Below are 144179 nucleotides of genomic sequence, written 5' to 3'. Positions count from 1 at the left end.
TCATTCTAACTATATAATATCAGCATTTTCTTATGCCATTATTTGTCAGCACTGCAGAGCAGAGAATGAGTTTTATACAGATATTCAAAGTGATAGTGTATAAAGTATTGAAAGTTTAGGGCATATATTTATATCCTCAACTGTAGGATAACCTGATGGTCATTAAATTAAAGTCTAGGGCTATAGTAATATTGGATTAAGAGAGATTTCTGAACTGTTATATCAATCAAAGTTATACGAATTTGATGATTAGTGGCTATATCACTCAGACAATTATCACAATATAATTCTGTAATGAATAACAATAAAAATAAAGCGTAGTATTATGATACTCATATAGGATGCCCGATTATTATTTTTTCAGTACAACATGGTAACTGGAAAATAAACACAGTAAAGAAATAGAGTTATTAGCAACACTACAAAACCAGATTGTGAATGAGTCAAAATGTCAGAGTGATGATAAGTGTTTGTGGAAAGCAGCTGGAGATCCTAATTAAATCATAGTTTACACACTTTGATAGTACTGATTTCTGACATTGACATGTATACAAAACATACCATATGGTTGCCATTTTATAGGCATATTTTTACATATATGTTTGTATGCATATATAGATATACATATAAGCATAGATGTAGACCAAAACTCCTCATAAAAAGCTTAGCACAACTTTAAATAATTTTACACCAACCATATAATCTTTGTTAACTGATATTCTGCTAATCATATCTTTCTTTTAATTGGTGTTTCAGAACATGTACAGTAACATTATGTTTAATGATATTGTAGGATAGCTTAACAATTTAAAAATGGATTTTGGAGTTATTGCTTAGAAACCAAAGAAAGGAAATTATTTGAGAACTACAATAGGGTTTCACCAGAATATTCCATTTTTAACAACACCAGGTAACAAGGAGTTAGTATTTTTATGTTAGTCATACATTTACTTATGTTCACTGATATCTGCCTTTTATCTCAATTAACTTATAAACTTCTCAAGGACAGGGCATTTGTTAAAAATATTTGTTTCTATGTCTGGTTATGGTCTTTCAATATAGACTGAAGGTTCATCTCAAATGATAAATGTAACATGAAATCACCTCATAGATTGTGCTAATTTAGATACTATTCTGTGTTAGCTGTGGTAGCTCAATTAAGCTGTACACCCAGTGCCATAGGCAACAGACATCCAAGTGTTAGGTCTACCCAGAAGTAAAAGGATCAGGAGCTACTCACATATTGGAGAAGAATCTCATCAACCATGAGCTTGGCACACATGAATAAGTAAGTCATTGTAAAACTTTGTTAAAAACGTTTTAATTTTGTTCAAATGTTTTAAGTGTTTAGAGAAAAAAAGTTTTGGTTCCTAAAGAGAACTACAATAAAACAAAAAAATAAAGAACTATATAAAGTGCAGTTAATCCTTGAACAACATGGTGGTTAGGGGTGCCACTTCCCCAAAACCTGTGCAGTCAAAAATTCATGTATAACATTTGACTTTCCAAAAACATAACTACAAATAGCCGTCTGTTGACCAAAAGGCTTATCCGTAATATAAACAATCCATTAACACATATTTTGTTATGTTGTGTGTATTATATACTATATTCCTACAATAAAGTAAGCTAGAGAGAAGAAAATGTTAATAAAAAGATCATAGGGCCGGGCGTGGTGGCTCACACCTGTAATCCCAGCACTTTAGGAGGCTGAGGCAGGTGGATCATGAGGTCAGAAGTTCGAGACTAGCCTGATCAACATGGTGAAACCCCGTCTCTACTAAAAATACAAAAATTAGCCGGGCATGGTGGTGTGTGCTTATATTCCCAGCTATGTGGGAGGCTGAGGCAGGAGAGAATCACTTGAACCCGGGAGGCGAGGTTGCAGTGAGCCGAGATCACGCCACTGCTCTCCAGCCTGGGTGAAAGAGCAAGACTCCATCTCAAAACAAAACAAAACAAAACAAAAAAAGAAGAGAAAATATACTTGCTATTCATTAAGTGGAAGTGGATCATCATAAAGGTCTTCATCCTTATCATCTTTACATTGATTTTTTGTTGTCATTTTTGTTGAGACAGAGTCTCTTTCTATCACCCAGGCTGGAGTGCAGTGGCTTGATCTCAGCTCACTGCAATCTCTGCCTCCCGGGTTTAAGTGATTCTCCTCCTTCAGCTTCCCGAGTAGCTGAGATTATAGATGCAAGCCACTACGCCTGGATAATTTTGTAATTTTGTATTTTTGTATTTTTGTTTTGCCATGTTGACCAGGCTGGTCTCAAACTCCCGACCTCAAGTGATCCACCAACCTTGGCATTCCCTAGAATTACAGGCCCACCATGTGCCCACCTATCATCTTCACACTGGATAGGCTAAGAAGGATGAAGAAAAAGAGGAATTGGTCTTGCTATCTCAGGGGTATCAGTGGCAAAAGAAAATCCACATGTAAGTGAATCCACACAGTTCAAATCCATGTTGTTCAAAGGTCAAGTGTATATTGAAGAAAATTCTGCCATGTGTCTATAGACTAGCGGAAGGAGTGAAGTACTTTTCTTGAATATCTATTTCCCAACTGGGTGAAATGTTAGGGAGATGAGAATTACTGTTTATGTTAGTATTTGGAGGAGTATTTCCTTCTAGCCACCAAAATACGTGGGCTTGGTGATTTAAAAAAGTATATATTAAAAAACAAAACAAAAAAGAACTCTTTTTTTTGTTTGTTTGAAAAGAAAAAGACAGGAGAGGCAGAGAAATGAATATTTGGAGAGAATTGGAAATAAAAAAAACTATCATGTTTTTCTCACAGATAAAATTCTTTGCAATCTGCTTATCTGTAAGTCTACTCTATCACCTGGAATGTATTAGAAAAGCTAAAGCAGCTGGAGAAAGTTGGAAGCTAAGAATGGACAGTGCGCAGGGCCGAAGTTAAAGGCAATCCTCAAATATAATAAGAAGCACTTGCATCTAAAAAGCATTCTACAAGCTACAAGAGTTTACTGTGGGAATGCTAATTAATAGGTAAATCCCAAAAAGTTTAGGATATCAAATATTCAACTATGCTTCACAAATCTTATTTTATTTTTATTTATTTATTTATTTTGAGATGGACTCTTGTTCTGTCGCTCAGGCTGGAGCTCAGTGGCACCATCTTGGCTCACTGCAACTTCTACTTCCTGGGTTCAAGCAATCCTCCTGCCTCAGCCTCACGAAGAGCTGGGATTGCGGGAGTGTGCCACCATACCTGGCTCATCTTTGTATTTTTAGTAGAGACGGGGTTTTGTCATGTTGTCCAGGCTGGTCTCGAACTCCTGACCTCAGGTGATATGCCCTCCTTGGCCTCAGAAAGTGCTAGGATTACAGGCATGAGCGACCTCACCCAGCCTTATTTTATTCTTGATCTCTATGTTGACCCCTATCAATAAGTTCGTGTCTGAGCCCTTACATTCTTTGACAAAATCAGAGTTAGAGCCTCCCCCATGATTTCACATACGAACAAAATAATGTGTATCTGGGTGGAATATCCCAGAGGTATTTTTCCTGATTCTTCCATTGTGTGTGGAGGTCATCTACGGCTTATGACTCGAGGAGTGCGGGGAATAAACACTCTGAAATATTCCTCCTGTATGGCTCCCAGTCGCCATAAATTTTATCATCATGTAGTTTAGGTTTCCTCAAGGTAACTCTTTTCTGAGAGTATGCCACCCTGTTGCAACACTTAGTTATTCATTATAACGTATACCTGGGTTGACATTTTTTTATCAACTTGCTTCTCTTGTGCATAGTTAGCTGTGAGTAAGGAAGCAAGGGTATTTGAGATTATGGAAGACAGAGAAAGGAGCATTTTGTATGTGAGAAATTACCTAGGCTTTTGGTCTAGGTTAGGACACATAGTGGGATCACTAGGTAGCTGAAGTTTTTCCAGACACAATGCTGTTTATGTGAATCTTGGACATTCACAATTCATTTTCCTTTAGCTCATTTTTCTTTTTCTTTTTTTTTTTTTTTTTCAGACGGAGTCTTGCTCTGTCGCCCAGGCTGGAGTGCAGTGGGGCGATCTCGGCTCACTGCAAGCTCTGCCTCCCGGATTCATGCCATTCTCCTGCCTCAGCCTCCCGAGTAGCTGAAACTACAGGCACCAGCCACCAAGCCCGGCTAATTTTTTGTATTTTTAGTATAGACAGAGTTTCACCATCTTAGCCAGGATGGTCCTTTAGCTCATTTTTTAAAATAATCCTCTGATGCAGATAATAACAATCTCTCCTTTTACTTATGAAGAAGTTGAAATTCAGGGAGAATTTACATAGCTTATTCAAATTTATGCAGCTAAACAGTGACATAGCTGAGACTTACTCAGAGTCTTCTTGTATTAGTCCATTTTCATGCTACTGATAAAGACATACCTGAGACTGGGAATAAAAAGAGGTTTGGGCTAGGAGTGGTGGCTTGCCCTTGTAATCCCAGCACTTTGGGAGGCCTAGGTGGGCAGACGATGAGGTCAAGAGATCAAGACCATCCTGGCTAACACGGTGAAACCCTGTCTCTACTAAAAATACAAAAAATTAGCCGGATGTGGTGGCATGCACCTGTAGTCCCAGCTACTCGGGAGCCTGAGGCAGAAGAATCGCTTGCACCTGGGAGGCAGAGGTTGCAGTGAGCCGAGATCGCGCCATTGCACTCCAGTGGGCAATAGAGTGAGACTCTGTCTAAAAAAAATACAAAAATAATTTTAAAAAAGAGGTTTAATGGACTCTCAGTTCCACATGAATGAGGATCCCTCAAAGTCATGGCAGAAGGCACAAAGGAGTGAGTCACATCTTACATGGATGGCAGCAGGCAAAGAGAAGAGAGCTTGTATAGGGAAACTCCCATTTCATCAGATTGAATGAGACCCCTTCACTATCAAGTGAACAGCATGGGAAAGATACACCCCACATAATTCAGTCATCTCCCACTTGATCTGTCCCACAACACATGGGAATTATGGAAACTATAAGATGAGATTTGGGTGGGGACACAGAGCCAAATCATATCACTTCTGATTTCAAATTCCCTTTTCTTTTCACTAGAGTATGAAAGGCTTCAACTCTAAAATGATGATATTTCTAAGTTCCACAGTTCTGCCAAAGATTGGTTTTAAAATACATGTTAGAGGTTTACAAATGATTAGTAAGAGTAACTACATTTCTACATGAGGGAGAGTACGTTCACTGTTCAAAGGACTAGTGTGAGGTTGCAGCATATACATGTGTAATGTATTAAAAACTAAACATGCATTTGATCAGAAAACAATAGACAAATTTTATTTAAGATCACAGGTGTCTTATCCCATTGTTCCCTCAGTGATCATATGTTTACCAACAAGCAAGTAGGCAGACACAGAGATCTGTTTGTCAGGCAATCTCATTTTCTTCCTGCCACCTCTAATGTGAGTATCTCACCACAATAAGTATGATTTGATTGTTTAAAATATTTTGTCATATGAGCTTTTTTACCTTAGGTATTGTCTTTAAAAACTAAGCTCTTGGGACTCAGCTCTACAATGTTCTATTTGTTGTTTTGTAGCAACGTTTTTGAATATGCCCGCATAATATTAGTTCTATATGATGTTATACAAATAAAAGAACAAATTCTGAGTCATATTAATACATTAACAAGATTGACTGCAGGATTTTTCAGTTCCCTTCATATGCAAATGTGAGCGTGAATCTCTAAGTTCGGGGTCAGAGATATATTGGGCAAAATTTTCTAGTGTGTGTCATGGGCCTTGTGTACTTGGGAACACTTTTTCAGTTTTACACACACACACACACATATACACATGCACACACAATCATATATATATATGCACATACATGTATATAATTTTTGTATATGATATGTACAGCTGTTAGCTTTTTGTGATGAAATATACAATCTCTAATGTTAGAAAGAGGAAATAGGCATTTTTGAGAAGGTTGAAAGAAAAGAAAAGGAAAAGGAAAAGACATGTCTGGAAGTTTCCATGGTATCTACTGGCTCAGGATTAAACATCCAATTGTGAAAAGACTTGAGGTTGGAAAGCATTTTCTAGATGCTGGTCAAACTAGGTCCAAAGGCACCACATGGAAAGATTGAAGGGATACTGAGCATGTGTAGAAGAGAGTTGTGTCCCCCGCCATCCCCACTGTCCACCCAACCCGAACCAGAGGGCAGTCTGTTCATTTAAATGCGAGGGCTAACTAAACATCTAGCCATTCTGCAGCATCACCTGAAAATCTCAGGGTGGACCAAATGGGAAGGGTATGATACCAGTAAAGGATAATTTCTGAAGGAAATAATGTTTATGCTAGAAAAAGAGGAAGCCGAGCCCTATCCCGACACTCTTTTTTGAAGCCATTTGCTTCATTCGCCTTCAGGTCCTTATGAAGGAAACTATTGTAAATAATACAGCCTAACAGGAATGAGCATTCTGGTTTTTTCTGTGGGAGAGTTTGTGGGAAGACTTAGTATACACCATTGACCATCCCCAGTTGTTCTGAGAGGCATTATAGCCATTTTGGCTACAAGCCAACCTGCTGTACTAGTGTGGTTGACACAAACTACACATGAATCATCAAAGGAATTTATTTCAAGGAATTTTACCATAGCAACATTGACCTCTATCATTCTTGAGAAAATGAGTGTTAATATGAGATATTCCCAACACATTTTTAGGCAATTACAGTAGATTGGATAGAATCCAATGGGACAATTCCAGGCATCCCTGGAAACTAACCAATTTAAAACTAGCCTTCAGGCTCCCCACCATCCTATCTTCACTCAAAGTCTGTGTTCTTCCACTGTGGAAGATATAATAATAACTATGGGCCAATGAGACCAGTGTGACAGGGAAGAGAGTCTGCAAAATACGTGTCCAGGATCAGCCATGAGACACCACCTTCCACAGAAATCCATTCATCTTCATGCAAAGGAAATAATGGAATAGTTTTAAGATTGTGAAATTCATGCAGGCACAATGCAAAGTCATATAATAACTTCTTGTTTAATATGACCACATCTCTTTGTTTAATTGGATCACAATCATAAGGATAGTTTGATACTGTGTCTGTAACTGTGTTCAGAATCAGGAGCCTAATTAAGTCTTATATTTCTTGGGATAAGAAGAAATAATTCAAGCACAGAATTCCAGAGGAAAAAACAAACTGCAGAAGGAAAGGTAGAAACATATCTGGGTAAAGACAAGATAATTTTCACCTCTTCTTTAACATGGCATGAACACACAAGCACATCCACCACACATCTATCTACACATAATTTTTCCTTTTATTGGAATTCACGCCTTCCCCTCAGCTTGAAGTAAGGCAAACTTTTGGACTGTTGACAATGCTAAATAATTGATGATACCTTATAAGTTTGCTCACAAACATCTAAATATCAGAGAAATACTCTGTAGACTACTGGAAACTATCTAGATGTTCATCTAGAAACATATCAAGGTGCTTATTCATTGGGGTTGTTCTCTCTTCCTTACATTGCCAGGGTTGGTTATATGTGTGACTAAGAGGGAGAATGCTTACCTGTACCCTGTGATGTAGCACTCTAATAAGGGTTGCTGACAGAGTCATTCACCAAAAATATAGTCGTCATATGTCTGTCACAGTGACCAAAATCCAAAATAATACTCCATTGGGACCGCTCATTAAAAAATTATGACATAAAGAATCATATATTTTAGAACCAGAAATAGGACTTACTGCCATTTTGTTAATTATTTTCAACTGTTTTCCACTTTTGTCTTCCTTTATGGTAATTTTTTATGGTAGTTTACTTTGATTCTTGTTTTATTCTTTGGTGTATTTACTATAGGTTTTTAAATTTATGGTTACCATGGGATGTACGTAAAACATTTTATAGTTATAACATTCAATTTTAAACTGACAACAATTTATAAACACTCTACCCTTTAACTTCTCTTCCCATTCTCATTTTATGTTATTGATGCCACAATTTTTATTTTTTATATATTATGTATAATTAATAAGTTATTTTAACTATGTTTATTTTAATGCTCACCTTGCTTGTACAGCCTGCAGGACTATGAATCAAATGACCCCTTTTTCTTTGTAAATTTTCCAGTCTTAGATCTTTCCTTACAGCAATGCAAAATGGACTAACATAGACTTCATGGACTTGGATGTTCATTTCCCTCTCCAAATTTGGGAAGTTTTCTGTCATTCATTTCTTTAAATTAGCTTTCTGCCTCTTTTTCTTTCTCTGCTTCTCCTGGCATCCCTAGAATGTGTATATTGTTGCACTTGATGGTATCTCATAAGTTCAGCAGGCTTTTCTTTGCTTTTTCCATCTTTTCTTTGTTTTTGTCTCTGACTGATTAATTTCAAATTTCTTTAAGCTCACAGAGTCTTCAATCTACTTGACTGACTCTGTTGTCAAAGTTCTCTATGAAATTTTTTCAGTTTAGCCATTACATTCTTTAGCAGAAGAATTTCTGTATTTTTTATGATTTTTATCTCTTTTTTGATGTTCTCATTTTGTTTGTATATTATTTTCCTGATATTGTTCAGGATTCTATCTGTGTTCTTTTGTAGCTCACTGAGCTTCTTTAAGAAGATTATTTTGAGCTTCTTTAAGACAGTTATGAACTTTCTCGGGCAGTTCATAGATATCCATTTTTTTAGTATCTGTAACTAGTGCTTTAATTTGTTCCTTTATTGATGTCATGTTTTCCTGATTATTTGTGATCCTTATTGCCTAGTATTGATTTTTGTGCATTTGAAGATGTAGGCACCCATTTCAGTCCTTACAGAAGGGCTTCATCAGGAAAAGCCCTTCACCAGTCAGCTCATCACATATTCTTGGCAAGCTGTCTGGTAGTGTCTGCAGTTAGGCTTGCTGCTGGAGTCTTTGGGCGATGGGTAGAGTGCCTGGGTCAGCAGATCGGCAAGAATGACACTGGGTTTACAGGTCATAGTCTAGTTTCTGTGTCTATATGATTGAGCCTGGAACTTGGTTCTGCTGGGGTGGACCTGGATTCTGGGTCCATGAGGGATGGCCTGGTGGTGGAGTTCACCGAAGTAGACCTATTTACTTCATCTGTTGCAGGAAGTCAGGGACCCTGAATGGAGGGACTGGCTGGAGCCGTGGCAGAGGAACATAAATTGTAAAGATTTCATGGACATTTTTCAGTTCCCAAATAATACTTCTATAATTTCTTATGCCTGTCTTTACTTTAATCTCTTAATCCTGTTATCTTCATAAACTGAGGATGTACATCAGGACCTCAGGACCACTGTGATAATTGTGTTAACTGTACAAATTGATTGTAAAACGTGTGTTTGAACAATATGAAATCAGTGCACCTTGAAAAAGAACAGAATAACAGCGATTTTTAGGGAACAAGGGAAGACAACCATAAGGTCTGACTGCCTGCTGGATCGGGCAAAAAGAGCCATATTTTTCTTCTTGCAGAGAGACTATAAATGGACGTGCAAGTAGGAGAGATATCACTAAATTCTTTTCCTAGCAAAGAATATTAATATTAATACCCTGGGAAAGGAATGCATTCCTGGGGGGAGGTCTATAAATGGCCGTTCTGGGAATGTCTGTATTATGCAGTTGAGATAAGGACTGAGATACGCCCTGGTCTCCTGCAGTACCCTCAGGCTTACTAGGGTGGGGAAAAACTCTGCCCTGGTAAATTTGTGGTCAGACCAGTTCTCTGCTCTCGAACCCTGTTTTCTGTTGTTTAAGATGTTTATCAAGACAATACATGCACCACTGAACATAGACCCTTATCTGTAGTTCTGCTTTTGCCCTTTGCCTTGTGATCTTTGTTGGACCATTATCAGTAGTTCTGCTTTTGCCTGTTGTCCTGTTCCCTCAGAAGCATGTGATCTTTGTTAGACCCTTATTAGTAGTTCAGCTTTTTGGCCTTTGAAGCATGTGGTCTTTGTACTTACTTCCTGTTCTTACACTCCCTCCCCTTTTGAAACCCTTAATAAAAAACTTGTTGGTTTGAGGCTTAGGTGGGCATCACGGTCCTACTGATATGTGATGTCACCCCCCAGCAGCCTAGCTGTAAAATTCCTCTCTTTATACTGTCTCTCTTTATTTCTCAGCTGGCTGACACTTATGGAAAATAGAAAGAAGCTACACTGAAATATTGGGGGTGGGTTCCCCCAAAATGCATCTGTGGGAATGGGCCTAGATCATCTGTGGGAGTCAGTCTCAAGCTTGTGTCTATAGGGACCAACCTGGTGCTAGGTTGAACCTTAAGCCTGAGTCCACAAGGGATGAATTGGTACTCAGATGGTCCTGCAGCCTGGGTCCATGAAGCTGGGCCTGTGTCTTGGATATGCTGGAGCAAGTATGGATCCTGAGTTAACTAGAACTTGGGCCTTCGGGGATCAACCTGGAACCTGGGGCCAGCCCGGTAGTGAGGAAGGCCTTAAGCTTGAATCAGCAAAGCTGTTTTGTAGTCTGGGTTCATAGCATTTGTCCTGGAGCTTGGGTCTGTGGATGCCAGCCAAAGCCAGGCTCTAATAAGGTGGGCCTGTACCCTGAGTCCCCTGGAGCATGGGGTTATTGGAGGTAACCTAAAGTCTAGGGCCCTGGGTCTGGCCAGGTGCCTGGGGTCACAGGGAATGGCCTGAATCCTGGATCTGCAAGAACCATACAGAAGGCTAGGTTCATGGGGGCTGGCTTACAGCCTGGAGCCACAGAGGCTGGTCTGACACTGGATAGGACCTGAAGGCTATGATCTTATAGGGCAGGCTTGAACTCTGGGTCTGCTGGAGTGGTCCTGGACTCAGGGTCTACTGTAATGTTTGTCTGCAGCTGCTGGCCTGAAGCTGGGGCCATAGGGGTAACTCTGGTACTAGGATGGGCCTGGTGATAGAGTCTGCAGTATAGTCATGTTCACTTCCCTTTCATTGACCCACATGAAGGGTGGCTGTCTTTTCACTATGGTGCCCAGGCTTGGGGAAAGGATGAAAAGGATAATGTAAAACAGTGTTTCTACTGTCTTCAATACATGTTTTCTTATTTCTTTGTTACACTCAGAGGCTGTAATTTGTCACCTGGATTTTTTGGCTCTTATGAAGATATTTTTGTGCATGGATAAGTTGTTCAAATCAATCTTTCTGCAAAGGACCAGCACTGGAAAATCCTATTCTACAATCTTGCTGACACCATCCTTCAAAGTCTTCAGTTATTTAGAATCTTTCCATTCCTCCTGGTAAGGAGAGGAATCTTCATTCCTCACAAATGAAGATTTCCTTTAGTAGTGTAAATATCCCTTACAAAAGGATACCTTTCTACTCAGTTTCTCCTGAGTGTACATTTTCTCAAAATAATCAACTCAAAATAATGTTTATTCCAAAGAGGCATATTCTCGGGTGGGATATTCCATTTTCCTATAATTTATGTACCCAGTTCTATTAAGTAACACTTAGGTTATATCCTACTTTTTTTGTTTTACTTCTATGTATGACATTGGTACATTTCCAACAAGTAATAGCTTTACACACTTCTTTATTTCTCCCCTAATACTCCAGCTTTGTATATGGAATCTCCTACATCAAAAGTTTGCCAATATTCTTAAGATTCTGGTATGATATTGTCAGATGCATTTGAATCGGAGCAATTCCATCTTGAATAGGGACTGGATAAAATGAAGCTGAGACTACTGGGCTGCATTCCCAGAGGGTTATGCATTCTGAGTCACAAGATGAGATAGGAGGTCAGCACAAGATACAGGTCCTAAAGACCTTGCTGATAAAACAGATTGCAGTAAAGAAGACGGCTAAAATCCACCATAACCAAGATGGCAATGAGAGTGACTTCTGGTCATCCTCACTGCTGCACTCCAACCAGCACCATGACGGTTTACAAAGCCATGGCAACATCAGGAAGTTACCCTATTTGATCTAAAAAGGGGAAGCATGAATAATCCACCATTTGTTTAGCATATAATCAAAAAATAACCATAAAAACGGGCAACCAGCAGCCCTCGGGGCTGCTCTGTCTATGGAGTAGCCATTCTTTTATTCCTCTACTTTCTTAATAAACTTGCTTTCACTTTAGTCTATGAACTCTCCCTGAATTCTTTCTTGCACAAGACCTAAGAGCCTTCTCTTGAGATCTGGATCGGGACCTTTTTCTAGTACCAACATAATAGCATCTCTTTCTGAAAATACAAATATCTACTACCAGCTGTTCTCAGGAAAAGCTGTCCTCAATGATCTATCACTACATCAATGCATTAACAAGATGGCATGCTCAAGGCTCTGTTTTGTGCCACTGTGTTCTATTTGCATGGTTTCTTTTTAAGCTTCTTGTTTTGGAAAGCCTGGGGATCATTTGAAGTGGCTAGGGATCAGACAGGAGAGAGGAAGAAGAAAAGAATGCAAAATATAAGAGGGAACCAATGACCAAGAAAATGACCCTTTGTTCTATCAGTTCTGGAATCAAAACAACACCATTGTCTAAAAGCAAAAGAAAGAAATACAGTGGGGCATGAAATTTTACTGGAATACCGGCCAGTCAAAGCAATTGCAATATTTTCTATTACAGCCAGAAAGATATAATTTTCATTGAGAAGGGAAAATCAGGAGAAAAAGATGTAATGATGGTTCAAGAATTCCTATTGCCCTGTGTGTGTTAGTTGTAGCCTCTTCCCTTTGAGCAGGCTAAGCCCTCTTTAAAGCTCTCCTAAGCTGCGGCTCCAGGGTAACATTTAAACAGCTTACACTCTGCCTTGAGTCACAAGCAAAGGTGAACTTATCAATTTTTGCAGCCATGCCATTCTGGGGAAGCGTTTGCTTTTTTAATTGCTCAGCTAGGGTTCATTGGGCATAATTGAACAGCTACCTGATTAGAGGGCACAGGCTGAGAATGGCAGGAACCAGCTGTCATGAGTGTCCTGCACTTTGAGTGGGTTCCTCCTGCCAGCTATCCCCCTGCTGGGGTGAATGAAACTGAACCATTCACTCATGCTACCTTGACCGAGGAGGTGAACAGGAAGTCCCTTCAACCCAGCCAGCTAGCCAGCAGCTTGAAAATAGCCAGCCAAGTGTTTCTCTTTCACAACCAGATGTTAACTGAAAGCTTCAAATTTCAGAGATTTCATTAAATGTGAGAATTACACCTCCTCCTCATCACCTGCAAAAAGCAGCAGACTCCCTGGGGAAGAAAGGCAGCTCCACTTGCAGAGTGCCTCTTTCCTGGCTCCCTGCTGACATCTTTGAATAGGGCTGATGCCATGAAAAGGGATCTAGTTTCTAATCCCGAGAGGCCTTAGGACAGGAAGCATTCACATAGAAGGAAAGAGAACATTTTCTGTGAGCATTTGTCTTTGCCATTGCCATAGTTATACTAACTAAAGTTCATCAGCTTTTGAAAAACAGTCAACTTGCAATGCAAACAGCTGCTCCAGCTTGATCTTGCTGATAGCTTTCTAAACACTGCAGGCAGAAACTTCTTAGCCCACTCACTTCTTCTTAGCCCACTTAATTTGAGTAAGCAAATCTCTCATAATTATCCATAATCTCTTTATATCATAACATGATAGAATTTTAAAGTGGGTAGAAGCAAAGTTTTTGGGATAACCTTATTTTCATGAAATTTATTTATTTATGGTAGTAATAATAAAAGTGTAACCTTATATGACCGAAGATGCCAAAAAATAAGGCCAATTATGCATATGCTGTATTTGACTTAGTACATTACTTCTTTTCATCTCTCTCCCACATAGGAAGAAAATGGATAAACTTTCCCTTTAACCTCTGAAGTTTCACTGAAAAGTTAACTTACAAAGGTAGGTTAATTCTGAAACCATCTTTGCAAAAATTATCACAGTGAGAAAACAATGACAGTGAAAGAGATCTGATCTAACCATCCCTCATCTTGCCTTTAACCTCCAAACTGCCCTAGGTGATTCCCAGGCTTGAGCCAAGCCCTTCCCCAATTCTAAACCACCTTTATAAAACTAATGAAAGGCCACCAGTTTGGGAGGATGAGGGGCCTGAATTCTGCTAAAATGTAGGTGTAATTAAATAATTACCAGCTGTTATTCTGGAGGTTATAAAATTTGCAACTTCCCCAATTCATTGTTGTGAAACTAAGATTGGCCTTTTCAGATGTCTTTTCAGGCTTTTGCATTTCTGAATAAATGGCCCCATCCAGATGACTCTTGCCTCAACCTGTCCTGTGGCCCCCACCCAGAGGGAGATTCAATGCATGAGGACCATTTTCCACACTTTTAAGATTGCATTCCCAACCAATCAGCACCACCCATTCCCCTAGACCCCTGCCCACCAAACTACCCTTGAACCCAATCTCCAAATTTTTGGGGATATTGATTTGAGTAATTACTGTCCCCCACATGTTGTGACCGACCTTGTGTCAATTAAAGTCTTTATTGCAATACCATAATCTCAGTGAACTGGTTTTGTCTTTGTGTAAACACCCAATGGGTTCACCTTGCCTACACAGGGGAATTACAATAGACAAAGAGTAATTCATGAAGAGCCAGCTGTGTGGGAGACAGGAGTTTTATCATTACTCAAATCAGTCACCCGAGCATTCAGGGATCAGCGTTTTTAAGGACAACTTGGTCGGTGAGGGGAAGCCAGTGAGCCAGGAGTGCTGATTGGTTAGGTAGGAGATGAAATCATAAGGAATTGAAGCTGTCTTCTTGCACTGAGTCAGTTCCTGGGTGGGGGCCACAAGATCAGATGAGCCAGTTTATCAATCTGGGTGGTGCCAGCTAATCCTTGAAGTGCAAGGTCTGCAAAATATCTCAAGCACTGATCTTAGGAGCAGTTTAGGGAGGGTCAGAATCTTGTAGCTTCCAGCTGCATGACTCCTAAACCATATTTTCTAATCTTGTGACTAATTTGTTAGCCCTACAAAGGCAGTCTAGTTCCTGGGCAAGAAAGAGGTTTGTTTTGGGAAAGGGCTGTTATCGTCTTTGTTTTAAACTATAAACTAAGTTCCTCCCAAAGTTAGTTCAGCCTATGCCCAGGAATGAACAAAGACAGCTTGGAGGTTAGAAGCAAGATGGAGTTGGTTAGGTCAAATCTCTTTCACTGTTTCAGTTACAATTTTGCAATGGCAGTTTCATCTGCAGTGAGCAGGAAGAACCCATTAGGCGACTACAATTGGAGAAAAGGCACACAAATTTATTAACGTGTACAAGGGGAAAATCACAGAGTGATTACCCACCTCCCAATGGAGTTCAGAAGCTTAACTATCACCCTGGCAAAATAAGTTACAAGAGGAGCAGAAGAGGAGTTCTGTTGAGGGGCAATAAATGATTACTAGAGAGAATGAATGGTTCAGGGAACTTGTAAATAGTTCTCTTTGGAATTTGAATGATACTGAGAGACAGACACCACCTTGGGAAAGGGTCTGTTCAAGTGTAGTTACATAGTTGGTCTTCTTTTCTGCAATGGATAATGAGATAACAGTTCCTCAGTCCTCTTAGGTTTCCTGGTGGGGTCTGAAAATAAAACAGCTTCCACTTAAAGCCAATTCACCAAGGAAAACAACTCTTTTGTTTTGTTTCTTGTCACCTCAGTATGTTCCTTCCTTAGCAACTTTTAAGCAGAATTCTTTACTAAGGAGTCAGCAGAAACCAGATCTAGAAAAGAAGAAATGGATAACTCATTTTTTCATCACCTTTAGCCCATCATCTAAGGTCGCAACTGACTTCCCTACCCTCTTTGCAGTTCCAGTGTAATAGCTCCCTGGTTTCACAATACATCCTTCCTAGTAATATTAGAGACCACTGATCATAGAGTGGTTTTGGCCAGTCTAGGAGGATTTGCAGTGAGGGTTTTCATATTCCCTGCTTCCACATTTGATGTCAGAGGGCCAATAGCTGCACCCTGCAGTCATGCTTTTGCCCTGTTTTTTGTACATGGAACCCATGAAGAGGCATGGTGCTCAGTTGTGCATGAGCATGTTCCTCCTTTCATAAATATATGACTCTTCCTATGGCTTATTGAATAGTATATTTGGCCACTCCATTCAGCATAAATCCCTGTCTTATTCTTCTGACACTTGAAGTCCTTGTTTTTGGATTTCTGGCCAGACGCTGCCCTTCCCAGTCAGTCAAAATGGCCACCTGCCGGCTGCAACACTTTATGAGAAATAAAACTCTCTTTTCCAAATGTATGAACCTCATCATTCTACAGTTGGCACCATAATCCAGGGATGTGCTGCTTCAGCAGCACTTTTTGCCATATTTATTGAGAAAAACAAATTCTGTTTTGAAGTTGGCTTTATGAGATGTACCTATATGTCCAGAAAATGTCAATCTATGTATTTATCTTGAAGTTGACAAGCTGGAAGGAAGCTTGCCTTTCTAGCGCTTATGTATCATTGCCCTTTCGTGGCTGCAGGCAAAAATTTGCTATATTCTTGTTAACATCTATCCCTAAAAGCATCCCCTTCAAATGGTAGCTGTGAACTGAATTGACCTCAGAAGTAAAGAAAATGAAATTGTAATTAAAATACAGATAGATTCACAGAATACTCTGTCCTAGTACACAAATGTTTGTAGGCTAATTTCCCAGTTGATGATGTGGAACTCAGCTTAGTCAATTGGTTTGGGCTTGTGAAAGCTAGTGTTGTGGAAATCTTGTTGTTTTTTTGACAGAGAAACAATGTGAGGGTGGAATTGAAATAGATTCTGAGACATGTTTCTTTAGATCATGCATTCTCAAAGAGTCTATTACTCCCAAAGGGATAGAATTGATTCTTATTTTTGTGGGTTGAAAAAGTGTATATGTTATACATACACACATATTATATATATATATTTCTATGTGTATTTCATAAGTAGTATATCTATAGTATTAAAATTTCATGGGAGATGCCATTAGAAAAAAATTGTCTAAAAAATCTTCCATGGGGGAAAATAAAATTGAAATAAAAGTTAAGAAACACAGCTTTAGAATAAAGATAAAAGAAAACTAAAATAGAAATAAAGACTGCTTAAAATTGTTATTTAAAAGCGAATTAAAATTGAGAGAGCAGGAACCTGGTGAAAGAGAAGAAAATACAGTTTTTTTTCTAGGGAGTGAAAATACACAAATCATTTTCAGCTTAGGAGCATAAATAGACAAGTGCTTTAAAACTTATGTTTAGAGATAGCAAGCACCTGCTAATAGAGGAGTGAAAGCACAGAGGGCTCTTTTAATAAATTAAGCGTATGCTGAGTTAGTAGAGTAACATAAAGCTGCACTTTTAAATTATGTTAATTCTATGTAATCTGTCTTTTAAATTCCTTCTTGCTTTTGTGACACTAAGTTGCTCATTTAAATTGACTAAGAATGCTATTCTTCAGAGGAAAGAACAGAAAAGAGTCTAGCATAGTCAGGGCCAGGTTCATGGACATGCAACCTGTGCAGTCATACAGGACACCATGTGTAGGTGGACCTCGTGTTTGGTTCAAGACTCTTTGGGCAAAGGAACCAGCGTTTCATTTTGCACTATGTCCTGCAAACTATGTAGCTGGTTCTGAGTAGAATACTAAAATAAGGGCTATCCTATATGAACAGATAAGTCTAGTCTTTGCAGAGATATTTCCCTTTGCCAATTTAGGTGTTATGAGAAGAAAGCTGCCTAGGGGAACTTGTAGACAAACTCTTCTTGCTTAAGTGCTCTAGGGGTAATTATTTACTAAACATTTGCAGAAGTGAGATAACATAGTGTCTTTAAATGTCAACATATATCCTACTTATAAGAAAGTATTGCTACCACCAACTTCAGCTTCATGCTGTTACTCAATTGTTCTTCCTTTATGGTCCTCAGCTCCACCACCATTATGATTGCCATAAAAAATTGCAGGTGTTGGAGCTTGGAAACCAATAGCTTAAAATACGATTCTTTAATATGCTGAACTGAAGAAGAAACTTCAAGATCTCTTTGACCTCCCTTCCACTATCTCTCCCAAAGAACAAGATAAAGTTGTTCTCTAAAGTTATTTTATCCACTTAAAGCTGACTCACCAAGGAAAACAACTCTTTTTTTTTTTTTTTTTTTGTCTCCTTCCTGTCCTTTCATGGTCAGGAACTCAATTTTTAGGGTTTCTTTGGGGTTCCCTTGGCCAAGGGGGGATTCCTTCAATCAGTATTTTATTTTTTCTTTCTCAATGGGGACATTGCCATGGGACTAGAGAACGAGTTGAATAGAAAGTTGCCTGAGGCTAAAGATAAAGGGCACAGATAGAAGACTTCAGCACTCTGGTCAGCTTCCCAGGCAAGGAAAGAATGGCCAAAGGGCAGTTGTGAAACACTAACATGAAGTACAACTTTTCCTAAAAATAAGATCAAACTTTCCGAGATCTTTTTAAATGATATTATTCCATTGGTTGATGAATTACCTCTTCTATTGCATGAAGACATGGCAAAAAGATTAAAGCAAGCACAAAGTATTTACTTCCATATAGCAACTAGCTAACCATGGAATGAGATTTAACTCAGCTTGAAAGAGATAGCATAATTTAAAGCAATTTACTGTCTTGGAATTATATTGCTTGGACCACCTTGAAATTATATTGCTAAAGTAGGACAGCTAGAAAAAATAAAGATCAGTGAAATCATCAAATCCCCGTTGTACCTTATTATATCAGCCTTTTTTATGTTTAAACCTACCATAACAACTCCTGAAATAAAGAGATACACAAGTTTGCTTTTTCCATCTAGGAAGAAACTACATAGCAAGCAATGAAATGTCAAACTGGAAAGGGTAGGAAAGAAACAGGAAACAGTCTGTTGAGAACCTATGCTTGGTGAATAGAAAATCAGGAGACATATTAATAATTCCCGGTGGAGGACCCCACGATGTTGTTCATTGCTTATTCTTGCTTTTATGTTTTAATTCACCAAATGGTCATTGAGCACCTATTGTATGCAAACAATTATGCTAGACATTCTGTGAGATTGAATTTAAGCTATAGTCATTTTTCTTCCAACCCTGCCTTCTCCAATATTTATATATATTTACAGGGTTTTATTTATATTGCAATAGAGGCTCCCTTCATCTCTCCACCTCCTAGCATCCATACATAGCTTTAAAGCTCTTTTATAATTAGCTTGAATGTGTGTGAATGAAGCCCATCCAGGAGCATGTAATGACTAATCTTCCCCAGGCCTGTAAAATATTCAGCAGTGCAGCATTATTTCTCTAGTCATATTAATATAAATTTGAGGTGGGAAAGGAGCAGGGAAGATGAAGCTGGACCTTTTAACTGAGAAACACGTTTCTCAAAGACTCAGTCCCTCCAGCTCATAATTTTTTTCTTGATGTAAGATCTATGATCTGTTTCATCATTTGAGGTACAAGAAAGACTACTTTTATTTTTTTCATTTAATTACTTGGAAACCCCACTTCCTACTACTGTTAACAGACCATTCAGTGCCTGCCTATTAATAACATCCACCATCATCAAACTATCCAAGAATTTCAACAGGTTTCCTCAGAGGATAGGACATAGGAGAAGAAGGGTTCCCTCTTGGGGTTCCTGGCAAGGTCTGAAAATAAAACTGACAAAGACAGACACAGGAGAGAAGCATAAGCATTTATTTAATAAATTTTACTTGACATGGGAACCTTCATCAGGAAATAAAGACCCAAAGAAACAGGGAATTCTGTGTATATTGTCTGCTAAGTCTGATAAAGAAGTGGATAGTTGGAGAGAAACAATTGAACAAAAAGGGTTAGGATTTAAGTCATAAACTTGGGGGATATCAGCAAGGCCTGTTTGTTCAGATTCTCTTCTGTGTCTTTGTGTCTTCAGAGATAATGGCATTCCTTCCCTCTGGGTATAGATAGGACCCCTTTTGGAAGGAGGGTCTTATGATTACCTATTTCAAGGCAAGGTCAGCTGGGCTTCATGGCCCACTTCAGGGGAGAAGGGGCAAGAGAAATTCTGTTTCTATGGCCCACTTCAGTGAATAAAGGGGTCAAGGACATTTAAGTTTCTCTGGTCCACATCAGGAGAGAGGGGGTTGGGAAAAGTTCAGAAAGACCACCCTGCTTTTTCAATTTTCTCAAATTTCTTCAGCTTAAAATACTCCATATGCCAAGGTGCCATACTTTGGGATATTGTGTTCTGAGCCCCAACAAGTATAGTATTTATAATTCTAAGAATGGGAATCTGATTGTTCCCATAAGTCCCTAGTTTTAGGACTTCCATAATAATTCTAAATAGCTCCCTTGAAGAGTAAAACCACCCCACTCAATTTACTGTCTGTATTATGAGTTGGCAAGCTATGGCTTGTGGGTCAAATCCAGCCTGTGGCCTCATTTTGTATAATGCATGGGCAAAGAATAGTTTTTTTTTTTTTTTCATTTTTAAAGAGTTATAAATAAAAGCAAAAACAAAAGCAAGAGAGAATATAAAATAGAGTACTTATGTGGTCCTCCAAACCTAAAATATTTGTCATCTGATCATTTAAAGAAAAAGTTAGCTGACTGAAGCAGCTACATTTTCTGGGGTATATACCCTGGAGTTCATCGTTACATGCCAGGAAACTTTAAGACATGGACATACATGAGGAGTTTAGGAGTGGAGCTTTAATAGGCAGAAGAGAAGAGAAGGAGAAACAACTCTCTCTCTAGAGAGAGAGGTCACGGAGTGGAAAGGATTGGCTAGTGGCATATGTGCCAGATTTTATAGTCAAGGTTGAGGAGAAGGTGGCTGGTTTACATAGGGCTCACAGATTGGTTTGATCAGGTATGATGTTTACATAGCATATGGGGAAGGCTTGTCTCCCCACCCTAATCTTATTCTGCAAATGGGCTTTTGAGTTGATCGACGCCATCTTGTCTGCTTCTTACTGTGCACATGCCTGGCAGAGAAGAGAAGATGGAGCCACCATCTTGAACATGTCTAGTCCCTAGTTCCTGCCAGTTTTCACCCTTGCGAGCTCCTGGCTTGCTTGAATATGCCTGCAGCTTGATTTTACAGGCTGCTTTTCATTAAAAAATGATTTGTAACTGCTTTTTATGAAAAGGAAAAGCTTTACTGAGGACTCCCATACCCTTACTATCTGCCTAAGTAATTTCTTCTTAACTCCTGTATCATTCCCCTCTCTGGAGTGGTAACCCTAACTGTTGTTATGGAGTGCTGGACTATGACTCTTCTGACTACTTCCTGGTGAAAAGGGGAGTTGTGTAGGGAACAGCAGCTAGGGCTCCTCCTGTGGTTGATCTAAGGGTCATTGGAAGAAAAGTGTGTCTATCTGTGGTTCTGTCTGCAACACCATTTGGAGTTTGATTGCAGTCAGCCATTCTGATGGGCTGTAACACTGGTTTGCCTCCACCAGATGTTGCTGAAACGTTAAGATAAAAGTAACATTCTGGCTGGGAGCAGTGGCTCATGCCTGTAATCCCCGGACTTTGGGAGGCTGCGGCAGGTGGATCACCTGAGGTCGGGAGTTCGAGACCAGCCTGACCAACATGAAGAAAACCTGTCTCTACTAAAAATACAAAATTAGCCAGGTGAGGTGGCACATGCCTGTAATCCCAGCTACTCGGGAGGCTAAAGCAGGAGAATTGCTTGAACCCGGGAGGCAGAGGTTGCAGTGAGCCGAGATCAGGCCATTGCACTGCAGCCTGGACAACAAGAGCAAAACTCCATCTCAAAATAAATAAATAAATAAATAAATAAATAAATAAATAAATAATTTTTTTAAAAAGTAACATTCCTTTTAGGATAAGTGGCATTGGATTTGGGTGGCTAGAGTAACTTTAGTGTTAACCTTGGCCAAATCTTTCCTGCAATTATTAATCCCTTCATGACTTCCACATACCATCTAAGACATGCTTAAACCTTCTGTCTTGTCCTAAACAACCCTTTTTTAAACAGCCAACTGTTCTCTTTAGGAAAAGTATTTACCATACAAGGTCTTTTTTATATAAAATCTCTTTTCTTTATAACCTTCTTTGCATAGCCAGGATATGACATATTATCAAACCCAATAAGAAGTTTTAGAAGATTCGGTGGTAGTAAAACTTCTATGCTTCCTTTATGCTAGTAACTATTATCCCTGCTATAAGAATAATAATTAAGCAAAATACTATGGCAATGGAAACTCTCTGTCCAATATTTCAGTTAGAAGGTGCTACCGTGTATAGCTCTACTGCAAATAGCAGAGTGAGTATAGCAATTCCCACAAGGGTGACATAATGGAGTATTTCCATCTAAAATTTTACTTGTCAAGATATAAAATTTCCATTTGGGGGTCTATGAGTTTCCTTGGTTTTATTTTCCCAAATAAACCTCCAGGTAATGGGCACTCAAATCACTTTCATTACCTGTCAGAATTTGCAGGTTAATTTCCCAGAAATAGCATATTGATCCAAATTTTTACATTTTTCATTGCTTTTTATTTCTTCCAAGCTGCAGGAGATCACCATTTGATTCACAGGAATAAGCAGGGATAGTCTACAATGTAGGCAGAAAGCTTAAAAACAATTAACGAGAATAGGATTTAATGGCAAATGTATAATAAGCTTTGGAGCACAATTTCTCTCTCCAGTCCTCATTTTTGGCAAAAACAAATTATGATAGGACCCTGTGGTTTGTAGAATAAACTGTAGTCTTTTACTTGGCCTGATTATTTGCATAAAGTGCAGCAAGAATAATTATTTCTACATAGGCCTTTTTGATTGACTTTGATGGAACTCTGTTCCACAAAGAATCTCACATAAGGCCTCTTTTAGCTGAGCCCTGCCATGGGTTTGTATCCTTAAATACCTGTGAGTTGAGTGATCCTTTTCTCTTAAGGTCATGTGATAAACTTGGAGCTACTATACCTATTAGAAAGTGACATTCTTTACTGACCACAGGTCAGGAACCCTGTGCAGGGACTGTATAGGCAAGGGTATGAGGCCAATTCTCCCCACGGGGCTTTTATCAGCTCTGTGAGTCAAGATTGACTCCTTAAAAGGAATCACAACCTTCCAGTCAAAGTCTTGGTAAAATAACCAGTTATTTCCAATTGTGTCCTGTTGCAAAAGAAAAATGGATTCTTATTGCACTGATGCAAATAACTCTATTGCCATAAGTTAAGAGTACTCACAGATAGTTTCCAAATTCTAGAAGAACGAGACAGAGAGAAACAAACATGCTCCAAGTTTTGTTCACAGGAGTGTACCTTACTAAATTATTAAAGGCCATAAATAGATCAAAATAAGTTTCCTTGATTCTGAAAAACAAACAAGGATCAACAATATTCCAATAATAAAATGAACACGTTGCTTTAGCTTTCTTAGTGCAGTCCATTTAGTCAACTCTTGTTTTGCTTGATATCTGTGAACATTTCAGTTCTTTGCAAGTCCTATATGTTTTTATTCTCTATTCTAATGTTACAATCTTCAAGGCTATTAAAAACCTGCATTTGAGAACACACGTTACATTCCTGTATCTTGATTATAAACCTCTTTTGAGAAGGAACAATGCAAAACAACAATTATCTGCTAATTACAAAATTTCCAGGGTAGTTAAAATTAAAAACATTACTGACAAAGAAGTTTAGTTAACCCCATGGTTTGCAATGACTTTAACCCTAATTACGATTGATAGCATATACTTAGACATTAGATTTTAGAAATCCCATATAATTTTGGTACATATGTTAGTATTACTCATCAAAATATAACCTAAAGAATATTGGACATCATTTTGGCAATCTCATAAAATTTAACATGTCAAATAATCCTCTTTACCACTTCTCTGGATGTTTCATGGGCCATCTGAACCATCCAGAAAGCCAGGCATCAGGAAAGACAATTTTGAAACTTGAAGTTTCAGTGTTGGGACACCTGTTAAATGTTGAAGGTTTAAAACACTTGATGTTATGAAATAGAATTCCAATTGCTATAAATTATATATTTTGCCAAAATGATGACTTGAAAGGCAAAAATCTTTATTAGCCTTTACTATTACATGAAAATCCTGTTCAAAGCCAAATTTTACACTTGAATAAGTTTATTAAAGTTAAACCAACTTTTGATGAAACCTCATAGAAAATTTCATCTAATCATAACCAATTTGACCATGAGGTAAAATCTTTACAAATCCTTTATAAACCCTTTTGCTAAAAGGCAGATTAGCATCTTAAGACAAACTTCTGTGCTTTTATTTCAAAACTCAATTTATAAAAAGACCATGTAATACCCTTTTGAATTTAGTTAATGTTTACACACTTTTTGCAAGACTAAATTTTATAATCTTTCAATAACTTACTTGAAAATTTAGCTTTATCTTATCAAATTTAAGATAATCCCTTATCCCTGGGAAAAATTTACATTTCCATGCTTTCTTATAATCTTTTACTAAAAACCACATATTACTGTTTTTATACACCTTGCATGTAAAACAACCATTTAGTGATCTCAAATACATATTGCATGATTAACTCTTTTTTTGTTGTTGTTTTTGAGGTGGTAGTTTTTATTTTGTCAACAGCAATTTTTTTTAAATTTTTTTTAGTATTTATTGATCATTCTTGGGTGTTTCTTGGAGAGGGGGATTTAGCAGGGTCATAGGACAATAGTGGAGAGAAGGTCAGCAGATAAACATGTGAACAAAGGTCTCTGGTTTTCCTAGGTAGAGGACCCTGCGGCCTTCTGCAGTGTTTGTGTCCCTGGGTACTTGAGATTAGGGAGTGGTGATGACTCTTAACCAGCATGCTGCCTTCAAGCATCTGTTTAACAAAGCACATCTTGCACCGCCCTTAATCAATTTAACCCTGAGTTGACACAGCACATGTTTCAGAGAGCACGGGGTTGGGGGTGAGGTTATAGATTAACAGCATCCCAAGGCAGAAGAATTTTTCTTAGTACAGAACAAAATGGAGTCTCCTATGTCTACTTCTTTCTACACAGACACAATAACAATCTGATCTCTCTTTCTTTTCCCCACATTTCCCCCTTTTCTATTCGACAAAACCGCCATCGTCATCATGGCCCGTTCTCAATGAGCTGTTGGGTACACCTCCCAGATGGGGTGGCGGCCGGACAGAGGGGCTCCTCACTTCCCAGACGTGGCGGCCTGGCAGAGGGGCCCCTCACCCCCCAGAGGCAGCGGCCGGGCAGAGGTGCCTCCCACCTCCCAGACGGGGTGGCTGCTGGGTGCATGGTTAACTCTTAGCAAATTTTACTTTTGGCGAAAAACCTAGTTAGTAAGCGATTTTAATTATGTACAAGGTATGGAGCTAAGGACCCAGACAGAAGTGCAGATAAGGTCTGATTCTTTATAGTATCTAACTCCACGTGTCCCAGGCCTTACCTAGCCTTAAAGCAGACAGTATACAACCTTGGAACATTTAGCAAACCTAGTATCTAAGTTGTATAATTTAGACATTTGCATTTTGACAACACTTGCATTTTACGAATAATCCTTAAGACTATTTTTATTTCATAACTATTTAAGGCACATGAACTAAAAAATATTTGATTTCAGTGCTTACTTTTCTTTAAGCCAATCAGTTAGAGCTCTTTTTATAGACATTACACACAACACATATATATCAACACAAAACCGACAGAAGATTCAGCACTTGCAAGATGTTTCATTTGCCAGTTTCTTAATTGGCTTACTGGCTTCAGCGTGGGGTCCTTGGAGGAAAAGGGCCAGGATAGCGTGCATTTTTAGGGCCTAATAAGCAGACACAACTAACGGCAAAGACAGATCCCCAAAATTAAGGGTGCTACTTTGTACTGGATCTTGGATCTCCAAAAAAAAGGGAGATACTGTGGAAGAAGACAGTGCAGTTTCTACCATGCATTTCATTGCAAGGCAACCCAAAACCAATCACCTTATTTTGTAATCAACCCATCCCCCATGGGAGTCTCATCTCTCAGTGGGGATTGGGGATGTTTCCATAGCTTTCAGGTGGCCATGAGCATGCTTCTCTGATTCAAATGTGCAGAGTTAAGTATCCCTCCATAACTACTATTAGCTATCCTTTAAAGTATATTTCCTACCTAGTTATTACACACCAAAGCTCTCTCATAATGCAAGGTAATTTCTGATACCTGCAAAACATAAAACTGTCAGATAACATGAGGCAAAACAGAACAGAGCCTTTGATTTTGAGAGAAATCTATCCAATTTTAATTCCTGGGGTTTCATGAGGAAAACATAGGTTTTGTTTCTTTGTTTGTTTGTTTTTTCCTCAAAATGGGGTCTGTGTCTCCTGTTTTTTCCAAGGAGTCCCAGGGTACCAGAAGTTATCTTAGGGCCTCTCATGCTTGCATTAAGAGTGGCAAGACAAAAAATGGAGAAAAATAATTCTATCGGCTGAGAAGAAAAAAACCTTTTTCAAGAAAAACAAAATCCAAGAACAGAAAAGCATAAAGGTATTAAGTATACCTATAACTTCAATATCCACTTTTAATTAAGCTGAGCACTCTTTAAGAAAATTCATTTAAATCTCTTGTTACCCTACATTAGCCACACCAAGCCGTTAAAATTTTTGGCTTTTGAACTTTACAAAAAGTAATTTCACAGGTGAAACCCACAATCCCTAATTAGGTTATGACTTAACCATGAGTGTAAAAGATATTTTTAAAGAAAGATAAATAGCTTTTAAAACCATCATTGCAAAACTGTGACTGAGACAGTGAAAGACATCTGACCCAAACAACCCCATTTTGTTTCTAGCCCCCAAGCTGTCCTTGCCCATCTTTGGGTGTAGGGCAAACCAACTTTGGGAGGAGCCTGTTTTACAGTTTATAGTCTAAAACAAAGATGACAACAGCCCCTTCTTAAGATATACTTCCCTTCTGCCTGGGGACCAGACTAAAAAATTAGCCACAGGATTAGAAACTATGGCCCAAAAATCATGCAGCTGGAGGGGACAGAATTTGACCCTCCCTAAACTGCCCTCAAGATCAGTGCTTCAGATATTTTGTAAGCCCTGCCCTTGATGGATCTGCTGGCCCCATCCAGATCAATAAACTAGCTTATCTGATTTTTTTTCCCCCACCCAGGAACTGACTAAATACAAGAAGACAGCCACCATTGCAAAATGGTGGAGACTATAACAAAGTATTGCTATGTGGTTACAGGTCATGTTCCCAAGGACATAAAACAAAATGGAGAACTGCAGCAAAGTTTATTACTGATCATTTTTTTGGCTGGCTTGAATGACAGGCTTATGGGGTCTTGGGCCTCCATTCTAACATAACGTATCCTTTCTTTTGACAGAAAAATACAGAAAGACACAAGAAGCACACCAGATTGGCTACAGCTTAAGACCAACCTCACAAATCCAACCTCACAAATTAAAACTTTACAGAGAATATAAACAATGATGCTTATTATCCATTTTACCAGTTTGAACAGGGAAAGAGAAGCCAAAACTCAACTGGTAAACTTTTACCCTTTTGCCGGCATGTCAGGCATCTGGGTTCCCTTCCCCCAGCTCAACTCTAAGCCAAGCATTTTAAGGTTTGGGAAAATTAACTTTTCAGAGTTTTGAGGAATATTACAAAAAAAGAGATAGGAGCAATTTTAAACTGTAAAAGAAGAAAAAACACCACAGAAAAGTCTGGAGGTTCCAATTAGGATCATCAAGAGGTACTGCTCCTCTTCTTATTGGAATTAGTGTTTCCCCTATTTCTTCACCTTCCCTATTTTCCCTTTTCCATTGTGGCCTAGTATAGGAGACCTATTTCTCATCTCTGAAATTCTCTGATGTTTTCAGAGCTGACTGCTTCTCAGCTGTAGTTAGGATTTGGCTTAGGAGCAGCATAACATTCCTCCATGAGAGGTTAAATACCTGAGTTAAATTTTGGAAGGCTTCTATATACCTATCAGGGTCTCAGAAAATCAGCCAAGTCTCCCTCTACTTGCCTAAGGTCCTGCAATGTAAGGGAACATGAATCCTAGTGGCATTACCTCCACTGGGCATTTCTTGTAGGAGTAAAAGTGAAGGTGAGGAGTAGGAAATTTTGGATATGGTGGAGGTGGAAGAACTTGTGGTGTGGTTGGAGATGGCCCCAGATAAGGGGGACTAGAAGGGCTATGACATCCAATAGCTGCCTCAGATGGTTCCCCCAGAAGTTGCTTTTCTAGTCTTGGAGAATCATTCTGTTTGGGCCTGCCTTATATGATTGCTATGAGGGTTGATTTTGTAACACCTGCAAAGGTCTAGTAAGAAGGCCATGGCCCTGTGCAAAAGAAAATGAGCAACTTTTTCTTCAAAGTCTCAGGGTCAGTGGAGTCTCTGTGCTTCAGAATGCACTCCAGAGGAGTACAGGTGAAATATGATAAACAAAAGTGAGAAAAAGTCATCCCTTTAGTCTCCTTCCTTTTGGTGTGACCCAGGGTGGAGAGGAAGACAGTGGAGGTGTCCCCTCTGCTGTTTTTCCCTCCATGGTTCCTGGGTCCCAGCACCTTGTTGAATGTGCTGCCCATGGTTGAAGGCATGATCCCCAGCAATGGAACCAGAGGAATTAAGAGATTGGGGTTAGTCATGTTCACCCATGTGGCTCTAGTCCTCTGCCTGTGACTTCCCTTTGACTTCCTAGACTTGTGTGACCTGCCTGTCTCCCCGAAAAGTGGATCTCAGGGGAGACTATGTGCCTGTTGCATTTGGGCAACTGTTGTACTTCCCTCCTTAATGGAGAAAGTGTGCTGATCTGAGCTCTATATCCTTCTATTACGGCCTGTGCAAAAGTGTTTACCCTTAGAGAATGGTTTCAGTTAACTTCCTAAATTAAAATCCCCTTATTAATTAAGTACCATTCTAATTGGAAGCAGAATAGGTGCCTTAAAAGAATGTAGGGACTGAATGGCCATTTTCCTACTGATGGGACCATACTGAGACTAAATTTTGGCTTTGGAGGATATTTTACTCCTAATTGTTGAAGGCAGAATTTTCCCATTTACAGAAGCAGCATAAAGCCTTATCTCTAGTAGAGGGGCCCAAAAAGGGAGAACTGGGAAGTTAGGGTGTTTCACTAAAAGACCAACAATGTGTCTCATGGAAAGGATCCCTATTCCACTAGGTGTCGCTGTTGACCTTGATATGCCATGTGCTCTCCAGACCAAGGTCAGAGAGTGACCTGAAAGTGCCATGTGCTCTCCAGACCAAGGGCAGAGAGTGATGCTCACTGTGTGGGGGACCCTCTGTTCCTAGAAAATAAAAAAGACATCTTCCCTTGAGCTATATCCCTGGTTACTACAAAATTCCCTGATTTTCCCAAACAAGATTACTTCCCTGAACTGTAAAACTTCCCAAACATTGCACACACAGAGAGGATAAGAGGTATGACTCTCACGGACAGAAAAGGAGGAAATTGCAATAGAAAATCCAGAAGACTTTGGATAACACCAGGGGGTAGCCCCAGCCAGAAATCCTGTTGCCCCAGGACTTCTTTCATCCCCACATGATGGTTAAGTCCTCTGTGAAAGGAAGCTGGTTCAAACACGGCCAACATGCCCAGCAACCAGTGGGTGCTGGGGGACTCTCCATGTTCTCTCCAGTAAGCCTGTCCCCCAAGTCTTGTAAGGCTGACAGCCACTCTAATAAATGGCTGAAGGGGGCACAGTATTTGGTTTGATTTGGTACTAAAATGGAGACTGAGATCCTTAAAATGAAAGGATCTAGTTGGAGTCTGCTCCTCTATTCACTATTTTGATATGTATTATACCTTGTTATCTCGGACGAGCCCCATTATGAAGCAGCTACATTGTCTGGGATTTGTTGTCATGCAAGAGGAAAATTTAGGACATGGACACACATGGGAGTTTAGGAGCAGAGGTTTCATAGACAGAATAGAAGAGAAAGACAAACAGCTCTCTCTATAGAGACAGGGGTCTCTGAGAGGAAAGGACTGGTTGGTGGCGAATGTGCCAGATTTTATAGTCAAGTTTGAGAAGGCAGTGTCTGATTTAGTGTCTGAGGCTTACAGATTGGTTCAAACAGGTATGACGTTTATATAGTGCATGGGGAAGGCTGGTAGCCCCACCCTAATTTTATGCAAATGGGCTTTCAAGTTGATCTGTGCCATCTTGTCTGCATCTTACTGGACATTTTGGCTGGCAGAGAAGGGAAGATGGAGCTGCCATCTTGAATATGTCTAGTCCCTAGTTCCTGCCTGCATTCACCCATGCAAGCTCCCAGCTTGCTTATATATGTCTGTAGCTTGACTTTACAGGTTGCTCTTTGTCAGAAAATGATTTGAGGTTGCTTTTCATTAAAAAGAGGAGCCTTACCAATGACTCCTATACCCTTATTATCTGCCTAAGTAATTTCTTCTTAACTCCTGTATCACAACCACTAATATCCATTAACATGATTTTATCATTTCGTTGTCATTACTAGTATAACTTCACAATTCCAGGAGACTCTTGGAAAATAAATTGTAGATAACTTTATTATTCATTATAACAACTTCCAACTTCCAGAATGACTAATCAGCCCTTTAATAAAGAATGAACACAGGCAGTTTGCATCTTAATACTCTTGAACTTCTCGCTTCAAAATCTTCCTTTGGCTCTGTCTTCAAATCCTAAACTATTTTATCATGATTCCTGCCCAATACTAATCTTTTCCCCAATTCCCACTGCCCTAACTCAAACTTTAGTATCTCAATAGATAGACTTTATTCTTCCTCCTCTGATAGGAAGACTATCAGATTCCATTGAAGCAGTAGTCTCTCTTAATGCAATAAACAATAAACTTTCCTTTGTCTTAGCAACATGCTTTTCAGATGACATTTGGGAAAGTTTTAAAGAAAAGATAACTCCGACACTTGTTAAAAGAGTGAGGAAGACTATTCGAGACCATTGTAATAGGTGTCAAAGCCATTAGAATAGTGAGGAGAGATCAGAATCAACTTCAAATACAGCAAAAACAGCTGGGGACTTGCAGCCAATGAGAACAGTGAAAGGATCAGGGGTGTAAAATTACTAAGAGGAGACATCAAGTGTAGAGGAGATTCTTGCTAAACCTACTCAATGAGATTCTTGATAAAGGCAGGCCAGGGTCACCAAGTACAAGGGTAGACGATGAAGAATCCCATCAGACATCATCAAGAGTGATCAGATATCAAGGGTGGGGGATTCTTACTAGACTGACTTAACAGGATTCTTGCTAAGACTGAACAATGCAGACCCTGTCAGGATGGGGATCAACATGAAGGCCTTGTTGGGAAGAGGGCTCAGAGGAACCTAACTGAAGTTTGGTCATGGAAACTGTCTTTGTCATGAGGTAGCATTCTCTAGCTACTCTCTACAAAACTATTCTGCTTTATTTCATGTTGTGGAAAGTCAGGGACCTTGAATGGAGGGACCAACTGGAGCCGCAGCAGAGGAACATAAATTGTGAAGATTTCATGGACATTTACCAGTTCCCAAGTAATACTTTCATAATTTCTTATGCCTGCCTTACTTTAATCTCTTAATCCTGTTATCTTCATAAGCTAGGATGTATGTCACCTCAGGACTACTGTGATAATTGTGTTAACTGTACAAATTGATTGTAAAACATGTGTGTTTGAACAATATGAAATCAGTGCACCTTGAAAAAGAACAGAATAACAGCGATTTTCAGGGAACAAGGGAAGACAACCATAAGGTCTGAATGCCTGTGGAGTTGGGCAAAATAGAGCCATATTTTTCTTCTTGCAGAGAGCCTATAAAAGGACGTGCAAATAGGGAAGATATCGCTAAATTCTTTTCCAAGCAAGGAATATTAATAATTAATACCCTGGAGAATGAATGCATTCCTGGGGGGAGGTCTATAAATGGCCACTCTGGGAGTGTTTGTCTTATGCTGTTGAGATAAGGACTGAAATATGCCCTGGTCTCCTGCAGTACTCTCAGGCTAACTAGGGTAGGGAAAAACCCCTCCTTGGTAAATTTGAGGTCAGATTGTTTCTCTGCTCTCATACCCTGTTTTCTGTTGTTTAAGATGTTTATCAAGAAAATACATGCACTGCTGAACATAGACCCTTATCAGTAATTTTGCTTTTGCTCTTTGCCTTGTGATCTTTGCCCTTTGCCTTGTGACCTTGTTGGACCCTTCTCAGGAGTTTTTGATTTTGCCCTTGTCCTGTTTCCTCAGAAGCATGTGTTCTTTGTTCTCCTTTTTGCCCTTTGAAGCATGTGATCTTTGTTCTCCTTTTTGCCCTGTGAAGCATTGATCTTTGTGACCTACTCCCTGTTCTTGCACCCCTTGCCCTTTTGAAATCCTTAATAAAACTTGCTGGCTTTAAGGCTCAGGTGGGCCTCATGGTCCTACTGATATGTGATGTCACCCCTGGCTGCCCAGCTGTAAAATTCCTCTCTTTGTACTCTTTCTTTTTATTTCTCAGCCGGCCAACACTTACGGAAAATAGAAAGAACCTACGTTGAAATATTGGGGGTGGGTTCCCCTGATACTTTCCTTTACTGTGGATAACCTATCTTAAATTATCTTATTATCTTTAGTTACTAAGTTACTTTTAAATTTTGTGTCTCTGCTGCCAGAATTTAATCTCTTTATTTTGTATTTGTTAAAGATGGGGTCTCACTCTAATCTAGGCTGGAGTACAGTGGTGCCATCACAGCTCACTGCAGCCTCAACCTCCCAGGGTTCAAGTGATTCTCCCATCTCAGCCTTCTGAGTACCAGGAACTGCAGGTGCACACCACCACCCCTGGCTGATTTTTGCAAATATGGGGTTTCATCATATTGCCCAGGCTGGTCTCAAATTCCCAGGCTCAAATGATCCTCCTGACTCAGCCTCCCAAAGTGCTGAGATCATAGGCTTGAGCCACTGCCCCTGTCCTACACTCTTTAAGAGGAAAGATTGTGTTGCTTTTGTTTGCTGCTGTCTTCCCAGATCCCTAGATGAAATCTCATTACATTGTAGTCACTCAAATATTTAGTGAATGAATGTTTGAATTGCTTTGAACAGGGCTGTAAGATGTCACTAATGAAAATAAGTCTTATCCAGTTCTAAGCATTCTTGCTCACTGCTGTGTTACCTTTATTACTCTAGTTCTTGATACCATCTGCAATGGTACCTCACACTGAAGTTTGCTAAGCAGCAACCATTTGTATTTCCTAATCACATTCTCAGCTTTTGCTCTTAAAGCAAGGTTATCATGTCAGGGTTGCTGGATCCAGGAGACTTTCCAACCTCAAGCAGATACAGGAATCAGCACCAAGTATCTTCAGTAAAACCTTTCAGTTCTCATGAAAAGCCTGTGTTATCAGGATGCTTTTCCATTTCTGTTCTTTACAGTTCCCCTTGGACAGTCTTGGTCCTTTCCTACCAGCAGATCTCAATTAGGAGGCTTTCTGCAGATAGATGAGATTTGGTGCAGAATTAAATCTCAAAAGGGAAGAGGTCAGATTCTCCATCTTTTTCTTCCAGGATGGTCTTTTGGCAAATTTATCCAGTGACCAGTTTTGCATACCAGGATATATTTGGAAAAGATGTCTTTAGGTCACAAAAGGTCTTCCTGCTTATCCTCCAAGGTTAAGCTTGGGTGACTACTAAACTAATATTTACATAACCAAAGGGGGTTACTCAAAGGCTGCTCTTTAAACAAAGATTTGTTCAAAGTAAATTTTTGTATTTCTCTAAGCCTAGGTGGTATACCTTGTGATATGTGACACATCAAGATTCCTCTTCAGGAATGAAAAACTAGACGGCAGTTGCTGGGAAGTTGCAGGAGACCAGCTATCAGGAGTTATCTCCCTTTGGGCTTACATCTGCTGAAGAGAGCTGAGGTCATATCCCTTCCAGGGGAATTGCCCACATTAATGACTGAACTGTGTGGGAATAGAAAGACCTGGCTGTCTTACAGTGACTTGGAATATCTCTGAATTTTCATTCCAGCTTCAGATTATCTGTAGTATTGACTAGCACTCCCACAAAAACTACATGGCAGTTCAACTTCCCCAAACAATTCTATTCCCCATTCATTCCTTCCATGGCTATTAACCCTAAGGGCACCTCATGCATGGGAACACAACATGACCACTTGAAAGGATAATTATTTTTATTGTTAAAAAACCAACACTATTATAATGAAAAATAATCTGTGACATTTAGTTATACTTTGAAAATAAAGACACTAAAGTTTGAATAGTAGGCTAAACAATGGCTAAATTTCTATTACAATAAAATGAAAGTAAAAATGAAACTTAAAAAGATAGTTAAACAATAGAAATGACTATAGAGTGATTGAAATTGAGATTAAAATGTACCAGGGAAAAAGGAAGGTAACTTGCCTGAAATTTTGCCGACAGTGCTGACCGGTGATCCAAATAGTAATTCACATTTGCATTTGCTTTACAATTTCTAAAGAATTTTTACATACACCAACCTCTTTTGACATCTCAACAGATCTTGGGGGAGGAAGGTAGGTAAAAAATATTTGCTTTGTAAGAATTAGTAAACATGCTGAAATATACTCTCTCCCCCCACAATGTAAGATAAATCTTAGATCACTCATTATAGGGGATTTGTGAGAATAAAGTAAAATGTTATTTGAAAGTATTTAACATGTTCCTCAAATGTAGCAAATGACTGATCAATGTTAGCAATCACCATCATCACCATCATCTTCCCTCCAGCTCCTTATAACACCCTTCCTGAAGGTACAAGATAGAACTTTGTAGTCCACTAGTGAGTTTCATATCTTACCAATGTTGGAACTAAGACTCTAGGAAGGTTAAAAACCCTACTCAAGACAAATGGGATAGTAAGAGTCACAGGTAAGAGTACAACCCTGGTCTCCTGAGTTCCTGTTCAGAAAGTTAGGACTTTCAAAATGTGCTGGAGTTATGCATTAAATCTCAGAGAATCTGGTTTCTTCCATCTGCTAGCTACCAAAATCTGAGAAACTATGTGAAATAAAATGATTTTAGTGTAAATGTAATAGATTTGTGCTCATGGCAAGTCAATACATGGTAACAAGTTGCAGAAGAGAAAGAAATTTAATAATAGGGCTGTTGAATGAGGAGACAGGAGGAAACCTCACATCAGTCTCCTTGGGGGAGCTTGGAGTTAGGGTTCTTAAGGGTTTTGGAATGGACTAAAGTGTGGAGATTGTTGATTTGTCAAGAGGCTATACTGAAGTCGTGAGACAGGGAGACAAAGAAACACAATTCTCATGCTGATTTGGTTTCTCTAAAGGGGTCTTCAAATTGGTTGGTGTCAGCTATTCTACTGGAAGTCAGGATCTGCTTAAGCAACTCTTAAACCAAAGCCTTATGATCCTAACATGAGAAATCCTATCTGTAGAAGCAATGGAGATGCAAATGATCAGTAAATAGTGTTAGGTGACTTTTGGTTACAAGGAAGTGGGTCGAAGGACTGCTTAATTATAATTATATTCCTGTCCAGAATTCTTATTAACCTTGTGAGGGTGGCTTCATTAGTTAGAATGTAAGACAAAATCTACAAGAAAATTTTGCTCCCTGGATATTCAATCCAACCTATCCCATAACAGGATTAAAAGTAAACACCAGGCATTATACCTTCAACAGGGATGTGATGGACTTAGATTATGAAGTTGTGTGATTGGTTAGGTCTATGATTGAATCATAAATAAGGTCATCAATGTGGGTTAATGTGACTTATTGACTCAACACCCTCAGACACCCCCCTGTCCACACTCATGTGTAAACCCTCTCCATCTCCCCCTTGCTCTCCCTCCTCTGCTCTTATGAAAGAAAAATGACGTATTGCATTTGTTTCCTTAATGCTCTGGAGATTCTGCTCAGTGGATTACTTTTGTTTACTTATCTATTTTTTTTTAAATGGAGGTTAATTGAGGAGATTTACACAGGCTTGTAGGGTGCTTTGGGTACTGGCAAGCTATTAGCTTCTAAGATCCTTTAGTCCTGACACTGAGTCACTCTGCTTTAACAACACAAAATCTGAAGTGAAGTGAAGTGTTTGCAAAGAGTCTCTCTTATGTTACTCAAAATATGTATCTTCTCCCTTAACACTGCCTAAGCAAACTCAAACTTGCCAATTAGCAGGTTCTTGCTGCTGAATTCACCCTTGCATTTCCTAAGTTGTTATTTTTAACTTAGGAGATAAAACTTCTATGTCTCCATTTCTAAATAGAGAATACTAAGGGCAAAGGTGAAGAGCTTCTAAGATGTTTTCTAACGTTATATCTGTTACAAAACAAAAGTAACAACATAGTTCATAATGAGTAAGAAACTTTTTATTTAAAAAAAAAAAGAGAAAAAAAAAGCAACACCAAATATCTCTGAACCCAATTGCCTGAAAAAATGCAGATGTTTTGCTAGAGTTTCTACTGTGGTCTTGCTCAGTGGTTGAAAAGAATGCTGAACTTAATAAAACTGTGGTACACATGGAACCTGCATTTCTCTTCTTGTTTTGTAATAATAGATGGTCAGATTAAGTAGGATAAAAGAAAAGATATAGAAAGTTCTTAGGCAGGTATAGTATGCTTCTAAGCAAGAACCGCTGAATATTAGAACCTAAAATATGGAAGATAGTACTTGGAAATTATTATAATACCTTCATTCCTTTCTTCTCATTTAGTGTTTCAGAAATATTAGAGACAGCAGATGGGGGAGTTGTACTTATTCTTGATGAAATGGTCTTTGCAAGGTCTCAGCATTGATGGTGAAGAACAGGAATTGAAACCAGAGGGGATTCACAAGGTGAATCTGTGTGATGCTCTTCAGCATTTCTGAATAATCTATTTTTTGTTGATGAAACCAACTTTTTCATTTATGTTAATCCCCACTCCCACCTCCAATCCTGAGACCCTGAGATGTCTCTTGGTAATCCTCTCATAGGCAAGTCTTAAATTTTAAAGTTTCTCACAAAAACAACAATAATAACAATAAAGATCAAATAGGTATGTTCGCATTTTATAGAAAAATTAAGTATTTATTCTCGAGGCCAATAATTTTATAGTATTTAGTCCTAAAATCAATTTTGGAGACAAATTGTAAGAACTGCTAAGGCAAATTGCTAAAATGGAACACTTCCATAAGTGTCTGTATCGAACTGGCCACAGGAAAGGCAAGTCTGCAAGCACAATTTTCCTTCCTCTCACATCTCTGCTCAGAATTAGAATTTCTTCTTTGTCATACTAACAAGGACAGATTTTGAACCTTCTGTTGAAAAGAGACCTCATGGCTGACATAAACTCAGGATCTATCAAAAGCAAGGACAGGAAAGCATAGAGGTTTTTTATGTGTTTTTTACTTGACTTTGTTTTGTTTGCAATTTTTCAAAAAAAATCCCATTTTATGAAAATTTTTAAGTAGAAGAGAAATTAAAAAGACAGTAGGGCAAATATACACATACTTTCTACTTAGGTTTTAAAATTAATCTTTTATTCTAATTGTTTTATTTAATACTACCCACCAGTCCTTCTTCTAATTATCCATCAATCCATCTCATTTCTTTGATGCATTTCATACTATAGAATCAAAGTATAGAATTGTGTCCAGAGTTTGTTCCTTCCAGTGGGTTCGTGGTCTCGCTGACTTCAAGAATGAAGCTGCGGAACTTCGTGGCGAGTGTTACAGCTCTTAAAGGTGGTTTGTCCGGAGTTTGTTCCTTCAGATGTGTCCAGAGTTTCTTTCTTCTGGTTGGTTTGTGGTCTTGCTGAGTTCTCGAATGAAGCCGCCAGCCAGGCACGGTGGCTCATGCCTGTAATCCCAGCACTTTGGGAGGCTGAGGCGGGTGGATCACGAGGTCAGGAGATCCAGACCATCCTGGCTAACACGGTGAAACCCCGTCTCTACTAAAAAATACAAAAAATTAGCCAGGCATGGTGGCAGGAGCCTGTAGTCCCAGCTACGAGGGAAGCTGAGGCAGGAGAATGGCGTGAACCCGGGAGGCAGAGCTTGCAGTGAGCTGAGATCACGCCACTGCACGCACTCCAGCTTAGGTGACAGAGCGAGACTCCGTCTCAAAAAAAAAAAAAAAAAAAAGAAAGAAAAAAAAGAATGAAGCCACAGAACTTTGCGGTGAGTGTTACAGCTCTCAAAGATGGCATGGACCCAAAGAGTGAGCAGCAGCAAGATTTATTGTGAAGAGTGAAAGCACAAAGCTTCCACAGGGTGGAAGGTGACCCAAGTGGGTTGCCCCTGCTGGCTGGGGTGGCCAGCTTTTATTCCCTTACTTGTCCCCACCTATGTCCTGCTGATTGGTCCATTTTACAGAGTGCTGGTTGGTCCATTTTACAAACCTCTAGCTAGCTACAGAGCACTGATTGGTGCATTTTACAATCTTCTTCTAAAACAGAAGAGTTCTCCAAATCCCCACTCCACGCAGGAAGTCCAGCTGGCTTCACCTCTCAGAATCAACTACTTTTTACCACAAACCACTTCAGCACACGTTATCAGTTTGCTTGTTTTGTTAACTTACAATTCTGTTTGCAAGAAAGCTTTATAAAGAATCCAGCATGTAAGATCCACAAAAGGTGTCTCAATTTCAGACTTTTATAATTACCCATTTATTACCTCCATTATATTTAATATTATAATTTATATAAAGTGTTATTCATATGAATTAAATATTTAAATATTACAATCACTTAATTTTATAACATTAAATATTATAATTCAATATTTTTATAATAATATACAGTTTCAAATTAGACCACACACCATTTCATAAAACCAAACTATTACACCATACATCATATTGGAAAAGCTTGAACTTTTTATTTTAAAGCAAGCAGTATATAATAGAATTACATTAATAACTAAAGTTTCTTGCTCCTGCCCCCATTACTAGCCTTACTGATTTTGGCTGTTTCTGTTTTCACTTCTATAGTTGATGGTCACCTTAAATCAAAATAACTTAAATAACAATAATAACTTCATTTCTGGATGCACCAAATTTAGACCACACAGCTCTATTGTAACAGATAGGAATTCTTACCTATTTTTTCTCTTTGCTCTGCCCGATTTTAAAAAATATGTCCAATAGCTAGGTAAGGTGGTACATGCCTGTAGTCTCAGCTTCTCAGGATGCTGAGGCAGGAGGATTCCTTAAGCCCAGGAGTCCAAGACTAGCTTAGGCAATGGTGAGACCAAGACCCTGTCTCACAAAAAAAAAACCCCAAAAAAAACCAGGTTTAGTTTTAGTGTTTAATTTTACTTATAGTTATGTGTACAAATATAAATGATATTCCTGAACTCCTGTTTCTTGTTCTACCAACTTTAGGAAGTGCTTCTTAGCATCTCAGTATCATAGGAGAAAGACAGTGGTCTTAAAACCACCCTTTACCTCTTGTCACTTTTCTGCAATAGCAACAGACTCAAGAAGATTAAATAGATTTGGATATTTTGCAGACTTTTTCTTGCTCCCAGTGTCTGGTTTCTACTTGCTGTTGGTGCCCTCTCCAATCTCAGAGGCATGATCAGGGCTGCATGCTCCAGGAACTGGCAAGAGTAGGCAAGGGGGAGCCCCGCCCCTTCTGAATTGGTTGGGCAGGAGCTCCCTGGTTGCAACTGCAGGCACCCATCCTAGGTGGGGACCCAGACATCTCTGTGCTCTCGGGGCCCAGGAAGTTTCCCTTGCTCTCCACAGGCTCAGAAGTGCCTGCTCCCACTGCCGGGCCTTTCCCTGTCCCCAGGACCTGCTCTGATTGTGGAGCAAGTTTGGGGCTGTGCCTGGGTACTGTCGTAGTGGGCATGCTCAGGGCAGTGGTGACACACCAGCTTCCTGCCACCTCCGGACTTTGACCCCTGGGAGCATGGGAGAGAAGCCGAGGGGGTGCAGCCTGTAGGCTCCCCTTGTCACAAACAGCCTGGGTGCCATGAAGCTGTGGGAAGAAGACTGGCTCCTAGGTGGAAGGGGGCTGCCGTGGTGAAGCCCCACCTTCAGGCCAGGGAGGGCCTGAAGCCTGGGGGCTGGGCTTCCAGTCCTGCCTACCAGAGGAGGAACTCATGGTGCTTTATCCTTGGCCCACTCATGTTTGCTCATGGACTAATCAGCATGTACTTCCCTCTGAAGGAAGAAAATCCCAGGACTCAGCCAGGGAAAAGCAGACTTCTCCAGGGCTTCCTTTCTGCTGAAAGCTGCAGACGGTTGGGTTGACCAGCTGCAGAGAGGAGCTACCCTCTCTTCTGAAAGCTAAACACTCTGCAGGATGACCTGCCTGGAGGGGAGGCCCCCACTCCAGGGTCTCCTCTCTGCTGAGAGCTGAACACTCAAACGGACAACCTGCCTATGGAGAGGAGCTACCCACTACCCACTGCGGGCCTCCTCTGAGCTGTTGTAACTCTCAATAAAGCTCCTTTTTGTCTTGCTCACTCTCCACTTGTCTGCATACCTCATTCTTCCTGAACGAAGGATAAGAACTCAGACAAAGGCACCATTGGCCACAGAGGTTTCTGGCCAGAAAAGCAACACCCCAAAGACCTCATAACAATACTATCCACTATATTACTTTCCATATCAAATGTATACACAAGAGTATAATTTTTCCAAATTTATAAAATAATTTATTGATACATATATATGAGAGATAGATACATGCATTAATATAATTTATATGTACATTCAGAACTTGTTTTAAGTATGAAAAACAGCATAATGTGGTAGGGAAACAAGCAGCAGTCAGAAGTCTTGTAAGGTTGCTGATTAGCTAAAGAAAGAATAATCCCATAGATTCTTGGTTGGAATGGACTCCTGTTACAAAAGACAGATTAACAAGAAAAAAAACCCAAAAGAAGTCAATTAACACATATATTTCATATATACATGGGAGAGACCTAGGGAACGAGAAGTTCTCAAAGAGGTGACTTTGAATTTCAGCTTATTTATACAGCATCTTCAACAAAGAGCAGTAAATGGTTAGAGAAATGACAAGAAAAAAGAAAAAGGACTTCGAGTCTCTGAGGGTGGAACTTGGGGGAAGGCAAATAACTGGCAGATAAAAGCTGGTTAGTAAATCTGGTTAATGTAGCTTCCTCTGGTATAATCTCCACATGATAGGGGTCTAAAGTTGTTAACATTTATTCTCCCTGGTAGAGGGGAGGCAGGAATTTTTTTTTTTGAAAATAAATTTATATTCTGATTTTAAGTAGTTAGAGGGAAGGCAGAGAGCTTCCAGCATCTGCATCTTCTTAATTGTTTTCAGCTCAAGAACATTTTGCGGTGGCATATTATGGTCTCCCATAGTTATGCATTTATAAGATGCAATTTTATATTCGTGCAATTTAGCTCCCCAATTTGAGATGGATGTTGCATTAAATTCATATAAGGTTCTTTTGATATGTAAGTCAAAAGAATTATTAAATGAAACAAAACACCATAGTGTAATTAATAATTAATAAAGTATTATTCATTATCTACTATATTAATGACCTTTAGCTAGGAATATCTGGGAATGCAAATATATGTATGTACATACATAAGAATCCATGCCCTCAAGAAATTATTAATACTATTTATTGGATATGTAGAAAATGAAACAGAGTACAAAGATACCAATTAGCCATAAGATTTTTTTTTCTTTTCTTTCTCTTTCTTGTTTTCTTTCTTCCTTTCTTCTGTGGAAATAAATGAAGATCAACCAAATGAGAACAAACAAAGGCTATGTATTCTGAGCTTGCTGTAGCTAAGGAAGTCAGTCACTATCACTTGCATTTTGGCAGATACTCAAAGGCAGGCAGAGGAATGGGGAAGCTTCATAGTGGAAAGGAGGGAAGGCTTCAGGTGTGCCCATATTGGAGGCTGTTGGCATGGGAAGCCTGTGGGTGGGCTGACTAGATAAAAGGCATCCTATGGGATTAGTTAGGGGGGAATATTTGGCTTTTCCTGGTTGATCCTAAATTTGAAGTAGGGATAAAAATTGAGGGAGGGGTCAGCTATTAATCAAGCCCAGGCCATTTTGGGTCTGTTGTTCTGGAAGTTATTGTTTAGCTTCCTGGATCGTTATTAGAGATAGCACTTTGGATTCCTACAAGTCTGACCTGTAGCAGGCTGGCTTCTTGGGCTGGTTGTTGTAGGTATGGGGGTGAGTTTTCTTAGCAGATTTCTGACTTCTGTAGGTTGTGGGTGAAAATTCTATTTTCATGTATGATCTGGCCATTGTCTATCTATTTGGCCTCTCACTTCCTTTCTTTCTCCTGCATGCTTACTAGCTTTTTCTTTCCTTCTTTCATTCCTTCCTTTTTTCTTTCTCTCTTTCTTTCTTTCTCTCTCCCTTTCTTTCCTTCCTCCCTCCCTCCTTTTTCTTTTCTTTCTTTCTCTCTCTCAGACTTTTTTCTTTTCTTCCCTCCATCCTCTCTTTCTTTGCTCCCACTCTCCCTTTCTCTCTTCCTTCCTCCCTCCCTTCTTTTCTCCCTCCCTCCCTTCCTTCCTTCTTTCCTTTCTTCCTTCCTTCCTGTTTTTGTTTGTTTTAGTGTTTTGCCCCTGCGAAGGGAAGGAAAAGCCAAAAGAACAGAGTGAAGTGAAGATAATGGGAAGAGAAGAATGTTGCGATGGGATCAGTCTGGGACTTGCGTGTTATCAAAGTACCCCGAAGGGAGGTAAATGAAGGACATTTGATAGTAAATGTTGAGAAGGAGGAGGTTGAATGTCTACAATGAAGCTGTACACATGCTGCATTGTAAACCCCATACGTGTTCCCCTCTCCCCTTCTCCCTCATGCTGCAGTTTCCAACTACCACACCCAGATGACAGAAGTAAAAAGCACAGCTGTGAACACTCTGTGTATTTGTATATGTGTATGTATCTGTGTATGTGTTTGTGTGTTTTGTTTTGTCAAAAATGAGCAAGTAGTTAACAAGAGCACACTCAGATGTCTCAGTATTTTAGGTAGATTAATCTTGAGTTAACATTCTCCTTCATGCCTGACACATACAAAGCAAAGTTCGTTGTTGACCAAAGAGAAATATAAAGGGAAAGACAAGGTTGTTTGTTTTGAAAACCTCAGCATTTCCCACTGTAGCTAAAATGAGTAAGCAGGTAACTGTAGCAGATGACCTCGGCCTCACCTCCCTCATTCTCATTTCCAGCGAGTTGTCATTTTCAGAAGTGCCCCTTTGAGTGATGAAAGCACTTTCTGTGAACATGTGAATTTGCCCTTTAATGCAGCTATGACCAAGTAGTTACAGGTCATGCTCTCTTGGCTGTAATTTGCTCTGTTTTATAGTTCTCAGTCCTGTGTGGCTCCCCCTACTCAACATTCTTTCCCTGCCCTAGCTTGAGAGATCAATTTCAGATTTACGGTAAAAGGCAACAATACTTTTTATAAAAAACAAAACAAAACAAAACAGTGAAGGCCTAGAAAGTTTCAAGTCTCCCCACAAATTCAGTTACAACTTTTGGAAAGGAAAAAGCAAAAAAAAAAATTACTAAAACCCAATTAGAGGCATGTGATCCACAGATCATAGGCAGGAGACACTGTTCCTGGCCCTATCTCATGCCTGCAATCCCAGCACTTTGGGAAGCCAAGGTGGGAGGATCACTTGAGCCCAGGAGTTCAAAACCAGCCTGGACAACATAGTGGGACCCTATTTGTACAAAAGTTTTAAAATTAGATGGGCATGATGGTGTGTGCCTGTGGTCCCAGCTATTCAGGAAGGTGAAGTGGGAGGATTGCTTAAGCCTAGGAGTTAGAGGCTGCAGTGAACCATGATTGCACCACTGCACTCTGGCCTGGGTGACAGAGAGACACCTTTTCTCAAAATAAAATAAAGTAAAATAAAATAAACGAAACAAAGCACAGATGGTCAATTTTGACCTTATCTAAATGACTTTTCTCTTTTCACTGCAAGGCAGAAAAGTGATGATTCCTCCAATATTTTGGAGTTGTATATTGATCAGTGTTTGATTTCTAAATTACACACTGCTCTTCTAAAATTGGTGCCTGTTTCACTTATGTGAATTTAAACTCACTTATTAGGAGATTTTATTGGAGGAGAGCGCAGTCATTCCTTCGTATTCATGGGTGTGCATCCATGGATTCAACCAAGAGTGGATTGAAAAAGAAAAAAAAATAGATAGTTGCATTTGGACTTAATATGTACAGATATTGTTTCTTATCATTACCCCTAAACAATACAGTGCAACATCTATTTAGCTAGCATTTACATTGTATTAGGTATTATAAGTAATCTAGGGATGATTTAAAGTATATGAAAGGATGTGCATAAGTTATATGTAAATATTACACTATTTTATATCAGGGACTTGTGCATTCGTGGATTTTGGTATCCAAGGGGAGTCCTAGAACCAATCCTCTACAAATACTGAGGGACAACAGTATACCAATATATAGTCAGGTAAGAGCACTGGGGTCACACAATACGGTTTTAAATCCCTGCTCTACCACTTACTAACCGTGTCATCCTGAAAAAGTTATTTAATTTATCTGCACCACAGTTTCCTTCATCAGTGAAATGGAATAGAAACTGTGCCTAGCTCATAATTTTCCTATAGGGTTACATGAAATTATCTGTAGAAAGTTCTTAGCCCAATGCCTTTCTAGCTCATAGCAAATTATCAATTAATATTTAAAGTAATAATGGAAGCCAACTGGGGGATGGGTAATCACTCCTTCAAGGAATGTGGTGTTCAAGAAGCAGGTGTCACGAGAGAGACTCTCATTCAATAGGAATTGTATTTATTTTGAATTTTCTGATATCGATATTTTTAAAAGCATTCATTTCTTAATTTATTACTCTTGCCAGAATTTAATATGCTTAAACATATTAAATTTTAAACAATACCCATGCCTAGGGTATTATGGATATTATCTATATTTTCTGTCTTTTCCCCTGGGGTTCATTATGATATTAACTATTATTTTATTTCATTTTGTGACTCTTATACAGTCTTTAAGCTAAAGATTATTACGAAGATTGAATGATGATTAAAAATATTCATTAAAATCATGTTTATCTTCCTCTGGTCATATATTACCATATGTCTCCTTTGGTAGAGTGCTCCCTAATTTATTAAAATCATTATTGTGAGTGTAGATTGTCCTATTAAAGGACCACTCTTGGTCAATATTATTCAGTTATTCAGTAAAGTGTTTCAAAAGGCCTGGAAACTCAAACAATAAATAATTAAATGTTACAATAAAATGATTAAACTACCAGCTTTTCTGTTAGCAACTTCATACCAGCAGGGTAAATATCAGTCCTGTTCATTTTCTTTTTTTAGTAGAGACAGGGTTTCGTCATGTTGACCAGGCTAGTCTTGAACTCCTGGGCTCAAGTGATCTGCCCCCGTTGACCTCCCAAAGTTCTGGGATTACAAGCATGAGCCACTGCACCTGGCCTTGCCCTGTTCGTTTTCATATTCTCACAAACACTGTGACAAATTGTAGATGTGTGATAAATATGTATTAAAGTGAATTAAAATAGATTATCTCAATTCCCTTTTTAACAGTATGGTTATTATTGAATACCAAATATTTGAGTAAAAAGAAGTTATTTTCATTAGACCAAATAATATTTCTTGCCTGCTATAGAATATTATGAGAATTTTGAATTGTAAAGTAGGTGGTTTGGGAGATGGGAGGTTATTCTAAAATAATGGATTTAATATAAAAAGCCTAGGACTCTCATAAAAAAACTTAAAGAATTCAATTTTTTTCTTAATTAGAAAAAATTAAGAGATTAGAAGTTCAGTAATAGATTTTGCTTGATTAAAATACAATAAACATGAAAAATAAATAGATAGATAGTGTATCTTAGTTTGTTTGTTTATTTATTTATTTATTTATTTATTTATTTATTTATTTTGTAGCCCAGAGGTCCTTTATTTATTTTTTTTTTAACACCTATTATGCCATGAATTCATAGGGAATAGGTTCCAGCAGCTCAGGCTCCTTCCCATTGGTTCTCACAAAGTGTGCTTCTCTGGGTGGAGCAGGCTGGCACTTTAGTTGAACCCAGGTACCTTTCTCTTTGGCTTCTTTCTTTTTCTGATCATTTTCCTTCACACATTTCAGGAAGCTATCTCGGCTCTTAGAGTGCTTAATGTGCTCAATACGCACATTAATTCTCTTGGCAAGAATCTTGCCCTTAACTTGTTTGTTTACAACAATGCCAACAGCATGCTGGGTAAAACTCTTCCAGTTTTGCCGTGGTAACACTTGTGGGGCATTCCTTTTTGAACAGTGCCCATTCCCTTGACGTCTACAATATCACCTTTCTTATAGATTCACATATATGTGGCCAAAGGAACAACTCCATGTTTTCTAAAAGGCCTAGAGAACATATATCGGGTGCCTCTCCTCTTTCCCTTTGTGTTCATCATTTTGGAGAATTACTGGAAGATGGCGGTTCCAGCCAAAAGGCTGTATCTTAGTTTATTGCTCACATTTTGAACATGTCATGCACTTTAAATTTTCCTATCCATCCATACTTCCATATGTCTATTCAACCAGAAATATTTATTGAGTTCTTATAAAGGGCAAGTACTAAATATACTCTCCCCAGGTCTCATGGAATATTCAGTCCTATGAGATAGGAATAGATCAAATTAAGTAATGATACTATGTATATGTGGAAATGAGATTGGGGCTTGGAAGAAAAGAAATATTCTGGGGGAAGAAAAGTTCATCTCAGGAAGTGACATGAGTAGAGATCAGGGTGATTATGAGTTTATTCAACAACAAAGAGAGGACGAATATACAGACACAGGGAACTGCATCTGTCAAGATCCTGTTACAGAAGGAGACATGGCACATTTGGGGAACTGCAGCAGAGTGAGTGACAGGATTCCAGAGAGTGAGGCAAAGAAGATGTCAAGTGGGGCTTCCAAGGCAGGCAGGAGCTTTGACCAAAGAATCCCTTGAGTACTGATATGGTATGGCTGTGTCCCCACCCAAATCTCATCTTGAATTCCCACGTGTTGTGGGAGGGACCTGGTGGGAGGTAATTGAATCATGGGGGCAGATCTTTCTCATGTTGTTCTTGTGATAGTAAATAACTCTCAAGACATCCGACGGTTTTAAAAATGAGAGTTTTCTGCACAAGCTCTCTTTTTGCCTGCCGCCATCCACGTAAGATGTGACTTGCTCCTCCTTGCCTTCAGCCATGATTGTGAGGCTTCCCCAGCCACGTGGAACTATAAGTCCAATTAAATCTCTTTATTTTGTAAATTGCCCAGTCTCAGGTATGTCTTTATCAGCAGCGTGAAAATGAACTAATACAAGTACTTTCTGTTTTCTTATCTTTAAAGGAATAGAGAACACTAAAGAGTTTTAGATAGGGGTGAGGTAGGGAGGACACAATCATATTTGTATTTTGAAATAATCAATTTACCATCATTTTGGAGAATGAATTATAGTAGATTGGGGGAGACCTCGTAATGAACTACTACAGGTCTTCAGGTAGGACAGGTTGGCCGCTTGGGCTAGGTTAGCAACCATGAAGATGGAAAGAAGGGATGAAATTCGACAATATTCACAGTTAAAAGGCTTTGATGGGCCTCGGGAATGAATGAGAAATGTAGGCTGAGGAAGAGAGTTTCTGGTTTATATAACTGGGTGAATGATGACGCTATTCTACTAGATAAAAGGCACTGGAAGAGAACTGAGTTGTTTTCTCCTGTATATGGATAGAGAATCATACAATTGGTTTTGGTTTAGTTGTGTTTGAAGATATTTGAGGAAGTAGGTAGAAGTTTTGGTGGACAATTATACACATAGATCTGGAACTCAAGAAGAGAGGCCTGTGCTGAATCATTGGCATGTCAATAATGCTAAAAGTATGGATTGGAATAAAATCCCTAACCAATATTGTGGAGGGAAAGGAGGGTGAGAATCTGAACTTTAAGAAAAGAAAATATTTAATGCCTGTTTAGAGAAGGAGTTTTCCAAGAAGCATAGAGAGATTGACCAGGGAGGCAGGAAGAAAACTAGGATGAAAGAGTTCCAGAGGCCAATAGAAGAACATATCAAGAAGAAGAAAGTGGTTAACTCTATCAAATGCTGCTGAGCAGTCAATCAACATGATTTCATTGAATACTCTAATAATAGCCTTTTCCTTGCAGTGATCATGAAAGACACTAGATTTTTGCCTGAGTAAAAGGTTAAGGATGGAGACATTGAGATTAAAAGTTTGGCTTTGACAGAGAGGAAATGGAGGATGAGGCTTGATTGAGTGTTATTAGAATTCAGGGAGAGTTTTTATGAATATAAGGAATACATCAACATGTTTAAATATCAGAGGGAAGATTTGACTTAAGGAAGCAATGAAATATCCAGAAGATAAAAAAATATTAATATTCAGAGTTTCAGGGGTTTTAAGAAGTGGTGAGCAGGTGGGATCCAATGAACAGGTAAATGAAATGTCTAGCCTTAGGCAAGTAAATAAATAATATCTCTTATCAGAAAAAAAGATGGAATAGTTCAGAAACAGACAATGCAATATTTGTTATTGTGAAGGTAAAGACTTTTGTCTGGTTGTTTCTATTGCTCTGATAAAATAGAAAACAATTATCAACTAACAGCATGAGAGAAGAGGGGGTGGCTTGGAATTCTGAGGACAGTGAAGAAAGTGTGAAATAGTTGTTGTGAAAGTGGGAGAATGAGTTAAGTTGAGACATATGGGGAGCCCATTTGAAGTTGATGATTATGTCATCATGGAAGCAGTTTGCCTTTCTGTACCAAGTAGTAATTGGCTATAGGGAGTAGTTGTGGAGAAAGAAGATAACAGGGGTCTTTCAGGGTTGGTGTTTGGCTGAAAAAAGTGATGAACAGCAGTGAGCAAAGGATCTTGCCAAACGGACCCTAGGACCTCAGCTGGATGATGGGGAAAGTGAAAAAGTAGAAACTGGAGGTCTAGGAGAAGATAAAGGGTTTAATGTACAAGAAAACTTGTGATCTGAAAAACACCAGGAAGAACTGAAAAAATAGCTAGAAGGAGGGAAAGATGTAGTTATAGTTTAATACTTTTGAATTTGAAATTTTTGACAAGGAACAATTTCAGGGAGTGACCAGGTCCTGGGTGTGTCTATGGGAGCAGATAGCAAAACTGGAGTGAAAGAAAAAGTCATTGAAGATGAGATCACCAAAGACTGATACAGCCAGGATATGCAATGATATTGAAGCCACTCTGGATGATTTCACAGCTTGGAGTAGTGAGGAGGATTGTGATCAAGTAATAAAATCTTCGATAAATAGGCCTGAGTGACTGGTAGGTTGGTGTACCCAGCTGGAAGATAGAGCAGCATAATCCAATAGCACAGACCCCAAAATACCAGAGCTTTCAACATGGGAGAAAGACATGCATACTGATCTGTAGTAAGGGTGACAAATGTTCCAGTAATGACTGAAAGCACAGTGGGTATTACAGCGGAAAGGAGGGAGTTAACTCTACTTGGCAGGTGGGAACTCTAAAGAGGAACTCCAAAATGACATGAAATTTTAGCTGTTACTACTAATATGAACCATTGCTGTTAACATATTAATTATGATTCAAATGCCAATTTCTATAACAAGAAGTGTGTTCCTTATAATGTTTAAATCTAATTCCTGTAATGAAAACACTTAATTATCTCCAAACATATGTCCTCCTTTTGGCCCTGGAATTTTTCTTTTTCTTTCTTTTTCTGAGACAAGGTCTCATCACACTGTCACCCAGCCTGGAGTGCAGTGGTGTGAACACATTTCACTGTAGCCTTGACCTCCTGGGCTCAAGTGATTCACCTCATCCTCTCATGTAGCTAGGACTATAGGCATGCACTACCACACCCAGGTTTTTAATTTTTATGTTTTGTAGAAATAGGATTTCACTATGTTGCTCAGGCTGGTCTCAAACTCCTGGGCTCAAGTGAGCCTTCTGCCGTGGCCTCTCAAAATGCTGAGATTACAGGCATGAGCCACTGCACCCAGCCTGGACTGTGTCTTAAATGAACCACATCTTTAACCATATTGCACCACTTCTAATAGTTTCAAAGCCTTAGGATTTGGATGTTCAGTGCATTATTTCCAACACCATGAAGTAAGATAGCGAAGCTCCCAGAAGGGCTGGGCATGGTGGCTCACACCGTTAATCCCAGCACTTTGGGAGGTTGAGGCGGGCGGATCACTTGAGGTCATGAGTTCGAGACCAGCTTGGCCAACATGGCGAAACCTTGTCTGTACTAAAAATACAAAAAATTAGCCAGATGTGGTGGCAGGCACCTGCAATCCCAGCTACTCAGGTGGGAGGCTGAGGGATGAGAATCGTTTGAACCCAGGAGGCGGAGGTTGCTGTGAGCTGAGATCATGCTACTGCACTCCAGCCTGGTGATAGAGCGGTACTCCTTCTGTCTCAACAAACAAACAAAAAACAAATAAAAACAAGCAAGCAAACAAATAAACAAAAAACAAAGCTCCCAGAATATTCAGTGTCTATTAGGAGGATTGCTTAGGGAACAGCTGGGGGCATTGTTCAAGGCATACCTGTCAGAGGGAAAACTGTGTCTTCATCATTATCTAACCCTCACATGAAAGTTCTTTTCAATACCTTGTCTTCATTGGATGCACATGGTTAATGAGGAAATGCTTTGCTTGCTGCATTCGTCCTGCCATCATTATGGTTTCTGGCAAGTAATTTATTTAGTAGCTGTGTTGTTTCTGAGTATTATAGTCTTCTTTACTCACTCTTAATGTGTAAAGTGCTTTAAAAATCTTGCAACCATCAAAGTAAAAGATGCAGCTCAGTGCTTCACTCCCTGGCATTGCCACAGGGCTCAATAAACTATAGATCATGTAATAATTTCATTTAGCAGCACAATAAAAGTCAAATTAGTTTCCATGAGACAGTTATGTATGATAATCTGGATTACTGTGGCCTCCTACTGACTGTATTAGCATTGTAATGTTATTTCCGCTTCTGGGATTCTGGTGGAATTTTTTCTTCAGTTTATATTTATTGAATCATTATGAAAACTGAGTTCTCAATGTCTTGAAGAAAGAGATTTATAAAAAAAAATTAATGTGCAGTGATAATGATCTTAACTTCCAATGCATCACTTTTTTTCCTTTAAAGTAGCTACTTTAACTGCTGGGTTTTCAATGTACTTGAAAATGTGGCATTATGAGTTTGAAGCTGAAAACTAACGGCTAAAGCCTGTGTTTCTATCCCTTATGGCTAGCCTTTGCCAGAGTCTTTCTCATCTCCTACAATGGTATTCTCCAGGTATATGGCAACGGAGAGTCCACTATTCTGTCTGCATTTCAGAGTACTTGGCCATGATTGCCAATCTTCTATGTAAGTTCCTCCCATACTTCACTTCTGGGTTTTGGCACCAAAAAGAAAGAAAGAATGTAGGGGTGTGTGTGTGTGTGCACGCGTGTGTGTATGTAATACATATATACAACAGCTTCATGGTCAAGTATAGCCTGATGTATCCTACATGACAAATAAGAAATAGGTCACTTTTAATAGGATTAATCTGCCATGTCTTGATGTTTCTGAAACATTACATTCATACATCTCCTTAAGACCTTTGGTAATATATAGTTAGCTGTGTAGCTATCTTTCAAACTGACCTTTCTTTTAAATACTTACAGGACTTATCAGGATGCAGTTATTGCTGGAGAGGGTGACAATTAGGAGAGCATTCCATCTTAGGAACAAAAATGTGGGTCCTATGGAGTTTCAGTATCAGACTTATAAAACTCATAGACTCATATTCAGCCCACATTTAGTTAGTTTGTAACTTGTGAACATCAGGCCATTCTCTCTGCTTCTGCTCTTACCTAGGAGCTCCTGCTGGGTGGATTGCTTATCTCCACGCTTCGGTACATCCTTAAAGTGTTTTTTCACCCTTCTTACTTGCAGCTGACTCACTTCAGTTCACCAGACAGCATCGTCTCCATATCCTGTTATCTTAGAGCTTCCCTGTGTGTCCAACTCAGTGAAGTTATGCACCGTAGAACATCATTCAGGCTTGGGAGACAGGGCTCGGTAGCAGGAACCCACTCACTTTTTGGCATTTTTCATTAGGCATAGAGGAAACTAAAGCAGTAAAATGCACACTGTGTTTGCTACTCAAGAGATGTTTATGTTAGAAATGGAAGGACATAGAAAGTGGTAAAGGAGGGAAGAGAAGAAAGAAACCATGAAGGAAGGAAGAAAAGAGAGGAGAGAATTAAAGAGGGAAAGAGGAAAGGGAAAGGAGGGAAAACCAGAACAAATTTACAGCAAGAAACCTGACTTTATTCTTCATTTAAGATTTTACCTTCTTAGAGAACTTAACCTCCCAGAAAGAAAACACAACACAAAAAACAAAGCGACACAAGGGAGTGCTTCAGCACGATTCTGGAAAGTGTTTCCTTTACTCAAAATGTACATAGATAATGACAAAATTGATAAGAAAATATGATTGAAATCACATCATGAAATTAGTTATATTCAGTTTACTTAAAATTAAACACATAAAAAGAACATAAATACAAACTATATATAATGAGCAGCATTAATGTGAAATCTTGCTTTTTATTTTATTTTATTTTATTATTATTTTTTGAGACAGAGTCTTGCTCTGTCACCTAGGCTGGATGGAGTGCAGTGGCATGATCTCAGCTCACTGCAACCTCTGCCTCTTGGGTTCAAGTGATTCTTCTGCCTTGGCCTCCTGAATAGCTGAGATTACAGGCATGCACCACCATACCCAGCTAATTTTTGTATTTTTGGTAGAGATGGGGTTTCATCATGTTGGCTAGGCTTGTCTCAAACTCCTGACCTCAAGTGATCCGCCCGCCTCGGCCTCCCAAAGTGTTGGGATTACAGGAGTGAGCCACCACGCCTGGCCTGAAATCTTGCTTATTAATGACTGATGAAATTTATAGTCGGGGCATTTGTAATGAATTATCTTTGTTTTAGTCCATTCCAGACCTTATTCTGGTTCAGTTTCATTTGTCAATTATCTGTGCTGTCTTTATTTTTGCTAAAATGCACCATTTCCATGATTGTGGCTTTTAAAATAAATGCAGAGAATTCTCAATCTGCAATTGAAAAAAATCAGAATTTCAGGATAGCTATGCTTCATCAATTGTAAACTCATAGCCCTACTTACCTCTCTTCTGATTTCTTATTTTGTGCCAGAAGCTTTGTTTCTTTCAATGCCCTCACTACAAAATGACTGTTGCAGGTGCTCGTTATCATTAAATGACAACTCTGTCTCTGCTTTGCTCTGTGATGTGACGGTTGAAGACATTATACAAACTTCCTTGTCTTTTTACAGGCGGAAAATAATTTTCGACTTGAGTATTAATTGAAGAAAAAAAACCACCATTAAGCAGAAGTCAATGACTTGATGCAACTTTCCCTCCTAAATTGCTAAATTGCAAATTAATTCTTCTCCTTCCCTTTTACACATTTCCTCTCCACCTTCCAGTAAGCAGCTCTGTTGGCACCAGTGGTTTTTCTGTTCAGAATTTTTATGCCTCAAATTGTGGATTATCTTGCCTTGGGACAACAGTGATTTCATGTATAAGGCATGATGTGAGGTGCAATCCCATTGGTCTTTTAGGTAAAATAAGTTACTCAGAAGTCATAAAATGTGCCATTAATTACCATTAATGACAATTGACATTGGGTTCTGAGGATTTTGAGAAAGCTATGCAACAATTAGTCAGGATAAGGGATATATTTTTTTGTTGTTACTCTTCCAGATTACTCAAATTCTGCATTTCTTTTTTTTTTTTTAATAAAAATTCAAACTTGGTCATTTTAATTTCCTGAAACAATATGCTGAAACAGGGTTAAGGAGCATGTACATTCTAGAAAAAAATTAATTTGTTTTAGATTAATATGAATTCTGGTTTTTAATATTTCTGTCTGATTCTCCAAAATTCTTAGAAGATAAACACCTTGGATAGGGAAACGTTCTACCCCTGGAAGGAACATTTGAGATATCAAAACTGAATTGTTGTTCTAACCCAACAGTGGTCATTAGTATCACCTACTATATGAAAAATACACACTCTTGGGATTCTGTTTCCAGAGATTCCCATTCAGTAAGTCAAAGATTGAGCACAAGAGTTTGCATATTAAAAGAGTTGCACAAGTTATACTGATTCACATACTTCATTGATCATATTGATCATTTGCCTAAGTTTATAGCACTTACTATGAACAACTTATAGAATGGAAGCCAGGTATATTATATTCCAGTAATATTTCTATTGTTACTGAAGGAAAAATTGTGACTGTATCATCACTCCTGTGTTGTTATACCCTCAGGATGAAATATTAAGTCAAAGATAAAGACCCATGCACAGATTTGGACAGCGTTGGGGAGTCAAAGGATTTAATTGGTACAATCTAATGTGGTGCAAGTAGCATATATAATCACAGCCCTAATGGGAACACGGATTAGATGGTGAAGAGTAAGTTAACATCCAAGGAGAGTAGACAGAGAGGTAGAAGTCAAGGTAACTGTGAGGCACAAAATGCTACAGGGAATATCAAGGTGTTCAGATCAATATATGCAAGCAATACCCTTACAGCAAAATTCCATAAAACCAGCACTGTTGCTCCATCTGACCTGCATAAGTGCTTGTTGCTAGGGCAGGACCCCTTCCCTATCCCCACCCCCTATTCTTTAAAGGGACTGGTACAGCTTCTGATCTCAATTTGAGAGATTGCTACAGGATCTGTATATTGAGTTAGATTTTCACACATCAAACATCACGTTTGATCTCTGTTTACATCTTACAATACAACTAAACAATATTAAGAGTGAAAATTTGGAACAGATGAAGAAAATAACATTAACATTGTACAGAAAAGCGTAAAATAAGATTTTATAGTAGATGGTTCTAAAATTGGTACCTTAATCAGAACACATGATTCTTTCAAGGAAAATTGGTAAATTTTACTAATAGCCAAAAGTAATTTATAAAAGGTTTAGAAATCAACCATTAAAGGAAAGGAAATGAGAGATAGAGGAATGTCAGAGAACAGAACCCAACCAAATCACAGGTTCAAGCCTTCTACATTCGCCCATAGTAACCTGACAAACCAAACAGGTATTTTTACTAAATTAGAATGCCCTCACAGAAAAAAAAAATCATAAAATAAGGTATTCCGAATCAAGACCAAAGCTGTGAATTCATTGACTAAAATCTTTTATTATATTAGTCCTACACTAGGTGAAAGGGTTTCTGATTTTATTTTGTTGTAACCCTTATTGGGTCAAAATCAAATGGACAGCTAAAGCAGTTGTATCCAATTCAATTCAATATATAATTAAATGCCTATCTATTATATGCTAGTCACTTTGTTTGACATTAGAGAACACAGATGAATAAAATGATATTTCTTCTTTGAGGAGCTCTTAATCTGAAAGAAGAGACAGAATAGTAAACAATTAGCTGTGACATAACATGCGAACTGCATGACAGAAGCCTGATCCTAGTGCTGTGGAAATAATTAAACGTTGTCTAGGGAAGGGAAGGGAGGTGGGAAGGGAAGTCCACAGGGAGTGAGTGACATTGGAGACCTTGAAGGATGAAGGAGTTTCTCCAGGTGAGCACAGAGAAGAGAGGGAGGGAGAGGAAAACCTCAGCAATGGAGAAAGCACGGAGTGAGTAGAGCATTCCAGAAGTAGCAGCCCAGCATCTAGTGTGGTGACAGTGAGGGTTGAAAAGGTAGCCTGCGACCAGTTTGCAGTGGTTCTCTGTCTTCAGTAACCCCGGGGCAAGGTGTGGGGCACATGGGGGATGCAGAGTTGGAAGATTTTATCTGCATTCTTTCTCACTGCTAATAACACTGTGATCTTTGACAAGTTATTCTTTAATTGTGCCTCAGTGTCCTCATCTGAAAATTGAGAGAGATAAAAACAATTTCAAACTCATGGCATGGTTTTAAAGAGAGAGTGAAATGAAGAATTTAGAACAGGGCCTGTCACCTAGAAGTGAGACAGAAATAATATATGGTGGTCGCAAAATAACAGACAAATCCAGGCAACAGTTTTACATGATTAGAAAAAAAGAAGAAAAAAAAAACTGTTCAAATAACTGCACAAGCTAGAGGCTGATAAAACCATGAAAACCAGGGTGTGGACCAATCTGGCTAAAAACACTGGATGCAACATGGCCCTGGACTTAACCTAGATTTTCTCCCAGGACCTCATTATCCACTCATTAACATCCTAGATCACACACCACCCGTGCCATGACAGTTCTGGGAACACCCATATTTGGTGTAAAAATGGGTGGCAAAACAGTTCTGAGAAATCTGCACCTTTTTCCAGGAATCTCCATGAGTATTTCACCCCTTGGTTAAAGAAACCCATAAATCTAGAAGCCCCAGGCCCCATTGCCCAACTCTCTCTTGAGCACACCTACACTCCCCTTTCTTGAGTATGTACTTTTTGTTTTGCAATAAATCTCTGTACTTTCACTATTTTCCAATTTGTCCTTGAATGCCTTCTCACTACGGTGTCAAGAGCCTGGACACTGGCTGGTGTGAAGGTCCTACTGGTGTGTGGGGACCTTCCCTAGCTTACCAGTATCAGAAGTATACTAAATAATGTTAACTACTGTCAATATATTTTGGTGGTAAAGAACATGGAAGGCAAGATGGAATGATGATTAATGGCATGGACTCTGGTGTCAGACAGACTGGGGAAGTATTTATCACTTACCACCCATAGAACCTTGCCAGTGTTACTTAACTTCTCTGTACTTATAAATTACCAATCATTGTAAAGTATCACAATGTGGTTTTGAGGACCCACAGAGTCCAATACTTAGCAAAGCCCCCGCCACATAGGAAGTACTCAGTGAGGTTAGCTGCTATCCTTTCAGAGTCATTAAAGAAGAGGTGAGAGTCTGTGTGGGTTAGGAAGGAAATTAGATGTATTTGGCTCCTGTAGAAAAACATGATAAGAAAGCAACAATATGAGTAAAATGTAAATAGTTTAATTTGGCTTTGGGAAGCAAATGGCTAATGCTTTGTGGTGGTGATCGATGATGGTGGTGCTATGTGTGTATGCGTGTGTGTATTTCCTTAGAAAATACAGCTTTTAACTGTTTTTAAAATAGATGGTCATTTGCTTGGTGGATACACTGGCTTTGAGTCTTTCCATTCTTCCAAGTATAATTTCCACAATCAAGCAGAGCCAAAAATCTCTCTCAATGCAGTCAGAAGCAAGACTCCTGACTCTGAGCATTCAAAATGCATTTAGCCTATGAAGCTGTTTGGCATAGCCACTGATTTCAAATGGCAGAAGCCATGGTTTGCTATGACGGGAGAGGCAGCAGCATGAGGAATCTAGCCAGAATGCTATCTAGAAAGAAATCTAACTGGCATGCTAAACCATTTATGCGTTTGTTTGTTAAAAGGCACTTTAAAAATAATATATTTGAACTATCACAAATCATTCTTGATTATGATTAATCTGTTGTTTTTCAATTGAGGAAAAGGAGTTTCAGACAGGTTAGGTAAATTTGCCCAAAATTTCACAATAAGTCAATAGTGGACTCTGTTTGGTCACCACATTCTCTGTATACATTCTAAAACATCTTTCTACATGCCAAGTAAGGTGGTTGTTGTGGGCAGAATTATAACTTGAACCATATGTTTTCCAAACAGAAGTAAACCAAAATGCATTACTCAACCTTCCTGGTCATAACATTGATTTAAACGAGTAACTCTGACTGTGCTTTAGAGATGGTTTTACAGAAGCATCTTTCAGTTCATGTGTACATTTCCCTGGAACATTATTAGTAAAATTGATCACTTCTCAAATTTGAGAAAACAAAGGCAAGCCATGGACTCATGTAAGTAAAGCAGAAGGTTGTCACCTTCTTCAGTCTCATAATCCTACCCCATTCTCCAGAAGAGCAGGAACTGCCTTTAGACTCTCAAGACACTGATCAGCATCCTGCCTTGCCATTCTGGAATTGTTTCTATTCTGTCTCAGGGCATTGATCATTAAATTTGCTTCAATTGTCTGAATACCATGGCAAGACCCATTTCAAGTCTGATACATAAAATTCTTTAAGTTAAAAAAATTGAATTAGAAGATGTAGAAGTCTGTAGATGTGTGATGTGGATGTATATGTAGTGATATGGGCAGGCGATGCAAGGCTGAGGGAAGGGCAATTGCAGCTGCAAGCTTAATCTAATCTGCCAGCCCCCATTAAGACTCTTCCTCTTCCCTTCATTTCCAGGACCTGAAGCTCAGAAATATCAGGGTTAAGAGAAGCCAAAAATTTGGTGGCACAGGCGGAACATAAGAAGCAGTAAGGAAAGAGAAAGGAAAGTCATTCTTTTTTTTTTTTTTTTTTTTTTTTTTTTGCGTCAGGGCCTCCCTCTGTCACCCAGGCTGGAGTGCAGTGGTGCTATCATACTCACTACAATCTCTAATTCTTGAGCTCAAGTGATCCTCCTGCCTTGGCCCTCTAAATAGCTGGGAATACAGGCATGCACCACCATGACCGTCTAATATTTTAATTTTTCATAGAGACAATGTCTTGCTTTGTTGCCCAGGCTGGCCTCAAACTCCTGGCCTCAAGTGTCCCTGCTGCCTCGATCTCCCAAAGTGAGCCACCACACCTGGCCAAAAGTCATTCTGTTTGTTGTATTTTTATCCTTAAATTCTGTCTCTCCTCTGTAAACATCCTTGTATGATCATGTGATGGCCCACGTGTCCCCAGGCTCATTAGCCTATGCAACCTTTGTTTTGATATAAAGCAAATAAGTTGGTTTGGACTCTTATGCTATCGTCTATGGAAGAAAACCTACGATCTTATCTCTTTTTCCTTTGGGATGCCAGGTATTTTGGGAGGGTTTACAGTTTCTTTACCATTTTTTTCTCTCATCTCTTGTTTCTGATTCATCTTTGTTTAATTTTGACTCATTTTCTCTGTTCCACACCCCTTAGCTCTTCTCAAAGCTACATTTTGAGTGCTTAAAGTTTCTTTTTTCTTTTTTTTTTTTTGAGATGGAGTCTTGCTCTGTCGCCCAGGCTACAGTAGGGTGTAGTGGCGCAATCTTGGCTCACTGCAACCTCCGCCACCTGGGTACAAGTGAGATTCTCCTGCCTCAGCCTCCCGAGTAGCTGGTATTACAGGCGTGTACCACTACGCCAGGCTAATTTTTTTGTATTTTTAGTAGAGACGGGGTTTCACCATCTTGGCCAGGCTGGTCGCGAACTCCTGACCTCTGGATCCACCTGCCTCGGCCTCCCAAAGTGCTGGGATTACAGGTGTGAGGCACCGTGCCCGGCCAGGTGCTTAAAGTCTGTTAACTTTTAAAAATGTCACTCACACAACCAGCTGTGTCTAGCAGACTTTTTGATGAAGATCAAGAGTAATGAATGGGACTGCACGCAGTCATCATAGAGTCAACAACTTGAAATCGAGCATTACCGTGCCTTTTGTCATGAAATCCTCAGGCATCCTCACCTCCATCTCCTGGCTGTCTTAGCCCTTCAGATTCCTGGTCTTTGTGCAGGGCTACCCCTGGCCTCCTCTCGCTGGTTTTTGTGTCTTCTCCCCATTTATGGATCTTTTCATCCTCTCTTTCCAGCAATGCCTAGAAACTCATTTTTTCCTTTATTTTATTATGCAATGCTCTTTATCTTTCCCTTGGTCTTATTTCCCTTGTCTAGTTACCAAAATCTAAAATCAAAATGGCTCATTGAATCTTTTTGGTAAACAAAAGATTGCTCTCTCCTCAAACTAATTTTCCTGCCTTAAAACAATAAAGTCTTCAGGTAAAATCTTAGTTGGGATAAAATTCAGTAAAAATCTCTTCACAGCCTGTGGGGTTGAGGGGTAACACATTGGATTTAGCTCAGTAACCAGTGAACTAGCCTAAGCAAACTGTCAGGCCTCTGAGCCCAAGCCAAGCCATCGCATCCCCTGTGACTTGCACGTATACGACCAGATGGCCTGAAGTAACTGAAAAATCACAACAGAAATGAATATGCCCTGCCCCACCTTAACTGATGACATTCCACCACAAAAGAAGTGTAAATGGCCAGTCCTTGCCTTAAGTGATGAGATTACCTTGTGAAATTCCTTCTCCCGGCTCATCCTGGCTCAAAAAGCACCCCCACTGAGCACCTTGCGACCCCCACTCCTGCCCGCCAGAGAACAAACCCCCTTTGACTGTAATTTTCCTTTACCTACCCAAATCCTATAAAACGGCCCCACCCTTATCTCCCTTCGCTGACTCTCTTTTCGGACTCAGCCTGCCCGCCTGCACCCAGGTGATTAAAAGCTTTATTGCTCACACAGAGCCTGTTTGGTGGTCTCTTCACAGGGACGCGCATGAAACAAAGCATACAAAGAAAATATTGCCTACTTTATTTTATTTTTTTAAAACAATTTAAGTCAGAAAACATTAAAATCTACTGGGGAAATTTATGTAAATTTGCTTCTCTTATTGTAAGAACCAAAGGTTCAAAAGTACTTCCAGGCCAGGCAAGTGGCTCATGCCTGTAATCCCAGCACTTTGAGAGGCCGAAGCAGGTGGATCATGAGGTCAGTAGTTTGAGACCAGCCTGGCCAACATGGTGAAACCCCATCTCTACCAAAAATACAAAAATTAGCCGGGCGTGCTGACACACACCTTTAGTCCCAGCTACTCGGGAGGCTGAGGCAGGAGAATTGCTTGAACCCAGGAGGCAGAGCTTGCAGTGAGCTGAGATTGTGCCACTGCACTCCAGCCTGGGCGACAGAGTGAGACTTCATTTCAAAAAAAGAAAAAAGAAAAAAATAAAGTGCTTGCTTCCAAGCTTTGTGTGTTTTGAAAGTTTCCATGAAATACATCTTGTCCAATTTAACGTTTTTCTAGGGTTTTGATGTGACATGTGTCCAAAAAAATATTTGCAGCTACATTTGTCACGAATATATAAGGAATACAAGAACAATGGCAGGGCGTGGTGGTTCAAGCTTGTAATCCCAGCACTTTGAGAGGCTGAGGCAGGAGGATTGCTGGAGCCCAGGAATTTGAGGCTGCAGTGGGCCAAGATTGTGCCACTGCAGTCCAGTGTGGGTGACAGAGCAAGACTACTCTGTCTCTTTAAAAACAAACACATACACACACACACACACACACACACACACACACACACACGAAGAAGAAAAGAAAAGCGGTTTCAAGCAGATCAGTAGCTCTGAATCTACATTCAGTTCGGGGCAATCCCCTGGACAGCTGTGCTGCAAAATCCCATTAAGACCCAGAAGAGGGAATCTCAACAACTGATTTGAAAAGGTTGGGCAAATAGGAAACATTCACACATACAAGAATGTCAGTTCTTACAGTCAACTAAGTATTAGGTTGGTGCAAAAGTAGGCTGGGCGCGGTGGCGCATGCCTGTAATCCCAGCACTCTGGGGGGCCGAGGCGGGCGGATCACGAGGTCAGGAGATGGAGACCATCCTGGCGAACACGGTGAAACCCCATCTCTACTAAAAATACAAAAAAAATTAGCCTGGCGTGGTGGCGGGCTCCTGTAGTTCCAGCTACTCGAGAGGCTGAGACAGGAGAATGGCGCGAACCCGGGAGGCGGAGCTTGCAGTGAGCCCAGATGGCGCCACTGCAGTCCAGCCTGGGTGACAGCGAGATTCCGTCTCAAAAAAAAAAAAAAAAAAAAAAGGAATTGTGGTTTTTGCTATTACTTTCAAATGGCAAAATCCACACTTTTGCACCAACCTAACAGATGGGAAAGCAGGAGCTTTTTTGTCCTAAAAATACCTCAGAACTCACCTTGCCCATGTACTCAGCTACGCACAATTCTAGTGGTTCAGAGAGTCCCGCTTTGTGGTGCACTTTCATTCTGAAAGACTTTGGTGAGTCAGAAGAGCAACTTGTTTGAAGCATACTCCAAAAACTCAAGAAATCTTGCTATTCCGAGCATGGATGCCCCTGTAACCTAATATTTCTATTGAATTTATAGACTGGTATTATGAATACGTGTTGGGTAGTGGGGCACGCGGCTGGGTTAAGGGTTCTTTCAACTATTGATCTCAGCACAATAAACAGTAAGTGGTGCCACTGGAAATTGGATTCTTATGTGATGGAAACGTGCTGAGTCATCAATTACAGTTTACCCCATGTGTTTCAGGGACATTTATAAAGCTGTGGGGCTAAATCAAATCTGACTTGGAGAATGTACAGAAAATATTTGCAGAAAGCATCGGTGGGGGCGGGGGCGTCGTCAAAAATATGACTTTAAAAAGCAGTGTTTAGGGAGTTTCTGGAATAATGCCGGGCAAACCACAGAGATGTCTAAAGCCACTTTGAGTGTGCCGAATTGACTTCCTAAAAATTAAATGCAAAATAGATAATTTTAGTAATGCAAAATATAACAAGGACACAAAATAGGTTGTGTGCTCTAATGCCTGTATATAGCTTTAAAAATAATCCCAAATGCCAGGCAAATAAAATATGCCCCTTATACATATATTGACTCCTATTAAACTAGGGAGAATAAAAAAATAACGTCATGGTTTGGTAACGAGTAGATTTTTAAAAATGCTTGATAAACTATGCTAAGCAAGAAACTGGCAGATAAATGCTGAGATACAAAAATCTAAAGATGCATGGAATTCTTTTTTCTGGAGATGGAGTCTCACTCTGTCGCCCAGGCTGGAGTGCAATGACGTGATCTCTGCTCACTGCAAGCTCCGCCTCCCGGGTTCACGCCATTCTCATGCCTCAGCCTCCGGAGTAGCTGGGACTACAGACGCCTGCCACCACGCCCGGCTAATTTTTTGTATTTTTAGTAGAGACGGGGTTTCACCGTGTTAGCCAGGATGGTCTCGATCTTCTGACCTAGTGATCCACCCGCCTGCCTCTCAAAGTGCTGGGGTTACAGGCGTGAGCCACCGCGCCCGGCCAGATGCCTGGAATTCTTAAGTGATTAATGATAAAGGTTAGGATTTAGAGCTGGAAATGAATAAGCATTTACTAAAAGATGTAGGTATTGATGATGTAAATTTAACTGAGGCCTCAAATTTGAATGGAAACCCCCCCATGGAGAAATCTGGCTTTGTTGTAAATATTCTGTTAATTACCCTTTCTGGTCTATTGAGGAATAGACCATGATAAATGCAAACAGTGATCGAAGTGTTGCAATGCATTTGTAAACTTAACCACACTTTATGATTTATCACCACATTTTAAGGCAGTGTGTTTCCTTTCTGTATCATCTCGCCTTGTCATGGAATGTAAGAAATCCCTGTGGGGTGGCCAATGCAAGTGTAAAGCACTGAACTTTGAATGAAGAAATCCATAGTTTAGACTTCACTCTTCCATAACTAGATGTATGACCTTGGGCAAGCCATTTAATTTCCCAGGATACTTAGACTAAATAGTATTAATAATTCCAGTTTACTATATGCCAATACTCTGCTAAATACATTCTTATACCATTAATAACCCTTTGAAGTAAATATACTTTCATCGACACAGAGAAAAAAAAAAACAGAGTTTTAGAGATGTTAAGAATATTGCCCAAGGTTGCAGGGCTAATAAAGAGAAGAAATTGGATTTTAATGGAGACCTTTTCATTCTAAAACTTATGTTCTTACTCAATATGCCATGGTGCCATTCTAAAAATACATGCATTTTCCAAGTTAGCTTGATAACATAATGGTTAGGAGCATAGATTGGAATCCAGAAAGCCAGAAAGCCTGAGTTTTAATCCTGGTTATTGACACTTACTAGTTTTGTGACTTCAGTGGTCTACTTACCCTCTGTGTATCTGAATGCTCTCATCTGTAAAATGAAGATAATAATAGTATATCTCCCTTACAGTAGTTAGAAATTAAAAGTAAAACATTTAGAAGAGTGTCTGATGTATACATTATAAATATTACTATTTACTATTATTTTCCCTCATACAAAGTGTATAGATATATACTGAGAAAAATGTGAAAATACAGTGGGATGAGAGAACAAATATTTATTAATATCCTAATACAGTCAACAAACCTGTCCCAGGTTTTAGGAAATGCAACATTAAAAAAAAAATTGACAGATTCTGTTGTAAACAGCAGGCATTCCACAGAGTGAAAATTCTTGCCTTCTTGGTACTTCTCTAAATAAAGTCTCCTGGAAGGTGCTTTTTGCTTAAAGAAACTGATATCTATCACATTGCACTCTCCTTTATCATAGGTGACTAAGATGTCAGGCAAAGCATTTTTTTTTTTGGAAACTATTAAGTGATAAATTACTGGTAACTTAGTTTTCTGATTATTCCTTTTAAAATGTATTCTTTTATGGATTTAAAGATATTATATTTTTATTTATTATGACTTATTTCCTTGTGGCCTGGAGAGGATGTATTAATACTTCATGAGAACTTATTTATAAAGCTTCAAAGCCAAAGGTTTTGAGTTTGAGACTTTTATGTAGTACAAGAATTGGTGTCTGAACGATGGAAAGGTTAATTTCACTAGTGGAAAGTAGTTTGTACTTAAAATAAAAAAATTAGTAATTTAATAGGTGACATTTTCCACCCAATTATTGCTAAGGTCTGATTAGAAGCTATGATATTTGAATACTTGGTAAAACATATATTTTCCAGAAACCCGAAGTATTCTCTGATAACAGTATGTCAGAGATATAGAACTTAAATGCCAGATGAAATCAAGTGAAGCATTTCTGAATTTGCCTAAGGTTACAACCTGAAACAGAGCTAAAATCTGGAAATCATTTCTGGATCAAAGTCTAGTAAATCACTAAAATCCAGCTGCGTATCACACGTTGTATATAGTGTGAGGGTAGAGAGAGGAATTCAATAAGTCAACAAATGTTTATTGAATGCCAATGTATGTCAAGCATTTTCTTTCCACTTGTCACAAAGCAACCTCAGAGTTCTGCATGTTATCACTACTTTTAGTTTGCAGAAAAAGAATCATATTGGGGTTTGGATTCAGCAAATAGTCACCCTTTCTCTGTCCTACTGTGGGTGGAGTACATTTTCCTACTTCATTGATGAGAGTGGGCTGGGCCATGGACTTGATTTGGCCAAAAGGTGTGGTAAAACATGATTCAATCTGAGACTTGAAATGTGCTTCTCCATTAGAGCCATCTCTCTGGGTTTTTGCCATTGCTAAAAAAACAATGTGACCTTGGCAGCCCATTTGTCCACAAATAATTGTAGACATTTTGAACATAGCTACCTTAGGTGCCTGTTCCTGGAATCCTTGGTAACTGAGACAATCTAACCAATCTGAAGACCTGCAATTTGAAACAGATTCACCCCAATTTACCAAAAGACTTTTGAGCATAATAACCAGCTTTGATTGGTGCATACCACTGAGTTTTGGGGTGTTTTTAATGTAGCAATAGCTGACAGATACAATTATGTTGGCCGAAGCCACATAGCTAATAACTGGGGAAAGAGGATTCTTGCTTTCACATTGCTTAACAATCTAGTCAGTAAAGGAAGATAAACCCAGAGCAATAGACAGTAATTGATAATCTAAATTGTACATTTTAGACAATAGGATCTCTTAGAATTTCCACAGATGAAAGATTACTGAGAATTGGAATGTAGATACAGATAATGTCTCTACTGAGGACACAAGGATTGTCACTTTAACATAGGTTTAAAAGCTCTAAAGGGCAAGTATGTTTGACAATTACCATCATGCCAAAATCCTGAACCAATGACATGGGTCCTAAGGCTATTAAGATGCTCTTTTCTGCAGTGCCTGGAAGAAATCTCAACAATCCTTGTTAAAGGAGTACTCTAGGGAGTGACAATCAATTGATAAAAGCTGGCATGCGAGCCAAAATCTGTGTTTCCCTTGATCTTGGCAGAAAATCTATCAAGAGATATTAATATGTTGGGGCTCATGACATAATACTCAAAGTTTGGTGCTCTGGCCTGCTAAATAGTTAAAATGAAAAGAGATTAGAAGGGCCTGAGACCTCTCTGACTTTCTCTTGCTCTCCTGTCTCTGACCCCTCATTCTCTCCCGAAGCCAATTATAGAAACCAGAATCCCTCTTCCCCAAGGTGGGTCATAGAGACTAGAACCCTTTCCTCCAAAGGAAATCATAAACCTAGAAAGGCCATTCTCTTCCTTCTCCCTTCTCCCTTGAATCTCTCATTCTAGAGAGGTCCTGCCCTCTACCCAGGAGGAAAGAACGCTACACACAGCAGCCAAGAAGAATCTGAACAGACAGGCCTTGGTGGGGTTCCCCACTACCTCCATCTATTACCATTAGGTCATATTGATTTTTCCAATCACATTTTTACATCACTGCCAGGCAGTTTTGCTTGGGCCTATGGGTATTCATTTCTGAAGGCTCTTGTGTCACATAAAATTTTGCTTAAATGAATTTGTTAAGCTTTTCTCTTGAGAGCCTGTCTTTTGTAATATACCTGTTGGCTGTGACGCTTATGATGGGTGAGGAAAGGGATCACATCTTTCTAACCCTGCAGTTTTGGCACACAACTCAGGGTGGCTGAGACACGTGACTTGCTCCAGAGCCTGCAGATGAGAATCTGGAACAACTGACGAAAAGCCAGGCAAGAAAAGGTAAGAACTTTTTACTAAGGTCAGCTCTCCTGGATCTCAGACTGAGTGCCTGATTGAGAATGGAAAGTAAACATTTCTCTTTATCCCTCCCTTTCTAAATTCAGGTTAGCTGGAGAAAATCATTTGTTTGGATTGTGAGTCTTTTGTAAATCTGGTTTTGGTTTGGGGATACCCATTTCTTGTTGGTCCTTTCCCTCTCAGGGACAGCTTTTTCTTTCTTGTTTGTCTCATTTTGTGTCCTGAGAGTTTGGCGTTGTGACCAGTGAGAACACACTCTGATTTCTACCAGGTAGAGGACAATATTTTACAAAATATCTATTTAAAAATTGTTTCAAAAATATATTTGGTAACTTACAACCTTAAAGTGAAATTAACAGATAGTCATTATCGGGGTCATTTCTAAGTAAGTTAAAATACTGAAACATAAATTGCTAAGCATAAATTTAAGTTTATATATGTTGGCATCCCTTGTTTTCATATGGTATATGGAAGCTAAATATATTTGGTTCTATTAATAAAAATTGAGATAAAGTGAGTTTCTAAAAATTATAAAATAGTGAATGCTGATGTAATACAGTTCACAATCCGTGCTAGCTTTCACTAGAAGTAAAGATAACTAAGAGTTAAGTATTACAATTAATTAATGTGACTACATTACTAGAAATTACAAGGGAAACAATTATGTATATGAGAAAAGTAAGGTGTATTTGATAAGGAAAAGTATGAGGAATGAGTTTTCTTCAAAAAACAGAGCTGATTATATGAAAAAAGGTTATAAAAGGTTTGTGTAAATCTTATATTGTGTGATTAAAGCTTACTGAGATTGAATGAATTTATTTAAAAGATTTCATTAAAAATTAGCCTTTAGTATTAATATTACACAGATGCAGAAGTCAAACTTAGTGTGTTAAAATGGAGTATTGGTCTGAAAATTTAGTTTTCTTTTTTTACAAGCTGTTGCTTAGGAAACAAATATGTGTTTTATTAATTTTTTTGTAATTATTGTTATCTTTTGTCAGGCCTTTGATTACTTAAGAAAAGTGAGTCTTCTTAATGTTAAAAGAGGTAAGTTGCTTTTTGCAACTATGTGACCTTCTGTTTTTGCCTTTAAAATATTTTGCTGTTGCTTTGATTAAATAGGTGAACAAGAAGACCCTATCTAATTGTTTAAACCTACTTATATTTTTGACAAACTTCCCTTAATCCTATTCTAAACTTAGTCTTTTGACCTTGAATTATCTTTGGAATTTCCCAGTTTTGCCACTGAAAAGCTGAAAGGATGTCTGTCTCACCTTGTACAAGAGCAATAGTAAATGAATTTGGCTTATTTATATGTTAAATTATGTGAGAAACATTGCCAAATAAGTGATGCCTGCCATTGATATGAGTATTTCAAAGTTTATGTAAAATTCCTAGGAATCTGATATGTTATCAATCATAATTTTGGTTATTATGTTAAAATGTTATATGCCATGAAAATAACCAAATTTCCTCATGAGTTGCACCATTAACTTGAGAAACTCATCAGATTTTCAACCAAAGTCATTCTAAATATTTGTAATTCAGTTATTGTTTTCATTCTTTTTAAAAAGCATTCAGTCAGCTGCAGTACGAAATAGTTTGATGATCAGTTTTTGGCTTGGCTTCCTATCCTTGAGAGGCTTCTTAAAAGTTTAATCTGAAGTTCCTTATGAAAATTTTCATCAAAGCAAACTTAAAGAGATCCTGTGTGGTCAGTCACTATTCTTGCTGTACTTATATAAATAATCAGACCAAGTTTAATGAGTTTAGACTTATTTTATGAACAAATTAGTGTCACTTTGATTATCTTTGGCAGAAATGGAGGTAATTTTAGAGAGAAAAATTACATTAAAAAAACTACAGTACACCGATTATTAGATTCTAGCTCACTGTTTCTGGGGATTTGTTATCCACCTGAAATCTGGACTGGATCTTAAATTCTTCCAGTTTCCTCTTATATCTGGCTATGATTCTTTACACTAATATTTATAATTTTTCTCTCACCCTTCTAGCTTGGCCATTGACATTAAGACTGCCTTCTTCCTGAAGCCCCACAAACTGAAGCTAAGTGACTGATATAGACTTCCATAATACCCTTTTGTCCAATCATGTTTCTACATGGCTGTGCATTCTTCATCAAACTTAAGCCTAAAAATAGAAAGTTTTCTCTGGGTTTTGGATTTTCATTTTTTGGGGCTCCCATGTCACATAAAACTTTGAGTAAAATAATTTGTTATGCTTTTCTCTTTTTAACTGTTTTAAAGCATGAACCAGCCTGCCTGGCTGGTGTTTCTCTTTAGTCCTTTTTGCCTTTCTTTTCCTGGTCATGTCTTGTACATCTGCATTAGAGGCAATGAGACAACAAATTTATTAGGACAAAATGAAAGGGTCGTGAGAATTTAGGGTACTTTTAAAAGACTTGTTGAATTAGTTGACTCAAAATTGAATGTTGCTCTTCATGTCTTCTTATGAAGAGCTGTCTTTGAACTTATGGAGTTAGCCATTTTCTGTCTTGCTTAGTTACTGCTGTCAGTCTACCTGTTCATTAGTCATAGCAGGATTTTAAACTCACTAAATGCTTCTACCCCTTGTCTCTCAGACTCCTCCTGTATTTCTCCTTTCCTTATTCAATTTTGAGTCAACTAATTCAACAAGTCTTTTAAAAGTACCCTAAATTCTCATCACCCTTTCATTTTGTCCTAATAAATTTGTTGTCTCATTGCCTCTAATGCAGATGGGGCATGCACCAGTCTAGGCCACTTTGAGGCAATGGCAGAGAGAAGAGGAGAAAGAAGTGGGGGTAGAGGAGTGGAAGTAGAAGTGCAAGCAGGGATGGCACTTACCTCCCTGACACAATGCCTAGTTGGCTGAAGATTCTATGGCCATTCTAACTTTAATGGACTGAGCCATTCATTTATTAGACACAGAACCTTTATTGTTTTACATGAAATTGTCATTTTGTTGCTTTCAGTGACAAACTCTCATTCAAATACATTCATTTTCTCTAGTGCTCACTTGCTATCATCCTTTTCAGAGATCCCTTGGCTCTTGTTTGGTTAATGGCATCAATCCCTAGCAAGCCTCTCAGATTTAGTCTTGTTCTGTTACAGTTCACCCAGTATGTTGTTTTCAGGGTGAACCTTTTAACAGTTAGAATATGATTTGATTTTTCCTGTTTAAAACCCTCCTATAGCCTTCCATTGCTCTTGGAATGCAACTGAAACTTTTTGGGAGTGTTTCTCCCATAATCTATGTTATACCTAACTCTATAGTCTCTTATCAAGCTCCATGAACTGTTACATTTTATAATTTATCATGTTGTATTTGTTTTGGACATTCAAATGTTCTGTACTTCCTTATTTCATGGCAACTGAACATGTGTTTTTTTTTCTTACCCCGAAGTTACTTTTTTCTTTTCTCAGTTCCTCAAGCCAGCTTCAACCTAAGTCTCACTGCCCTCAGAATGCCATTTCTAATCACTAGATAAGAGTAGTTGCCCTTTTTAACTTTTCTAATTGTTCCTTATATACTTGCTAAGTAGTAGTTATCAGAATTTATTATCATTGATTGTTTAATTGTGTCTCATTCCTACTAGACTGAAAGTTCATGCAGTAGTTATCACAGATGTCTTATTCATCCCGCTATCTCCAGTGCTTAGCATAATACTTGGAATATGACGGAACAAAAAACTATTCATCAAATAAGCAATTACTTTATTATAGCCTTGGTTAGATGTATCTCCATAGACTCAGTGACTCAGTACCTTCTAGGACAGGTTAGGCTGATTGATTTTGAGTCATCAGGTCCATAGGAAACATCAGTAGTGAGGAAGCAAGGAAGATAATTTGAGGATATGTATTTGAGAGACTTGAATCCTACTGTAGTTGCTGTAGGCAATAAGGGGATACCTCCTTTCCTGAGGTAACTTCACCTGAGTGCCCTCTGGTCAGTTTATTGGCAACTTTATAGCAAGGAAAGTTAGGATAGCTAGCAATTACTTCTAATCATTTTTGATTCTATGGTATCCAGACACAGCATATCATCTGCAATTACGCTGGCAGCTAAATGGCAAAAATTGAGGGAAGATTTGATGTAAATAGAACAAAGAAACTTTGATCTTTATTGAAGACGCATATTCCATTGCACTTAAAAAGAAAGTATTCATTACTCTCATACACAAAAGAGGTGGCAGAAATTCATATTAAAAGTGGAAGGTTAAAATTTGATGGGTTGTTTGTGTCACCCTCAATCATCTTTGTGATCATAGACAACTGAAGAAGTATCAACAGGCACATCTCCTTTCTTAAGAAAGCTGGAGAACAAAGAGCTTCCTATCTTACTTTGCTTTCAAATTAAGGGTGTGGTATATGACATCTAAACACATGGAGAAATGCTCACCAAATCTGATCTTTGTTGTTGTTGTTAAATAAAGTCGATTGGGAAAAAAAAAGTCATTCAACCCATAAGATAAAAGAAAGTCTGTCTGTGAATAAATTAGAAGTAAATGAATTTGAGGAGAGAATACACTGATTCATACCTCAAAAGGCATGATTTAAATGCTTTTGTGTAATGAATGTTATGTTTTATATTTTTAAAAATTGGTATATCTCTATGAGATATTTTTAACATTGTTAATGTTATGTTTAATATATAATTGTTATGTTTACCATTCTCATTTACTTGGCTGTAACTACCCAATAGTACAGAAAAAGAAAGGGCAAAATATAGATAGTAATGCTAGTGCAATTACATAGACATCTCTCATGTTTTCAAGATTCATTTGCAGCACAGCATATTCATGATTCATGTAACTGCTCCTCCCACTACGATGAAGAACCCTACAAACACTCTCAGCCTCAACAAATGAACTAAGGATCCCTTGGGCTGCCTTTCAACATCGAGAGATTGTTCTTTCTGTTCAAGGTGATGCTACTGGTATATTAAATACTTATTTCCCACTAAACAAAAATATCAGTAAAAAAACCAATGCGTAACCAAAAACTGAAGTGGAAAAAAAAGTATTAAGGTTTGTTTTGAGAAAGCTCTAATGCTCAGATGTTCAGTGAGTTTCCCTAGTGGACTTCCCTATCTCATGGCCCTCTCAAGTCCTCTTTTCATACATTTAAAGTTTTTCTTTAACAAATCTCCTCCCTATTTGTTTGCTTTCAACTTCAACTGGCAAACAATGTACCTTTTGAACTCCACAATACTAGCCCTCTAAAAGGAGAAAATACAACTATCTATTCCATGTCAGCTTATCCCCAAATGAAGTTCCAGAACTGCTTCTTCATAAAGAATAGCCTGGAATATTTAGTATAAGCACTTATTTCTGGATCTTACCCCAAATTTATGAAAGAATCTCTGGGGTGCATCTCATGAATGTACTTTTTTTTTTTTTTGAGATGGAGTCTTGCTCTGTCTCTCAGGCTGGAGTGCAGGTGGTACGATCCTGGCTCACTGCAACCTCCATCTCCCAGTTTCAAGCAATCCTTCTGCCTCAGCCTCCCGAATAGCTGGGATTACAGGCACTCACCACCACACCTGGTTAATTTTTGTATTTTTAGTAGAGATGGGGTTTCGCCATATTGGTCAGAATGGTCTGGAACTCCTGACCTCAGGTGATCCACCCACTTCAACCTCCCAAAGTGCTGGGATTACAGGAATGAGCCACCGGGCCCAGCCAAGAATGCTCATTTTAAACGATCTCCCCATGTGACGACTCTGACACACACTACAGTTTGATGTTCCTGTAGTCTGACAAAGAGAGAGTTGAGATGGAGTAGGCCTTAGCTGAGGTGGTGACTGTCACCTAGGGAAAAGCTAGATTAATTCATAAGTGTGGTTTACATTATAAATAGAATAATAGTGGCTAACATGTAACACTTACTGAGTGCTTAACACATGCCAGACACTGTGTTAAATATACATACTACTTCATTAATTTTTTACAATATGACCATGAAACAGATGCTATTATCGCCCCTAAACAATAAATGAGACCTTTTTCAGGGTTGAAGATGTTACATAACTTTGGTAAAGTCACACGACTACTGACACCTAACACTTAAAACCATTTTATCTGACCATTGTCACCATAGTATCTCCCAGAAAGAAATAAGCAAAGATTTGGTATGTAATGATCAAGTCCTCTACAGACCAGTGAGATTACATAATCCTTGCTCTTGTTTAGTTATATGGAGAAAAAATGTTAGACACAGCCTCTTAAACGTGATTGTAACTTTCTAACTTTTCTAGATTGTCTCTTAACTGTAGGTCTGATTCTTCTTATATGCTCTAAAGAAAACACCATACATCAAAATTTCCTCGTTTAAAGGATCTCCTCCTTCTTTCTCTGTGATAGTATACCTTCCTAAATTTTTTCCCTCTATAATAGCTCTTTTTTGCAATTCATTGATATGAGAGGTATTTATTGAATATCTACTGTGTATCAGCCACAGTAGTAATGTTAAGGACACAGTTATGGACAGCAGTTTTAGTCTATGCCTTCAAAATAAATAAGCCATATAAATACTTAGATATAATGATTAATGTTAAGAAGGAAACATAAAGGCATGAGATATAAAATCTGTGCAGAAACTAATTTTATTGTTTATTTATTTTTTAACTTCACCAGGACCAGCTGAAAAACAAAACAATTTTAATTAAGATTATCAAAACCTTTTTTTTTTTTGTAGAGCTGACATTTATGCTGACACCTACAGCAAAGTGAAGAGAGGAAAATGGTCCTATAGAGAAAGAATGACAAATTCAAAGTTTCTGAGATGACAAAGATCTTGCATTTCAGAGGACTTTAGAGAAGACCCATGGAGCTAGCATTCAGTGAGAAATGAGGCTAGTGGCCCAGTTCTCAGTCGGTATCCTGCAGGGAGGGCTCAAGAAACTGGGTTATCTTCTGAGTTGAAAGGGAAGCCACTGAGGGGTTTCATGCAGGGGAGTGACATTGTTATTTAATTTATTTCTTAAGAGGCTCTCTTTTGCTAACATGTGAAGAAAAGATTGGAGGGGAATGAGTCCCTGAAAGACCAGTCTGTTGTCTATTACACTACTTCGAATAAGAGATGATGGTAGTCTAAGGGGATGATTTTGGAAATAAAGGACGTGGATGATTCTGAAATATTACATACACATATAATTAACAGGATATGCACATGTGTTAAATAGAGGGCAAAGGGAGATAAAAGAATCAAAGTTGACCCTTAGTTTCTAGATCTAACACCCTTGAGAATGCTCAGATGAAAAATTTAGAAATAGGGGATATTTATAGGATTAGGTAGGGGAAAGACTGGGAAAACAAGATTGATTATAATAAAATTTTGTTTTAATAAAACTTGAGGTGTCTATGAGAAAAATTAAGTGTAACTGGCTACTGGCTATACAACCTTAAGACTCAAAAAAGAATTATGTAATAGAAAAATAAACCTAAGAATAATTAGCATAGATATGCTATTTAAATTCAAAGAAGTAAATGAGATCATGTAGTCATAGAAAAGTATTTAGAATGGAACCCTGGAAGGCTCTAGCATTTAGAGGTCAGATGAAAGAGGCTGAGAAATCAAAGAAACTTAAGAAAGAATGGCCCTAGAGGAAAGAAGAAAACAAACAGAACATGTTGTCATGGAAGCCAAGAGAAGAGTGTGTTAGAAATAAGAGAATGTGGTCAAGTATATTGAATGCAGGTCAAGTAAAATAAAGACAAATAATTTGTACATTCAATTTAGCACTATGGTTATCATCAGTGACCTTAACAAAAGCAGTTTCAGTGAAGTGAGAGAGAGTAAAACAAGATTTTTACTGGTTTGGAGTAATGGAAAGAGTAATGGAAACAGAGCATGGTTTCAAGAAACCCTACTATAATCCAATGAACTGAGTCCAAAAATTTCAATTGTATAAAATGTGGAGGGCCGTTATTTCAAGGTTAATAAAATGACCTGTGCAGCAATCATGCTGGTAGTTCTAAGGGTCCAGCCGTGTGATCCACATTCATGCAAGTTCTGGCTATAGTTCGCAACCACATAACAGTTGCCCACTCCTGTTCAAATATAGACAGGGATGATTCTGGATCCTGTGACTATCTGGACTCCCATGACATCTGCAGTGATTGTGATGTCTCCTGATATTAGAGTGATTGAAATTGTGCTGGAAAAATACTAGGGATTTAATGTCTACTCCATGCCATCTTAATTCAATCCTGCCATTCTTCAGCCTAGACACTCTACTTATTCTTCATTCCAAGGTAAAGAACTTTAGCCTACCCTCTCTTGAGACTGTGGGTTGGTCAGAGAACTGGATCAAAGTGCCAATTGCTTTATATCAAAATTTGAGTTGTAAATTTTTATTATGTCTAAAAACTTTTTGCTGCAAAGAGAAGTTAAAAAAAAGAGTGATATATGAGGTGGAGTTGAGGGGTTTTTGTTTGTTTAATGTTGTTTAAGATGGAGCTAGTTAAATATGCAAGATGCTAATGGAAATAATCCAGTAGATGAGCTTCCTTAGGAAAACAAAACTGCTATCAGTAAGGTGGGCAGCAAGGACTGGCAGCACATCGCAAGATGAGAGCCTACTTGTCTGGGTTTAGTGCAGGATATCTGGTCCTGAAAAGGCAAAAGGAGAAAGAAGTAAAATTGCTCATTTAGGAAAATATGAGACTCCTGCAAGAAATTAGAGCAAGGAGTTGGGCTCACATCGTAAGAAAAGACTCAAGTTACTGGAACTGGGACACGAAGCAAAAACTTGTTTTAGAAACAAAGCACAAGTTTAGAGGCAAAAGATCAGAGCAATAGCAGCAAAATTTCCAGCTCAATGTTAAATTTTAGGAGTACCAATTGTGATTCCAGTCAAGAGACAGCTTAAGAGACCTCTAACCCAAGACAGGGCTAAGTCAATAGCTGGTAATTCAGTTCTTATCAAAGAGCTGGACATTGGAGGGATATATGACCAAAGCTATGAATACTATTAGATATAACTCTTTAATTCAGTATCTCTTTCTCTGAAGACTCAAAACATCACTTAAAAATTGTCTGTCAACTCTACTTTCATTTCAGATTACTCAGCATTTAACATATTTTTCTATATTACATTTTATAATACATTTCCTGCCTCACTTTTTACATTTCTATTGCAAAATGTCATAAATCAGAAGAATACAGGTTTTATAATCCTACACACCTAGTTTTAAATCTTCAGTCTACTACTTACTACATAAGTAATATTTTACAACTTAAATCTAAGTACTGATTTGCTTTTTGTAAAATAGTGTTAATACCTGATAATTTTTAAGTGTTTTTTAAAAGTAAAATGGCATGCATGTAAAATATCTAGTGTGATTGAGTATATAGTAGGTACTCAAAAAATATGAGTTTCTTTTTCCTTTCACAATTTAATGAACATAGATTAGAAACATACGTGGTGAAATCTCCCTGTTCTGTCTGCATTCTCTGTCTGCTTTATTCTTTCGACAATAACTTTGAGTAAGTTCATATCCCTAAAATACCCTTAGTCAAATGTTTAATAGATTTTCTTTATCAACAACATAATCTCTAGATTTAGATCTCCAACTATCTCTTATGTAAATTATCAAATTCTAAGTCAGACTTGGCCACTTAATTGCTGCTTAAAAATGTGCTTCTTCAGACTAGTGTTTCTTTCCGCTGCTTCTGTTTAGAATGTTCTTCCTAATTCTCTCGACCTAACAAAGTTCTCTCCATCAAGGCCCACATCTAGTGGTGTCTTTCATCCACAAAGCCTTATGGTGTCCCTGAGCCCTTAATGAATGTTTCTCATCCAAAATCAGCACTTATTGTTTTTACCCCTCATTTGGCAATTAATCTTACATAAGAATTGCCATCTGCAATGCTCCCCAACAGTGTTAATTCTTGGTTCATTCACTGCTAGATAACTAGGAATTATGCTCTCCTTTGCTAGACTTTACTTAGTACTATACTACTTTCTGGAACTAGACTTGGATAAGGCACTGGACAGGAGCAATACTGGTTGGTGTACTTCGTTCATTTAAGTACCTGAAGATCCTTTCCATGGAATCTCATAAATATCTGGCACCTGCCAACATTTCAAGGATCCTCATGGCCCTTCTCATTCTCCTTACACAAATATTCTTTGACTCTCCCTTGTGACTTACTTTTTCTTTCAAGAAAAAGTGGTTTTAATGTTGAGAATGAAAAGAAAAAAGTAGAATAAAGGAAAAGAGAGAAAGCATCTGTCCATATACACATAATTCAAGTAATGAACCATCAAATATTTTCAAACTTCTATGCCTTTTATAAAATAATATTATCCAATTTTAAGTTTAGTTTTAAAGCAAATAAAATAAATCTAAAAGCCTCAGCATGTTATAGAAGATTTCCTGAAGGAAAACATAAAAATGAAAGAAAAGAGGATAGCTGAAATTTCTGTGGATGATCTTTACAGGAGATAAATTAACTTAGGCAGTTATTCATTTATCCATGCAATATATATTTACTGAACACGAACTAGATGCAAAGCAACTTTGCTCCAACCTAGGCACAAAGATGAATAACCCATTTGCTTCCTGGCTATTAGGAAAGATACATGTTAACCAACTTATCTTATTAAAAAACATGAAATTGGCCAGGCACGGTGGCTCATGCCTGTAATCCCAGCACTTTGGGAGGCTGAGGTGGGCGGATCACCTGAGGTCAGGAGTTTGAGACAGCCTGGCCAACATGGTGAAACCCTATATCTACTAAAAATACAAAAATGAGCTAGGTGTGGTGGTGGACACTTGTAATCCCAGCTACTCAGGAGGCTGAGGCAGGAGAATCACTTGAACCCGGGAGACGGAGGTTGCAGTGAGCCGAGATCGTGCCATTGCACTCCAGTCTAGGTGACAGAGTAAGACGCCGTCTCAAAACAAAAACAAAAACATGAAATTGTGATAATGTCAAGAGCTGTAAAAGGTGCCCAGCACTATGATAGCCCTAATAGAAGGACTTTGTTCTAGAAAGGAAGCACATAGAAAGCTTTCTTAAACAAAATAGTAATTACCTAGGTAAGGAAGTGGAGATTTTCTAGGTAGAGAAAATCACATGTGCAAAGGTCTATGCTATGATGAAACGTGAAAATTACAATGAACCAAAAGAAAGTCAGTGGCTTAGGTGAGAATGATTGTGAAGAAGAGCAAAGGGCAAAAGGAACCTGGAGAAGTCAATGCCAATGACAAGCCTTCCTGACCATGAGGAGGCACTTGCTCTTATCCCAAGATCATGGAGCTATTTTTAATTGGGTAAGACATAAGGAAGAGTGACACAAATTAATTTTAATTTTCAAAAGATCACTCCAGCTGCAAAGTTGCAAAAAGAAGAGCTTTTGGGGTAAAAGTTTAGGACATTGTTGCCATAATTTAGGCAAGAGATGGGGGAATTAAAGATTGATATAGAGATAGAGGGATTCGTGATATTTTTTGTGGGTAAATTAATAAACAGCAATTATCAAAGAAGACTACCAGGTTTTTGGCTTTTATAGCTAGATGGTAGGTGGTAGCTCTCACTGAAACAGAAACACTGGAGAAAAACCATATTGGTGGCAGACAACATACAGGTGACTTGTTTTGAACATACAGTTTGAGATACCTCTGATACATCTGAAAGAAGGCATCAACCATGCAGTTGTACATACAATAAAAATAATTGCTAAACTTATAAAGCATTTAACATGTTCTAGGTTCAAGTGATTGAATATATCAACTCAAATGTGTTCTGGAAATCCAAGGAGAGCTTAGCTAGATGTACAACTGTATGAACTACCTGCATTTAGATGGTAAATTTATCTAAGATTTTGTATAATATTACCTAGAAAGAAAATATGGAATGAAAAGAGAAAGATTAGGATTGAGTCTTGAGCAACTCCAATTTTTAATGCCTCATAGATGAATTTAAAAAACAAGGACAGTGAAGACGAGTTGCCAAAAATGTAGAAATAAAAACAGGACACTGTTATTTTAGAAAAACTAAGGGAAAAGAATGCTTCAAAAAGGGCAAAGTGGTTATCAACACCTAGTGCTACCAGGAAGTCAAGTAAAATGAGGACTCAAGACTATTTGTTGATTGTAGTGAGACACAGCCCATGGTATCAGTAGTAAGAGCTCATTCAGAGGCATGGTAGATTAGATTCTTTTTTTATTGTGTAGATATGTGAGAGAAAGGTGAGAAATAAAAGAATGTAAGAATAAATAGACAGCTCCTTTGAGAAACTTTACACCAAACTGAAGGAAATATGTAGAGGAGAAGAGCGAAAAAGGAATAGATACACAGATGAGAAGTTGAGTGAGCATGTTTTCTTTTCTAAAAGGAGAAAAATCTGAATGAGTAAACCAACAGCAACAGTTATCATATCCAAAACAACAACAACACAAACATTGGAAAAAAATCTATTAGAGATCGAGAGGCTGACTACAAAATAGAGAAGCAGTAATTTTGCAATTGTTCTTGAGAAATCAACTGAAGAAGTTAGGCTTGTACAGAAGAGTGACAGAGAACGTGGATTTATTTTTTTGGTATCTTGAAAATGAAGAAGTTGCTGTTTAACGGATTATATTTTATTGGTAAAATAGGAAGATGAGAAAACCAAATGGAGAGTTTGAGGAGAAATAGTCTAAGAGGTAGTGGGTGGCATAGTGAGTAAACAGAAATGTGGTAGGACCTTTGAGTAGTATTGAAGGATCATTTGAGATTGAATCATAAATGTACAATGGATGCCATCTTCTGTGTTGTCTGTCTCTTACTAGCAAGATCAATGAGCTACTAAGAGATAGGCATGGAGGAGTGGATAATTGGTATATTGGCTATATTGGCTATCATAAGGTTCAACTGTGAGTAACCAAAAAAAAAAAAAAAAAACCAAACCAAACCACAACAACAATTGATGATAACAATAACAGTAGCTTAAGAAAAAGAGAAGTTTTATCTCCCTGAACATTCACTAACTTTGGGGATGTTCTATCTTTGAATGTTGGTCATGCTCCAGTGTTCCATCTAGTTCATTTGCTGTGTGAGGCTTTTTTTCCACATTTACATCATGAAGCAAAAGAGTTTCTGAATTCCAGTTGTTATGTCTAAATTTTAACAAGCTCGAAAGGGGAAGGAGTGAGCAGAGCTTGTACTCTTTCTCCAGTGATACTTCCTGAAATTGCAAAACGTAGTCACATGGTCACCACTAGCTGAAAGAGATGTCGACATCTTCGGTGTTTATTCCAGACTTCCATGTGCCAAAACAACATTCAAATTTTCTGTTACTGAGTATGAAGGGAAGATTAGCTATAGATGGAACCTTGAAGTCTCTCTTAGAGTTGGGATAATCCAGGAAAAAAAATTTGTCAAGGTGGGTGGTGGTAGTAGTTGCAAAAGAAGCACCTGGATAACACAAAGGCTGTGGCTGAAGTGAGATGCTTAGACTGGAATTTGATAGGTGAGGCAATGATAAATAATGAAGTAGCCAAGGCATGCCAGAGGATGCCCATGGACATGAGGTGAGAAGCCGAGACCCCTGCGATTGAGTCTCAGAAATTCATGTTAATGCTGTTCCAAATGAGAGCAGAGTTTGGAGCAGGGAGAAAGCACGTCTCAGGTACTGAAGTTGTTCATGAATTAGAAGTTATCAGAGGCATGGCAAATTATAATAGTAGAGGACGGGAGAGAAGGATATGGCTAACTATCATGAGCTTTGGAGAGATAGACTTTTAAGATTATATTGGTGGGGTGATGATCTGAAAGCAGCAATAAGTAGCAAAGATAAATCTAGACCAATTTCTAGTTTGAAGATATAAGATTTGGGAAAATAAACTGCCGCCATCTCAGACAGTCTAGAGGAATCAATACCCTCTGAAGATCAGCAGGTGTCAGTTAAGGTAATGAGAAAAGAAATTAAAGACTGAGAAATATTTGTTGGTCCATGAGCTGCAATTTCATAGAGAGAAAGTTTAGGAAGTCAGAGAGGCCAGGATGAGGGAGGGTTTCAGAGAAATATGGAGTTGATCATGGGGAAAAGGATGAATGGGAATTGTAGGAAAACAGGGAGCAAGGGAAGGGACATTTTGTTTCTACAGCCACCTTGACTTGGATGGACCCTGGGCGTAATGGCCTGGGAACTTCTCACTCTTGTGAGGTGATGGCAGACCGAGAAGGCAGAGACTCCACATGCATCAGAGACTAGATGAAGAGAGAATCATAGCTGGAGGCTCGCTGGTTAGTTGTTTTGGATCATGGTGATTCCAGGAACTTGGAGGCATCACTCACTATCAGTGGGCTGATATTAGACCCACTCAAATCATTGCCTGCTAAAATACTTATTTTAAAAAAAATTTAAAATGTTTAGTTTTATGTCTAAATTAATATATATTTTATAAAATATAGGTATGCATCAAGAAGAAATTTTTAATCACTGGTATTTTCATCTTTCCAAGCAATTATCTTTTAAAGAACAGGGAAAATATTGTATATTAAATATGTAATGCATGTAGAGATTAATGCTTTTGTTAAAAAGTAATTAAATGTATTCAAAGTCTGTACCTTTCATATTATTTTTGGTTCTTTTGCATAGTCCATGGATGCTGTACCTTCACATTTCAGTTATTGGACTCTGATTATAATTTAAATGATTACTAAGGTTTAGAGTTTGCATTTGCTAGGTTATTCTTTCTAGCCTTGATGTATGTAATACAGAATGAATGGCAAGGAGTGCAACATCCAATGGTTCCATTATCATTAAAGTGGTCGATGGTAAAATGCAGTTTCCCAGAACCATAAAAAAATCGAAGCTGGAGATAAAGTTAGAAATCGTTGTCTAAAATCCTCTCATTTTACATGAGAAAACTTGAGCACATGAGTTCTTGAGCACAGCAGGGTCTTGTCATCGGTCACTGAGCTAGTTAGTAGTAGGGATGAAACTAGAACAGTTCTCCTATCCACAGAGACCGTGCTCTCCCAATGCTTCGCTTCCATGGTATTTTCTGTTACCCTCTAAGTACAAACTGCTCTGAGTATCTGTTCAAGAACAGGGGAGGCAGCCATCCCTTGTGCTGATTGGTGACATCTTTTGTCCCTCCATTTAAGCATCCCTGTGTATAAAAGTTGCCCTTCCTCTTACATGTCATCTTCAGTGTAAGTTGCCTATGGGCAGAGATATGATCTGGTTCACTCTGCATTCCCTCAGCACTAAGCACACTATTGCAGACAGATTGGACCTTCAATAGTGTTTGCTGGATGAACACATGGCCAAATAATCCTACTTTTTCTCCTTAGGTAGGGTGGGATAGGAATTTTTAATAATGTGTAATATTTGGTTTGACAGAGGGGTAAATAAAGAACATCTGAGTGAGAAGCAGTGTTGCTCCATCAGAGGCACAGAGTGAGCCCCCTTAAATGGTGGCCCAGCCAAGAAAAATAGGTTGTTTATGGTAGGGGATGTGTCCTGAGGGGGTGACTCCCTGGTGAGGTGGAAGCTGGTTTCCGGAGGGATCATCTCATTTAAACAGAGATGGGAACATTCAGGTTAGTTTGACATATCTTTGAATGTTTTTATTATCTTTGTAAACCAAAGTTCTGAAGTGTATCAGGGCTCAAAGCCAGGCTCTCACTATGAATAATGAACTTAAATGAGGCCTTTTGTGTTGATTATCTGATGATTCATTCTAATGCAACCATCATTTTGGGCTATACTGAGAAAAAATACAGGATGTATTCAGGTGGCATTTTTGATTCATGGCCTTTCTTTTATAATTTATTATTCTGAGGTATTCAGTTTGAAAAGCAAATAGTTTGATACCAAGTGATAGATTATTTTTCTTCAGTGTGAAGAAACCCATGTTGACAAGCCCAGAAGAGGGACTAACAGTAGGAGGGGAGAAATTTCTGTCCTCATGATCCATCAGGAAGAGGGACTGACTCTGAAAATGAGACACTGTTTGTATAAAAGAATCATTTGTTCAAGCCTTTTATTCCTTTAATAAATAATTTTGAATACAAGCCTAATTTAATGTCAAGGCCTTTACTAAGTACAGTGGAGGAGTAACAAAGTGGAAAACCGCATAGGCTCTTAGGGAGAGACAAAACATGTTACAGGAAATGACTCAAGAGTGGTGAAAAGGCCTCATAACAAATGCACACTAGAGTCAAGCAAAAAAATGAAGGGAAAAAGAGCAAGGAAGTGATCATAGTGAGATAGAATATATCAGGAAAGGCTTCGGAAGAAAACCAAAGATGTTAAAATCAAACTGAATTCAGGCATTTGCAGGAAGCTGGGCTCTGGAAGATCAGGTGTGTAGCTGTGGTTGCAGAATCTCTGCTGTCTTGAGATTACTTTAAAAATTCTGAACAGAGAGTAGGGAAGAGAAGAGAATTATGAAACTGTACTAAGGGCCGGGAGCGGTGGCTCACACCTGTAATCCCAGGAGAGGGATTTGGGAGGCTGAGGCGGGTGGATCACTTGAGGTCTGGAGTTCAAGCCCAGCCTGACCAAAATGGTGAAACCTCATCTCTACTAAAAATACAAAAATTAGCCAGGCGTGTTGGCAAGTGCCTGTAATCCCAGCTACTTGGGAGTCTGAGGCAGGAAAACCACTTGATACTGGGAGGCGGAGGTTGCAGTGAGCTGAGATTGTGCCATTGCACTCCAGCTTGGGCAACAAGAGTGAGACTCCGTCTCAAAACAACAAAAAACAAACAAACAAGACTGTACTAATGATATTTTAAAAGATCAAAATAAATGCAAAATATATATTATTTTATGGAGAAAAATATTGTGATAATATAAACTCTACCCAAGTTTATCTATATATTCAAACCAATTCTAAAATATTCCCAAAAGACTTTTATGAACTGGATTCTACGATTGTTAAATTTATCTTGAAGAGCAAAGTGCCAACGATAGCCAAGAACTTGCTATTTTTTTCAAAAAGAAGTAGAAAAAGATTCTTGCTTTTAGGACTTTTAATAAAGTGATTGTAATAGCCCAAGTTCGTGAGCCTAGGAATAAATAAATTAGGCAGCGGGATAGATAATAGAGCTGAGATCCCATCCACATCTTTCTGTGTCCATGTTAGAGAAAGAATATAAAGCTAATTTGGTGCGAAACTCTAATTTCAACTAGCAACATTTACAAAAATGTTGTTAGAATTTAAAAAAAGTTGTAAGTACTTGGCTAGCTAAAATGGATCTCTTTAATCTTCAGTTCTATTCTCTAGTGAATGTCACAGATGTGGAGCCATTCATTTGGTCAATGTTTTTTAAAATATATATTTTTGATTTTTAAAATTCAAAATTTAATTTTTAATCATTTCTTTATTTTAAATATATAATTTTCAAAAAATTATAAGCTGTATAATGGCCTTATTTGGACCCCTTTAAATGTTGATTCCTTGGTGAAGGGGCTCCTGACTCCCTGTGACCAAATAAATTGCTGTGTTCTTTGAGTTTCCCCAGCTATCTCAACAAATACTCATTATAATGTATTTTGTTTAAAAAAAAAATCTGTCTTCCCTTCTATACAGTGAGCGCATCAAGGGAAAAGGCAATGTCTTTTCATCTTTGTGTCACTTGGGCTGAACAGGGCAGTCAGTTTATGGTTAAGCATTAAATAAATATTTATTGAAAGAATAAAAGAATGAATGGATCTTTCTAAGATGGTTTAGATAAAGTGCTTTCTGAATGCCAGGACAGGGCCTGGAATATTACTTAGGGAATTGTTTCCAGCATTGTTTTATAAGTCACTGATGAAACAGGAATGGGGATGTTAAAGACCCAAAAGTAAAAACAAATGAAAATTCAATTTATCCAGAAAACATTTTCTTTTCCATTGCAAGCATTTTAAAGTTACATAATTTATTCTCACTACTAAACTAGTAACTTCAGAATAGCAAAAAAGTTATATTTTATGCTTTTGCATTAGAACAAAACGTATTAATTATATTGTGTGAGAAAGAATAAAAGGTGCTTTAAAATTCCAAACAAAAGTGATTTCTCAATGACAAGAGGCAAACAAATTAAAATCCGATACTGAAAAGAAAAGTTTGGCAACTGCATTGTAATAGACATTTTTTAGAATGCTGCTGGGACAATGATGCTTGTCTATCATTTATTTCAACCTAAATAAGACTAGGAGCAAAAGGGAACTGTCGGGAATATTGCATAAATTGAGTTATGAACTAGCCCAGTGCATTGGTTTAGGATACACTTGTGAATTTCCAGAAGAGGTTTCTATATCCCTCTTCATATAGTTAATCACCAGTTTAGTCATTTGTTCATATATACACATCTCTACCCCACTGTATGTTTTTATTAATACAGGGAATATGACAAAAAAAATTACTCATCTTCTCTAAGTTAAAGCCCCAATTTTCCTTCTTAGAAGCCTTTATTAGGCAGGACTTGCCATGTTGCCAAAAAATCAGTAGTTCACTTTTATAACTAAAAGCTGTGAGCTCTAGATATACCTTTACAATCATTAATTTAGGTAATTGGTATAGTTTGGGTTCTAATTTCATTATGAAGATCTTTTTAAATAGTAATTCTCATTTGCTCTATTCTACTTGCATTTGTTGAAGCATGTTTATCATCAGAACATACTGCTTCATAGCCATTCCATAGACTTCAAAAATTAAAGTAGCATTGTGTAGGGGTTACAAACAGAGACTCTAGAGCCAGACTACCTGGCTTTGAATTTCAGCTGTCACTCACTCGCTTCAGGATCTTGGGCCCATGGCATAAGTCTTCTGTGCCTCTGTTCCATCATTTGTAAAATAGTCGTGATGACAATGAAAGTACCTACTCATAAAGTTATTTTAAGATTTGAGAAGTTTACTCTCTATATTAAATCATTTACTTATTTTTTTTTTTTTTAGACAGGGTCTCACTCTGTGCAATAGTGCCATCTCGGCTCACTGAAGCCTTAACCTTCCAGGTTGAAATGATACTCTCCCTCAGCCTCCTGAGTAGCTGGAACCATAGTAGTATGCAATCACATCCAGATTTTTTTTTTTTTTTTTTTTGTAGAAATGAGGTTTTGCCACATTGCCCAGGCTGGTCTCGAACTCCTGGGCTCAAGCAACCTGCCCATTTTGGCCTCCCAAAGTGTTAAAGTGTTTAGACTACAGCCTAGCACACAGGAAACATTGTATGTGCTTATTATGGCTATTATTATTTTTGTTGTTATTGTTATAGGCTTCTGCCAGGATACCATACTATTTTAACCATAACAACTTCAAACCTACTCATTACTTAAACAATCCCCAGAAAGGCAAAGTGAAGGACTAGTGTGGAATCAAACATGTATAGACTGGCATTGTAATGTATTTATTTGAAAATAAAACAAATACTGTCTATGAATCACAGAGCATCGAAGATACTGATTTTAGTTTTGAGCAACTCTGTTGACTGCACATGTTACGATTTGGTGCAGAGTAAAGGGTCACTAATATTAGCTTCTGCTTTCTTCCCTGCCTCTAAGTTTTCTAGCTCTATCCATGAAGGATTAAGTTATCAGTCCCAACTATAGATTTGGACCCTTGTTGACTTCCTTTCTATTGCCCTCCAGATCAACTCTCCACACTTCAACAATCTTGTTGGGTTGGTGTATTAGTCTGTACTCACAATGATATAAAGAAATACCTGATACTGAGTAATCTATAAAGAAGAGAGGTTTAATTGGCTCACAGTTTCACAGGATGTACAGGAAGCATGGTGAGGAGGCCTCGGAAATTTACAATCATGATGGAAGGCAAAGGGGAAGCAGGTATGTCTTACATGGCCAGAGCAGAAGGAAGAAAGCAAAGAAGGAGTTGCTACACACTTTTAAACAACAAGATCTCATGAGAACTCACTCACAATCATGAGGACAGCAAGAGGGTAGTTCACTCCATGATCTCATCACCTCCCACAAGACCTCTCCTTCAACATTGGGAATTACAATTCGACATGAGATTTGGGTAGGGACACAAATCCAAACCACATCATTCTGCCCCTGGCACATCCCAAATCTCATGTCCTTCTCACATTACAAAACACAATCATCCCTTCTCAACAGTCTCCCAAGTTCTTTTTTGTTTTGTTTTGTTTTGTTTTTTTGAGATGGAGTTTCACGCTTGTTGCCCAGGATGGTGAGAAATGGCATGATCTCTGCTCACTGCAACCTCCGCCTCCCAGGTTCAAGCAATTCTCCTGCCTCAGCCTCCCTAATAGCTGGGATTACAGGCATGCACCACCAGGCCCAGCTAATTTTGTTTTTTTTTTAGTAGAGATGGGGTTTCTCCATGTTGGTCAGGCTGGTCTTAAACTCCTGACCTCAGGTGATCCACCTGCCTCGGCCTCCCAAAGTGCTGGGATTACAGGTGTGAGCAACCACGCCCAGCCCCAAATTCTTAACTCTTTCCAGCATTTACTCAAAAGTCCACAGTCCAAAGTCTCATCTGAGACAAGGCAAGTCCCTTCCACCTATGAACCAAAATCAAAAACAAGTTAGTTACTTCCAAGATACAATAGGGGTACAGGCATTGGGTAAATACTCCCATTCCAAAAGGGAGAAATTGGCCAAAAGAAATGGGATACAGACCCTGTGCAAGTCTGTTACACAGTTCCAAAATTGCTTCCAAATTTTCAGGTATCTTTATAGCAACACTCCACTTCTAGTATCAATTTTTGGTGTCAGTTTATTCTCACATTGCTACAAAGAAATACCTAAGACTGAGTAATTTATGAAGAAGAGAGATTTAATTGGCTCACAGTTCCACAGGATGTATAGGAAGCATGGCTGGGGAGGTCTCAGGAAACTTACAATTATGGTGGAAGGCGAAGGGGAAGCAGTCACGTCTTATATGGTCAGTGCAGAAGAAAGACAGCAAACGGGGAGCTGCTACACACTTTTAAACAATCAGATCTCATGAAAACTCATTCACTGTCATGAGAACAGCAAGGGGGAAATCCACCCTCATGATCCAGTCATCTCCCACCAGGCCCTTCCTCCAACATTGAAGACTACAATTCTACATGAGATTTGGGCAGGAACACAGACCGAAGTTACATCAGTTGGTGTGAAGAGAGTGGTAAGGTTGGATGCTAGCCCATGGGGACTACATGACTGGGTTTCCACAACCTCTAGCTTTCAGTTACATTCATCCAATAGGGATCCCAGTTAGAGGTCAAAGGAAAAAGAGAATTGAGGTCAGGGTACTTCTTTCTCTATGTCCTCTAACTCCCTTCCTGTGACTACCCCAGGGTGGCTGTGTTCTTCCACAGAAGTACTATTCTTCTCAAGGTGAGCAACACACTACAGCACTCTTTTCCTCTTTGGTTTTATGCACTCCTTTTTGACCTCATACTTTTGAGCTTATGAGGAACAAACTCTGGATGACCAAACTCTTTCTTGTGATTCCCTACCCCCACATCTATGGAGGTAATGCTTTGAGAATGAATCATTATTAACATGTCCTAATTTGAGTGTTTGATCAGTTTCCTGTTGAGACCTAGGCTAACAAAGTCTTGGTCTCTCAGAATAAACCCTACAGGAACAGAACTGGCATCAGCAGGCTCAACATCAATGTCTTATGAGCCTTAGCATTTGTTTTATTACTGATTATTCCTGCAATGTGAGGTTGGAGTTTACAATAAAGAGTTGTCAATGTTGACTGTACAGGTCTTTGGGCCACACAGCACATTGGGAAATGTTTCTCAAGAAGTTCTGAAGAGAGGGAGTTATCAGAAAGTTAGCATGGTAGCAGAGAAATGAAGGCAGAGATGAAATCTCTCGGAGATACAACTGACAATCCAAGACTCAACACAAATAGATCAACTTCAGTTTTAGGCCAGGCACCAGATGAGGAGGAATTTGATCCTGTGAATGAAAGAAGAGCACAATTTTGCTGCTGAGACAGAAAGAAGTGGGTACTGAGTGTAAGAATTTCATATCCAATGTCACAGGTCTGTTGTGCTGGATCTATGAGTTAACCCATAGGTCTGCTTCTGTCTTGCCTTGGGTGTGGTACTGAAGTATACATATCTGAAACTGTCTTCTTGAGAGATTCCTTCAGGACATTGGAAGAAATTCCATCCAAGTCCACAGTATCCACCAAATACTACACCAATCCCTTCTATTTCTCTACCCCACTGTGTTGAGTCATCATTCTTTGTATTCCTAACTACAGGTTGGAGTTCTATTATATCACAATATCCAATAGCTAAAATGCAACAACTCCTATGTAGTCAGAGTTCTTCTGAGAAATAGAATCAATAGGATATATATATCTAATATATATGTATATATATTTATATACATATGTGTATATATATATATAGAGAGAGAGAGAGAGAGAGAGTTTTCTTTTAGAAAAACTCTTTTAGGAAAACACTTGTGTGATTTTGAAGGCTGAAGATCCCATGATTTCATCTGGAAGCTAGAGATCCAGAAAATCCAGTGGTGTAATTCCACTTTGAGTCCAAAGGCCTAGAAACCTAGGGTGCTGACGGTGTAAATCTTAATTCAAGGGCAGAAGAAGACCAATGTCTAATCTAAAACAGGCAGGCAAAAAACAAAAGAGGGTAATTCCTTCTTCCTTTGCCTTTTGTTCTATTTGGGGCCTCAATGAATTAAATAATGGCCATTCACATTGGGGAAAGCAATCTACTTATGGAGATCACTGATTCAAATATTAATCTAATCCAGAAACACCCTCGCAGACACACACAGAAATATTTAATCTGAGTACACGTTGGTTCAAGTAAAGTTATCACATAAAATTTACCATTATGCTTTATTTTGTAAATTCTTGCCTTCTTTCTTAGATTCATATGTTTTCTCATCAGAATTGAATCTCCAGGAACAAACTCATTGTACTGGACCTTCTAGCTGTACTTGTGTAGACCAATCTCTATAGCCAGGTTAATTATCTGAGAACCATGTCATAAAAGTCAGAGAAAAGGACTCTGACCAACAGGATTCACCTTGATTCACTGTGTGCTGCCCATTCTAAATGGTTTGCTACTCTAACTGCTTTCTATTTTGAAGTTGGCCTGTCTGCAAATTCACTGTGCTTCTTGACCTTGAAACATCCACACATTTATACACATGTGCACACGCACATACAGGGAATGCAAAATTCTCTTTGATTTCAAACCTCATTTGGTTAAAAGCAACAAAATCTAAGTGTGAAGTATTGAGGAATCAGTAAACGCATCTACTGAGATTCAGGATGCAGAGATAGTCATAGTTTTCATCTTTACAAGAAAAAAGCCAGGCCAAAAGTGATATATGGAGAGTGAGAAAAGTGCAAACTGATGGGTGGCTGGTTAAATTAATCTTCAATAATTCATTTAGATATGAGTAGCAGAATAGAGTCTGAGAAATCTGAAAATGTCAAGAAGAGAGACCTATTAAATGACTTTCCAACTATTATCCAAGGTCAGGAGAAACATTAGCTTGAAACCATGAATGTCCTGGCTCCTAGGTTCCAATTTTAACAACTAGATGATGTGTCCTGTTTTTCCAGGTGCAATCTTCATTCATTGAGGAATGAAAAGGAAACAAACCCAGAGATAAACAAATTTAATCCAGATTATCCTGGCTTTATCTGTTAAAAGGCATTTGTTTAGTAGAAGTAGCAGTGAGTGTAATTATTCAATGCCCATATCCTTCCCAACTTTAAGGATTTTTTTAAAGCTAGGTATAAAGACCATTAATAATTGATAAAGCATTTGTAAACCCTTAGCAAATGAACCGTCAAGGGACACATTAATAAAACATCTTTTAAAATCTCCATCTCTGGGCTGATTCTCATCACGCTGTCCCAAAGCAGAGTACACCGGGCTGCTTATCCTGCAGCTCTTGGTACTGCCCAGCATGTGTAGCAAGGTGAGACAGGAGACAGAGGGCAGGGCCTTTTAGGAAACCAGTGCCATCTTTCACACAGGTATCCACACCCCTCCAGCTGATTCACAGCTTAGAACCATTCCCTAAGTAAATAAATCCTTAGCCAGAATTTTTCACTGGGTCACTAGATATAAATTTATAGATGGACCTTTTGACATTTCTATTTGCAAAGCAAAACATTCAAGATCCTAGGGGAATTGAAGTATTAGGCATTTAGGAGGAGCCAATGAAAGTTTTCACCTTGAGGTCACTGTTCACATTTAGCCCAGGCTAAAGGAGCAGTCAGGGTCACTGAACAGCACAGCTCTGAGGCAGTTAAGTGGCTTGGCTCATCTTATTCTCACTGGTTAATGCAAAAGATATAAAAATGTATTTTACTGACATGGCATCTTTCTTCTTTACAATGAAGAGCAGTGCAGGGACAAGAAGAAACCAGCTATTAGCATATCAACCTGTCACTGCCCTTGGACAGAGCAGGGGTTGTCAAGAAACCTCAGTGTAAATAAGATCAACAGCAAGGATCCGGAATCAAGAGCAGGAAGCATTTTCTACAATCCTATAAAAAGAACTATCCACCTGGGGTGTGACTAGAGGTTACCTAGTAAGCATGTATTCATCAGGTAATCTGTCCCTATGTCAAGGCACAGAAGAGTCATTCTAGGTATGGTGAACAATTTTGTCAGTAGCACCCCAAATACTTATTGAACTCTAGCTATATGAATGACTTTGTTGGCACTGAGTGTATAATGATATCATAAGAGCCAGTCTGTGCTTTCCTGAGGATATCACCCCATTTTTGAAGGTAAAATTCATAGGTAAACAGGAAAATAATTTTTCAAGGTGGCACAAAATTTCAAGGTATCAGAGTAGAATCAATTTTACAGAAGTACTGAGATGAGATGGGTGTTTTAAGAGTCTACAACTGATATAATTAAGGACATTATAGGATAATAAAACAAAGATTTTCTTGATTCCTATACATTTTGGCCTAATTTACTTACCACTGTGCCCACTTAGAATCCCATGTGTCAGTTCAGTTCTGCTTCATCTAAATGAAGGATGTGAGCCTCTTATTTGCAGGAACACTAACTGAGATGCAGAGTTTATATTTATTGCTCTGAAGGAAGTCTAGAGTCTTTGGTTCATCTTTTGAAAGTACAACTTTATCAAACCTATGTCAAAATTTCCAAAGGAGAATAAAGCCCTTTCTCTGTATAATTTCCCCTGCTAATCCCTTTAGCTTGTGGTAGGGTTAGAGTTTGGGTTAGTTAAGGATTAGAATTCATGTTGCCCCACATTTTCCTGATTTATAAATAAAGGTTGCCAAAATAAAGACATATGTTCATTCCAGGAAGACTTCCTCTTTGTTTCATTTAATTGCCTACTTATTTAGTCCTCAACAACCCCAGGGTGAAATGATATAATCTGCTTTGGTTCAAGACTCATTCACTCTCACCTGGACTAACACATCCTCCTTATAACTGGTCTTCCTCTTGTCATTCTGGCACGCTTATAATCCTGTTCTACACAACGTTCAAAAGGGTCTTTATCAATGAAACTTAGTCTGTATTAACCGTCTGCTTAAGATGCTCCTTTTCACAGCCCACTAGCGCTAGCTAATGGTTTCCCCAACTTCTCTCCATCCCTTAATGTTTCCGAGAGCACATACCCACATACTAGCCATTTTTTCTTTGCTGTGCCTTCCAAGTTCATAACTATCTAAGAAAGAGGCTTGCTCTCTGTTGCTTGTCCATAAAACACTCTAATAAGAGATATTTGCATCTTCAGTTCTTTCTTTTCCTTCAGGCCTCAGCTTGAACATCCCAGAAGCCTCTTCTGATTATTCAACTCCTCTGCTATCTACCTCCTCATGCATAACAATCCACCCCGCCTCCACTGCCGGGTCACTCTCTACAACATGACTGTTTTATATCTTTTAAGAATGATTACAGTGTTAATATGTTTATCTTATTATTTTATTTGTTTCTTCATTTTTTATTTTCTCTACCCCCACCTTCAATTAGAAATGCATTCCAGGAAAACAAGACTATGTTGAATGTTCACATTTATGTGACAGTGCACTTAAGATATAGACCCCACTCTTAAGAAAGATATGTAGTAAAGAAAATAGGGAACACACCAAAATAGGTATGAAAGATAATGTGCAAGAAGTATTATAAGTGAAGGTGAGCCACAGATTAGAAGAGGTCAAGGAAAGACGACTTCTACCTACAATGAATAAGGAAAGTATTGTGATCGAGGTGATCCTTTAATTGACAAAGGATCTGGGTTTGACATGATTTGGGGGGACTATTCCACTCAGGCTAAAGCATAGGCAAATATTTTTCAAGACATATAGAAAATGAATCCCAAGCTACCATCCAAGAATGATGGAACAGAGACCAGGTGAGGCAGCCAAGGCCCTCCAGAGGATTTTATTATTTCTTTCATGATGTGGCAAAAATATTTCCCATCATTCAAACTAAGAAATTCAAGGCAGTTTTTCTTAAAGATTTGGAAGCAGTAAATAACTTATTTTAAGGAATTATATTGCCTGGCATGGTGGCTCATGCCTGAAATTCCAGCACTTTGGGAGGCCAAGGCAGGTGGATCACCTGAGGTCAGGAGTTCAAGACCAGCCTGGCCAACATGGTGAAACCCCATCTCTAGTAAAAATACAAAAATTAGCCAGGTGTGATGGTGTGCACCTCTAATCCCAGCTACTCAGGACGCTGAGGCGGGAGAATTACTTGAACCCAGAGGCAGAGGTTGCAGTGAGCAGAGATCACGCCACTGCACCCCAGCCTGGGGGATAGAGTAAGCCTCTGTCTCAAAACAACAACAACAAACACAATAACAACAACAAAACGACCCGTTGGCAGGGCGCGGTGGCTCACACCTGTAATCCCAGCACTTTGGGAGGCCGAGGTAGGTGGATTGCCTGAGTTCAGGAGTTCAAAATAATTTGGGCAATATGGTGAAACCCTGTCTCTACTAAAATACAAAAAAAAAAAAATTATCTGGGCATGGTGGTGGGCACCTGTAATTCCATCTATCTGGGAGGTTGAGGAACGAGAATTGCTTGAACCTGGGAGGCAGAGGTTGCTGTGAGCCAAGATCCGGCCACTGTACTCTAGCCTGGGTGACAGAGTGAGACTCTCCTTCAAAAAAAAAAAAAAAAAAGAGGAAAAGAAATTACATTCTTCTGTAAAAGGAGCATATGCACATAGCTTATATATATCATATAATCAAATACTTGGCTACCTATAATAATCCATGCTTTACTTCCCTTGGACAGGAGATTGTTGCTTAAATAATAGTAGGGATAATCTCAAAGAATCTTAAATGCAGTGTTTCTTCTTCTCAATTATTGTCTCCTCAACGACAAGATACACACTATTTTTGAATATATAAACAAACTGACTTGTCTAAAATTAAAAAAAAAAATAGCTATGACTGTAGATTCAAAAGGCCTGGAAATTATTCTTTGTTACCAAAAACGGTACTCTTCTTCTCCCAGATGATATTTAAGCCCGGCCAGCATCCCAATCGCTCACTCCCATTCCTCACCCAGATATTTGCTCTTATAATAGTCTTGTTCTTCTTGCAGCAACACAATTCTCTCCAACAACCTCCTATATCCTTATAGGCAATGGGCTGTGTCCATCCCTATCAGCACGAAGGACGCAGTGAAATAGATCTTAAGGTATATACCATGTAGTGCAAAGCCCAGGAAAGAGGTTTTGACTATGACATGGCCCTAGTTGCTTATGAGCACTGTCCAATAAATCACCCAGTTAGACCCCTACTGCCACTTTGCTTCTGTGCTGCTGTAGTCTGATATTTTTCAAAGCAAAGTCCACCCAGCCATTAAAATAAATAAGAAGACCATTACTGCCTTTCAATCTCTTCACAGAAAAATAAGTTAAGAACACCCACACGCAAACACACATATACACACTCCAAGACCAGTGGTACTGAAGATTTCATCCGCTGTCTGACAAGAAGATATTTAATTAACTCTCCCACCTGTCTCTCCCTGCATGAGACAAACAAGTCATGGAGCTTTGGAAGAATAATTAATTCAAGATGTAAAAGCAGCATCAGATTAAAAAAAGAGACAGAAGTGGTAGGAGTCTGGAGTGCTTAATTTTCATTAAACAGCACCCTTGCTAAGAATTTTGCCACCAAGCATGCTTCTGAGGTCAGGACTTAGCATGTCCTGATCCACCAAAATATATACCATAAACCCGAGGACCCTAACAGAGGGTCACGCCACCAAGCATGCCTCTGAGGTCAGGACTTAGCATGTCCTGATCCACCAAAATATATACAATAAACCCAAGGGCCCTAACAGAGGGCCACACCACCAAGCATGCCTCTGAGGTCAGGACTTAGCATGTCCTGATCCAACAAAATATATACAATAAACCCGAGGGCCCTAACAGAGGGCCACGCCACCAAGCATGCCTCTGAGGTCAGGACTTAGCATGTCCTGATCCACCAAAATATATACAATAAACCCGAGGGCCCTAACAGAGGGCCACATCAGAAGGTGAAAGTACGCCTTTGGAAATGAGTGCACCCAGAGTATTAAAGTAGCTCTCCAATCTCATCCTTGGAAGTGTGTAGGTTGGGAGGTATCTTATTTATGGTGAGGATGGGTGTTGGCTCACGCCTGTAATCCCAGCACTTTAGGAGGCCAAGGCCGGAATCACCTGAGGTCGGGAGTTCAAGACCAGCCTGACCAACATGGAGAAAACCCATCTCTACTAAAAATACAAAATTAGCTGAGCTTGGTGGCACATATCTGTAATCCCAGCTACTCAGGAGGCTGAGGCAGGAGAATCGCTTGAACCCAGGAGGTGTAGGTTGTGGTGAGCCGAGATTGCACCACTGCACTCCAGCATGGGCAACAGAAGCGAAACTCCATCTCAAAAAAAAAAAAAAAAAAAAAAAAAAAGTCAACTATATCCTGGCTGGGTACAGTGGCTCATGCCTGTAATCCCAGTGCTTTGGGAGGCTGAGGTGGGAGCATCACTTGAGGCCAGGAATTTGAGGCAGGAGTGAGCTATGATTGTGCCCCTACACTCCAGCCTGGGTGAGAAAGCAAGAAAGAAGACCCCATCTCTACCAAAAAAAAAAAAAAAAAGAAAAAAAAAAAGAAAGAAAAAGAAAACAATTATTTCCCCTCTGTCAATTTATGTGTGCAGAGGAGCTCTAGCCTCTCCTCCTATCTATAATCACCCCTACCCAATGGGAAGAGATGGAACTTTCTTAATTGATGAATTTGGAAGAACTACTTGAGTGTGCTTAGTTCTGCTCTTCCTGCTCTCCACTTTTGGCCTGATCTTGTCAACAAGAAACTTCTATTTTCTGACAGACAGCTCCTCGCAAGGGAACTTCGAGTTTCCTGTTTTTCCTGTCGTGGGATGAAGCATTAACAAGATCAGTATATCACAGGTATTACATCACATTCTTCAGATTTGCACTGTTTTGTAGTAATGAAGCTACTATTTTGTTCTCCATCTCTGGTGTCTCCATCTTTCTCTCAATGATTTTGGAATTTGGAAAAGGAGGATGGATGTATTTATTGGTATCACAACATCTCTTTCACCTTGTGGATGGAATGTTTAGATACCTGCTGTGGTTTAAATGTGTCCTCCAGAGTTCAGGTACTGGAAACTTAATCCCCAATGCAACAGTGTTGGGAGGTGGGGCCTAATGGTTGTTTAGGTCCTGAGGGATCCACCCTCATGCAGAGATTAATGCTGATTACGAAAGAACAATGTCTGTGGTATTCTTTTACGGAAACACAAACTGAACCAAGACAATACCATAAAGATAATTTCAATGATTTTCTGTTTTCTTTTGCTACATTAATAGACTCTTAATAACTTTTTGACTTCAGGCAAACCAGGATAAAATTAAAAGGAACAGTCACACAATCAGAAATTGTTCTTTTTAATATATGTTGATTTGAAGTTATGAAAGTTAGAAAATGGTCTTAGGAAAGAATTTGCAAACAGAGGGATGTGGGTCAGGAAACCCTACATGCATTTACAAGAAATGTCAGACTGAGAACAAACTGTCATTTACTTCCTATAGCCTCTATCTACTACATTTTCATTAATAAGAGTTTGAAGAAATTGACATATTTTTAAAAAGTAGCCACACTTGCCAAGCTTTCTGCAAGGAGAGTCATTTGCTTCCCTGGTTACATCTTTAATACCAGTTTGTTCTCCATGCACTGAAAACAATCCTGCTCCTGGTGGCCTCAGGCCCTGTCTTTTGACTCTGATTTTCCTCTCCCAAAACCTCTTGATTAGCTGACTTTGCAGATCCCTTATGTCAGGTCAAGTTTAGTCTACATCTTTCTTCCCAATACACTTGGTGCTTTCAACCATCTCCTGATTTTCAAGCTTTATCAGTCAGAGACAATTCTTTTTCTTCCTCTTTATATACCAAACAGGTACAGCCAATAATAACCTCCTCCTAACATTGATACCTCAAACACTTCTGGATATAAGCCTAGGCCCTCTACAAATTTGGAAGGGTTAGTGACTACTTTTGCTATATACCCAACACTTTAAAAATGTTATGATACTTATACCAATACAAAAGTACATAAGTGCAAGGTTATTCACTGCAGCATTCTTTGTAAATGCAATATATTAGAAACAACCCAAATGCCATAAATAGGAGAGCATTTGAATAAACTAAGGTGTAGCCACAAAATAGAGAACAATGCAGCAATAAAAAAAGAATAAGAAGATATCTTATTAAGTAAGATGGATGAATTTCTTGGATGTATTGTTAAATGAAAAAAAATCAAAACATATAAATATCTATGGTATGCTACTTTTATTTAAGACAGAGGAATATAAGAAACTATATATATACCTAATAACATGTGCAAAAATAAATATAAGAATAAACCAGAGACTAATGAGATAAGTTACCTAGGTGGGGAAGATGACATTAAGGTAAAAAGAATGAGTAAATGAAAATGGGATAGAAGGATTGGCAGGAGTCATACTTTGCTGAGTACAACTTTTGTTATAGCTCTGATCTGCAGAACATATCCAAAAATGAATGAATGAAATTAATTCATTGCTAGAGAAATCATATAACCATATGTGTGTGTATATATATGTGTGTGTGTGTATATATATATATATAGCCATGTGTATATGTGCATGTGTATATGTATGTGTTTGTATTATACACATATTTCCTAACAGTATTTATTGCAAACACCTAGAAGCAATAATATCTTAGTAGGTATCAGCTCACCTAGCATATGGATCTTGATTTCTAAATGCAATTTCCCAGTAAAGACACTAGGACTCCTTGGACAAACAGCTGATTCCAAAGTTGAGGAGAAAAAGTACAAGTTGAGCCTGGAATTTTTGTGGTTACAGAAAGTAAACAAATACTTGAAAAATGATGGGACCACATTCAAACAACTCAGAGTCTAATTTGACATAACTCTCAATGGTCAAATCTAGGAAGATTCAAGCAAAGAATATAAACTGATGGAAAGAGATTATAACCCATATAATAAAATAGATGTACATGAGTCCACACTGATGTAAGTAAATAATTAAATAAATAGATAGGGAAGAAGAGATAGTTCTTCCTTACAGTAAAATTACAATTAATATGCAGGAATAGTGAAAAATAAGTCACCATTAGGTAGTCAACACATAAGTGTTGCAGGCAGGAATCATGGATAGATAATAAAATTAGTGGACAGAAGTATGAGAAAAGGGACACTTGTATGGTCACAAAATATCTCACCATAAGACACTCATTACAAAGAAAAAATGGTCACCTTACAGTGATAAAATCTGGCAGGCCCATCTTCATCAAGTGATCAAAATTAATGTCACTAATAACAAGCCATAACATCATGTTCTCGCTGTTTTGTTGTACTGAGGAGGGCTCATCACACAATCATCACAATGCTACACACTGGGCTGCATTCTTGACAAAAATGTGTAATCTCAATCTAATTATAAGAATAAATCAGCCAAGTCCAAATGGAAGGAGAGTCTAAAAAAATAAATTGTTAGTACTATACAAGTCAAAAGTGTTAAGGTCATGAATGACAAAGAAAGACTGAGAAACTACAACAGACGGGAAATCACTTAACAGACTTGAAAACTAAATGCACTACCAAATGCTGAATTGGATCTTGGACCAGAAAAAAGGACATTAATGAGAAAATTGATGAAATTTGTATAATACACATACATTAGTTAACAATCTCTAAATTTGAATGATGTCAATGCTAGTTTCCTGGTTTTGATAATTGTAGTATGGCTAGGGAAGGTGTTAACATCAGGAGAAGCTGGATGAAGAAACTTTGTGTTACTTTTACAACTCTCTAGTAAGTCTAATATTATTTCAAAATAAAATTCTAAAAAATTCTATACTTCATCCTCTCATTAACACTATTGTGTAGATATTACTACCCCCACTTCATAAATGAAGAAACTGTAACCCAAAGAGAAATCACCAACATTAAGACTGCTAAACAAATGAGATGCTGGATCCGAGTTTATTTGACTACTACTATCAACAGGTATTTTCAATATACTACACTGCTTAATCTTTCCTTGGTTATTTAATTCTAAAATTAGATGGGCTCAATGTCATCTCTTACTTGTGGTACAGACAATAGTAATAAAATATTCCTGCTTTAGATAGACAACAGAGGCCAAGAATAATTGTGTGACATTACAACAAATTGAAGAGTGATTGAGGACATGAACACTTCCAAACAGACCTAGAATTAAAACCAGCTTACCAAATTCATCAGAGAAAATAGTAGTATCTCTGGAATCTTTATGCTCTATATTAGATGACAAATTCTTTTAGTGCAAGGGCAGTCACTTAATATAGAGTATAAAGATGCTGTTGTCTACCTTATCTTGAACAGCTAACATTTTTCAGGGATCTATTATATAGCAGACCTCATACTAAGAGCTTTATGTAATACAGTGTTGCATTTCTTCTTTGCAGTCTTCCATGAGTTAGGAACCAACATAATCTCCATTATCTCAGAAAGATATGCCATGGGCTAGGTATCTTGTCTGATGGGAAATTTAGATCCTGACTTTCCATCTGACTACAGAGCCCACGCTCTTCCCAACTGCACATAACACTCAGTGTAAATGGAGGATAAGTGCATTTAACTGTAATATGTTGTTCTCTTCTTCCTTTGGTATCTTTGAAAACTGAGTGTGCTTCTAGGACACATTTATGACTGCTGGTTTCCTGAAAAGGTCAGGCTGTGCCCCTGAAGGTGCATTTTTCCATCACACACCATGCAAGCATATCTCTTCCAGCTCTGTCATTTATTGTTATGGATTTCCTATATTTTCAATTATGTTCTTTTTTTTTTCAGCAGGTTAAATCAGATTTGAGGACAATGAAGGGTTAATGAAATGATCTTGGTGTAATTACTCATTATAAAACATCTCCGTCTTGGTTGAGGCCTTACTTGGAAAAAAAAAAAGTCTCCTGGTGCAGCAGCAACAAAGGAAGCTGATAAAGGAAGGGAGAGCTGCCTATTCTTTAGTGAGTTTTATTGCAAATGGAAAAAGCATGTTACTTGTCAAAGGCGTTATTAAGAAACTCACTGAAAGATAAAAAGTGGAGCCAAAAAAAAGAACAAACCCCCCCCAAAAAAATAACACGCTGCTTTGCTTTTTCTCATTGCTCAGGAATGTTTGTATTTGCTTGTTTAAAATGAGTTTGAAATGTAAGATGGAAAATGGCTGGTTGACACGAGCCTTTGTTTTCTACTCTGTGCCTATTGTATCTGCATGCACTGTATATGTAGAAATCTTGCCAACCCTTCCTCCTCCCCTCTCCAAAGTGTCTTGATAATGACATGATTGGAACGCTTAGAACTCAAAGTTGTATCTTAATTGAAAGAGAAAGAAAAGGAAAACATTAAAAAAGACAGCAATAATAAATATCTGGGGTTGTCTTTTACCTGAAGTCAAATGGATTTACTCTATTCTTAATCTTTATTACCTAGTCATTTTGTGGAAGGTGTTTTTGTTGATGCCTGGCTTTTTTTTTTTTTTTCCTACAGCAAAAAGCATTTATATAACTCAAGCTGTTAAAATCATGCATAGAAATGCCAAGGTTTTGAGGTTTTGCCTCCCTCCGGTGTGGAAGCATGGTACATCGCCATCCACGAACATGAAGTCATCAAATCCCCTTTTCCACTGATAAATTGGTGCTAAATGAAGCTGCATAAAAAAGCAAAGATCAAAGCAGAAAATCTCAAGAGATCCATGCACTTCATATTTTAGACAGCTTTCTGCATAAAATTACTTAGGAGTAGATGGCAGAAAAACACTGGGTTCCAGTCCTATCTCAGCCCTTGTGTGATTTGAACACTAGAAAAGCTTCTCACTAACACCTTTACCACAAGTCTCATTGCATTTTAGTTTTCAGTTGTACAGATGTCTTCCTAAAAAGCAAAGTTAATCATGACGTTTCCCCATACGAAAGAATATTGTAATTACCTGAATACAAAGAATAAAATTAAAATTGTTCAGATAGACACTTAAGGCCCTTCACAACTGTAGACTTTTCTAGAATCTTACCACTTGTTTGTCATCTTTGTCATCTTTGACAGGCGTTGAAAAGTGGAATAGGAAGGTCCATAGCCTCTGACAGGGCTTGGTAGATTACTAGGTGAGTCAATATGATTCTTTTCCTGGAGTTTGTGTTAGGAAATCTGGAAGGAAATCATCAAATTGTTAACAGAAAAGTAAGTGGACAGATAAAGAGGTAGATTTGAGTTCATAGTAAAGAGTTAGAATAAAAATTGTGAAGCTTTGCTGCAGAGATTTCTAGAGCTGCTTAGGATTCAAATGATTGACTTGTCCAAGCTCAGAGACTTTAGTTTTGCTACTGTTTCTGCTCCTTCTTAGCTTGGATGCTTTGCTTTGCCTGACTTCCCTTGAAATCTATGCATATGGCTGAAATCCTTGTTTACTTATTTACATGTCTATCTTTAAAATAAACTCTACATAGTTTAAGGTAGCCATAGTTAATCCTTGAACAACATGGGGGTCAGCGTTGCCGAACCCCCAATCTTGTGCTGTCAAAAATCTGCATATAACTTTTGACTTCCCAAACACAACTGCTAATAGTCTACTGTTGACTGGAAACCTTACTGATTACATAAACAGTCAATTGACACATATTTTATATATGTATTATATACTAAATTATTACAGTAAAGTAAGCTAGAGGAAAGAAAAATGTTATTAAGAAAATCATAACCTAGAGGAAATATATTTACTATTTATTAACTGGAATTGGATCATCATAAAGGTCTTCATCCTCATGATGAAGGTTGAGTCAGCTGAAGAGGAGGAGGAAGGGGAGGGGATGGTCTTGCTGTTTCAGAAGTGGCAGAGGTAGAAGAAAATCTGTGTAAGTGGACCCTTGTAGTTCAAATCTGTTTTGTTCAAAGGTCAACTGCATAGTGAGCTTATCATTCCCAAACATCACCAGCACGACCAACTTAAGCTCTGCCAACAGGAATGAAATGGTAGATTGGCCCTAAACTAACTTTACCTGGAAAATACTTACTCTTTTTTAAAGTTCTGGGTCTAATATTATGCCATTGGAAAACCACATTGCCTCAGAGAGAGCTTGGTTCTACTCCATTTCACCATATATTTTGCTTCTATCTCTGTTACAGCAGGTAGGGAGTTCCTTGGGCTGCCACAACAAACCACCACTTAGTAATTGGAGACAGAGGACATTTCTATTCTCACACTTTTTAGGCCTGAAGTCCAAAATCGGTGTTGGTAGGACCACGCTCCCTCTGAAGGCTCTAGGCAGGAATACTTTATTGTTCCTTTTTGCTTCCGGGGATTCCTGGCATTCCTTAGATTGGGAAGCATAGCCCCAGTCTCTGCCTCTGTCCTCACGTGGCCTTCCTCCCTGTGTCTTTGTGTGTCCCCTATTCTGTCTTTTTAAAGTATATTCATCATTGGATTTAGGGACTGCCAAAACCAAGATGATCTCACATGAAGATCCTGAACTTAAGTACATCTGCAAACATTCTTATTCCAAATAAAGTCACATCCTTTATTCCAAATAAAGTCACCAAGATACAGGTGATCGTATCTTTGGGGGACCACCATTCAACCTAATACAGAACAATTATTACATTATTTTATAATTCACTTGGCTTTTCTTTGAGACTACAGTCTCTCAACTGCAAGACTCACACCTTACTTTTTTATATCCTGGTATTTAGCAGTATCTGACACACAGTTGTCTTTTTTCATTTCTTCACATTCAGTTTGTTTGTCTTTAATGGTGAGATGAATCTCTTACAGGCATCATATAGTTGGGTTTTCTGTTTTTTTGTTTGTTTGTTTTTGTTGCTGTTTCTATCCATTCAGCTACACTATATATTTTTATTTGAGAATTTGATCCACTTACATCAAAGGTTATTGTTGATAGATAAGAACTTAAGGATTCACTCCTTCCTTTTTGTTAATTTTTTTCTGAATATTTTGTAGATCCTTTGTTTCTTTCTTCCTCTGTTTGTTGTTTACTCTGTGGTTTGGTGGTTTTCTGTGGTGTTGAGCCTTGTTTCTTTCTTTGTATTATTTTTATATCTGCTACAATTTCTGTCTTTGTGGTTACCATAAGGGTAACATAAAAAGTCTTGTGGTTGTAATAACCTATTTTAAGCTGAGAGCAATTTAACTTTGGTGCTACAAAAATACTCTAGACATTTTCTCTTCTCTCCACAATTTATATTTTTGTTGTCTTAATTTACTTTTTAAAAATCTATTATGTGTTCCTTAGCTGCTAATGATAGCTTACTGTTTTTGACTATTTTGGCTGTAAACTTCCATACTAAAGGATTGAGAGATTTACATTACACTGTTACATCACTGGGGTATTCTGAGTTCAATTTATGAACTGCCAAGTTTTCTATTTTATTGTATTGATTATCGTCCTTTTGTTTCCAGATGTAGCACTCCCTTAAGCAATTCTTGTAAGGCTGATTTAACGGTCATACATTTCCTCAGATTTTGTTTGTCTGGGGAAGTCTTTACTTCTCTATTTCTGAAGTATAGCTTTGTTGAAGGTAGTATTCTTAGTTGACAGTTTTTATTCTTTTGGAATTTGAATATATTATTTTATTCTCTCCTGGCCTGCAAGGTTTCTGCTGAGAAGTCTACAGGTAGTCTAATAGAGATTCCCTTATATGTAACTTGGTGCTATTCTCTTTCATTTTTTAGAATTCTCTCTGTTTTGAATTTGATAGTTTGAGCATAATATGCCTTCGAGCAGATCTTTTAGGGTTAAATATAATTGGGGACATTTGAGCTTTCTGAATCTGGATGATCATCTCTCCCCATATTTGGGAAGATTTCAACTATTATTTTATTATAGGTTTCCGGGCCTTTCTCTCTCACTTCTCCCAATATAACTCCTATAATGCAAATAGCTGTTTGTTTTATGGTGTCCCGTGAGTCCTGTAGGCATCCTTTAGTTTTTATTACTTTTATTTTTAATATTCTGAGTGGGTTATTTCAAAAATACCTATCTTCAAATTTAAACACTTTTTTCTTCTGCTTGATCTATTCTACTGTTGAAGCACTCAGTTGTGTTTTTCATTTTATTTACTGCATTATTTAGCCCCAAGGTTTCTGTTTCTTTTTTATAATTATGACTGTTGATTTTCATTCAGACCACGAATTGTTTTATTAATTTCACTAAATTATTTGCGTATATTTCCTTGTATCTCGATGAGTTTCCTTAAGATCATTATTTTAAATTTATTTTCAGGCATTTTGTTAGTGTTCTTTTCTTTGGGGTCTTTACTGGAGACTTATTGTATTCTTTGTAGAGTGTCATGTTTCCTTGATTATTCATATTTCTTGTGTCCTTACATTGATAGCTGCATATCTGTTGGAATAAAAACTTTTTACAATTTTATGCAGTACCTTTTAAAAATTTACTTATTTATTTAATTTAGAAATGGGATTTTGCTCTGCTGTATTGCAGTGGTGTGATCTTTATGGAGTAGCTTTTATGAGAAGGCGCTTTCCTGTAGATGGATTCTGGGGTTTTATTTGGTTATGGTGCATTCAATTTGGTTCTGAGTACACTCAGTAGCATGGTGCGGTCTCTTTAGCTGTAATCCCTGTCAGCATCTTTTGTGTCAGCAATGTCTGCAATTGCCTCAGTGGCCTAGGCTGTGAGAAATTTGTGATGACAGTGCTATGGTTATCTTCTGCTGAGGACCAGCTTGACATGTATGGGCACAGCTAGGCAGGCATCTGTCTCTCTGGAGAGATGAGGCTGCTGTTGGGTCACCTTTCATGCTGGGTGGCTCTGCAGTGGTCTGTCAGTGGGACATAGCCACTGCAAGACCAGCTGTTGGGGCAGATGTGAGTATGTATGGGAACGATGCAACCAGGCAGCTATACTGCAGTCTTCTTTGGGGGACAAATTGCAAGAAGACTGTGTTTTGTTGTACAGCTGCACTGTCCAATAAGGTAAGCACTAGCCAAATACAGCTAGACAAATTTTAATTAAATACAATTGAATAAAATTAACAATTCAGTTCTTCATCCACATTACTCAAATGTGGCTAGTGACAATAATATTGAACATCACAGATATATAACATTTTCGTCATCACCACAAAAATTTCTACTGGGTGGTGACTTAGTCTTCTTGGACTATCATAACAAAATACCATAGAATGGTGACATAAACAGCAGAAATTTATTTCTCACAGTTCCAGAGGCAAGATTCCTCTTATTGGCTTGAAGACTGCTGCCTTCTTGTGTCTTCCCATGGAGGAGAAACAGAGAGAAAATAAGCTCTCTGGTATGTCTTCTTATAAAGATACTAATCTCATCATGAGAGCTCCACTTTTATAACCTCATCTCAAGCTAATTACACGTCAAAAGACTAATCTCCAAGTACCTTCACATTGGAGGTTAGAGCTTTAATATATGAATGTTATGGGAACACAATTCAGTTCACAGCAGTCAGTGATATGTTAGGGTACGGAATCATTTTACTCCTACTTCTCAGCCTTTCCTCCATTCCTAACTTAACCAAGCAACCATTTCTATAGTCTTTGATAGATGGGAGAATAGAAATGTAGGAACCAGCGTATCTTGTTTCCTTATATAAATGGTGTTCTGTTGATCCTCTCCAATTGCTTTTTGGAAAGGAATACTGATGCCTATGGCCTGGCAGAACATGCACAGCCACTGCCTTGTATGCTGGGCATCTTTCCCTACACATATGGGCATTCCCCCGAATTCTTCAGAATGTGGCATCTGTGAAAAGCAACCGGTGGTATTTTAGAAATCTCTGAAAAAAAAAAAAACCCAGAAAGTGAAGGAGTTCATTGGAAGACCTAAAATTATAAATACTACAGAGATATGTATGGAAAATGAGAGGCAGATATGAAAGAAACAATGCACTAAGTTGCTTTTAGTGATAAACTTCTCATCTACTTCAGGGGGAACTGGAAAGTATGAGGCATAAAGTACTAGATTTGAATCTTGCCTCCTTCACGTATACTCTATATAATCCTGAGTCATTTTCTTTGTCTCTTTGAGCCTCAATGCTTTGCCTGCACAATAGACCTAAATTATATTTTGAGAATTAAATAAGAAAATATGTAAATTCAATTTAACCTTTTACCTAATACAGTGTAAGCTGGCACCAAATATTTGTTCTTTCTGCATCCTATTCCAGAAGGTTCCACAGGAAATAATTTTCTTAGCCATTCTTTTTAGAGGTTGCTTCCATTTACTTTTGTTTACTTTTATTCAAAAGTATAAACAGTGAATTGTATACTGTCATGGCCTGAAGTAGACTGAAATAATGCAGTAGGAGAAGATGGCTTGAATTTGGGCTCTGAAATCAGATAGATTCAGCTTTGAATCCCAGTTCCATAACTTACTTTATTTATAAGCTTTGGCAAGTTTGAATCTCTAAGTCTCAGTTTCTTCATTTATAATATATAGATAATAATTGTAGCAATTATCCTTTTGCTATTGCTAGAATAAAATAAAATAATGTGTGCATAGTGCTTATCTCCATGTCTGACCAATAAAGTGGAAGATAAAAAGGGAGAACGAAGAGAGAAGACAAGCATTTGGAAGTTATAGAAAACTTTAGAGTAAAATCATTTCCATGGTTTCAAACTTCCTTTGGTCCCACTTCATTCCTAAGAAGTGGAGGCAGTGTGCCACAGGAGAAGGAACACTGGTTCAGGGGGTTATATTCATTTTCTAGAGCTGCAATAACAAAGTATCATAGACTGAGTGGATTAAAACAATGGACATTTTTTAAATCTCCCACTTGTTTTGTCCTTTGTCTCTGTGTCCCTTGTGTCTTCTTATAAAGACACCAGTCATATTGGATTAATGGTCACCCTACTCCAGTATGACCTCATCTTAATTAATTAATCTAACTCATTTGCAATGAATTTATTTCTTTTCTTTTCTTTTCTTGTTTTTTTGAGACAGTCTTCCTCTTGTTGCCCACGCTGCAGTGCAATGGCGCGATCTCAGCTCACCGCAACCTCTGCCTCCCAGGTTCAAGTGATTCTCCTGCCTCAGCCTCCCGAGCAGCTGGGATTATAGGCGTGAGCCATTGTGCCCTGTCAACAAACCTATTTCTGTATAAGCTCACATTCTCAGGCACTGGGGATTAGGACATCAACATCTATTTTTGGGAAACACAATTTAACCCATAACAGGGGCCAAAATTCCTGGGTACAAATTGCATATCACCTTCATCACCCTTTAGCTGTGTTCATTGAGTCTAGTTATTTTAACTAAATCTCCCTTCCTTCTTCCCTAAATTAGGAATTGTAATACCCATTTAACTGTTTTTTTGTAAAGAGTAAATGAAATATTTGAGATCTGTTATATAGCAGGTATCCCAAAACTTTGGTGAACACATACACACATAATCATTAGCCCACAGAAATCCATATGTGTATGTTTGGCAATATATTCTGATTATATAAAATATAACTGAAAGTACTGGAATAAAAAAGGTTATTCTGGTTCAGAGAATTTTTTCATATTCTAGTTTTTTTTCCAAGTGAATTGTTTCAGAAACTATATCAGAACTCTGTTCTGATCATATTGTTTCATAATTCTCAGTAGAAGAAAAGAACAAAATAAAGCAAAATTAAAAATTCTACAAGCTCAATTTTGGAGTCGTAATACTCATACTGCTTGTTATCATTTTTAGTTGACAATTTAGCCCTATTCAAGTCCCCAGTAATTACTGCAGTCGTCTTGGTTTGTGTAAAGGATGAGTGGTTTTCCTGTTGTAGAGTGATTATTTATTTGCTCTATTACTTAGAGAGACTTGTGGGTGTAGCAGTAAATTGAAATCAAAATGATAATTTAAAATGTCCTCTTTGTTGTTGATTCATCTTCAGCTTCCAATGAACTGTGACAAGCACAGCAAACCCATTCATGCCTACTACACTTGTGTATGTCCTCACAAGACATGAATGCCTCTGCATTCAACTGGATGCTTACAAATTGGATCTCCATGTCACTCTTAAATGAGAAGGTAGGAACACAGTATAGCTTAACATAAGAGCAGACTTGTACTGGATGCCTAAGTGAAGTTAAAATAGTAAAAGCTCTGTCCTGTTTTCAACGAGTTGTGTGTGCATTGTACATACAGCATTTTATTTTTAACAAAAGATCGTTGATGAAAGTCATTGCATTGCAGAAAGTAAATAGCATAATTGAAGGAAAACAAACCTGCCTGAAGTACTAACATCTATTTTGTCCCTTTGAGACACAACGAGAATGTTCATGTGGCTGAGTGTTGGACCAATGAGAACTTGGAATCAATGCTAATTTTATAACAGGTCAAAATTTTAGGAATCAACTTTTTACAAAGATTCAAAATTAGCTTTTTTTATTCTCTTATTCTTATATAAGTAAAAATATTATTAAGAGTATTTCACACTGGACTCTCTCATTCATTTGCTTGCATTCTCTGTCTCTCTCTGTGTATTTATATCATGTTTAGTCATTCATCTTTGACTTTTCAGGTCCACTGGTACTTTAATTTTGGAATTTTATATTCATTACTTCCTTAGGTTTCTCCTGCTATAGATAACAATCTCTTTCCTTAGCTTTCTAAAACTTACTATTTCTAAATGGATCTTTTCTCATTTTTCCTACTCATCACTACACTTATAATTGCTTGTTTTCCATCTGTCTCCCTTCTTTCTTGCCTCGTGGGGCTTCTTAAAATCTCATCAGAAGCTCATCAATGAACCACACTATTAGGAATCAAAGTGCAGTGCTCATAGATAACTATTTACATCAAATAAAAGAAATATGGGAGATTATCAGGGCTTCTGGCTAATTCTGCTCTTTTCCAGGACAAATACCCATAAATCATACGCTAAGAAAGATTGTCTCATAGCTTCCCAGATACTAGGGACGGCTCTTAACAGAAAGGCAGGAAAGGGAGATTGAGAGGATAAGTTCCTCAGGTAAAGAAGTGCTTACTGCATTGAGAACCATAAACTAGGGGGAATAATATGAGCTAAGGCTATGGGAGAAGTGTATCTTGCAGGCCATTTCAGACCCATTAGTACGATCCTGGAATCATATTGAAGTATAACTGAAAGTTATTGAAATGGTTCAGATAGGACAATAGTATTATCCAATTCATTATATGTTTGAAGGATTTTTCTGAGCACTATGAGGATAATGGATGGAGAGGGATGGTAAGAATAGATGCTAGAAGGTGTATGGTCAAAGAAAGTTAAGGGTTGCTTCAGCAAGATGAGAGAAGAAAGTGTGAGTATTTTGTAGGCATTTGTAACACAGTCCAAAAACTTCTACAAATCAGAAAGCAAAAGTACGAGATTGGTGTTTCCAGGTATTTTTTTTTTTAAGGACTGCTATTTTGAAGAGAGAAATCCCTGGAAAAATAAGAAAGTTAAATTGGTTGTGATACAATTATGCCCTTTTAACATTAGTATTCCCCAAGGCTTAGTGTCCTCTAGTAATTTGGGTTGCAGGGATATATTAACTACCAGACTATTTTTTATTTTAATATATACTTTATTATAGTATTATATATTATATATATAATATGTTATATTTCATACTAGCCACCAGGTTTTTTTTTTTTTGGAAGGACTACTAGTTTGAAGAGAGAAATCCCCAGAAAAATAAGAAAGTTACATTGGTTGTGATACAGTTATGCTCTTCTAATATTAATATTCCCCAAGACTTAGTGTCCTATAGTAATTTGGGATATACTATCCATTAGACTTCATCTGCATACCCTGTTCCAGGACCTTGCCACTTTACCAACTGCTGAGTTTATGTAATTTAGATTTGGTCACATAGTCTTGCTGTCATAGTGTTTTGATCAAATTAAACTGTGATATAATATTAAATCATTATTGTAAGAAAGAGTTGTATTGAGTGTGCTTTACTGCTGGGTAGCTGCTTCCTGTGGATGGTTGAGCAGGTTGTGCACTGTACACCCATACCTAATGACCTTGCGTACACACTAATGACCTCTTTTTGTGGCAGTGAAGTCTCCACCCCAGCCTCCATCTCTTTCTGCTGCAACTCCTCATGCTCCACTGCAAGTGCTTCTCTGGCTTCCACTGCCTGTACCGTCCTTAGTTTAACTCACCCCATCTTGATTCTAACAATGCTTAATGAACTTTCCCTCTGTACTACTGCAATTTTGTTCTCCTGGAAGTATTGGTCTAAAGCATCCACTATAGGTTTTGAAATGCATCAAAGAGAAAAATGAGAATGCCCATCACAAAGCAGCCAGCATGTGAGATGTGGGATGCATGCACATAGCTGGATTAACATGCACTGCACCAGAAGGTAAATAGTTTTCTCTGTTCATTCAGACAAGTCATTTGGTTCTTTACAGGTGCTCACTCATTTCTTAACACTTATGTTTAGTATGCCTCCTGCTATAGTTTGCCTTTTTTCCTTACTAACTTTCCGTTGGACACAAACCATGGTTCTTCATGAAAACCAAAGACTACTATTTATAAAGGCCTTTCAGGTGAAATTGTTTCATTTCTTAGAACATTCCTATGAGGTACCAATTTATATCCCACTTGTGTCCTTCTTGGTTTTGTTTCCTTGTTTTTCCTATCATTTGTTAGATCTTGATTAACTTAATAAAACATTAGCAAGAAAGGTTTAGATATATCTTTTTTTTCTCAGCTTCCTGACCTAGGATATTTCTGACTTATTTTCAAAGCCCTTTCTAGGTTGTTTCTAAAAGGTTTCCAATTCAATATAATGCAATTAGCTGTTTCTTCCCTGGCGTTATTTTTTAAAAGAATGGCAGGTATAAATCTTGAAGTCTATCACCATCAATGCTGTCATTTCTATCCATTTGTCTAATTGCTATTGACCATGGAAAAGTAGTTTTTGATTGAGGCACAATGTAAAGTAATATTGATTATAGTAAATGAACTTTTCTGCAGTTGCTGAATCAATTAGGGAAAAAATATCTAGAGTTGCTTCTAATGTAACGAAGTCCAATTTTCATGTCACTGACTCGTAGCCCTTGTTCCTTGCTTGGTTTAGGCCTAGATATTTAAAATAAATCCCTTCTTTTGTTTAACATCAAAATCCCATTGCTCTAAGCAGAAGGATAGTAAAAATAAGTCTGTACTCCTGCTGTTCAAATAGAACAGAAGGAAATGAGAACAAAACTAGATTTTACTTTTAATCCTTCAAATAAGAAGCTTTTCTGCATGCATTTTATATCAAAGCAATATACATTGTATTCTAGGTTAACAATCAAGAAATCCATATCAAGAAGAGATCAGCAGTTTTCAGCTGCTATCACACAGGAAGGAGGCTCAGCTCTGATTTTTCTGAGATGACTGATAATGATAGCATTGTAGGTGGATGAAGCACCTTTCACCCTGAAATGCTTTATAGAAATCACTCATGACAGCTGTGACTACTGATGCTTAGGCCTCTAGGGACTTATATGCTGTAACAGAAATGCCACATGGAGGGAAAATGGAGAGAGAACAAAGAAAAGGCTACAGTACAGGTATAACCTTATGGCTAAAGACCCATTCAGGAGCAGGGAGGAACTCTTCAGATATACAGTACTCTCAAGATCTGAAGATGGGGGTCTGAAGGTTTACAACCTTGTAATCTGTTGTTTTAACTATTGACATTCATGCTAGCCTTTGATCTCAGGGCCTCAGTGTCTCTGAGGTGTAAAAGTTAGCAGGCTCAAATGTAATATTAGAATAGCCGTTATTCCATGTAATTTTTATTGAATTTTCATAGCAATCTCTGCTGTGTCATAAATGGGTTGGACTATTTCCATGCATTTGGGTGCTCAATGTCTAACAAATCGGTGTATCATTATTACTCAAAATTCATAGCTCACCTTTAATAAGGCATTGCAACTTACAATATTATATCATATGTTTTTTCATTTGCACCTCCACCTTTCACATGGGATAGGAAGGAACATTTTTGTAGTTGTTTTGTTTTTGTGTTATAGAAGGAGATATTAAGGCTTTCCGAATTTAATAGACTCGTACAAAACTATGAAGGCACGAACTGATTATCTAACACCAGATCCACTAATGTCTTCCTCTAGACAATATTACTACATGATGACTGAAGTTCCATTTTTTTTACATTTGTCACGAAAATATTCCCTAATAAAACCTTCCACTCCTATGCCAATGATTCTGGAACTCCTAATCCACTAAATAGTCCTTCTGTGTGAATACACATTTTCTTGGCAATCTATATATCTATGACTGTAGTCACTTCATTTGTTTTAGAGTTTAGAGGGTGTTTTTAGAGTTAAAATTCAGGTTGTATAATTTGAGTGATTCATAGTGGTGTTTATGACCAGCTTTTTCTTATGCCAACATTAGCTAGGTATGCTTTTAGAAAAAAATACTGAATATGTCTGTTTTATAGATTGCTCAATGAATTTCATTCCTCTGGTTCCCAGACTAAAAGGACTGAACATCTTCATTACAAAACTTGATTGCTACTAATTTATTATAAGACAATAATTAGTGTAATTATATTATACTCCTGAATAAATCAACTACTCATCTCCCACCCTACCTTCCTGCAAATATAATACTTGCCATGGTTCTAATATGAGAGTGATCAGGACTTTTGCCAAGGTAATAAATAATGTAATCTTGAGCATATGCGGAAAAGGAATTAAAATGAAAATTTTCCACTCACTCCTTATATATGGCTCTATAGCATTCTTAAGAATGTTAAATCATGATTATAAGAAAGGGTTTTATTTAGTGTGCTTTACTTCTGGGGGGCTGCCTCCTGAGAATGGTTGACCAGGTTCTGCACCGTGCTCCCATATGTAATGACCTTGCATCCACACTGATGGCAATAATTATTTCATTCAAACATTAAGTGCTTATTTTGTCCCTTTTTCTGAAAGATAGGAACATCATTAAACCAGATGGCCTAGGTGTCTGCTTTCATAGCAAAAATATTTCAGCATATGTGTATGTATTGTGCATGTGTGTCAGAGGGATGTAAATAAACAAACAAGAAAATCTATCAGTTATTTATGTGATATGAATAAAATAAAATGGAATGATGGGTAAGTGATTCAAGGGCTCTTTTAGACTAAGTGGTCAGGAACTGTATTCCTGAAAATGTGACATTTAAGCTAAGATCTGAACAATAAGAAGTACACAACCAAGCAATGTTGTGGAAAGGAGTATTTTAGGTAGAAGAAACAGAATGTCCCAAGGCTGTATGAAGAGAACATGTGTGGCTGGAGTTTAGTAAATAAAGGAAAAGTGATACTAGATAAAGTCATAGAAGTAAAGAGATAAAGAGCAGGTTGTGTAGTAACTAAATAACAAGAGTAAAGAGTTAAGATTTTATTTTAAACTCCATATAAAGGGATAGGAGTGTTTTGAGCAGTGGAATGACATGATCTGACAGATGTTTTTTAAAAGATGCTCTGGTTATAGAGTGTCAAATAGAGGATACCCAGCAGGGACACCAGTTAGTAGCTGCTTCTGTTTTCCAAGTGAGAAATAAAGATGGTGTGGTTGAGGATGCTCTTCATGGCTGTGGTCAGGATATATTTTGAAGGTACAGACAATACAATATGCTAATATCCTACAAATAGGATAGATATTTTATATGTAAGAAAGTAAGGCATTAAAACCAACCCCTGTATTTTTATCTTTTTATCTTTTTCTTTCTTTCTTTTTTTTTTTTTTTTTTTTTGAGACAAGTCTCACTCTGTCGCCCAGCCTGGAGTGCAATGGCATGATCACGGCTCACCACAACCTCCACTTCCTGGGTTCAAGCAATTCTCCTGCCTCAACCTCCCAAGTAGCTGGGATAACAGGCAAGTGCCACCACACCCGGCTAATTTTTGTATTTTTAGTAGAGGCAGGATTTCTGCATGTTGGCCAGTCTCAAACTCCTGATCTCAGATGATCCACCCGCCTCAGCCTCCCAAAGTGCTGGGATTACAGGCATGAACCACTGCGCCCAGCACCCTGTGTTTTCATCTTAAGCACCTAAAAACACTTTGTTGTCATTTACTGACATGGAAAGTCCGCTGTAGAAGCAGGTTTGTGGTGTTGAATGGGTAGAATAAAGAGTTATTTTCTAGATATACTAAGCTTAATATGCTGTTTTTAGATATATACTCAAGAAAGTTGCTGAGTAAGCTGTTTGATAAACATATTTGGGGCTCAAGGGGTGATTGAGGCTACAATTAAATTTTTTTCAATATTTGATTAATATATATTAAAAATTCAATGGAAACTTATTGAACATCTATTGAGGTCAGCCACTATACTAGTAATTAAAACACAGAGGCAGAAATATCTGTTCTTAGTCTGATTGTAGTAACAATAGAAAATCTGAACACAATATTTTGTGTTGTGATATAGATATGTAAAGGATGCTATGGGTATCATGAAGTTTAGAAGAGGTCATGAGTGAACTGAATCTTTAGAAAAAAGTAAGAGTTAGCCAGTTGAAGCAGGCAAGATAAAGATATTTTATGTGCAATAACATGGAGGTAAATGAGAGCTTAACTTTACCATATGATTTAAGCATAGGTGACTTGTGGTAAGGCCTTGGACATTACACTGTTTAAATTTTATTTTAAAGCTAATGGGAAGCAGGGAAGGATTACAATCAGATTTTGTTTTTAGAAAGAATTCTCTAAAAGCAGCTTGGAGAATAGATTAGAGGAGGACAGTACTGAAGACTGTTTAATCATTGCATTCATTTTCTGTTAACAGTTGAGAAATAACTACTAATGCACAAGGGACTTAAACAAAACCCACGTATTAGCTCACGGTTCTGCAAGTAAGAAACTGCAGTGGGTTTGGCTGGTGTATTAGTCTGTTTTCATGCTGCCAATAAAGATATACCCAAAACTGAGCAATTTACAAAAGAAAGAGGTTTAATTGGACTCACAGCTCCACATAGCTGGGGAGGCCTCACAATCATGGCGGAAGGCAAAGAGGAGCAAGTCACATCTCACATGGATGGCAGCAGGCAAAAAAAGAACTTGTGCAGGGAAACTCCACCTTATAAAACCATCAGATCTCATGAGACTATCATGAGAACAGCACAGGAAAGATCTGCCCCCATGATTCAATTACCTCCCACAACAAGTGGGAATTCAAGATAAGATTTGGGCGGGGAAACTGACAAAACCGTATCAGCTGGATTCATTGTTTAAGGTCCCACAAGGTTGACAGCAAGGTTTGACTGGGACATACTTTTATCTGGAAACTCTGAGACCTATCCTAAGCTGCACCTCACTGAGGAGCATCATCAGAAGCTTAACACTGTGGAAGGAAAAGCTATGTCACTAAAATAATGAGTCATGAAAAAATAAATAAGCAAACAACAATAATAAGCCCCAGGGGAGAGGCAATACCCAGAGTTATCAAAATAATATATTTTAGGCAGGGTGTGGTGGCTCACTCCTATAACCCTAGCACTTTGGGAGGCTGAGGCAGGCAGATCATAGGTGGATCATTTGAGGTCAGGAGTTTGAGAACAGCCTCACCAACATGGTGAAACCCCATCTCTATTAAAAATACAAAAATTAGCCGGCCATGGTGGTGGGCACCTGTAATCTCAGCTACTCGGGAGGCTGAGGTGGGAGAATTTCTTCAACCCAGGAGGTGAAGGTTGCAGTGAGCCAAGATCCACCACTGCATTGCAGCCTGGGTGACAGAGCGAGGCTCCCTCAAAAAAAAAAAAAAAAAAAAAAAAACCACACACACACACACCCAAGAAATATATATATATAGTCCAGTTTCCAAAAACAAAAAATTATGAGCTACACAGATATAAAAATATGACCCATATACTAGAACAAAAAAAAATATGCAACAGAAACTGCCTATGAGAGTGACCAGAAGTTGGATTTAAGAGAAAAAAGACAACAAAAGTAGCCATTATAAATATGTTTAAATAACTAAAGGAAGCCATTATTGAACAAATAAAAGAAGATATAATAGGTGGGAGTAAAGTTGTATTAGGCTGAGGAAATGACTCCAGATGGCAACTTTAAAATCCACAAGAAGTAATGAAGATAATTAGAAATCTTAAATAAGAATGTGAACATTCTTATTTAAGTTTTTCTTCTTACTTTCTTTCCTCCTCTCAGCTTCTTTGAGACATAAAATTATACACAGTAATAATTATAACAATATATTGTTGGATCTGTACCATTATTAGATATAATGTGTGTAACAGTAATACCACAGAAATAAGAAAAATAAATAGAAATATATAGGAATAATATTTATATGTCTTAATGGAAATAAGGTAGTGTAAACCTGAAGCTGGTTCTGATAAGTTAGGATGTATGTGGGAAGCTGTAGAATAGCCACAAAGAAGTTCCTTAAAAAAAAAAAAAAAGAGAGCAAATTACTAAAGAAATTTAGTGCCTTATTAGAAAATATTTGCTTAAGGAAAAGGAAAGCAATAGGGGGAAGAGGAACAAAATAGATATGAGAGACATGTAAAGCAATAATTAAAATGGCAGGTGTAAATCAAATTATGTAAAAAATAACAAGTGTGAATGGATTAAACAATCCAATTAAAAGGCAGAGTTCATCAGATTTGATTTAAAAAAACTATATACTATTTACAAGAGACACAGTTTAGATTCAAAGATAAAAGTAAAAGGTTAGAAAAAAATTTATCATGTAAAAAGTAATTACAGATAGCTATAGCGACTATAGTAGTATAAATCAAAATAGACTTTAAAACAAAATGTCACTAGAGATAAAAATGGGACTTTTATAAGGATAAAAGGATAAATTGATCAGGAAGGTATAACAATTGAAAATATGCATGTATTGAAGAACAAATAATCAAAATACATAAAGAAAATACCTTACCAAAGTGAAGGGAAAAAGGGGAAATTTACCATAATATTTAGAGATTTTAATACATTACTTTCATTAATGGATAGAACAGCTGGCCTAAATATCAACAAGGAAATTGAAGATTAAAACAGCAACATAAATTCATTACACTTAATGATGTCTTTAGAACACTCTACCCAATAAAAATCAGAAAAAGAAAAGAAGGAACAAAAGAAAGAAAAAGCTCAATAAATTTTAAATAATAGTAATAATACAAAGTATGTTCTCCATTCACAACGTAATGAAATTAGAAATCAATAACAGAAAAAGATTTGGGGAACTCACAAATATGTGGAAATTAAACAACAGACTCCTAAATAACCAATGGGTCAAAGAAAAAAGTCAAAAAGGAAATCAAAATACTCTGAATGAAAATAAAGACACAACACATCAAAATGTGTAGAGTGCAGCTAAATAGGTGCTTAAAGGTAAATTTACAGTTCTACATGCCTTTCCTAAGAAACAGGAAAGATTTCAAATTAATAACACAATCTTCAACTTCAAGACACTGGAAAAAGAGGAGCAAACAAACCCTACAGCAAGCAAAAAGAAGGAAATAATAAGAACTAATGTGGAAATGAAGTGAAGAATATTAAAAATAAAATAGATAAAATCAGTGAATTCCACTCTTGTTCTTTGAAGACATGAACAAAATGGACAAACCTTGAGAAGGGGGAGATGGGGAGATAACAAAACATGTAAAACTAATGGAATCATAAATTCATAAATGTAAGATGGGACATTATCACAAACTATACACAAACAAAAGGAATAATAAAGCAATATTTTGAACACCTGCATGCCAATAAATTAGATGACTTACATGAAATACACAAGTACCAGAAAATAAACGAACGATTCCAAATGACTTTTGAAGAAGTAGACAATATAGAATATAAATGATACAGAATGTAGGATAGACCAAGAACAAGTAATCAAAAGCTGCCAACAAAGAAAAGCTCTGGACTTAGATGACTTCATTCGTGAACATTTAAAGAATTAAAATCAATTCTTCACAAACTTTTCCAAGAATGTAAGAGGAGAAACACTTCTCAACTCATTCTATGAAGTCAGTATTACTCTGATACCAAAACCAGAGAAAAACAAACATCTAAAGAAAAAAAAGCTACAGACCACCATTGTTTATAAATATGAACACAAAAAATACTCAAGGAAATATAGTCAAACTAATTCCAGAAACATATAAAACAATTATACACCCTGACAAAGTGGGATTTATCCCTGGAATGCAAAGTAGATTTAACATTCAAAAATCAATTAATGTAATACACTATAACAACAGAATAAAGAACAGATATGATATGATCATCTTAATAGACATAATAATAAATTTAATAATATGTAATACAATTTTATGATCAAAACACTCAACATATTATAAATTAAAGGGAACTTCCTCAACCTGATAAAAGTCATCTAAGAAAAACTCATAGACAGCATCATACTTCATGGTGAAAGACTGAATGCTTTCTCCCCAAAATCAGATGACAAAATCTTGTATGCAGAAAAATCTTAAGGAATGCATCACAAATATATTAGAACTAATAAACAAGTTCATCAAGATTGGTGTACAAAATCAGTATGTGAAAATCAATTGTATATTTATACACATGCAATGAGCAATCTGGAAATGGAATTGAGAAAACAATACAATAAAATGCTTAGGGATAAATTTAATGAAAAAAGTGCAAACTTACTCTGAAAACTACAAAACATTTTTTAAAGAAATTAAAGAAGTTCTAAATAAATAAAGAAAATATTCCATGTTCATGATGAAAAGACTCCATATTGTCAAAATAGATTTCATATTGTCAAAATGGCAATACTTCTCATACTGACCTACTTATTCAATGAGATATCTGTCAAAACAAGAGATATATGATAAAAATGTTCTAAATTTTATTGAGATAATGGTGATATAATTCTGTGAGTACACTAAAAAAATTGAATTATCTACTTTACATGGGTAAGTTGTATGGCATGTTAATTATATCTGAATGAAGCTATTAAAAATAAAATGAAAACTTAACAAAGAAGGGGGGAAGAGTTAACACTGATTCCCATAAATGTTTAGTTCTAATATTTAAAATTATACAGAAATTTACATTTTAAAAATAATAAACTGTAAAAAATAGCAAAACAGCAACAATTTGATTATGCTATTCCTTCTCTTACAATGTTGCTTTGAACATGTCCACTATTTTGATATTCTATTTTGAATGACCTCCAGGTTATCACACTGAAGAGATGGTGTCCCAAAGTGAATTTATGGCCCAGGATGGAGTGTTTCTCTCTCTTCCCTTGTCCTAGACAGTCTTCTTCTACAGATACAGTCAAATAGCTCAGTAAATCCTGCTTTCCTCTCTAAATGCTCACAGAACACTCTTTCATTGGTGAGTTCTAAACTGTGGAGCGGAATGGGTATCAAACTCACTTTTAATAATTTCAACAATTTACCTTTTTCTACTCCTTGAAATTGCATTATCTCAATTTCATTCTCTCCCAATCATAAAGTTGCATTTTCAAAGTTTCCTGCTCATATTTTAGGGATCTCAGTACTTTGAGCTCAGCTCCTTACTTCTCTTAGACTTCAATTTCCCCTTAACGATGTTTCTTCTATATCTATCTATCTATCTATCTATCTATCTATCTATCTATCTATCTATCTATCTATCTTGAAGTTTATCCTATTTGAAAGCCAAAGAGGGGTTGACAAATTTGTCCAGATAGCTTTCATTCATTATCACTGTGTCTTCAATACCAAGCTAAAGGTCTGTTATCTTTTCCTTTAGAAAATGTCTTTCAAAACCTCTTTTTTTAAAGTTGAATTTAACTTTTATTTTATTTTATTTTATTTTTTGAGATAGGGTCTTGCTCTGTTGCCCAGGCTGGAATGCAGTGGCTTGATCATAGCTCACAGCAGCCTCAAACTCCTGAGCTCAAGCTATCCTCCTGAGCTCAAGCTATCCTCCTGTTTCAGCCTCTCGAGTAGCTGGGACTACAGGTGTGTGCCTCTAGGCCTGGCTAACTTTTTCAAAATTTTTAAATTTCTAATTTTGGTGGGTACACAGTAGGTGTATATATTTACTGGGTACATGAGATATTTTGATATAGGCATGTGATGTGAAATAATCAGATCATGGAGAACAGGGTATCCATCTCTCCAAGCATTTATCCTTTGTGTTACAAACAATTCAATTACTGGCTAATTATATTCTTTTTTGTAGAGACAAGGTCTTACTTTGTTGCACAGGCTGGTCTTGAACTCCTTTGCTCAAGCAATCCCCCTGCCTTGGTCTTCCAAAGTGCTGGGATTACAGGCATGAGGCACTGCACCCAGCATTAGCTTTTTAAAAAAAAAATTAATTCATGGGGTGCCCTTTCTATCATATACCATTTTATAATAATAAATTATTTCCAGCATATTATTTTGAAAACTGTATTTCTCCAAAAAGTTTCTGTGTGATTTCCTCCTTTTTTTGTGGTCTAAGATCTGAATTTTATCAGACTAGCTTGTTTCACAGCAAGTCATTGTTTTACTCATCTTTGGCTATGTAATGAGTAATGAAAATACTAGCTGATACTTATTTAAAGTTTACTATGTGTCAACTTCTTTCCATCAGTTTGATATGGATTATCATATTTAACCATTACAACAATCATATGCAGGAGGTGTCCTCTTTAGATGAGGAAACCAAAGCACAGAGGATGCATAACTCGCTTAATCTTACCTGGCAGGAGAGTGGTGGAGTTAGAATTGAATTCTGAAAGTCTGACCTCAGAGATTGTTATCTTGATCATTATTATAGGTGTTGTCTCCCTTCAGCCCCCTGACCTCTGTCCTTGGTTCCCGGGTGTCCCAGGAGTTTTGTGAATTTTTTTTGCCTGCTTGATTTTTTTATATGCGCACGGGATCAAGTACCTTCTTTTCTTAGTATCCATTGCACCAGATGACCTTTTGCGTCTGCTCCATCCTCATCACACAAACTTACTCTAGGATATGTTAAAACAAATATAGATGAGGTTTAGAGGTAGAAAGATTTGGTGTGTATATGTTTTATACCACTTGTTTTGTTATGTAGGTGTCAGTTAAGTTTTGAAAGGTAAGCTGAATACCATGGGAAAGAATATTTCCAGTAAAAGGAGCAGCCCATGCAAAGGTGTTGCTAGCGGTTTGGTAGGTAGGAGGACAGGGCACCTTGGAGGTGGGCCAAAGTGAGGCTAGAGAGGAGGAGGTAGAGGGGAGAAAGATCATGATAGGGCGGTAAGTTATGTGAAAGAGTTTATGATGTTGGCCGGGCGCGGTGGCTCACGGCTGTAATTCCAGCACTTCAGGAGGCCGAAGAAGGTGGATCACAAGGTCAAGAGATCAAGACCATCCTGGCCAACATGGTGACATCCCATCTCTACTAAAAATACAAAAATTAGCTGGGCTTGGTGGCACGTGCCTGTAGTCCCAGCTACTCGGGAGGCTGAGGCAGGAGAATTGCTTGAACCCGGGAAGCAGAGGTTGCAGTGAGCTGAGATTGTGCCACTGCACTCCAGCCTGGGGACAGAACAAGACTCCGTCTCAAAAAAAAAAAAAGAAAAAGAGTTTGTGATGTTATCTTTCAGTTTTTGTCAGGGGAATAACCAAATCATATTAAAATTTTAGAATACAAATTTAAAATCAAATAATAAAAACTATGCTACTTTAATTTTTGTGTAAAAAAGATATGCAGCAAATGTGGCTAAATGTTACTTTTTTTTATATTTGTTTGCTAGCAAAAATAATCATTTGTAATTAAATATATGAATGAATATTACATATATTTTAATAGTTTATAATGAAAATAGTAATAATAATAATAAGCACCACCATGGTGGAAGTGAGGGGGAAAATTGTGAGTGTAAAGCAAGGAAGAGGCTAGAATAGAGAGAGATCTTGGTAATAAGAGGGAAAGGAAGGAAGGAAGGAGAGAAAGAGAGGAAGAAAGAGAGAGAAGGTAGGATGAAGGAAGGAAAAAGGAAGAAATGAAAGAAGAAAGGAAGGAAGGAAGGAAGGAAAGAAGGAAGGAAAGAAGGAAAGAAAGAAGGGTGTTTAAAGAGAAAAATAAAATGAGATGTCAAATATTCAGATGAGTATGTATGGGTTAAAGGTCAAAGTTGGCATCTTTCTTGTTTAGAATCTAAATTTTAGGTAGTAGCTAAAGATGTGGGAGTGTATGATATGGCCAAGGAAGACAGTGTAGAATGAGAGGAGGAAAGGGAGCACAAAGTGTCTAACTGTGGACAATATCACATTTAAGTGGCAAGAAGAAGCAGACAATCAGCTTAGAGTATTTGAGAAGGGTTTTTGTTTGTTTGTTTTTTGTTGTTTTTTGTTTTTGCCATGACTGTATTGTTGACCTAATTGTGGGGGTAAAGACCTTTCACCTGTACCTTAAACCATCCAGCCTCTTGGTGGTGAGCCAAAATGTGTTCTCTCAAGTATACCTGAGTTATGTGCTGTTTCCTTTCAACCTGGAGGCCGACCCAGATTGTGTCTGAAAGTGACCCTGCAGTTGTTTATTGTCTGTTCTATATTACTCATCCCTGATCTTTAAGATATAATAAGTTTCATTGAAATAAGGTACGACTCCGGGATTCCTTTTTATTCATCATTCCAATATATTTGCCCATTTTCCTGCCCCCATTATAGTTATATTAAATAAAATCTGAAGATATTTTTAGTTGATTACTGGGAAGAATTCATCTACTTGCTTCTATTTGCTTAGGGTTAGAACTTCTTGATTGCAATATGAAGATTGATAAAGTGACAAGCAACTTTGTCTACTACACTATATTGTTGTTGACTGCAGCAATATAAAAACTGAAATTAAAAACCATGCTCTTCACTTTCATTTGAGTCCTCCCAGTTATTCCAGACATAAATCAGGTAAGTGAACTTGGAGCGTCCTTGAGATTCTTTACTGGTGACCTTAGTACTGAGCATAAAGCTCAGTACTGCAGGAGCACTGCAGCCACATTGGTCTCTTTGTGGTTTAACTCACTTTGTATTTATTGTCAGCACTGCACAACTGCCAGGTTGTTTCATTCATTAATTGTTCTATAAAGTTATTGTCACTATTGCTTTCTATAAACTTATTAATTTTTGAATGTATACAGACCATCTTTCAACAGCTAGTACAAGGTCTTCTTTAGGGGTGAAAGCATGTTTTATACTCCTCTTGAATGCTGCAGTTTTTGGCATATTGCCGAATACAGGCAAAGTACTCAATAAAACCTTTTGATTTATCAATGAATGTACTGATTACTTACTATCATTCTTATAAAACCATGGTAGGTAAAATAGAAATACTAATGATGCCTTTGCCTTTTATATGATTGTTGTGAGGATCAAATCAGGTATGAGAGGGGAAATTACTCCACTAATATTATGAAGACCTATTAGGTCATTAACAGAAATTCAGCTGAAATTGTTCTTTATTTTATAGGATGTGCTTTTTTGCCTCCTGCTTTGGAATTTCATCAAAACAAAGAAAACAAACAAATCCTGAATATACACTGAATGGTTTGACTCTAGTTGGAGATTTTTAAAGTTTTGCTCCAGACCTTGACTGACTCCAATTCTAAAGACAACTGAGCAGGCTAGTTAGGAAATTCTTATGCAACTTATAAAATAGAGACCCCAAAGGGCTTTTTGGCATAATAGAATAGAATAGAATAGAAAAATACTTTTGATGTGTCGTTAGGGTTTAATCCCTTCGTCTTTGTCACCATTAAGGAAGAGAAATACTCCTCTAAGATCAAAGAGAAGATTTTGACCTGTATTTCCCAAACACTGTGCAGAGGTACTCCATACCATGTCATGGCACCTTCCTTTATTTGTGAAGTTTAGTTTGTAGCAGGTTTGATAAAAAGCAAATATGGGATGAAAATTGGGGTGGAACAGGAAGTGAAGATGGCTGTATGCAATTTGACTCTAAGGTTTGAGAAGTCGTGCAGTGCCTAACAGTGCTCACATGCCAACCCCAAATAGACTAGTGCCCCCTTATCCACAGGAAATACATTTCAAGACCCCCGATGGATGCCTGAAACCGCGGACAGTATGAAACCATAAACATACTGTGTTTTTTCCTACACATACATATCTCTAATAAAGTTTGATTTGTAAGTTAGGCACAGTAAGAGATTAGAAACAGTAACTAATGATAAGTTAGAACAATTATAACAACATACTGTAATGCAAATTATATGAATGTTTTCTCCTCTTTCTCTCAAAATACTGTAATGTTTTCAGATCACAGCTGAGGGCGTTAACTGAAACTGCAGAAAGTGTAACTGTGGATAAGAGGTGACTACAGTTTTAGGGATAAGAATGAAATAAGAATATATTTTTATTTTATGTGTATTATATCTTCAGAGTGCTAATAAGTTGTTAAGACATAAATACTTGCTAAGGTGTTTGGATTTACTTTAATAAACTGAACTGTTAGGTCTTTATTTTTGCCCAAGTATGCTATAAAAAATTATTAAGACATTGTGAGCACTGAAGATCAAGAAAGTTTGGGAGCTACTTGCTTAGTGCAATGAAATATGTTTGATTTTCCATAAGCCAAATAGTCTATATCTGCTTAATTTTTATGTCAATTCCTTTACTCTCCTATGACAGTTTTAAGAGTTTTTTTTGTATAATCTATCTAAATAAAATATATTTTTTCTCATAGGGCACCCAGGAGAGGTTCTGATAAATGAGTGTCACCTTCTGGATTAAGAAAGTCACTTCACCACTGTTGGCCTTGATCTCTCCACATCTGTGAAATAATAGTGTGGATTATTTGATATTCCCAGTCTCTTTCCAATCTAGAATTCCATAATACTATAAACTTAGAAGATTCTTAAAATATAATGAGAAGGCCATCAGATGGTGGAATCGAGAGAGTTCTCCACCCACTGTTAATTGAAGAGAGAATTCATGTTCTGTCTGGAAGCAATGGCCTACAATTTTGACGTCTGATATGCTGCACTGATGTGGGCATTGTTCAAAGTAAAGGGTACCAGAGAAAGACCCTGGATAAATAGGTGTCAACGCTCATGGTACATGAGACAGGGATGTCTGAGCATTGTGGAGCAGGCAATTCTTCAGACTTTATAATTTTGCTTGGGTCTTGGAGTTGGAGGAAGGGTGGTGTAGAAGAGAACGTGCTACCATATTTTTGATAGCAATATACTTAGAACTCAGTCCTGTTCTTTCAAATATCCTAAAACTCATGTCATATGTGTAAAGAAAAAGTTCACAACCATTTTCTTTTGATCCTCTTCAGGGAGGTTGATAACGTAGCTAAATTGTGAATGCAGGCAGAATCATCTCGTTGGATATTTATGGTGATATAAGGGTCCCTGACATAACTTTTCTAATATTGCAAAAGATGCTTTTATGTATAAATAACTCTTAATCACAGTTTAAGAATACTTTTATCATCCTGTTGATGCTCATTCAAGCAATATCAAATGCTTTTGCAGTAGATTTAAAAACAAAATAAAAACTCAGCCTATTTGCAGTTTACATTTTCCTTACACCCATCACCCACTTTTGCTCTTCTATGCTGAGTAGTGCTCTCATGCCGTCTGTGTATTGTCTTAATATCTGTCACTTCCTCAACACTTTTATCCTTTTTGTCTTCATCTTCTTGATTCCTCTGATTTTTTTTTTAATTCACCATGCAGTTTCTCTCTGATGTTTTTCTCACAGTACTTTTATAATCTGTAATGCATTCATTATTCTTTGCAGAACCTTGTTGCCATGTTCATTTGTTTTCCAATAATCTTTATTAGATCTTTTACTTTGTATTTTTTCAAGTCTTTTAAATCCCTTCTTATGCAAATTCTATTTTTTATTTAACTCGCTTAGCTTGCCTTGTCTCTGATCTTCCTTCGACAATTTTATTACAGTTTCTCTCATCATCTTTACACTTTTTTATGTCTTTGAAATATGATCTTCCCACTTTCCTTTTACTGTTTCTATGATACCCTCCTATGTCCCATCTCCCATTCTTAGCCTTAAAATTATTTAAAATAATTCATTATCTTACCTCATGTTTTTGCCTCTCCCCCTTCCTTTGTTTGGAATTGGTCCTTTACAAAAGAATTGGTTACCCAGAATGGCTTTCTTAGTTGTTTAAAGGAGGACCAAACCGATATTGCCAAATACCTAAAGCTTTACAAAAATCAAGGTCTGAGAGATGACAAATTGAGGGTCAGGGCTGAAGGGCAGCTATATGACTTGAAAGAAGAGGTTTAACTCAGGCAAAATTATATCATTTTGTAGGTTATATGTGCCATATACATTCCATAGTTTTCTAAATAAGCCCTCCAAAATACAGGTGATTTCTAGGTTCTTGGCATTTTTAAAATTTTTATCTTGCTCTGTCACTCTGGCTAAAGTGCAGTGGAGCAATGATACCTCACTGCAGCCTCGAACTCCTGGGCTCAACCTTCTGAGTAGCTGGATTACAGCCCAGCTAATGTTTTCTACTTTGTACAGAGGAGGTCACTATGTTGCCCAGACTGGTAACTCTTGACCTCAAGCCATCCTACCACCTCAGCCTTCCACCCTCCTACCTGAACCTCCCAAATATCTGAGATTACAAACACATGCCACAGAACCCAGCAGGTTCCTGGCATCTTTTATTTTCTCTCTCACCATTAGAAACTAAAGTCCAAATTTCTAAGTTAACATAAGGCCTATAATTAGAGTGAAGACAGTCTTTTCCAACCTCTGAGCTAACTTGGGATGGGGAAAAAACATAGTAGACACTTGTCATGTCTCTTTTTTCCTTTTCAAAAATATTTGCTTTTAAAGCTTGCCTCCTTCTTCAGAATGGGGTAAAATAAAAATAAAGCTGGGCCGGGTGTGGTGGCTCACGCCTGTAATCCCAGCACTTTGGGAGGCCGAGGCAGGAGGATCATCTGAGGTCAGAAGTTTGAGACCAGCCTGGTCAACATAGTGAAACCCCGTCTACAAAATTAGCCAGGCATGGTGGCATGTGCCTGTAATCCCAGCTACTCGGGAGGCTGAAGCAGGAGAATCGCTTGAACCTGGGAGGGGGATGTTGAAGTGAGCTGAGATTGCACCACTGCACTTCAGCCTGGGTGACACAGCAAGACTCCATCTCAAAAATAAATAAATAAATAAAACCAATTAATCCCTTCTTGCAACAGGATGGCCCCAGAAGAAGGCATAACTGTTTGATAGTAATTGATTAGTGAGTATTCTCCTAGTAAGGCATTGCCAGTGTCCTTGCTATTTTTAGGTGCTAAATATCAATTTAGTATACTGCTCTCTAGGATGAGAGGGTCAGCAGAATGCTGGGCTCAGGAGCTGATTCAGCTGCTATTGGATATGAGCATTGGGTAGAAAGGACAGCAAATCTTGGCTGCTGATAGTAAGGTAGCTACTGCTGAGTCTTCCCTCAAAACAAATGGCATGTTAGGCAGAGCATCCTGTTATGAGTCTGATAACCTGAATCTCTGCCTGAGTTACTGACCTGGGGCTGTAGTGTGACACCTGTCATTTCTCTCTCTCCTTCTATGTTTGCTCATGCAGAAGATGAATTGGTTGCACTCAGTGATGTCTAAAAATTCCTTTCAGCTCCTTCTCCTTTGTCATAATGTTTCAAGTTCCATCATTAAACATTGATTTCTTCTAGTTTCTAAGGCTTTTAGGTTTTCAAGGATTGCCATTAAAATGCGAACCTGAGGGGAGAAATAACATATTAGAGTGTTTTTAGACCATATATTTGAGGAGCTTTTGAATGATCTCTTAAGGGGCAGGCCATTTGGGAATAAGGCATGGGTGATCTGCCAGGACAAAGGGGGCTAGGAGGATCAGGGAGGGACACAAATGGGGTGACAGAGGAGACAACAGACATAAAGAATAACTAAATGCTAGTTTCTTTTACATATATTTTATCAATTCCTGCAGAAAACCTGGGATTTAGTTATTACCATACCCATATTTCATATGAAAAACTGAACTTCAAAGACCGAACATGACACATGTACAGTTATTTGGAGAAGCAGAGATAGCATGGGAACCCAGGTTGTAGGATGCCAGGGTCTATGCCCATATTCTTCCCACTGCAGCCAGCTACTTTTTGCTTATTGCTGTTTACAATGTTACCTAGAGTGAGTTCTGCAGAAATAAAGTACTTCACCTAGATTATCACATTCAGTCCTCACCAGTGGATACCATTATTTTTTTCCAGCTTTCCAGAGGAAGACCCTGAAGTTTAAAAGTTTAATAGTCTGAATAACAACACATAGCTCATATCTCAGGGACAGATATAATAGGTATATACATATACATGGAAAAAATGTTTTGGAACTTTTGACAAAGGCCTTAGCTCACACTGTCTTGAATCACTACTGCTGAAAAAAAAAAAAAAAAAAACACCTTTTCTTTCCCTCTATCTCTTTGGCTTTTCTATCATATTCTCATTTCTAATTATCTAAAGTTTTAAGAAATCAATCCCCTTCCCCATCTTTATTTTTTATCAGAAAACTATTTCCTGTGGGCCTCTTTCAATTCAAACTGCCTCAGTCTTGGATCTGAAAGTCAGGTTATACAATCTGGTTTATTGTTTTTAATCAATTCAAAATTTTAAGAGGCATTTTTTCAGGTGTCAGATGTCATAATTAATTTCCACAAATACTTGTTGTTGAATAACTAAGCCATTTCTGTAGTCAAATTTTATAAAGTTTGTCTTCTTTCAATATTACTAGATGACATTGCACAAATTATGTCATTTCTCTAAGACCAATTTTCTGTAACTATAAAAGAAAGGAGTTGTACCAGATCATCTGTAAGAGGGCTTGCAGCTCTCAAATGGTGTGCTTCTTACCATGCCAAAGCCTTTACTAATTTATTTGAAAAACATTGAGAGCATAGAGTGTGCCAAGTACTATATAAGACATTGTAAATATGATCATTAGGTAGCCCTGTGTCAAGGAGGTGAGAATCTGCTGCAGAGCTCACTGTAGTAGAATTACAACATTGATTTATGTTTGCGTGCTGCTTACATACATTTAACACACCTTTTCTATGTAGTTTGCCTTGTGTCTCACACTATCCACCCCATAACAACATGCATTTCTATTCTTCTTGCTTACCACCATCAATGGGTCCATTCTCAATCTGCCCAGATTTCAGGCTTCCCCAGCTTTCTCTTCCATACATAAAAATCATAGATAGAGGTAGAGTTAATAACAAATTGAGTAGATGCCTGATTTCCTTATAGGGCTTAAAGGGATTTTCCGCTTGTAGATCTCTCTCTCTCTCTCTCTCTCTCTCTCTCTCTCTCTCTATCTATCATCTATCTATATATCAGGCTGAAGTGCAATGGTACAATCATAGCTCACTGCAGCCTTGATTTCCTGGGCTCAAGTGATCCTCCCACCTCAATCATACCTAGGACTACAGGTACACACCACCACACCTGGCTAATTTTTAAAATTTTTTGTAGAGATGGGGGTCTCTCTATGTTACCCAAACTAATCTCAAACTCCTAGGCTTAAGCAATCCTCCAGTGGCCTCTCAAAGTGCTGGGATTACAGGCATGAGCCACGGCACCCAACTGAATTTTATTTATTATTTTTATAGTGTTTAAAGAAGAATAGAGGTTTTAGGCAGGGAGGAGACAAGCTAGGGAAAAGTAATAGGCAATGGACATAGTGATGAAAGGGATGTTTTGGTGTGAAGGATATACCCACTAAAGGTCTTCAGCCTACCCCAGTTTTTTCATGGCCTATCACACTTTTGAGCTGTTTTAGTCTGAGTCATAACAGTTGTCAGCTAGTTTAGAAATCTATTAATGTCTTGGTGTTTGTACAGTTTGTTATTCCTTCATGGACCATTTCTCCACTTAGCTTCCTGGACGCATACTCTCCTGACTCTTCTCTCTCCTTCTTTGTTCCTTAGCAGCCTCCTTTGCTAGGTTCTCCTTCTATTCTTTGAGAGTCTCATGGCTTAGAATTTGCCGATAATCCTAAATTCACTTCCAACCAACACCCTTCCTAAACTTCATATTCATATACCAAACTACCAACTTAACATCACTAGCTGGGTGCTTAAAAGGCATCTCAAATTAATATATCAAAAACTCAGCCTCTGATGTCCCTGCATACTCATCCTTCACTAGTCTTTCCTGTATTGGTTATGATCTCTTCATTCTAATTACTTGGGCCCAAAAATCTGGATTTCATCCTTGCTTCTTTATTTTTCCACTTTACTTAGCACACCAAATCTATCAGTAAATCTTGTTGTCTCCACCTTCAAATTATATCCTGGAAATAATATACTCCTACCTCCATCTCTACCACCCTAATCCAAACCATCCACATTTGTACCATAGACCAAAGCAATAGTCTTCTAAGTACTTTGTCTGTCAGAAGCTATTTTTCTCATTACAGCCACAGCAATCTTTTTAAAATCTATTTTTTTTTTTTTTTTTTTTTTGAGACAGAGTCTCATTCTATCACCCAGGCTGGAGTGCAGTGGTGCAATCTTGGCTCACTGCAACTTCCACCTTCCAGGTTCATGCGATTCTCCTGCTTCAGCCTTCTGAGTAGCTGAGATTACAGGCACACACCACCACACCTGGCTAATTTTTGCATTTTTAGTAGAGATGGGATTTCTTCATGTTGGCCAGGCTGTTCTAGAACTCCTGTCCTCAAGTGATCTTTTTGCCTCAGCCTCTCAAAGTGCTGGGATTACAGGCATGAGCCACTGCTCTTGGCCTAAAAATTTAACATTTAATAGACTGTGAAACCTCTTACTTGAAATCCAACATTTTCCCAATATATGAACTCCCTACCATAGCCTTCAAGGCAGTGCATAATCTTGCCCCTATACACCTTTTCTATCTCATCTCATGATTCTTCCTGGCTTGCTTCACCGACATTACAGGTCCTTTTACTGTTCTTCCTGGTATACATCATCCCATTGTGATTCTGTATGACAACTTGGCCAGGCTATAGTTTTCACACATTTACTCAAACAACATTTCAGGTGTTGTTGTGAAGGTATTTTGTAGATGTGATTAACATCTACAATCAGTTGGGTTTAAGTAAGGGGTATTAGCCTTGATAATCTGTGTGGGCCTCATTCAATCAGATGAAACACTTTAAGGGCAGAGCTGAGGTTTCTGTAAGAAGAGGAAATTCTACTTGTAAACTGCAGTCAGCTCCCACCAAAGAGTTTCCTGATGGTCTTTCTTACAGATTCCAGACTCACCTACCCAGCCCTAATGCAAGCCAATTCCTTGGAATAAATCAATCTCTCTCTCTCTCTCTATATATATATATACACACACATATATATATACACACACATGTATATATACACTATATATACACACACACGTATATATACACTATATATATACACACACACGTATATATACACTATATATATACACACATATGTATATATACACTATATATACACACATATGTATATATACACTATATATACACACATATGTATATATACACTATATATACACACATATGTATATATACACTATATATACACACACATATATACACATATATACACACATATATACACATATATACACACATGTATACACATATATATACACACACAAATATATATACACATATATATAAACTAATAATCAGAGTGCTATGAGAAACAGAGCAAAATTATACATAGGTTTTATGTGTAATTATATATACATAAAACCTATGTAAAATATTATTCTATTTACATATTGCACTCTCTCTCTATATATATATACATATGTACAATGGTGCAAGCCAATTCCTTGCAAGAAATCAATCTCTCTCTCTCTCTCTCTGTGTCTCTCTCTCTCTATATATATAAACTAGTAATCAGAGTGCTATGAGAAACAGAGCAATATTATACATAGGTTTTATGTATAATTATATATATACATAACCTATGTAAAATATTCTATTTACATATTGTGCTCTCTCTCTCTCTCTCTATATATATATATGTACAATGGTGTAAGCCAATTCCTTACAAGAAATCAATCTCTATCTATTCACATTTCATACACACACACATATATGTGTGTGTGTGTCCCTGCATACTCACCCTTCACTAGTCTTTCCCATAGTGGTTATGATCTCTTCATATATATATGTATATATATATATATATATATATATATACACACACACACACATATATATATACACATGTGTGTGTGTATTAAATGTGAATGATAGAGCAATTGATTTCTTTCAAGGAATTGGCTTGCACCATTGTATATATATATATATATAGAGAGAGAGAGAGAGAGAGAGAGAGCACGTGCAATATGTAAATAGAACACTATTATACATAGGTTTTATATATATTATTATACATAAAACCTATTTATAATATTGCTCTGTTTCTCATAGCACTCTGATGCACCCATACACCTCATTCTTCTCTCACAGCTTTTCCTTTTGCTGTTCCCTATTCCTGGAATGCTTTCTTCCAAATATTTGCATAGCTCATGCTCTTACATGATTCAAGTCTTTGAGCAGTTGGCCCCTCCTCAGAAGGGCCTTCTTTAATCTCCTTGTTAAAAGTGACCCAAGTGACTCCATATCAGTCATATTTTCTTGCCCTCACTGCTTTATTTCATAACATTTACCCCTATCTGAAACTATGCACTTGGTCATTGTCTCTCCTTTTCCCCATGTCTAAGCTCCATGATGGGGTGCGTTTCATCTGTCTTGTTCACTGCTGTATCCCCAACCTCTAGATCAGTGCCAAGTACAGGAATGCATAGCATATCTTTTGTTGAATAGTGAGGAAATGAGACACTGTATTGATTTATTGGAGTTCAGAGGGTGGTCCTCAGAGGGAGAAAATAGCTGAAAAAGCAGAATGAAAACTATAAAAAGCTTTTTTACATCGGCTAAGTTCTCAATCTTAGCATTCCTTCTTTCTAAAAATAATTTTAAAAAACATCCAGACTTATTATCTGCACTTCTCTTTCTCATGTCATTCTATACCTGCCAATTTTCTTTTATTTATCAAAAATTTACTTAGAGCCTAGTATGTGCTAGGAATGATTAGACAAGCCAAAAACAACCAATCAGAAGGGAGAATTTCTCAAAGGAAGGCCTTGTAAGCTAAGATGTGATAAAGCCTACTAAGCAAAGAGTAGAGGGAAATGAACAGGGTAGAGAAAAGTGTGTGCGTAGTGGCCTGGAAACGAGAAAGAACATACTGTCTGAGGAAGTAAAAGAAGATCAGGTTGGCCGGGTGCAGTGGCTCATGGCTGTAACCCCCCAGCACTTTGGGAGGCCAAGGCGGGCGGATCACGAGGTCAGGAGTTCGAGACCAGCCTGGCCAACATGGTGAAACCCCATGTCTACTAAATATATAAAAATTAGCCGGGCGTGGTGGCACACGCCTGTAATCCCAGCTACTCAGGAGGCTGAGGTAGGAGAATTGCTTGAACTCAGGAGGTGGAGGTTGCAGTGAGCTGAGATCACGCCACTGCACTCCTGCCTGGGCGACAGAGAAAGACTCTGTCTCGGGGCTGGAGAAAAAAAAAATGAAGAAGATCAGGTTGACTACAGTTTTTGAGAGAATGTATGTGGGTGCATTAAGAGGATAGATGAATCTGGAGAGGTGTTAGAGCATGAAGCTCCTTTCAGCTTAGTTATGAGTTTTTAATTTTGTCTGTTAAAGACGAGAGGATAACAGCAGCACTAAGTAAGAGACTAATATGTCAGCTTTGTGATTCAGTAAGACACTTTCAATACAAGGGCAGAAAGACCAGTGTCACATGGAGTTTTTGCATGTATTGTTGCTTCTCCTTAAACCTCTGAAACTTACTGGTTTAGCTGAAAACTTTGTTCCATGCTTTCTAACCTCAGGTAAATGAAAACAAACAACAGCACAACATATCTACCAACAACCAACAGAAATAAAGATAGAAGACTGATTTCATCCAGCTAGATTCAACATCTCCAAAATTTATCCTGGACGGAGATAGAGTAGCATATTTATGTATGAAATGTGAATAGGGTTTGGAATTAGAATACTTCAGACCTAGCTCTGTCTTGTGTTGGCAGAATTCCTTAACTTTCTGAAGTCTCCTACAGCTCATGTATTAAATGAAGCTACCGAGAATACTTTATTCACAGGAAAATTGTGTGAATTAATGTATGGTGAGTTACCTGTGAAATACAAAACTCCAGTTAAATGAGTTACAGTCGTCTTTGCCTCATGAGTTCACAAGGTATTTGACATCAAATAACCAGCTTATCATTAGAAGTTATTGCTGTGGGATGGGTGGAGTGGATTTAATGTGATCACACATGGAATCTTGTAGCACTCTGAAGATGGAGGGTCCATGCAGGAAGAGTGCTACCTGCCAAAAGAGGATAAAATACCACTCATCACCTCAGGAGGCATTGATTATGTTGATCCTACAGACAGAATGTTACTGTCATAGGGAACACAAAAAAGACACTGCTTATTCACGTTATGGGGGAGAGGGATACAACACTCCATGGCCATTTCCAGTATTTTGGGGGTTATATTAAAGAAACTAACTCCTTTCATTCAAATCAACTGAAAAAAGGCTTGGAACTTAAGAAATTCATCTTGAGCCAATGCATAAAAACTCACTGGGAGAGACCTTGATTCAAGAAACTGACTCACTGGTACAGAGGTCAGCAAATTATCCCAAGGACTAAAAACCAAACACCACATGTTCTCACTCATATGTGGGAATTGATCAATGAGAATACTTGGACACATGAAGGGGAACATCATACACTGGGGCCTGTCATGGGGTGGCCGGATGGGGAGGCAAAGCATTAGGAGATATACCTAATGTAAATGACGAGTTAATGGGTGCAGCACACCAACATGGCGCATGTATACATATGTAACAAACCTGCACGTTGTGCACATGTACCCTAGAACTTAAAGTATAATAAAAAAAAAAAAAAGAAAGGCCGACAGACGAGAATTCAGACTATGCTTCCCTTTGTAACCCTAATTGAGTGGCTAAGAGGTTTCCTGGTAACAAGGATCTGTAGAGTGACTTAAAACAAACAAAATTTTTAAAAGATCAGGATTATATTTACTTTTTATTATTCTTTCTAGATACCATTTTTGAATGTGAGATTATTAACCAAAAAAGATCAACTTTATGCAATCATACAGTAAAGAATCCCTCCAGAAAGAGGAGCTAGAGACACATTGCGGCTTAAGAAAATATGTATTTTTAAGAAGGTGGCAGTATACATATGGAAAAATGAACCAAGCTGCACATTTAAGATTTGTATACTTGACATCACTTGAGAATAATGTGAAAACAAGATCACTCTCTCTAGGAATTAAATATGTAGCTAGTTTGGCTTGTTAGAACATACCTATTACAGTCAAGATTCTGGCGCTCAGGTAAGTTAAACCAAGTAAAATAGTTCTCGCCTCCGGCCGGGGCACGGTGGCTCACGCCTGGAATCTCAGCACTTTGGGAGGCCGAGACGGGCGGATCACGAGGTCAGCAGATCGAGACCATCCTGGCTAACGCCGTGAAACCCCGTCTCTACTAAAAATACAAAAAATTAGCCGGCGTGGTGGCGGGCGCCTGTAGTCCCAGCTACGCCAGAGGCTGAGGCAGGAGAAAGGCGCGAACCCGGGAGGCGGAGCTTGCAGTGAGCCGAGATCGCGCCACTGCGCTCCAGCCTGGGCTACAGAGCGAGACTCCGCCTCAAAAAAAAAAAAAAAAAAAAAAAAAAAGGCCGGGCGCGGTGGCTCATGCTTGTAATCCCAGCACTTTGGGAGGCCAAGGCGGGTGGATCACGAGGTCAGGAGATGGAGAGCATGGTGAAACCCCGTCTCTACTAAAAATACAAAAAATTAGCCGGGCGTGGTGGAGGGCGCCTGTAGTCCCAGCTACTCGGAGAGGCTGAGGTAGGAGAATGGCGTGAACCCGGGAGGCGGAGCTTGCAGTGACCCGAGATTGCGCCACTGCACTCCAGCCTGGGCGACAGAGCGAGACTCCGTCTCAAAAAACAACAACAACAACAAAAAAAATAGTTCTCGCCTCCAACACCCATGTCAGCGTTACAGGGTTCCTGCTGTAGAAGCCTATTTCTGTTTGCATGTGCAACATATTATTCCATAAACATGAGAAAAAGCCCTGATATAGCCACAAGAGTAATTTCTTTCCATCTGGCCCTGCCGAGGCTTTCAGCATTTATAAAGAGCTGAAAGCAGTCTGTTTTAGCATCTCATAAAGCCCCCTCCTTTAACCAAGGGCCAGCTTTCTACTTCTTTGATGATCATGGCTCTTATTAGAGAATGCACACTTGTGTTTGTGGCTAAGTTGCTACTATACACACCTTCAAATGCCAGAAAGCACAGGCAGTCTCTTGGATCCTTGCGTCTTGGTGCAAAGTCCTTCACACTCTGTTGGTAGGTGGCCCTCCCTCCTAGAAATTCTTTCTCTCTCTTCAGCTCTGCTGAGGCTTGCTCAAGGCCAGGGCATTGAGTGGTGTGTGCTAATGACATATTGGATGTAGTGTGAAGACAAGAGGGACGAATGGCAAAGATTAACTAAGTTCCAAAATACTAACTTTAATTGCTTTTGCCTGTTGAAATAGAGTTATGTAGAAGGACAGCTAGGACAGAAATATACAAAGCATTATGTGTTACTGAGACCATCCCAGAGGCTGCTAATAGTGTAATCCTTCATGATTTGAATTATCTTTGATTCTTCTATAAACTCTTCAAATTATAACTTTACGTTGCTTAAGTGTTTCTTGGAGTTTTATCATGATAACGGCTAGCATTTATACTCTACCTGTAACACCGATAGGTCTGTGGGTAGTTCCAGAATGGTACATAAATTCTAATACATAAACTAATTATAGAAAACCCCTCTGTTTCAATCAGATCTAGAGAAGGAATAAAAATGTACAGTAAATGTGCCAAATTTAATACGCTTGGCAAGAGAAGGCATAAATATGATATAATATCAATACTCATAATAGAGTGCTTGAAAAAAATGTAATGCCCCTTCCTATGGATGTTAATGGACTTTTCAGGAATTACCTGGTGGCAGATGCAGAAGTCACTGCAGAGGAAACACATGAGGTTTAGCTGAGTTCAGATGTAAGGTTCTGAGCTTCTTTCTGCCAAGCAGGCACTAAGTGATCTTGAAGCAGTGAATTTTGACTGACACGGGGGCTTTTCTTAGCCTTGCTGTTGGCTAGACAACTGAATTTAAAAATGTCACCAGCCCCCTAATTCTCGGTGTCCTTAACTCTGAAATGGATTCAATAATCGCTGTTGTTAAAGGTGGTATGAAAATTACACAGGTGGTCAATAATCAGTAGTTTTATCTTTTCTCTGCTTCCTAACGTTTATGCCAAGCCCATTGTATCCTGAAAACACTTCTCTTACTGTACCCTTCACACGTTCTTCTAATTGATTGTTTATGTATTTGTCTTTGTATTATATTTTGAGCTCCTTGAGGTTGAGGGCTTTTTTCTGTGCATGTTTGCATCCTTGTAGGCCAGTGCAGTGACTGTCACATAGTAAGTAATATAAAAATGGTGAACCAAGGAAATTATTTAATGCCTAAATTTTATTAAATGAGTTACTCATTCAGTTAATTAGTCATATTTTTCAGAGGCAAAGGAATTAAAATAATAGGATACTTAAGCCACTGTGATTTAGTAAAAGAATTGATGGGAATATAAGGTTGATTAGAAAGCTGTCCCCATGGAAGCTGAACTAGCCGGGCCCGAGGGAGAACTGGAGCACTCTGAAGAGCACCACACAGCTCTGATGACCAGTCATTCTGTCATTCTCTCAGGAGACCCTGCTCCTCCTGATTCTGGACATAAAAGGAACTTGGAGAGTCCTGATATAGTTTGGACATTCATACTTGCCCAAATCTCATGTCGAAATGTAATCCCCAGTGTTGGAGGTGGGGCCTGGTGGGAGCTGTTTGGGTCACAGGGGTGGATCCCTCATGCCTGGGCAATGTCCTTGTGGTAGTGAGTGAGTTCTCTCCAGATCTGGTTGTTAAAAGTGTATGGCACCCCCACTCCCTCACTCTCTCTTGTTTCTGCTATGTGATGTGCTTGCCCTGCTTCACCTACAGCCATGAGTAAAAGCTCCCTTGGGCTTCATTAGAAGCCAAGCAGATGCCAACACCATGCTTCCCATAAAGCCTGCAGAAATGTGAGCCTGCTAAACCTCTTTATAAATTACCCCATCTCAAATAGTTCTTTGTAGCAATGCAAGAGTGGCTTAATACAGTCTCATTCAGAATGGGAGATCATCTGATGCTGGGACCCAGTTATTATCAGGATCCACTCATTCCTGGGCTGAGCCTGTCCTCACCTGTGCTAATGGTTTCAAAAGCACAATGTATCACATATGACATATAGAGCTATGGGTTTCCATTTACCTCATCTCAGGGTAGCCTCTAACAAATTCCATGATATATGGGTGTTATTTCACCACTTTTCTGCATGGAAAACAGGCCCAGGGATATTCAGTCCATTTACTAAGCTCACATAGACAGTAAGTTAGAGGGCTATAATTTAAATCCAAGTGTGGCAGACGCCAAAGCCCATGTCCATGCTTTCCTCAATATTTTGTTGCTGCCTCAGGATAAAGCCTAATAGACACAGTTTATGAAAGGCAATATTTTTATAGAACAAAATACCTCTAAAATGGGTATAAAACCTCATTTACCAAGTAAATAAATGCCACTTTGTTTTTACATCACATACCACACTCTGCTGGGGCTAAGGAACTTTATGGCGATTGCTACAACTCAAGGGGCGGTCTAGGGACAAGGGCATGAGTCATATCCTTTCTTAGATTCCAAATTTGTCCAGAATTTCAGTCATTGTGCTTTCACAATGGGAACATGACTCAAGATGTGAAAGGCAAAATGGCAGGTTAGATGGGAGGCAGATCATGTAGAACCCTCTGAGTATGGCTATAGTGTGTCCATCTAGATACAGAAAAGGGAGGACCATGGGTAGCTTGGTCATTGATGATAAACAGCCTAATGGTCTCACCAGCCTCTTCACCCACCCACATGTATAAGGAGTTATGTTCTCTCAAGTCACTGATTCTCAAGCAGGGAGACCTCATTGTGGCTGCCTTGAATCTGTAAGGAGCATGGAACTTTTTAACATAGTTTATTTCCTGAATATTGAGGGTACACCCAAGCTCATGTTTGGTTCTGAAATCCAGGGCCTCATTAGAATGCACAGTATACTTCAGAATAGCTGAAGACTAAAGTGAGACCTCGGAGAAGGGCTGAAAATTCCCCTTGAGAATCGTGGTTTGAGATATTTCTGGGACTGTTCTTTCTCTCTTTCCTGGTGGAGCATGAATTGGGGTGAAGGTTTTCACTTCTCAGATTAAAGCTATCCCTTTTAGAGAATCCCAAGAAAAGGATAAACGGTCTAGACTCTCACATCCTGATAGACTAACCTATCCTAAAGAATGTTTCCATCATTCTCAGTAAACTATCGCAAGAACAAAAAACCAAACACCGCATATTCTCACTCATAGGTGGGAATTGAACAATGAGATCACATGGACACAGGAAGGGGAATATCACACTCTGGGGACTGTGGTGGGGTGGGGGGAGGGGGGAGGGATAGCATTGGGAGATATACCTAATGCTAGATGACGAGTTAGTGGGTGCAGCGCACCAGCATGGCACATGTATACATATGTAACTAACCTGCCCAATGTGCACATGTACCCTAAAACTTAAAGTATAAAAAAAAAAAAAGTTAAAATAAATGAAGTTTAAAAAAAAAAAGCACTGCTTTGTTTATACACATACATGTACTCACACGTAACAGACAGATTAAAACCTGAATAAAATCAATCCATCCCCAGTAAAAAAAAAAAAAAAAAAAAAAAAAAAAAAAGAATGTTTCTGCTTCTTCCCGCCTGAGACCAAAAGGTAGGGTCATTTGTTTCTGCTTCTTCCCGCCTGAGACCAAAAGGTAGGGTCATTTCATTTTAATTTTGAAGGAAGGGCTTGTTTGGTGTTCAAACTTGGCAATGGAACTAACAATCATTTCATATCAAATGTGTCTACCTACTGTTGTTCAAAGCAGTCCTGAAGTGAAAAGAATTACCTCATTCCTTTCCTTTTTTTCTTAGATGCTAAGCCTTTAAGTTTTCATCCTTTTTTTTTTTTTTTCTTAAGACAAGGTCTGGCTCTGTTACCCAGGCTGGAGTGCAGTGGGTCACTGCAGCCTCCTTCCAGGCTCAAGTGATCCTCCTACCTCAGCCTCTCAACTATATATGCATATATTCTGTGTTTATAGCAACTTTGCAAATATTATGCAGATTTCAAAGTCGTGGAAACTGAAGTTCAGACAGTTTTTTGGTTTGCCCAGGTCCATGAAGTAGGTAGTTGAGAGTTGTTGTTGTTGTTGCTCCCTCATACCAAATATGTGATATCTTTTCCAACTTCAACAACCAGTTTTCCAATTATCTGACACCAACTAGGTATGTAACAATTCAATTCAATTCTGACACTATTTGGAGTAAGCCCAAACCCCACAACTTAAGCGCCAAATCCCAGAAGACTTTCCTACCTCAGGCATTAGCTGCAAATGAGGTGCGCAGGACACCTACATTTCTCCCCAGCTGACTACAAATTGAGTTCCCATGACCCCTCTCAGGTTTGTTAATTCCCGGAACAAATCACAGAACATAGCAAAGTACTTTACTTACTGTTACTGGTTTATTATGGAGGCACACAGATCTTCCGTGCCCTAACTGGATGTGCTACAGTTTTAACACCACAATGTGTTCACAAATGCAGCTCTCTGGATGCCATTACACCTTTTTTTTTTTCTTTTGAGACAAGGGATCACTCACTCTGCTGCCCGGGCTGGAGTGTAGGTGCGTGATTATAGCCTCAACGGCCTGGGCTCAAGCGATCCTCCCATCTTAGCCTCCCTAGTATCTGGGACTACAGACATGTGCCACCACTCCTAGCTAATTTTTGTAGTTTTTGTAGAGATAGGGTTTTAGATCCAAGGTGGATCTAAAACTTCCAACCTACTCATAAATGCTTGGTCTCTCTGGCAACCGTCCCCAACCTCGAAGCTATCTAGGGATCCCCATTTCCTGCCTCTGGTAAACCACTACTTTACTCTCTACTTCTATGAGAACATTTTATGTTGTTTTAGATTTTACATATAAGTGAGGTCACATGGTGTTTGTCTTTCTGTGCCTAGCTTATTTTGCTTAATGTTACATTTTACAGGTTCATCCATGTTGCCACAAATGACAGAATTTCATTCTTTATTTTTAGCTGAGTAGTATTCAATTGTGAGATATATATATATATAACATATATATATATAACATTTTCTTTATCCATCCATTGTTTGATGAATACTTAAGTTGATTACATCTCTTGGTTATTAATAGTGATGCAGTAAACACAGGAGTGCAGATATCTTTTTGACAAACAGATTTTTCCCCCACTTTGGATATATACCCAGTATGGAATTGCTGGATCATATGGTAGTTCCATTTTCAATTTTTTGAGGAAATTTAATACTGTTTTCTACAATGACTGTACTACTTTACATTCCCACCAACAGTGCGTAAGAGTTCCCCTTTCTCCACATTCCTGCCAACATTCATTTTTGTCTTTTTGATTACAGTCATTCTAATTGGGGTAAGGTTATATCTTATTGTGTTTTGATTTGCTCTTCCCTGATGATTAGTGGTGTTGAGCATATTTTTGTGTATCTTTTGGTCATTTGTATGTCTTATTTGAAGAAACACTTATTCATGTCCACCATACACATTTTAATGGGATTATTTGGTTTATCCCCTGTTGAGTTGTTTGAGTTCTTTTATATTCTAGATATTAACCCCTTGTCAGTTGCATTGCTTGTAAATATTTTTCTCATTCTGTTTCTTTACTCTATTGTTTTGTTTTCTTTGCTGTGCAGAAATTTTTTAGCTTGATGTGATTACATTTCCCTATTTTTGCTTTTGTTGCCTGTGCTTTTGAGGTCCTATTCAAAAAATCTTTGCCCAGACCAATGTCATTAAGCATTTTCCCTATTTTTTTAGTAGTTTTATAGTTTAAGGTCTTACATTTAAGTCTTTAATCTATTTTAAGTTGATTATTATATATAGTGAAATATAGGACTCTAGTTTTATTGTTCTGCATATGGATTTCTGTTTTCCCCAGAGCCATTTATTCAAGAGACTGTCCTTTCTTCAATGCATATTCCTGGCAACTTTGTTGAAAATCAGTTGACTGTAGATGTGTAGATTTATTTCTGTGCTTTCTAGCCTGTTCCATTAGTCTGTGTCTGTTTTTCTGCCAATGCCATGCTGTTTTTGTTATTATGGATTTGTTGTATGTTTTCATATCAGGTAGTGTGATGCCTCCATCTTTTGTCTTTTGGCTTCAGATTGCTTTGGCTATTTAGGATCTTTTATGATCATACACATTATAAGACTGTTTTCTGTTTCTGTGAAGAATGTAATTTGTATTTTGATCGGAACTGTGTTGAATCTGTAGATCACTTTGTGTAGTATGAACATTTTAATGATATTTATTCTTTCAATCCATGAACATAGGATATCTTTCCATATATTTGTGTCTTTATTTCATCAGTGTTTTATAATCTTCAAGTAAAGATCATTCATCTCCATGGTTATATTTATTCCTATATATTTATTTTGTAGCTATTGTAAATAGGATTTCATTCTTGTTTTTTTTTAAGGTAGTTCACTATTAGTGTATTTAAAAACTACTGATTTTTGTTTATTGATTTTGTATCCTATAACTTTATTGAATTTTTTAATTCTAGCAGCTTTTTGGTACACTCTTTGGGACACATATATATGAATATATATTATATTATATATATATAATTATATATTCACATATATACTACATATTAAGATATAAATATATAATTATATATGTGTAGCATATATATTAGGATGTAATCTGCAGAAAGGGACAGTTTGATTTCCTCATTTCCAATTTGGATGCCCTTTATCTCTTTCTTTTGCCTAATTGCTTATTGCTCTGGCTAGAACTTCCAATACTATATTGAATGGGGTGGTGAAAGTGAATGTCCATGTCTTGGTCCAGATCTTAAAGAAAAATTTTTCTTCATTTAATGTGCCATATATGGCCCTTATTATTTTGAGGTATATTTTTTCTATACTTAATTTTTTTGAGAGTTTTTATCATGAAGAGATGGTATATTTTGTCAAATGCTTTTATTTCTGTTGAAATGACTATATGGTTATTGTTTTTGATTCTGTTAATGTGATGCATCATGTTTATTGATTTGTGTATGTTGAATCATACACAAATTATATGAGATGAATTATAATTGATCATGATGAATAATTTTTAAATTTGTTGCTAAATTCAGTTTGCTAGTATTTTGTTGAGAATTTTTGCATCTATGACCATCAGAGACATTGGCCTGGAGTTTTCTTTTTGTTTTGTGTTCTTGTTGGGTTTTGGAATCAGGTTAATTCTATACTCAAGGAATAGTTTGGAAGTATTCCTTCTTCTTAAATTTTTTCAGAGTTTGAGAGCAATTGGTGTTAGTTCATTTACTGTTTGGAGAATTCAACAGTGAAGCCATCAGGTGCTGGGCTTTTTTGATTGGGAGAGTTTTTTATTACTTCAATCTCATTACTTATTATTAGTCTGTTCAGGGTGTCCATTCTTCATGGATCAATTTAGGTAGTTTGTATGTATCCAAGAATTTATCCATTTTCTCTAGATTTTCCAGTTTGTTAGCATGTAGTTGCTCCTAATAGTCTCATAACAGTCTCTGATGATCCTTTGAATTTCTGTAGTATGGGTTGTATTGTCTCTTTTTTCATCTCACATTTTATTTATTTGAATGTTCTCTTTTTTTTCTTAGTCAAGCTAAAGATGTGTCAATTTTGTTTATCTTTTCAATAAGCCAACTCTTTGTTTTGTTGTTTTTGTATTTTTCTAAATATCTATTTTGTTTATTTTTGTTCTGATTTTTGTTATTTTTTTCCTGTTAATTTTAAGTTTAGTTCATTCCTGTTTATTAATTCCTTGAGGTATAACATTAGGTTGTTTATTTGAGATCTTTCTGTTTTTTTGATGTAGGCAGGTATTGCTATAAAATTCCCTCTTATGACTGCTTTTTCTGTATCCCATAGGATTTGGTATGTTG

The 144179-nt window shown here is 38.0% G+C and overlaps 1 long non-coding RNA gene and 1 pseudogene across 1 annotated transcript, besides 3 other annotated features; both read right to left on the bottom strand.

Moving 5' to 3' along the window:
• Positions 12780–13664: an enhancer, noted in NCBI's record as "OCT4-NANOG-H3K27ac-H3K4me1 hESC enhancer chr8:34764264-34765148 (GRCh37/hg19 assembly coordinates)". NCBI's record gives its function as "activates a minimal SCP1, AML or CMV promoter by ChIP-STARR-seq in naive and primed H9 embryonic stem cells {active_cell/tissue: H9 hESC(naive and primed)}" and the evidence as "EXISTENCE:reporter gene assay evidence [ECO:0000049][PMID:30033119]".
• RPL21P80 (ribosomal protein L21 pseudogene 80) lies at positions 45730–46290 on the bottom strand (annotated as a pseudogene).
• Positions 55612–136489, bottom strand: LINC01288 (long intergenic non-protein coding RNA 1288). Its single transcript, NR_125746.1, has 4 exons — positions 136314–136489; positions 127445–127652; positions 101005–101138; positions 55612–55753 (listed from the first exon to the last, which is right to left on the bottom strand). It is a non-coding gene; the product is annotated as a long intergenic non-protein coding RNA 1288 (long non-coding RNA).
• Positions 59564–60553: an enhancer, noted in NCBI's record as "OCT4-NANOG-H3K27ac-H3K4me1 hESC enhancer chr8:34717375-34718364 (GRCh37/hg19 assembly coordinates)". NCBI's record gives its function as "activates a minimal SCP1, AML or CMV promoter by ChIP-STARR-seq in naive H9 embryonic stem cells {active_cell/tissue: H9 hESC(naive)}" and the evidence as "EXISTENCE:reporter gene assay evidence [ECO:0000049][PMID:30033119]".
• Positions 62287–63486: an enhancer, noted in NCBI's record as "P300/CBP strongly-dependent group 1 enhancer chr8:34714442-34715641 (GRCh37/hg19 assembly coordinates)". NCBI's record gives its function as "activates an origin of replication core promoter dependent on BRD2, BRD4, P300/CBP, MED14 and CDK7 cofactors, with strong dependence on P300/CBP, by STARR-seq in HCT116 cells {active_cell/tissue: HCT116}" and the evidence as "EXISTENCE:reporter gene assay evidence [ECO:0000049][PMID:35650434]".
• Positions 136490–144179: the final 7690 nt, after the last annotated feature.

This window comes from Homo sapiens, chromosome 8 (genome assembly GCF_000001405.40).
Source record: "Homo sapiens chromosome 8, GRCh38.p14 Primary Assembly".
Classification (NCBI taxonomy): domain Eukaryota; kingdom Metazoa; phylum Chordata; class Mammalia; order Primates; family Hominidae; genus Homo; species Homo sapiens.
The sequence above is the reverse complement of the archived record's forward strand: the minus strand, read 5'-3'. Positions and strand labels throughout refer to the sequence as shown.